Source organism: Camelus dromedarius, chromosome 23 (assembly GCF_036321535.1).
Source record: "Camelus dromedarius isolate mCamDro1 chromosome 23, mCamDro1.pat, whole genome shotgun sequence".
NCBI lineage: Eukaryota > Metazoa > Chordata > Mammalia > Artiodactyla > Camelidae > Camelus > Camelus dromedarius.
The window spans coordinates 19,150,239-19,262,778 of NC_087458.1; the positions used below are offsets into that span (position 1 = coordinate 19,150,239).

The 112,540-nt window shown below is 37.4% G+C and overlaps 1 protein-coding gene across 6 annotated transcripts; it reads left to right on the plus strand.

The window, feature by feature from the left end:
* The first annotated feature begins 963 nt into the window (after positions 1 to 963).
* Positions 964 to 84,768, plus strand: SUCO (SUN domain containing ossification factor). 6 transcript variants are annotated; one of them, XR_004131540.2, is made up of 25 exons: positions 964 to 1,160; positions 27,874 to 27,982; positions 29,635 to 29,745; positions 31,809 to 31,963; positions 32,928 to 33,065; positions 33,293 to 33,443; positions 37,070 to 37,193; positions 37,892 to 38,016; positions 39,119 to 39,186; positions 44,650 to 44,757; positions 46,349 to 46,454; positions 48,606 to 48,626; positions 48,829 to 48,884; positions 49,364 to 49,455; positions 50,292 to 50,357; positions 55,648 to 55,716; positions 56,651 to 56,741; positions 59,806 to 60,969; positions 63,505 to 63,592; positions 66,421 to 66,525; positions 68,038 to 68,192; positions 68,666 to 68,757; positions 69,037 to 69,127; positions 80,463 to 80,518; positions 82,739 to 82,768. XR_004131540.2 is itself a non-coding variant. In XM_031435750.2 (24 exons), the coding sequence occupies exons 1-24, from the start codon at positions 1,099 to 1,101 to the stop codon at positions 83,180 to 83,182; spliced, it is 3,756 nt and encodes a 1,251-aa protein (XP_031291610.1). In that variant the 5' UTR covers positions 964 to 1,098; the 3' UTR covers positions 83,183 to 84,768. The 6 variants fall into 6 exon arrangements, 4 of the variants coding, with proteins under 4 accessions (XP_031291610.1, XP_064334062.1, XP_031291611.1 ...); XR_010377546.1 differs by lacking the exon at positions 69,037 to 69,127 and adding an exon at positions 76,109 to 76,178; XM_031435750.2 differs by lacking the exon at positions 69,037 to 69,127 and having other exon boundaries at positions 82,739 to 84,768.
* Positions 84,769 to 112,540: the final 27,772 nt, after the last annotated feature.

Sequence of the window (112,540 nt, forward strand, 5' to 3'; positions counted from 1 at the left end):
AACCCAAAGCATGAACCCAAGAGAACGGAGACCAATAGAACTGATCCCAACAGAGGAATCTGACGGATGGCGAAATTCTCCACGAGTCGGCATAGAAGCGAAAGACTTCCCGCCCCAACCAATCAGATGAGAGGAAATCTTGGCACACCCCTTTGCGCCAACCAATCAGCCCCTCGCTCGATGGGCCGGGCACGCTGACCCCGGGAAAACGCCTTTTAAATTTATTGGTATAGTTTTTTTCCCCGCGGTCATTCTAGGCCTTTCCACAAACTGTGGTCAAAAGAGGAAAACAGAGTGTAACAATTCCAAAGCTGGTCAGTCTTGCGGTGAGAAGCGAAACTACAGACCTCTTCATCAAAACAGTGATACCAGGAGGGACAGGGAAAGGGAAAGGAGTGTTCCGGAGGGCAAACTACAACTCCCAATGGCCCTTGCGCGCCCTGGGCTAGGGGGCGGGCCATTGTGGGAGGAAGCCTGAGGGTCACGAGGCTCCTCTCCGACTTCCCAAACCCGAGCCACTGACTGGCCGGGACTTGAGGTGGGCAGGGCGGCTGCCTGCCCGGCTCTCGCGCTTTGTGTCCTCCTCCCTCCAGCTCACCCGCCTGAGACGTCGGAGGGGGCGTGGCCCGCGCGGAGGCTGGTGGGGGTGCGAGCGCCGCGGGACGTGGGTGACGCGTCTCCTTCCAGCTCAGCGGTGTGTGAGGTGTCGCGGCCCCGCCGGCGATTGGCTGTTGAGAGGCGAGTACGCAGCGGCCGTTGGTCGCCGGCAGCACGGAGCGAGAGCCGGGGCGGGCGGGGGGGATATGGGGCGGCAGTGGCGGCGGCGGCGGCTGGAGGAGGCGGGCGCGGACGAGCCGGCGGCCGCGGCAGCAGCGGCGGTCCCTGGAGTCCTCCTGTGAAGCGCCCGGGTCGGCGCCGCCGTGGGCCCCTAGGAGCGGGCGGCCAGCGTGCGAGCCGCTCAGGGGCCGCTCCTCCCGCTCCGCAGCCCTTCGGACTCTCGGTCCCATCCTCGCTCTCCTGCTCCTCCATCTTGGCCTCGGCAGTGGCGGCTGTCGGGAGGATGTGCCGCCTTCTGGTCGGGGGAAGAAGGAGGAGAAGATGAAGAAGTACCGGCGGGCCTTGGCCCTGGTCTCCTGCCTCTCTCTATGCTCCCTGGTCTGGTGAGTAGCCGCGACAACAAGGGAGTTCCCCGTGGGGGGAGAAGGGGACAGGGAGCGGCCCAGGTCACACCCCCAAATCGTCTTGGCTTTTGGGGTGCGGGTCCCCAAGGGCCTCCGCGGCTCTCCGGTGGGCTGGCCTGGCAACACTCTGCAGAGGTTTTCCTGGTGTATTTTGGGATTTACAGAGACTCAGTGGGAGAGAAAGGTGCTTGGGTGTCTTTTTACTCAGTTTCCCTGGAAATGGCCCTTGGAGATAGTGGAGTGTTTGGATAGTGTTCACATAGATGCTGGGTAAGTTACTCGTGCTTACCACCAGCCACTTGCTTTCAAGATGTGGTAAGGGCATAAATCATGTCGGAGGAGGTTTGTTCCGACATGCGATTTTTAAAACGTGACTTGTGAGGGTGAGTAATCTACAAGCGGTAGTTCTCCTGGCCCTTCCTCTCGTGGTCTTTGGCCTCGGGTGCACTTGAGGTTGCTGTTCTTGGAAACTTTCGGGGGCGTTATGAAGCACTTTTTCAGGGGGTAGATGATGGGAAGCTGTTGGCTTAGTAGAGAGTGTCTTAGGTGTGTATATGGTGGTTTCTGGTAGTGTGGCTTGGGTAATGACCCTTAGTAATGGAAGGGTAAGCCCTGTATTTTGAAGGCGGGAGAAGTACTTTGTCTATAAAGTTTATGAAGTTTCTGCTAATCCCTGGCACATTTGGGTATTTTTTGGAGAAGCAGAGACAGCTTGTCAGTCAAAGGATCTCTATCATTATATTTGGAAAATCCATTCCCCCTCCGAAGGAATTTCTTGAGAGATGTTTAACATTTGCTGACTGAAAAGGTGCTTCTGTTTGTTACATTAAAATCTGACTAAACTGTTTCTTTTTGAGCTTATTTCTACAAAGCACCAACAGTTTTTTCATTTATGTGGGTGCCTAATGGAGTCTAAAGACACTGAAGTTTTAGAGTTGTTCTCACATAAAATAATACATAAATAAGAGGGAAACGAAACACCTGACTGAAGAATTTTGGTTGGTAGGTTGCTAGATGTTTCAGAGAACAAGAAATTTGGCCTTGTTGTCTTTCATTCCCAACCCTTTAATAACACCAATGTCACTTCACCTTCCACTTTTTAGTATCATGTTGGGTACCAAGAAGTGCATGTAGGGGATGAGTCCATTCACCTCATTCTAAATCTAAATTTGTGCATAAGATACCAAAACCTTCTATGCATCTACACTTCTTTCTGGGGGCTGTTTAGTTGTTTGTAGATTATGTATTTTTCTTTCTTCTTTATCTTGCGCATCTTTATACCATGTTCTTCATCACTTTCTGAAATGGTTGATAGGGCAAAGAGGTTACACTTTTCATTCAAATTTAAAACACATTAGGATCTCTGACTTTTTTTAATTTTAATCTCTGACTTTTTTTTTAATGTGTAACTTTCAGGTGTACAACATGTTGATTTGATACACTTATATATTGGAATATGATTACCATTGTAGCAATAGTTAGCACCTGTTATGACATCACATAATCATGATTTCTTTTTGTGATGAGAATAATTAATCTAGTCTCTTAGCAAGTTTGGTGATTATCATACAGTATTGTTGTCTGTACTCACTATACTGTGATCTCCAGGACTAATCTTACAACTTGCAAGTTTATGTTGCCCTTACACATAATTAAAAAGAAGATTAATTGGTTGGAGGCAGTGAAATCAAATTGTTAGTGTGGTTCTTAAAATCATTTGTGGATTTAAATTAACCATGCTTCTATTTGTCTAATTTCTGGCTGTCTTTTGTTTAAAGTTTTTTGACTTCCACAGTGAAAAATTAATATTGAGGGGTTTAAGTAAATAGTGACAGGTTCAAGAAACTCTTTTAAGGAACAATTGGGTTAGTCTATTTTAAGATTTGTTTGCACTGCCAAATTTAAAGACATTTAAATTATTCTTTACCAAAGTCATTGAAAGATATTAAAATAGGATATTAAAGCTTGAGAATTTTTTGGAAGGGTAATTCGGAGATCAGGGAAGATGAGTGGTGAGTGGTGGTGATTGGCAAAGGGTATGTTGTGTCTTTTGAGACTCTTCCTTGGGAAATTGGAATAATGAAATTACATCACTGACTCAACTGGAGGTCTAACTCTTGCTGCAGTCTGGTCTGTTAGGTCATTTCTCAGCATCTCCATTCTCCCTTAAAGCCTGAAGCCTTTGCAGGGTTAGACAAGTTTTGCAGAAAAGTTGGTAAACTTCTCTTAGTAGTCATTTTTGTCTTTGTCATTCATAAATTGTTCCAGAATTTTGTGATCCATTTCTTTTTTAAGCTGTACCTTTTGTAGATTTATGAGTGCCATATGTTTATGCTACTCTAGTTTCTGAATTTCCAATCCCCCTCATCCTATCAATATTACTGAATTTTGTAGTCACCTTATTTATACTGTCACACTTCTAGATCTTGATTATGTCTCCCTTTTCTTTTGTTTCAGCCTGGAGTCCTAACCTTAGATTACTTTCACAAAAGACCCATTCTATCCATTCTGGTTGCTATTTTTCCATTTTGCATACTTATATGATTCTTTATCAAATAGTACAGAGTATTTTAGGCATGAATGTACTATGGCTGCAGCAAAAATAATTAGGATAGCTGTTATTTATTGTCAGCTATCTTTGTCAAGCCTGTGGTGTGCACTTTGCACATTTTAGCACCTTTAATCTTTACAACAACCCTGTGAGTATTATTGTTAATATAATTTTGCATCTTACAGTTGAGGAAGTAGAGAAGTTAAGTAACTTGGCTAAGGTTAAACAGCTGTTACGTTTTGGAGCTTGGGCTTGAACCTACGAAGCCTGATACATAGGATCCTGACTGCTGTAACCCTTTGACTATAGGTCAGAAAGCCTGTGTTGTAGATAATGGCTCTGTTGTTTACCAGATTCTCCTTCCTTGGGCAAGTTTTGTAAGTTCTTTGAACCTTCTTATTTCCTGAAAGTGGGAAGAATAATTCATTCACTCCTCACAGGTTTGTTAGGAAGATAATATGAGAAAATAGGTGTGACAGATCTTTGAAAAATAGTAAGGGTACGTTATTTATATATTTCATCATAAAATCATTCAACAAAGATTTTTATTTCTCATGCTCATTATGTACCGGATGTTGTTATGCACATTGAAAACCTAAAAATAGAGTCACCAGCTTATCTTGCTTTTAGCAGTGAAAGTCCCACATCCCAGGAATGCCCTGTATTAGTTTCCTATTGCTGCTGTAACAAGTTACCAAAAATTTAGTGGCTTAAAACAACACATATTTAATATCTTGCAGTTCTGAGGATCAGAAGTACAGAGAAAGTCTTAACTGGGCTAAAGTCAAGGTGTCAGCAGCCTGGTTCCTTCTTGGGACTCTCAGGGGAGAAATCTGCTTCTTGACTTTGTCACCTTCTAGGGGCTTCCTGCATTCTGTGACTCTTCCCTTGTATGGTTCCAACCTCTTGCTTCAGTCCTCACATCTACTAATGATGTTTCTGCCTCCTTTTACAAGGACTTTTGTGATTACATTGGGCCCACCCAGACAATCCAGGATTATCTCATCTCAGAATCCTTAATTTAGTTATATCTGCAAATACTTATTTTTCCATTTAAGGTTACGTGTTCAAGGATTAGGACTAAGACATCTTGGAGGGCATTTATGCAGTTTAACATATACCCTTTGATCCTGGCAAACTAGGACGATTGATCATCACCCTAAAGAGAAAAAAAAGAGACTTAGACAGTGCTTTACTCAGTGGATACTCAAAAATGTTTGTGTTTCCCTCATCAGAAAAACATTGTGCATGCACCTTTAATATGTGATCATTGTTTGCAAGATTTATATGTATGCCAGGATGGTATTAGTATACTAATGATATATTAAAATGCATAATAAATTACACAAATTAGATATTAAGAAAGATGAAGAAAATAAACAGTCTCGTACTTTCCATTAACATTACCTTTTTGTTCTTATTTTTAAAGTTCTAATTTTTGGTGAGAGGTGTGTGATTGACTGACTAGATTATTTTACATCATGATGTGGATGAATAATGCTATTACTTGTTAAGAGTTCCAGCCCTGCCATTTTCTCGTTGGCTTGTTCTCGCATATTTATTATCTTTGCAGGAATTCTTTCAAACCTTTTTCTTCATGTTGTGAGAGTCAGTTTAGTTAAAACTAAATAATATAATCGCTGAATCTACTTAATTGGGCACATGTAAACTGCAGTGCATCCCAATGTGCTAGGAGTAAACCCCACTGTTTGTGGAACTTCCACTCTTTCCTCCTGTTTCTGACTTTATAGCCCCTGCTGTTAATTGATTTGTGACTAGCCGATCCTCAGATCAAGTGTGAATTCTTATGTTAATCTTAGTAAAGCTAAATTAATTTAAAAAATACTCTTCGCCCCCACACATGCATAGCCTCCATTGTCAACATCCCTCACCAGAGTGGTTTATTTTTTAAGACTAAAAAGTTTTTTCTTCCTATACCCAAAAGGATCATCTTGAAGAAGTTCATACTTAGAGCTGATGAGAAGAGCTTGCCATTTAAATAATTCTCATACATTTGACAAATATAATAGTTACAAAAAATAGCTTGAAAGTTCTTTAGGAACACTAAGGGAAGAATTTGTATTCTAGGTATGGTCTATCACTGGCTCTGTCCTTGGACAAGTTATTTCCATGAGCCTCAGTGCTTATCCATAAAATGGTTTGCAGAATGAGTAATTCAGGATGGGGGGATTTTATTTCAGGCGGAGGGAAGATTCTTGTTGGTTTATCTGGGGACAGATGGAAAGGGAGGCTAGAGCCAGGTTTTAAAGGGATTTGATCATTATGCAGATGAGCTCTGATTTTAACCTGACTGAGAGAATGAGCCAGTGAAGTAGTTTTAAACAGCAGAACAGGAGAGTCAGGTCAGATTGGTTGTTTAATTAGGTCACTGTGGGGATAGAGTGGCTTGGAAGGGACAGATTTTGGAGGCGGGGGCCCTAAAGTGACGATCATTCTAGGAGAGGGTTGTTAGGTATGTAAATCAAGGTGCTCTGTTTTGTAAATGGCGTTTTTGGCCTTAGTAGTAATTTTTGTGAGTATGTGACTGAGTTTTCATTGACCTAAGAGGTTTATTTCCTGGTTTGTAATTTTATCTGTGTACCTTTTATTTTGTTTTTTTCTCTGATAGTTTTGCTGGTTTCTGGCTCATTTGTTAATATGCGTAAGTGAGCAGAAAAATAAGAAACTAGAATTTTTTTTTGTTTATATCTTCATAAGCAGTATTTTAAAAAAAATGTTTAAGATAATGATTACAAGTATCCTTGAAAATCCCAACTTTATCTTTCATCTGGAGATTTTTTTCTGTAGTTTGTTTCTGTAACTTTTTAAAGTCTCTAAATCTATTTCTTTTCTGATTAAAATCATAAATACTCAAAATAAACAAAATAATAAAGTAACCCCCTCCTCCAAATCATTTGATGATGTTAAAAAAAAAAAGCCTGTCTTGTCCTGGGGAGGTAATGTTCAACATGGTGACTATACGTAATAATATTGTGTATTTGAAAATTGCTAAGAGAGTAGTTCTTAAAACTTTTTTTTCACAAGATAAAAAGCTTGTACTCTTTGTGATTATGGATGTTAATCAAACTTTCATGATCATATCACAATAAATAAAAATATTGAATCATATTGTACACTTGAGAGTAATACAATGTTGGATGTCAGTAGAAAAAAATAAAGTAGTATTTCTTATAGAATTTTATGTGAAAAACTTTGGGAAGAAAAGTTAATTTTTGCACTGGGATATACGTTCCAAAAAAAGTATCTGGTGCTTATAAGAGGTGTTGTGTTGTTAAAAACAGTGTCAGATCCTTTCAGACGAGTTGGATGAAGCCAGATTGCTTAAATAGGAAAAAGTCTATGAAAGAAGGTGTATGAAGTCTTTGTGTAAAACTTAAGCACTGTGTCCAATAAAAAATGATGAATAATTTATTTATAATATCTTCTGGAATTATTTTTTAAAGAGCTGGATGTGTTTCATAATAACCTCTTTAGATTATTAAACATTGGAGGATGTACTGGAATGGATGCAAGTAGTAGAGTTGGCACACAAGGGGAAAAAACAAAAGATCCCAGCACTAACTTACCTTTGGGCAATGGTTATTTCATTTTTCAACTGTTCATGAACTCCTAAAGTATTCCTTAACTTTTCTCAATAATCTGAGTAGAGAAATGGGTCAATATGTATAGCTAATATCTAGTGCTTTGTAATGAAAGGAAAGAGAAATTTATTAAAAATTTAAGTGCTTTATTGTTCTCTCAAGCCATCTTAAATAGAAACGCTTACATGTTTGAAATACTTTTGTTTGGTAGTTTATACATAACTGGGAAAAACCAAAATAACCTTTGTTTGAAACATAATATGTACGTGTTGCAGATTGTACTTCAGTGCCAGGTGTATGTTATCTGTTTTGTTTTCAAGGCCATGTTTTAAAATATTTTCAAAAAGAAAAATTGTACATGTCTCAAGGGAACAGAAATTGCTTTTGAGTATTTCCAGTTTAAGAATGTCAATCCCTTGGGATGAACTTGTTTCATAAATACAGATTTTTTTTCATTTTTCAGTTTTATTAGGTAGAATTGTTAGTTTGACTGCACATATACAATATATTGCATGTAAATGCATATACACAATATTCTGCACTTTTTTATATTTACGTATATGTAAATATATGTTTCTGAGAACTTTTAGAGCTTTAGCTTTTTAAACTTACATAGTTACCAAAGGAATAAAGCCAATCACAAAATAAAAATTAATTTAAAAAGATACATAGACCTCACTATTAACAGCAACATTATTTATAATTGCCAAGATATGGAAGCATCCTAAGTGCACATCAATAGATAAATGGATAAAGTAGATGCAGCATATATATGTAATGGAATACAACTCACTCATAAAAAGATATTTTGCCATTTGCGGCCCTTCGTTCACTTTTTTTTTTCACTTCAAAAAACCAGAATTTTATAACTGATATACACATTTCCATTGCATCAAAAAGAACAAAATACCCAGAAATAAATTTAACCAAGGAGGTTACCTATACTCTGAAAACTGTAAAACATTGATGAAGGAAATTGAAGATGATACAAAGAAATGGAAAGCTATCTTGTGCTCCTGGATTGGAAGAATCAACATTATCAAAATGGCTGTACTACCCAAAACAATCTATAGATCCAGCACAACCCCTGTCAAAATATTCACGATATTCTTCGCAGAATTAGAACAAACAATTTCAAAATTTATATGGGACCCTAAAAGACCCCAAACTGCTAAAGCAGTCTTTTGTAAGTTTTTTTCCCCCCCTCTTCTTTTTGTTGTCTTTTCTTACGGTTTGATGACTAGAGAAGTTCCTTTAACATTTGTTGTAAAGTTGGTTTGGTGGTGCTGAAATCTTTTAGCTTTTGTTTATTTGTGAAGCTTTTGATTTTTCCAGCAAATCTGAGCTAGAGTCTTGCTGAATAGAGTATTATTGGTTGTAAGTTTTTCCCTTTCATCACTTAAAATATATCATGCCACTCCCTTCCAGCCTGTAGAGTTCCTGCTGAAAAATCAGCTGATAACCTTATGGGAGTCCCTTTGTATGTTATTTGTTGCTTTTCTCTTGCTAATTTTAATATTTTATCCTTATCCTTAATTTTTGTCAATTTGATTACTATATGCCTCAATGTGTTCCTCTTCGGTTGATCTCTGTGCTTCTTGGACTTGGGTGACTTTTTCCTTTCCCAAGTTGGGGAAGTTTTTGGTTATTCTCTCTCCAAAAACTTTCCCAAGTCCTTTCTCTCTTCTTTTTCTGGGAGCCTGAGTTTTCTTAAAGGATCCTCATTTCTTTTCATTCTTTTTTTCTTTTTTCTGTTCTGCAGTAGTGATTTCCACTAATCTGTCTTCTAGCTAATTGATCTATTCTTCTGTCTCATTTAGTCTATTCTTTGTTCTTAAGGTGTGTTATTCATTTCAGTGATTTTATTCAACTCTGAGTATTCTTTATATTGCCCAACTCTTTGCTAGAAACTTCACTCTGTGCATCTATACTCCTCTTGAGTTCTCTGAAATCTTTTCCATCATCACTTTAAACTCTTTCTCAGATAAATTGCCTATCTCCTCATCGCTTATTTCTTCTTCTGGGATTTTATATTGTGCCTTGGCCTGGGAGATATTCCTCTGCCACCTCATATTGTCTGTCTTTCTATTTGTATTTTTAGGTAAGTTAGTGCCTCATATTGCCTGTCTTTCTATTTGTATCTTTAGATAAGTTAAATGTTTCTCGACCTTGGAGTGGTGGCCCTCTGTGGGAGAGGTCCTATGTGTCCCAGCAGTACACTCCTCTCTTGTACCCAAGGGCCAGGGTCCTAATGTATAGTCTGCCCTTGCTTATGGATTCCTTCCACAAGTTTTGGGGTTGTTGTTTTCTTATTTCTGATGTCTGCCCCAGGTAGGTGAGTCTGGTTTCCTGGCAGGAGGTGCCTGCCCACTACTGGGTGAAACATGGTCCTGGACCTCTGGTGGGTAGGGCTGTGTCTAGAGATGTTTGTGGCTTAAGAATTCTGCTGATGGGTTGGGCTGTGTTCCCATCCAGTATGTTGTTTGGCCTGAGGCTTCCTTGTAGGCTGTTGGGTAGAGCTAGGTCTTGGTGCTAATGATCCTATCAAGATGTCAGCCTCCATGAAAGCTCATGTAGATGAACACAGCCGGAATGTTCGCCACCAGCTTTTATGTCCCCTGGGTGAGCTGCAGCTATCCCCTACGTCCCCAGGAGACCTTCCAAAACCAGCAGGCAGGTCTGGCCCAGGTTCCCATGAAATCACTGCCTCTGCCCTTGGACCTGGTGCACTCAAGATTCTGTGTACACTTCCCAAGAGAATGAAGTCTCTGTTTCCTTCAGTCCCATGGGGTTCCTGGAGCCAAGCCCTGCTGGCCTTCAAAACCAAATGTTCTGAGGCCTCCTCCTCCTCCCAATGCCAGAACCCCGGGCTGGGGAGCCTGATATGGGGCTTAGAACTCTCACTCCTTTGGGAAGGCCTCTGTGACTTAATTATCCTTCAGCTTGTGGGTCACCCACCGAGAGGGTATGGAGCCCTAATTATATGAGCGCCCCCTACCGTTCTGCTGTGGTTCCCTCTTTATGTTTCCAGTTGAAGAAGATCTTTTTGCTACATTCCAGTCTTTCTCAATGGTTATTTAGCAGGCAGTTGTGGTTTTGTTGTAGTTGCGAGGAGCGGTGAGCTCGTGGTCCTACCACCGCGCCATCTTGACCAGAAATCTCACAAATGTATCTTCTCCCCCAGCCCCTCCACCCTCTCCCCATCGAAATGCTTCAAATCTCATCTACAGATTATTTTTGAAAGGAAGTTTGATTTTTATTTTAGGACTTTGTTTTTGTAATGAATCAGTAGATAAAGTTATTTTATATTTTATGTAAAAGACGTAAAAGTAACACCTAGCTTTGTTAGAATATGTTTCGTAGCATTAACATGGCTCATAAGTACTAACCTCAGTTTGTATTTCTTGTTACGAAGTATTTGAAATCGATAACAGGAGAACACATGTAAAGTGTTTAAAAACAATGCTTTGTGCATAGTAAGCTCTCTTACAGAAGTTCTTGTTATCCATTCATGGGTACTTTGGTAGAAGTTGGATTCTAGGCTGAGGTATCAGAATTCAGAAATTGGAATCTATACGTTTGTTCAAAATATTATTTGGCTACAAACAATGTATTTGGTGTGGTGGGGATTGCTGAAGCAGCAGGAGACTTGAGCTCTGCCCTCAGGAGTATAGAAGCTGTTTGTCAAAATACAGATAAGTACTAGTGTAGTGGAAAGGGCATAAAACTAAGGTAGAGCTTGATAGTAACGCTTTCTTTTCAATATTAACGGTGAACAGTTACTGGGCGTTCTTTCTGTTCTAAGTGCTTTATGTACACTTTTTTATCCCTATTAAACTCTTTTGATATAGATACCATATTAAAGATGAAGAAAGTCACAAAGAAGTTAACCATCTTGCCTAAGGTCTCAGTAAGCAGTGAGCCAGAATTTTAAGTAGGCTGAGTCTGAGCCTGTAGTCTTGACCACAACCCTAACCCTATGCTGCTTGTAGGCTGGTAAATGGCCTTAGGCAAGTTTCTCTTCCTTTTCTTTGTGTCAATTTTCGTATCTAAAAATAGGGCTGACTTGACTGGCTCAACAAGGAATGAATATTAGAATTATTCTGAAGCTTTAAAAAAAAATACATACCTAGGGCTCTTACATTGAAGATTCTGAGTAAGTTTGGGATATTCTCTTGTTTAATACAGTCATTACTACCAAATGAAATGAATTCTGAGAGGTTTTTTTTGTACTTTAACATTCTAAGATATCTGATTTGAACATTAGTGAATAATATGAAAAGCTGAATTGTTTAGTAGGTGCTTAAAGAAGGGAAAAACTGGATTGGAGTTGTCAGGGAAGACTTGGGCTTAAGGGAAATGACAAATGGTCCACAGACTTTGCTTCTATGGAATACAGGTGCTTCATGAACTGAAATAAGGTATACTGGTGCTGTTAATATGAATAACGGCCTTTTCCTAGTTTGTGTGTATGTGCGTGTGAATGCGCGTGTGTGTGTGTATGTGTGTGTTTGCGTGTCTGCCTGCCTGTAGTGGGCAGATAGTATTTAATTGTCAAAGAGAAAGAGTTATGAGTAAAAGAAAGAGTTATGAGTAAAAGAGACAATGTACTTGATATGGGCGGGAGTGATAGCAAGCAGACAAGCCTGAGGAGAAAATAAAAGCTGAAGTTGGCCCTGAGTATCTGTGGGGGCTTGATTTCAGGACCCCCGAGCAGGCACTTATGTAAAGCGGCGTAGTACACTCAAACCCTCCGTATGCTTGGATGTGGAACCTGTGGATAAAGAGGGCTGACTTTATTTTGGAGATTGTGATGGGTTTTGCAAACTGAACAGGGAGTTAGCCAGTAAGAATCCAGCAAAAGTGGTATTTGGAGAATGTTATTTTGACATTATTGTGCTAGCTACATCTCAGAGGAGAAAGACTGCAGGGAAAAATACTAAATAAAAAGCAATTGGAGTAATGCAGCTTGTCATAACAAGGGCTTAACTTGGTGGTAAAAATGAAGAGGGTGCAGAGAGCAGAGATTCTTTTTTTTTTGGCCATTTATTTATTTATTTATTTTTTTATGTTTCCATTTCTTTTTTTTTTTAACATTTTTTATTGATTTATAATCATTTTACAATGTTGTGTCAAATTCCAGTGTTCAGCACAATTTTTCAGTTATTCATGGACATATACACACTCATTGTCACATTTTTTTCTCTGTGAGTTATCATAACATTTTGTGTATATTTCCCTGTGCTATACAGTGTAGTCTATTCTACAGTTTTGAAATCCCAGTCTATCCCTTCCCACCCTCCACCCCGCTGGTAACCACAAGTCTGTATTCTCTGTCTGTGAGTCTATTTCTGTCCTTTATTTACGCTTTGTTTTTGTTTGTTTGTTTTTGTTTTTGTTTTTGTTTTTTAGATTCCACATATGAGCGATCTCATATGGTATTTTTCTTTCTCTTTCTGGCTTACTTCACTTAGAATGACATTCTCCAGGAGCATCCATGTTGCTGCAAATAGCATTATGTTGTCGGTTTTTATGGCTGAGTAGTATTCCATTGTATAAATATACCACCTCTTCTTTATCCAGTCACCTGTTGATGGACATTTAGGCTGTTTCCATATTTTGGCTATTGTAAATAGTGCTGCTATGAACATTGGGGTGCAGGTGTCATCCTGAAGTAGATTTCCTTCTGGATACAAGCCCAGGAGTGGGATTCCTGGGTCATATGGTAAGTCTATTCCTAGTCTTTTGAGGAATCTCCACACTGTTTTCCATAGTGGCTGCACCAAACTGCATTCCCACCAGCGGTGTAGGAGGGCTCCCCTTTCTCCACAGCCTCTCCAGCATTTGTCATTTGTGGATTTTTGAATGATGGCCATTCTGACTGGTGTGAGGTGATACCTCATTGTAGTTTTGATTTGCATTTCTCTGATAATTAGTGATATTGAGCATTTTTTCATGTGCTTTTTGATCATTTGTATGTCTTCCTTGGAGAATTGCTTGTTTAGGTCTTCTGCCCATTTTTGGATTGGGTTGTTTATTTTTTTCTTATTGAGTCGTATGAGCTGCTTATATATTCTGGAGATCAAGCCTTTGTCGGTTTCACTTGCAAAGATTTTCTCCCATTCCGTAGGTTTTCTTCTTGTTTTATTTCTGGTTTCCTTTGCTGTGCAGAAGCTTGTAAGTTTCATTAGGTCCCATTTGTTTATTCTTGCTTTTATTTCTTCTAGGAGAAAATTTTTGAAATGTATGTCAGATAATGTTTTGCCTATGTTTTCCTCTAGGAGGTTTATTGTATCTTGTCTTATGTTTAAGTCTTTAATCCATTTTGAGTTGATTTTTGTATATGGTGTAAGGGAGTGTTGTAGCTTCATTGTTTTCCATGCTGCTGTCCAGTTTTCCCAACACCATTTGCTGAAGAGACTGTCTTTATTCCAATGTATATTCTTGCCTCCTTTGTCAAAGATGAGTTGACCAAAAGTTTGTGGGTTCATTTCTGGGCTCTCTGTTCTGTTCCATTGGTCTATATGTCTGTTTTGGTACCAATACCATGCTGTCTTGATGACTGTAGCTCTGTAGTATTGTCTGAAGTCTGGGAGAGTTATTCCTCCAGCCTCTTTCTTTCTCTTCAGTAATGCTTTGGCAATTCTAGGTCTTTGATGGTTCCATATGAATTTTATTATGATTTTTTCTAGTTCTGTGAAATATGTCCTGGGTAATTGGATAGGGATTGCATTAAATCTGTAGATTGCCTTGGGCAGTGTGACCATTTTAACAATATTGATTCTTCCAATACAAGAGCATGGAATATCTTTCCATTTTTTAAAGTCTTCTTTAATTTCCTTCATCAATGGTTTATAGTTTTCTGTGTATAATTCTTTCACCTCCTTGGTTAGATTTATTCCCAGATATTTTATTACTTTGGGTGCTATTTTAAAGGGGATTGTTTCTTTACTTTCTTTTTCTGTTGATTTATCGTTAGTGTAAAGAAATGCAACTGATTTTTGAACGTTAATTTTGTAACCTGCTACCTTGCTGAATTCTTCAATCAGCTCTAGTAGCTTTTGTGTGGACCTTTTAGGGTTTTCTATATATAGTAACATGTCATCAGCATATAATGACACTTTTACCTCTTCTTTTCCAATTTGGATCCCTTTTATTTCTTTCTCTTGCCTGACTGCTGTGGCTAGGACTTCCAGGACTATGTTGAATGGGAGTGGTGATAGTGGGCATCCTTGTCTTGTCCCAGATTTTAGTGGGAAGCTTTTGAGTTTTTCACCGTTGAGTACTATGCTGGCTGTAGGTTTGTCATATATAGCTTTTATTATGTTGAGATATGTTCCCTCTATACCCACTTTGGCGAGAGTTTTTATCATAAATGGGTGTTGAATTTTATCAAATGCTTTTTCTGCATCGATTGAGATGATCATGTGGTTTTTGTCCTTTCTCTTGTTAATGTGATGTATTACACTGATTGATTTGTGTATGTTGAACCAGCCTTGTGTCCCTGGGATGAACCCCACTTGGTCATGATGTATAATCTTTTTTATGTGTTGTTGGATTCTATTTGCTAAAATTTTGGTGAGGATTTTGGCGTCTATGTTCATCAGTGATATTGGCCTATAATTCTCTTTTTTTGTAGTGTCTTTGCCTGGTTTTGGTATCAGGGTGATGGTGGCTTCATAGAATGAGTTTGGGAGTATTCCCTCCTTTTCAATCGTCTGGAAGAGTTTGAGAAGGACTGGTATGAGTTCTTCTTTGTATGTTTGGTAGAATTCCCCGGTGAAGCCGTCCGGTCCTGGACTTTTATTTGTAGGGAGGTTTTTAATTGCTATTCTATTTCCTTTCTAGTGATCGGATTGTTCAAGTGTTCAGATTCTTCTTGATTCAGTTTTGGTGGACAGTATGTTTCCAGAAACTTGTCCATCTCCTCTAGGTTATCCAGTTTGGTTCCATATAGTTTTTCATAATATTCTCGTATGATATTCTGTATTTCTATTTTGTTTGTTGTAATTTCTCCATTTTCCTTTCTTATTTTGCTAATTTGTGCTCTCTCTTTTTTCTTCTTTGTGAGTTTGGCCAGAGGTTTGTCGATTTTATTTACTTTTTCAAAAAACCAGCTTTTGGTTTGGTTGATTTTTTTCGATGGTCTTGTTAATCTCTATTGTATTTAATTCCCCTCTGATCTTTATTATTTCCTTCCTTCTGCTGCTTTTTGGGGCTTTTTGTTCTTCTTTTTCTAATTCATTCAGGTGGTGGGTTAAATTGTTTATTTGAGATTGTTCTTTTTTGAGGAAGGCCTGTATCGCTATAAACTTCCCTCTTAGCACTGCCTTTGCTGTGTCCCATAGGTTTTGAGTGGTTGTGCTTTCATTATCATTTGTCTCAAGGTATTTTTTAATTTCAGCTTTGATTTCCTCATTGATCCATTGTTTTTTCAATAACATATTGTTTAATCTCCATGCTTTCCTTTTTTTTCTCCTGTGTTTCTCTGTTGTTGATTTCCAGTTTCATGGCATTGTGGTCAGTAAAGATGCTTGAGATAATTTCTATCTTCTTAAAATTGTTGAGGTTTCTTTTGTGCCCAAGTACATGATCGATCCTGGAAAATGTTCCATGTGCACTTGAAAAGAATGTATATCCTATTTTTGGGGGGTGTAATGCTCTGAAAATATCCACCAAATCTAGTTTTTCTATTGTAGTATTTAATTTCTCTGTTGCCTTGTTTATTTTCTGTCTGGAAGATCTGTCTAGTGATGTTAATGCAGTGTTAAAATCTCAACTATGATTGTATTCCCATCAATATCCCCCTTTATCTCTGTTAGTAATTCTTGTATGTACTTAGGTGCTTCTATATTGGGTGCATATATATTAACGAGTGTAATATCCTCATCTTGTATCACTCCTTTAATCATTATAAAATGTCCTTCTTTATCTTTCTTTATGGCCTTTGTTTTAAAGTCTGTTTTGTCTGAAATCAGTACTGCAACACCTGCTTTTTTGGCTTTTCCATTTGCATGGAATATCCTTTTCCATCCTTTCACTCTCAATCTATATGTGTCCTTCTCCCTAAAGTGGGTCTCTTGTATGCAGCATATTGAAGGTTCTTGCTTTATTATCCAGTCTGCCACTCTGTGTCTTTTGACTGGAGCATTTAGTCCATTAACATTTACAGTAATTAATGATAGATGTGTGTTTATTGCCATTTTGAACTTATCTTTGCAGTTGAATTGGTATATCCTCTTTGTTCCTTTCTTCTTCCTTTTGTGGTTTGGTAATTTTCCTTTGTATTATCATGGATTTTATTTAATTTTTGTGACTCCTTTGTAAATTTTTGGCTTGTGGTTACCCTTTTTTGTAAATCTATCAACCCATTACTATAACTGTTTTTATTAAACTGATAGTAACATGATCTCAAACCCATCCTACTGTTAAAAAAATTTAAAAAAGAAAGAAAAAAAATATTCTATATTTCCCTGCCTCCCTCTCCCACTCTCAGTGATTTGTATGTCTTCTTTTATAATTTCATGTTTACTTTATTTGTAATTCATGAGTTATCACCTTTCCAGTTGTGTGTTTCTCATTTCTGTAGCATCCTGCTGCTTTTCTATTTAGAATAGCCCTTTCAATACTTCTTTTAGCATGGGTTTAGTGTTGCTAAACTCCTGCAGCTTCTTTTTGTCTGTGAAACTCTTTATTTCTCCTTCTATCCTCAAGGATAACCTTGCTGGATAAAGGATCCTAGGCTGCATCTTTTTTTTCATTCAGGGCTTTGAATATATCTTGCCACTCCCTTCTGGCCTGTAGTGTTTGTGTAGAGAAATCAGCTGAGAGCCTTATGGGGGTTCCCTTGTAACTTACTCTTTGCTTTTCTCTTGCTGCCTTTAGAATCATTTCTTTATCCTTGACTCTGGCCATCTTGATTATGATATGTCTTGGTGTGGGTCTATTTGGGTTCTTCCTGTTTGGGACCCTCTGAGCTTCCTGTACTTGGATATCTGATTCCTCCTTTAAGTTTGGGAAGTTTTCAGTCATGATTTCTTCAAAAACCTTTTCAATCCCCTTTGATCTTTCTTCTCCTTCTGGGACCCCTATTATGCGAAGATTGGGACGCTTTATATTATCCCATAGGTCCCTTATGCTATTTTCATTATTTTTTATTTGCTTCTCTTGTAGTTTTTCTGAATGGGTGCTTTCTATTGCCCTGTCTTCTAGATCACTAATTCGTTCCTCTGCATTATCTAGTCGGCTTTGCACAGCTATTAGATCATTCCTCATCTCTGTCAATGAGTTTACCCATTCTACTTGGCTCTTCTTTATAGCTTCAATTTCATTTTTGACATATTTTATATCTCTGAACACTATCTCTTTTAATTCCTTCAGCAATTTGATCACTCCTTTTTTGAAATCTTGATCTAGTAGGCTATCGATGTCTATTTCGTTGATCTTTCTTTCAGGGGATTTCTCTTGTTCTTTTAATTGGGAAAGGTTTTTCTGCTTCTTCATCTTGCTCATACCTCTTTGGCACTGTGGTTTATGGAGTATCAGTTGTTTATTTTGGTCCTTAAGGATTTTATCTATCTAATCCCTATTTAGGAATAGAACTTAGGAAAAAAAGAAAAAAAAATAGAAAGAATTTTAAAAGAAGGGAGAAAGAGGGTTTGAAAACAGTGTATAATGAATAATAGAAGAGTGAGTTGAAGCAGAGTATTAATCGGGTTGAGACGTCCTTTTAAAACCTTTACAAAAAAAGGGGGGAGGAGATGAATAGATGTATTTGAAACCTGTGTCTAATCAATAGCAGGACATCCAAACCCAAGAGAAATAGAAATGAATTAAGAAGTAAAGATTAAGAGAGTAATAGAAAATAGAACAGGTAAAAACAGATTTAAAAAAAAAAGGGGGGGGGTTGTCAGTGTTCTCCTGGAGTCTGTGTGCTTTTAATGTGAAGTCTTTCTGTCTTCGTCCTGTTTTGGAAGCTCAGCTTGCTGTTTTCAGAGGCCCTCCGTTGGCGCCCTCTTCTGTGCTGCTCCCAGCACCTGTCGGCAAGCAGATCGCGCCTCCTCCTAACACTGGGTCAGGTGCAGCTCTCTGCTGTGGGCGGGCGGGTCGCTGCCCCTCCGGATGCCGCAGTCAGATGTTGCAGACTGGCCAGGTAGGAGGGCGGGTCGTGCCCCCTCCCAGCACCTCGGTCAGGGGCTGTGTTCCTGCCCGAAAGGCGGGGGGGGGGGCCGCTCTCCCTCTACCTGCGCCGCTGGTAGCTCCGCTCTGTGTGCGGCTGCGCGCTCCGCCCTGGTCGGCGCTCCGCAGGTGGGCTCGGGGAAGACCGAGGGACAGCCCTGTCCCTGCTCCGAGCCAGAACCCAGCTCCTTGGTTGTCTTTGTGGAGCAAGTTCTCTGAGGGACAAGGACGGAAGGATCCTATCTGCCCTGGGCTGCAGGCCAGTCTCAGTCTGGCCTTTGAGGCTGCTAAGCCCTTCGGTGCGGATGCAGGTTTCGCCCCCGCCCCCGCCTGGGTGCTAAGCGCCGGAGGATATGGCGGCTGTGCCTGAGCCCCACCTCTCTTCCCCCGAAAACTTTCCGCGGGTTTTAAGAGATGGGGGTGTGCACCCTTCCTCCGAGAGCATATCGACCTTGCTGTTTTATGGAGGGCCCAGGTTGTTCTGCCCTGTGCACCCACAGCCAGGGCGCGCAGCCCCTTGCGTTCCCCCGGGGCTGCCTCCGTGCAGCCACTTCCGTCCTCCGCCCGGCTTGTGCAGCCTGGCCCTGCCCGCCGCTGCCGGCCGCGTCTCAGGTTGGGTGTCGGGGGGACGCTCTGTGCCCGTTTAACTTAGTTCTGTTAGTCAAGGGCTGCTCTGTACAGATCGGAGCCTCGGAGGCTCCCCCTCCGTCCCGCTGGCCTCTCAGATGGAGAGGGGAGACCCAGCGAGCGAGCGCCAGTCCTCCTTTGCCGCTCCCTCCCCGCGGGACCCGTCCCGCGCTGCTTTGCCTTTTGTTCTTTCTTTTTTCCTTTTCTCCTACCAGATTTTTGGCGTCTTTATCTTTTGAAGAGGACGATGTTCTGTCGGAGTTCCACAGGTGCTCTGGTTGGCTGAGTGGGTCTGTAGATGTGGGTCTTGGTGTATTTGTGGGAGAGGGTGACCTGCGAGCGTCCTTCTACTCCGCCATCTTCTCCGTCTTGAGAGCAGAGATTCTAAGAAGGAAATGATCTGATTTGGTGATAGGTTGGCAAGCTGGTAATACAATATGGCACAAATAGCATTGGATTCAAAAGCACTGGTTTTTAGTTTGCCTCTAACTAGCTGTTGGTCTTCAACACCACTTTTCTGTCATCCATCTCAATGTCAAGAGGTGTTTACTAAGTCTTCTGTGTGCTGTGTTCTGTGCAGGACTCTGGTGGACAAAACAGACAAAATAGCTGCTTTCCTGGAGCCTACTGTGGTTGAGAGAGTAAATTCTAGGGTTTAAAATTATGAATCTGAAATAAAATTCAAGGAAAGAAGAAAAGTTAATTTTATTTTTAACTTGGGCAACTAGAAGAATTGGAGGTATTAGAAAAGAACTGGAAGAGTTGCAAAGGATTTGAAAGCAGAAAGAGCTGTTGGTTGAGGTGAGTAGACTGTCCTAGTGGAGACGTTTTATGGGTACTTAAAAATGCAGACTTCAGTACAGATAAGATTTGGGCTAGAGTTGTTCTCATAGTAGGGATCATTTCTGTAACAGAACATTTGATTGAACATGGAGCTTCTGTAGATACTTAGAGCAAAGAAAGGTGCCAAGCAAAGTAAAGCTCTATGGGGAAGGAGAAAACTAGTTTGAAGTGAAAGGTGAAGAGTTTTAAGGAGGTCATTTGAGTGGTCAGCCTTATAAAAGCCTTAGCCCGAAAAGCTTGAAAATTGAGAAAAGGACTTTACTTTCAAAAGAGAGGGGTGATTGAAAAGCTTTTGGGAGTGGAACTAGAAGATATGTGGAGAGTTTGCACACATTGTTTGGCAGCCAAAAGAGGTAGAAGAGGCTTGAGTAGCCTCATACATGTATGCTTCCACCCATTCAACACATTTCAATCCCAGGTTGGTTGAATTTGAGGATGTGGAGGGCAGCCTGTAAGGGACTGAGCATCCTTGGATTTTGGTATCTACAGAGGGTCCTGGAACCAGGATTCCTAGGGACAGCTGCTTACACTACTCTGGAATTTGATAAACGAGAAAGAAAAAGGACAGTAGCTGATAACAACAGCTAAGATTTGAGTGCATATTCTGTGCCAGGCTAAGCATTGCACATGCATTATTTCATTTTCCCATTTTACAGTGTTGATATTGAGACACATAGGTTTTGTAATTTGCCCAAGAAATTGCAACTAATAAATGGGGGATTAACACATGAGCCTTTTGCCCTAGCCACTGCACTACAAAGCTTCATATTTCTCTCTTGTGGCTGCTTTCTAAAGCAGGAGGTAAATATTGTTCCTATTTTACCATAGTTCTTAAATTTTTAAGTTATGCTGTAACTAGCCTTGACTAATATCCGTTCTTGAGGAAATGAATTAGTGTTTTTTCTCACCTTTTCATTTATCTGTTGACCAGAGAACATTAAATAAGAAATGTAGCAATACAGGAAGATCATAGGCTTTGGAGAGAGAGGTCTAGGTTTGTAATCACAAGTTGAGTGACCTTAGCCAATTAACTTCTGAGCTTTAGCTTCGTTTAAAAAAAAGTAAAAGTTAGATTAATACTTTAAAGGGCTTGACAAATTTTAAAAAAAGACTGTTTTCTTCTAGAGACATCAGATGCTTAGGATTAGATTGATCATACTCAGTTTATACCACAGTCTGCGTGGGGCCTCTTTTTTGCTCCATTTTACATCATTACTTTTTTATATTCTGTCATCAGTTTCACTCATCTCTCTCTCCTATTTTAGGCATTTGTGCTAGGTTATACTTGATGTTTTTCCAGTCACCCTTCATGTATTTACCTACATGTGTGTTTTCTTCCAAAATGTTACGTTTATATGTTTTAAAATTTACATAAATGGGATAATGCTGTTAATCTCATTTTTCCTACTTTTATTTTTTTACTTAACAGTTTTTAAAAAACTTGTTTTAGTTACTAGGGTCATCATTAAAATGAATTCTAAGTAGTTAACAATGTGGCAGATGCCTGAGGAAGGCCCGGTGTCATTCATTCATTCATTCAACGGGTATATATTGGGCCCTTTGTGTATAGGCTGCTTCCAAAGAGAGATTTTATGCCAACAAATGCATTTGGGAGTGTTCTGTTCCAGTTGCCTGTCTTTTGCTATCTCAGTACTATACCACTAATTAGAGTGGTTTTGTAATAAATCTTAATTATCTGGCAAGGTGAACGACTTGCCTTTGCCTTTTTTTGGTTAATTCAGTTATTCTTAGACCAGTTTTTCCGTATCATATTTAGAACAGTGGGATCCTTCAGGTATTTTGATAGGAGTTATATTCAAGTAATGAATTTGGGGAGAATTATTATCTTTATGTTGTTGTCAGCAGCTTGGCATCCATGAACATACTAGATCTTAATTTGTCTCTTCATTTTATGATCATTATTAGTTAAAATTATTTCTCTATAAATGATTTTTTTAAGTTAATTTTAAAATTAGTTTGTAATTTTTATGACTGTTAACAGTTTATTTTGTATTTTGTTATTGCTGGGGAGGAAAATATTGACTTTTGCTTTTTATATTTTTTAATTGAAATAATTTACATACAGTGAAATGCACATATATTATTAACTATATAGTTGGATCAGTTTTGACAGTGTGTACATATGTGTAACTCATACCCAACAAGATACAGAACATTTCTGTCACTCCAGAACATTCTCGTATTCTTTTCTAGAGAATTCCCTGGAGCAACCAGTGATTTGATCTCTGTCATCATGAATTAGTTTTGCTAATTCTGGAACTTTATCTATAAGAAATTATACAGTATATATTCTTGTGTCTGGCTTCTTTCACTCAGTATAATGTTTCCAAGGTTTATCCATCTTGTTTCATTCATCAGTAATTTGTTCCTTTTTATTTTGAGACATAGTAGATTGTATGAATATACTACAGTTTGTTTATTCTCCTATTGTTGAACATCTGGGCTGTGTCCAGTTTTTGGCTTTTAGGAAAGCTACTGCGGACATTTTTGTACACACAGTTTTCATTTCTCTTAAGAAGTATATAAAAGTGGAATTTGGAAGTGCTGAAACAGATGGCTGTCATATGCTTTTGGATGTAATTCCCTGAGAAAGACACAATGAGCGATTCCAGCCAGGAGTACATAACCTGAATCTGGTCATGATGAAACATCAAACAGACCTCAAAAAAGGACCATATTATTTAAAAACAAAAGGACTATGTCCTTCAAAAATGTCAATGCCACATAAGATAAAGGCCTTCAGGTTAAAGGAGGCTGAAGACACATGACAGGTGCAGGACATGATCTTAGACTCAGTTCTGTACTTGGGGTGGGGATGGTGGGATGCTGTAATGGTTGCTAGGGATGGTAGGTTACAACATTGTGTCAATATAACATTTACTGAAGATTATAGCATGGTTATGTAAGAGAATTTCCTTATTCTGAGGAAATGCATACAGAGATCTTTAGAGGTAAATTACCTTTTGTAGGGAGGGAGGGAGGGCTGTGTGTGCTTGCCATGAGCAAATGGCAAATGTTGGAACCAATGGGTCATAATGTTAACAGTAGGTTCACATGGGTAAAGAGTTGGTGGATGTTCTTTGTACTATGTTGGCAGTTCTTCTGAAAATTTGAAATTACTTCCAAATAAAAAGTGGGGGAAAACGTTTGAGATTTCCTTTTTCTTTATGAAGGTGTTTAATCCACTCAAATTTCTTTGTCAGCTTATGTATACTCTGTGCCAATTTTGCTATTTTTCTAGAAACATCTATTCTTCTACATTTTCAAATATATGGTATATTTGGTTTGCAATATTCCAATTTTAAAAAATCTGTTTTGTCTGTTTATTTCATGCTTTTATAACATATTTTGTTAATTTGTGCCACCAACTCTCCTTTATCAGTTTTGCCGGAGGTTTGCCTTTTTAATATTTTCTTCGAAGAACCAACTTTTGGTTTTCTTAGTCTTCTTTGCCTTTTGTTTTGTTTTCTGTTTCAGTGATTTCTGTCCTTACATACTTCCTTTTGTCTTTAGATTTACATTCTCTTATCTTTTAGAGTTGAAAGATTAGTTCTTTTGTTTTCAGTGTTTGACTCCAAGTATGTTCAGAAGGCTTAATTTTCTTGTTATTGTCTTATCTGCATCCCATTAATGTTGACCTGTAGTCTTCTGTAATAATTCATATGTTCTTTATTGTTTCCTCTTTAATCAGAGGATTATTCTGCTGCATAATTTTTCTTTCCAGGCTTTAGGATGTTGTTAGCTGTTGGAATCCTAAATGGCATTCAAATGTGATTTTTACAAGACATTTGATTACATCTACTCTGAAAGTTAATACCTTTCTATAAGACTAATGAATCCATGCCACATTGGTGGGGAGGAATTCACAAAAAAGGGTTTCCAGATTCTATTTTTTGAGTTTGTATGTGTGAGAGAGGGGTGGTGGGTGGGTGGGTGGGTGAGTTGAGGGGTTGGGGTGGTGGAGTTTATGGGGTGATGGGAAGAGGAATGAAAAGTGAATTTCTTTTCTGCTCTGTGCTACAAAGCAGTTCTCTTCAGAATCCTCATTTATTTAACAGATATTTATTAAGCGCCTAATGTTTCAAATTTTGACTTTGTAGGGAGGGTTTAAAGTAGCTAGGAATACAGAATTGATTCTCAAAGAGTTTAAGTCTGAAAGAGGATATACATGGCACAGAATTAACTTATGAGTGGGAAGTAAGAGAGTACTCATTCTGAACTGAGGGAGAGTGCCAGGGGCTCACAGATTGCCATTTATCTTGATTTCTGGTGCTAACTTCCTAAAAGTCTTGAAACTCATTTCATCAGGTTTGGAATTTTCATGGTACAGTTTTTGGAAGTAGTATGGAATCAGACCCACTTAGTCATGCAACAAAGTTCCCTCAGCCATTATAATGTGATCCACTGATTCTTAATGACGGGGCATGCATATCTAATTCACCTGGTAAAACTTGTTGAAAGTAAGGACCTCATTATAGAGATTCATTCTTGTTCAGTAGAGTTGGAGTGGGTTTGGGGTTTTTCATTTTACTTTGGTGATTTAAAATTTCTTGACAATTATTAGTTAATGATCATTTTTATCTATTTTAGACTTTTTATTATAAGGAAAATTAAGGTTATCCTTACAGGTTCATCATTAATTAATATCTGTCCTTAAAAAGGGGCTCATGTTAGAGGTGTTTAAGCAATACTGTTAATAAAGCTATACTTAAAAGAAGAAATAGTGTAGATAAGTAAAGAATGTATTGCATATTAATGGTAAGTGTATTAGGGTTCTTCAGAAAAACAGAACCAATAAGATATATATATAAAATGAGGCACTGGATCACACAATTATGGAAAGTTTGAAGTCCCATAGTCTGCTGTCTGAAAGCTGGAAACCAGGGAAAGCCAGTGGTCTAATTCAGGCCAAGTCTGAAGTCCTTTTAACCAGTGGAGTTGAAGATACAAATCCTAGTCAAAGGGCAGGAGAAGATGAGATGTTTCAGCTCAAATAGTGAGACAGAAGGAAAAAGGGAAAATTCTTTCTTCTTCAGATTTTTGTTCAATTTAGGCCTTCGGAGGATTGGATGATGCCCACTCACTTGGGAGAGCAGTCTACTGAGTCCACTGATTCAAGTACTAATTTCATCAAAAACTCAGAACTTTGGTTAATGGGATTTGATTATGTGATAGTAAAAATAAGGATCATGAGATTTACTGTCTTTTGGCCATCTTCACGCTAACTGAATATTAGGGCTTACACACACATGCACATACATACACATGCAGAATTCTTGATGATAAAACTAATATGTGCTCATAGTAGAAATTCAGAAAGCATAGAGAGGAATAAAGAAAATAAAAGAGCATAACCACCAAAATTCCAAAGTCTACAGTTTTGAATATCTGAAATTTTTTGCTGTCCCAAATTTGTGTATATATCCCTCACACACATGTGTGCGCATACACACACACACACACACAGCTGAGAAACAATGCAAAAGTCTGCAAAAAAAGAAATGTTTAATAAATAATGCTGTATCTATATCAAATTTTGAATAGGCAACATATTCCTGTGGTTCAAAATTCAAAAGACATAGAGGATTCTAGAGTGAAAAATATCCATCTATTGTCCTGTCACCCAGCCACCCAGTTTTCTTCCCTGGAGGTAAACAATGTGGTGCTTTTTTTTTTCTTTTTAATTCTTCCAGAGAAATTTATGCACATACAGATACCTTTAGTACACATATGGTAGCATAGCATACTGTCTATGTATCTATTAATATTATTATTTTAGTTTTAATTTTTATCAAAATATGCATTCATATCAAAAAGTCAGCTCTAAAAGGAATTTTTTGTTTGTTTTTATAAAGAAGCCTTTCTCTCCTCCCTCTTTCCCATTTTTCTTTTTCAAGGAAACCTCTCATTTCTTAGCTGATGAATTTTATATTTACCTGTTTGTCTCTAAAATAATTGCTTTAATGTCAAGTTTAGGTTATTTTACTGCAGATGATCAGATTCTCTTAACCACATGTTGGTAATAATATAGTTTTGTCATAATTTGGGTTAGATCAGTATATAGTGTTTATATTATACTACAGATGATATTCACAGCTGAGCCATGTAATGAAACATGATTCCTTTTCCTTTTCTGTTCTACTTTTCCTTTTTCTATTTGATTCATTTTGTTATATTTACTTGTTTTTCTATTTAATTACAAATTATCTTCCAGTTATAAATCTGTACTTGAGATTTTCAAAGACTCATCAGTTGTGCTATCAATTTCATCCTCCCAAAGAAGACTTTTCCAGAACTTCTGATAACCTCCAGTTTAATATGATTGCCCTCTGGTCTTTGTGTACAGCTATCCTAGGAATTCTCTTTCCAGTCATCCCTTCCCCTCTCTTATCTCTCTACCATATTGTTGTAATTATTGTGGTTTCATAGTTGTCTAGTTCCTTCACATTACAATCTTCACTCTTCTTATTCTTTATATAGACTTTAAAGTCATTCTAATTTTTAAAGTCTCCTTGTTTGCCACTTCAGTAGTGGTTTTCAAATCTTTCATTTATATTATCTAGAACTGTGTAAAACTGAATTTTTTTCAAGTTAAGGAATTGTCAAATATTGTCACTTCCAAACAGTTCTATTAACGTAGAACATGTACTTGTATATGTATAGAACACTTCTTGCTAAGTTTATATTTAGTATTTTATTGTTGCTGTTATAAATGGGGACTTCTATTAGACCTTATAATTGGTAGTGATGATTTGAGTAGTCTGTTGATTTGTTTCTTAATTTTATACCTATGAGTATAATTTTATACTCGACTTCTTTGAATAGGTGTTTTAGTTTTCTACTTATGTAAACTCATCTGCGATTAATAATTTTACTGTCTCCTATTCCATTTTTACACATTTTTATCCTCATATTATGTAATATTGGTAATGATGGATGTTCTTGTCTTGTTTCAGATCTAAATAGGGGTATTTTTTGGTTTCTTCACCGAGTATGATGCTGGCTTTAGGCTTGTGTGCTATGCATGTATGTTTCCCATGTTAAACTCTACCCATTACTATTTCATGGACTTAAAAAATTTTGGTGTTTATGTAAGTTTATCAGATGTCTTTCAGTGATTATGGAGATAGTCATAAGATTTTTTCCTTGATATTTTTGTATGGCAAACTAAATAAATAGATTTTATTATATTGAACCATTTTTGAATATCAGAGCTAAACTCTTGATCATAACAGTGGCTATGTTATATCTTTGGTATGTTACTAGAAACTTAACAGAAAAAGTTTATTTTATTTATTAAAGTTTTGTTTAATGTTTTCTTTACAAGTTTTATGTCTGATTTCATAAATATTAACCTATAGTATTTGTATGTGCTATTTCTGTTAATTTTTGTAATCACTGTTATGTTTCCTATAAAAAAATAATCTGGAAGCTTTACTTTTATACTTTGAAATAGTTTAGGTAGGTTTAGAGTTAGCTGTTCTTAAATATTTGGTAGTATGTAAAATATTATTGTCATCTGGTGCTTTCTAACGAAGTTAGCTCTTTGACAACTTTCTTTGTTGCTTCTGTGATAATTATCAGATAGTCCTTTTGTGAAGTTTTTCTATTTTACCTTCATGAAATTCATAATGCCTTACTTGGAGTGTTGGTAACACTTTATATATTTTTTAGGGCATTAAATAAAAAATCTTTGTCTTCTGTATATATATCTCATCATTTAATTGTTAAGTTCGTAAAGGGCATTAGGGTAGGAACCATCTGTTTTTTGCCTCATATTCTAGTCCGTAGTATGGAATATGTTAGCTTAACAACTTTCGCTTTTTGTGTGTGTGTGTGTGTGTGGTGATGGTGATGTGATGTTTTACAGGCTTCCCAGTTGGCATGTTTGTTGTAAAGAGAGTTCTTCAGCTTCATCTTACTACTCTCAAGATGATAATTGCGCACTAGAAAATGAAGATGTTCAATTCCAGAAAAAGGTACCTTAAATAAAGTTGACATTGTAATTTATGTAACTGCTTTCTAAAGTTTCCCCAAAACATTGGGAATAAGAGTAATTTCAAAAATACTACGACAATTTTTGGTGGAGGTTTGTAATTTTCCTTGGTATAATCTGAGGAGTTACTCAGTTAATTCTGAAATTAACCTAAGTCTGAGATATTTATATGTTTATTCTTATTACTTATATTTGGAATGTGGTAATATCCTTAGTCCTATAGTAAGGAGAAAAATAGTGCCTGTTCAGAGAACTAAAAACTAGAGCTCTCTTTTTAATGCTTTAACTAGTTAAAGGGTTTCTAAAGAAACCCTAGCCTTATAATTAAAAACTATTAGAAATGAGGATTGTAGAGAGAATAGTGGCCATGTATTTTGTTTAATATAATTGGGTGGAGTGAATAGACAGAGTCCAAAAAAACCTGATGGTCTCTAAATAATTTATTATTTTGTCATTTTAAATGATAAAAGGTGAGTATTGACGTTAGCTGGATTTCGTTTCCCGCCCCCCAATCAATGTACTTATTTTAAATTATAGAAGTCATTTATACTCACTACAAAATATTCATATTTACATCCCATTCCCTTCCCAAAGGAACCACAATTTGCTGTTTCTTGTGAAAACATTCAGACCATTTTCTGTGGGTACAGATATCCTCTGTACACAAATTAATATTTTAATTATTATTAAAATGTCATGTTATAAATATTATGCAAATTGTCTTCCCCAGTAATGTCTCATGGACACTTTGCATGTTGCTATATTCTTCTGAATAGCTACATTTTTATCCCATCATATGGATGTATCACAACTTATTAAACACTTCTTTTTTGACAGACTTTTGCATTGTTTCTCAGCGGTGCGTGTGCATGCATGTTTGTGTATACGTGTGTGTGTGAATGTGCAAACTATAATTATACGCCTGGGGTTTTTTTGGAGGGGCATGATATTTAGAGTGGATTATTTAAATTTTTGAGTTATGCAGGATGTATTTCTGGGGTGGAGAACTTAAAACTTTGAAGACTTGCTAAATATCTCTCCAAAAAGGAGTGTAATTTTATGCTTTTATCCACAGTCTATAAGACTTAGAGCTAATCTCTTCTTTGATGAGAAATCTGAAGGCTAAATGTTGTAAGATTGAATTTAAGCAAAGCATTAAGGAAGGGGGACACTTTCTTTCAGCAAACATTTGGGTACCTAGTTTGTACTCTACAGGTTTAGATAATGATGAATACAAACTTTGCTTTTATGAAACTTATAAGACAAAGTACCCAAAATTCTAACTTGAAAGTGAGTATCAAAAGAGAGATGACACAAAGAACTATATGTACATTCATTTATCAAGTATTTACTGAAGTCTTACTGTGTATCTAACACAGTGCTGGGTGGTAGGACTAAAGAGCTTATTAAGAAATCAAATGATGTTCTTGAACTCATGTAGTGTATATTTGAGGTGAAGTGGTAAGGAGGGTAATGCAGGAAGATCGACAATAATCATATAAGCAACTAAAAGTCATTAAAGTCACAATAAAGTGTTTTGTTTGTAAAGTATAGAGAGATGATCATTCATTTTGCTTCAGGACTATTTTATGAAATAATTTTATCAGTTGGCCTTTTCTCTTCCTTGCAATATAGGATGAAAGAGAGGGACCCATCAATGTTGAATTATCAGGAAAGGTGGGTTCAGACTCACCTGTTCCTCCAGAAGAATACAAATTAAAAGATGACTACGTTGTGAGTGTACAAGTAAGCTATGTTGCTTTGATTTTTAATGATAAGTCTTTTCAAGCCACTTAACAAAATAGAAAACCTCTGTTTGGTCACCATATTGTGTATTACTATTTTTTTCTTTTTGAAGTGCTATGCAACTAGCCTTAAAACTGTTCACCTGCTTAGAGTACTGATTTTGAGAAAATTTGGAATTACATATTTAATAATAAATGTGACTATTTTCTTTGTAGTATAAGTTTGGTTGTAAATCCTCCTTTCCTAGTTTACATTTTGCCTCACTAATAATGTATCTTGTCTCTTCAGATTTTCAAATGTCGGGGGAAATTTTTTCTCTATCTTAAAGAAAATATTTATATGTAGAGCACAGAGTATTTTGATATCATAATTTTATCACTTAGTATGGATTATGAATAATAGGTTGAATATGTTTTTTTCCTTTTTCTCTCATCTTACATCCTAAATATTATTTTTCATTTTGTACACCAGATTTTATGAAATATATTAAAAACTAGACCAGAATGTAAGCTGATCAGAATGCTGAAGCATCTGGAAAGCATTTAATATCAGGAATTACTGAAGGAACTGGGGATGTTTGATCTGGAGAAGAAGGACTAAGGAAAAACTAAATATCTCAAATATTAACAAAACCAAATTTTAGCTTAAAATGAGGGAGAATTCTCTTTAAAAAAATACAGCCAGAGTTATTTTATGAGTTAATTGGGTTATCTAAGGAGATATAGTTTTTTTTTTTAATTGGATTCTGAAAGACATTTGACAAAGGTTTGTATATAAGAGTAAAAGAAAAGTGATCTCCGTAGCCCTTCAATTATTAGGCCTGAGCAGTCCTGCCAGTGTTCATTTTCCTAAATTTTTATCATTGTGTCCTTTTGTTCAAATACTTTGAAGTGCTTACTGCATCTCATAGACCTGTGCTGTTCAGTACAGTAGCCACTAGCTACGTGTGGCTGCTGAGCACTGGAAATGTGGATAGTCCAAGTTAAGATTTGCTCTAAGTATAAGATACACATTTTGGAGACTTAGTAAAAGAAAAAAAAAGGTGTAAAATGTCTTAATAAGTTTTTTATAGTGAATGCATGTTGAAATGATAATGCAATATTTGATAATAACGTAATGGTTCTCTTCTCAAGGCCTCTAACATAAAATGCAAACCCATTTATATTCCTTTGCAAATTTTTCATTCCAGTGTAAATAATTTCCCAAATGATTGTGTTTTCTTTCTGCTCCCGTAGCTCTCCTTTTCTTCAGAGTCCTAGTTCTTCTAGTCCATAGTGGTCCTTAGTCTCTTCCTTGAACTGAGCATGAGTACCTCTCACTTGATATTCATTTAGTAAGCATTTAATGTCTCCTGTGTGCTTGATACTGTGTTAGACACTAGGAGCATGAAGATCAAGAAAACATAGTCCTTACTCAAGGGAAAGAGAAATAAATAAGGGCAGCTGAGGTGTTAATAGGTGCTTTGATTAAAGTCTGTACAGAGAACAGTGGAGGCATAAAGAAAGGGGAATGGCTAATTCTGTTTGGGGTTGGTTGTGGGGGAGGAAGTACTGATAGAGGTTTTTAAACATGGTAGATATTAAGTACATTTCAGATTGTGTTTTGGAGGAATGAATGGCCCAGAGCATACAGACCTTGAAGGAGCAGCAAAAATCGTGTATTGCTTTGTAATGTCACTTATACATGCCTAGTGGTGGTGTTTATTGATACACATTATCTTCTAAACTGCTCAGTGGCAAAACCTGTGTACTGTACTGTTTTATACGTTTACATAGGATTGATTTCTGTTTTGCTACTAGCATTAATTAATTATAGTAAGAGGGAAATAATTTGTAAGTCCTGATATAAAATAAGAGATAAGAAAGAAGAAAGACAAGCTCCTTTGTCCTAGTTTATGAAAAGTCATGAAAAATGTTGAAAGAAAGGATTTTTATAAAAGTACATTTTTAGTGAACATTATTTATATTGTTACTTTTGAGACCTGCTTTTTATAATATCCTGTTCAGCTAAAGAGATAGTTTATTAATCTCAACATTTAATATAATTGACTTTTTTATAAACAGAATACAGAATCAAGTAAGTTAAGTCCATCTGTGATTGAGACACTCCCTGCAGTGGATCTTCATGAAGAGTCTTCCAGTGTAGTTGTGAGCAGTGAAAACATTGAAAATATTTCCAGCTCATCTACCTCAGAGATCACTCCAATCTCAAAGCTTGAGTAAGTCATTGCAAAGAAAAAAACAAAAGTATCACCAGATAATAACAGAAAAACTTGTTTGATACTCAAATTTGAATTTTAGGCTATATAGCAGACCTAAGTAATAATGCCTGTGTTTTGTGTTTTTATTACTTTTTAGAGGTAATGATTTTATAATATAATGAGTGTTTATTCTGATGTGTAACTCAGTGAAGTTGATTATATCCCAGCTATGAAGTATCTACATCATATAGGGAAAGTAAGGTTCTTGTTTAAGAAACACAGTACTTACTTGAACAATCTTCCTTATAATTATCAAAAATTCAAATGCCAGATTATTCATTTTCATTAGATATTACTGTAGCAGTCCATTCATAGTTATGTCTTTGTATGAATAGCTAACTTTTTCAAACTTGATAATAAACATTGAGAATATTTAGGCTTAAGTTTTTCCTTAATTTAATATCTTTTATGTACTTCTAATTCCAGCAATACTCAAAGAGCAAAAAATTTCCTCCTCTAAATACTACATTAAACATTTTCCTTTATCAAATGAGTTAATTTATATAAAATATATAGGACAATATCTGGCACATAGTAAAAATATTTGTGTCAGTATCATTATTTTTATCATCACTACTATTTTTCTATCACAAGCACTTTTTAGATACTTGTTCTCAAGAATATAAGGGACTGGGTTTAACGAGTTGTACACGAAGATGTTACAGTTATCATTTAGAAGTTTGCCCTGGTAAGGGACGAAGAAACAGAAAATATGTTTAGAAATAATGATAGTGCCAAACAAGGCACTAACAGATTATATGATTTAAATCATTACATGATTTTAAATATTTGAATTCTTGAAAACTGTCTGCAGAACTGTAAAGCCTTCTTCTCTGGCTTTGATTTGTTTTCAGAATCACTATTATCACTTTTAATGTATGCTATTAAATTGTCAGATTGTCTTTTTTGTTTCTGTTTTTAGTGAAATAGAAAAATCTGGTACTATTCCTATAGCCAAGCCAAGCGAAACTGAGCAATCTGAAAGTGATTGTGATGTTGGTGAGGCTCTTGGTGCAAATGATCCGGTTGACCAGCCTTCCTTTGTCAGTCCACCTGAAAGGTTGGTGTGAGACATTGTCCTTTGTATGATTCTGTAATAAACAGCAGTGTCATGTTTGAGTAGACTTTGGTGCATGTGTAATTCCTCTTTATGATAGAAAGAAAGCTGATCCCTCTGTAGTCCTTTCTTGGTTTACTTTGTATTCATGTATGCTTATAATGGTTTAGATTGCATATATTTGTTCAGCTAACATTTGTTTACTTAATATGTCTTTTGGTTTCAAATAGCCTTGTTGGACAGCATATAGAAAATGTGTCATCTTCACATGGCAAAGGAAAAATAACAAAATCAGAATTTGAGTCAAAAGTTTCATCAGGTGATCAGGGTGGTGGTGATCCAAAATCTGCATTAAATTCTTCAGATAATTTAAAAAATGAGGTAGGTAAATAACTTGCACTATCTCCTACTTAATTATACAATGCATTTTTGTTATTAGCTAATCTTATAATTCGCTAACCATATTTGCCATAAAGTCAGGGAATCAGCAGTTAATGACGAATGTAGAATTGAGGTGAGCTGTGTTCCCTGAGAGCAAGTGGTTACTTCACGATACTATTGCCAGTGTACTGTTTATACATCAAGTTGTTCCAAGTATGAACTCTCTTTAGTTATGTTTAATTATAAATGGTTTTCTGCCACCATCAACTGTTTGATAACCAGATACATAAAGTCCTTATGCAAGAAATTTTTTAGAGAGCTATATAGAAGAATGTATGGTTGTTAAATTTAAGTATCTTCAGAATATAAGTTTAACTCAGTAATACAAGATTAAATTTAGGCTCTTCAACCAGAATTATTTTAAAGGGACATTTTTACCCTTTGTTATCTGTGGGCAAAATACAACTAGACTACCTTTTGCCTGTTACAGTGCTTTGCAAAGTAATTTTATTGTATGGTGTAGTTCTTCTATTTGTTGCTTAGAGGTGATGGTGATTGCTTTGCCTGGGCCTCAGAGAGTGAGTGTGTGTATGTTCTTTTTATTGTATTTCTTTTAGTATTTGGGCTTTACACTTAAGTATGTCAACTATATTAATTTTTATAAATATATGTTTATCTTCTCATTCAAACTAGATTTTTATTATTTAATTTTTAAATTTAATTAGTATAGTACTAGTTCTTTAATTTTACATTCTGCTGTGTATTTTTTAATAGCCACATATTTTATTTGGTAAGTTAGCTTGTCTGCAAAACACTCCAACATGGAGGTTGCATAGGAACCAACTTGCTAAGTCTTCCTAAAGAGAGATTATAGGTATCTATATTGGTGTATATCACACTGATACACTAACTAGTATTAGTACTCAAAAACATGCCCTAGTATCGCAAATACATACTGTATGAGACTTGTGCTATTTACCAGAGTAAGCTGTCTAAAAAGATTTTGTACACTTCTCAAGGTACTGTTAATGAATACATTATGCATTGTTTTAGGAATACAAAAATAATTAAAAATGGAATAAATGTCCTTGCAGAAATTATTCCAATTAAGGAAGAAAATTATGAATTGAATTGTATGCCCTTCCCAATTACATTTCTTCTCTCCATTTCAGCTGTAACCACTGCCTTGACTTCGGTTTTTTTTACATTTTAGAGCATGTTTTAAAAGTGTTCCCAAATATTCATTGTTATAAATAATACATACTGTTATTCAACATATTTTGAAACAATATAAAATAATATCATTCTTAAGTATCATTTTACTCAAGTTGTATTTGTGTTTTATCTATTCATTGTTTTCTCCGTTGTATTCCATTCTACCACAATTTATCCATTCTTCAATGAATGGATATTTGGATTATTTCTAATCTTTTGATGTTACAAACAGTGCTGCAGTAAGTATTCTTATGCACATTTTCTTATGTGTTTTCACTGATAATTTATACATAGGAGTGGAATTATTGGGCCATAGATTGTGTACATCTGTTTAATATTGCTAAGTGTTAAACTCCCTTTAGCAGTTCACTAAAATGTCCCATGGCTCAACAGACTGTCACACTCTACCCTCCATCAGATTGATATAACTTATTTAGTATCTTTAGTTTTCATTTGTATTCCCTGATTACACTGAGAGTAAGCATTTTGTGTTTTTCTCTTTGCTCAATTTATTGTTCCTTCCCCACTCTCTCCCATTAGTGATTTCTAGGCAGTCTTCATAATTGGTGATAATCTTTTATTGGCTAAATGTGTTGCAGATATTTATGTCGGTAGCTTATTGAACCATGTAGTTCACGGGTCTTTTGATACATTTAATTTTTTTCTTCTAATTTTATTGAGATAAAACTGACATACAGCACCATATAAGCTTAAGATGTGCAGTATAATGATTTGACTTACATGCATCATGAAATATCTACCACAAATTTAGTGAATATCACCATCTCATGTAGATATAAAATGCAAGAAAGAAAAAAAATTTTTCTTACGATGAAACTCTTAGGATTTATTCTTAATAACATCCATATATAACATACAATGTTAATTATATTTCTCATGTTGTACATTACGACCATAGTACTTACTTGTAACCGAAAGTTTGAACTTTTTGACCACCTTCATCCAGTTCCCCCTCCCTTCATCCTTGCCTCTGATAACCAGAAATCTGATTTCTTTCTATGATTTTGTTTCCCTGTTTGTTTGTTTTTGAAGTATAATTGACTCACAACCCTATGTTAGTTCCGGTGCACAGCATAGTAATTCAATTTTCTACACATTGCAAACTGGTCACCACAATAAGTCTGTTTACCATCTGTTATCATACAAAGATATTACAATGTTATTAACTATATTCCTCATGCTATAATTCATACCTGAGACTCATTCATTTTCTAACTGGAAATTTGTACCTTTTCATCTCCCTCAGCTCTCTTTCTTCCTTCTGCCCCTTCCCCTCTGGCAACCACCTGTTTGTTCTCTGTACCAGTGAGTCATTTTCCATTTTGTTAAGTGTGTTCAATTGTTTTGTTTTTCAGTTTGCACATATAAATGAAATTGTGTGGTATTTGTCATTCTCTTTCTGACTTATTTCATTTAGCATAATATTTCCTAAGTCCATCCATGTTGTCGCAAATGACAAGATTTCATTCTTTTTCATGGCCAAGTAATAGTCCATTACATATCACATCTTCTTTATCCATTCATTTACAGATGGGGACTTAGGTTGCTTCCATATCTTGCCTGTTGCGAATAATGCTGCTGTGAACTTAGGGGAGTGTACATCTTTTCGAATTAGTGTTTTTGTTTTCTTTGGAAAAATACCCAGAAGTAAAATTGCTGGATCATATGGTAGTTCTACTTAAACATTTTTGAGGAAACGTCATACTGTTTCCCATAGTGGCTGCAACAATTTACATTCCAGAGAAAAGTGCATGAAGATTCTGTTAAATTTTTAATTTTAATCTAGCCAAATGTGTCAGCCTTTCAAAAACTGATTCATTCTTTCCTCATCTTGTTGAATCCTTTTATAGCCTGAATCATGAAGATGTTTTCCTATATTTTCTTTAAAGCTTTGCTTTTCACACTTAGATTTAAATCCACCTCAAAATTTTTATGTAAATAGTATTTCTTGTTAAGGTTTTGTAGAAACAATATACTACATCTAAAATTAGTTAGCTTCCTTTAATGTATATATTATTTTAATGTAGATTTTAAGGTGGATGCACTACAATTATAGGATTTATTAATTTGTACAGTTTTTGTATGGGTAATTGTTGGCTTAGGACATAATACAGTTTTGTTTTTTTTTACACCTCATGCTAATATTGCTAACATGTGAAGGGATTCATCCTGTGGTGCTTAGATAGAAGACTTCAATTCTTTCAAGAAAAACTCAGCTTTTAAGTAAACCGAAACTTTTCTTTTTATGTTTTTTTCCCTCAAAATCCTATCATTCGTTATAAAGTTGGACTTTAATTTCAGAAATATTTGTATTTACTATTAGAATTTATTATTGTCTTCACTGTATTCTTTGAAATCTGAAATCTGTTTATTTTTGGCATTTCTTTCAGAGTTCTGATTATACAAAACCAGGAGAAATTGACCCTACATCTGTAACAAACCCTAAAGACCCAGAAGATATACCAACATTCGATGAATGGAAGAAGAAAGTTATGGAAGTAGAAAAGGAAAAAAGTAAGGAAGTACTGTTTTGTTTTGTTTTTTTTTTAAGGACTGATTTAAATATGCATTTCTCATTTTAATTGGTAAAATAAAATAAAACTTTTGAAAACTTATTTCAGGGTGAAACTTACCAAGTTGCTTTTGACTACCCACATGCAATTTACCTGTGTATAATTGTATACTATCTTAATCCTGATTAAAATCCATTATTGTAAATTATTAAACGAGGCTAGAATAAAGTAGGCAGTGATTTTCATCTCAGTTTATATGAGGAAGTTGAGACATGGAAAGTTCTTAGTCATAAAGCTTTAAACTGTGAGTAGAATTGGACTAAAGTATTAAACTTCCTTTTTGTTGTTGTAAAGTAAGTCTCAGGGTTAAAAGTTATTACTGGGGTTAGAGATAGAAGGATAGCATTCATCCTTAATAGAATAAAATGTTTATGCAAACAGTTTTGATTCTTAGGAGTAAGCTTCACATTGTGAATCCACATTACTTGATGTATGTAATTTTTGTAGATAATTTGTCTATTGGGGATATTTTAAAGCTGTTGTGAAGCATTTTGAATTTTTTGCAGGTTTTTAAAATACTCGCTTAAGCATTAAAACCTGTTCTCTAGATGCAGCCTGTTGATCCTGAGATTTTTGCTGTGGGTATTTTCAATCATAATCATCGTATATATATATGTTCATAATAAGGTTTGTCTGCAGGTCAGTCAATGCATCCATCTTCTAATGGAGGTCTCCATGCCACAAAAAAGGTCCAGAAAAATCGAAATAATTATGCTTCAGTAGAATGTGGTGCCAAAATTTTGGCTGCTAACCCGGAAGCCAAGGTACTTAAGTGTAAAATTCTTCTATACTTATGTGAAACTAGTGAGTTTATTAAATATAAGCAGTGGTTTTCTGGGAACTGTATTTTAACATGAGCTCTTTTCCTAATTCACTAGTAAGTGCAGGATTATGCTTTTAAACACATTTTCTTGCATGGATTCTTAGTATATTGGTTGATACATCACACCCTGTTTTTTCTTTTTAAGACTTGATTTTTTTTTTAGAGCAGTTGTTGGTTCACAGTTCACAGTAAAATTGAGAGGAAAGGTTCAGAGATTTCTCTTGTATACCCTCTGTCCTCCCACGCGTTAGCCTCCTCCATTGTCAGCATCCCTCACCAAAGTGGTGCGTTTGTTTCAGTTGATGAATTTATAGTGACATACTGTTATCACTTGAAGTTTATAGTGAGTTCACTATAGTTCATATTAGAGTTCACTCTTGTACATTCTGTGGATTTGGACAAATGTATAATGAATGACATGTATCCACTATTACAGTATCTACAAAGTATTTTTACTGCCCTAAAAATCTTCTGGGCTCTACCTATTCACTTGTTCCTCCCCACAACTTTTGGCATCCACTGACATTTTTACTATCTCCATAGTTTTACCTTTTCCAGGATGTCATATAGTTGTAATCATACCATATGTAACCTTTTCAGATTGGCTTCTTTCACTTAGTAATAGGCATTTAAGTTTCATCCATGTCTTTTCATGGCTTGCTAGCTCATTTCTTTTTAGTGCTGAATAAAATCCTATTGTTTGAATGTATCAGTTTATTTATTCACTACTGAAGGGCATGTACTCTGTTTTTAAACTTTTAAAATCTCTGTGGAATTTTAAAAAAGGAATACCTTAATAGAAAAATCATTTTTCCTCTGTAGGAACAGACATTTAATTTTAAATGTTTTGTTATAAGGCTAACTTTGCACACTATGGACGTTACTGGTAAATCTTAGGCGCTTTCGTGCTTTCTTCCCAAATGAATGTTTCAGAGTCTTAGGTATATTTTAAGATCTAAAAATATAGAAAACCTAGAAAGCTTGAGAGTTGAAATAAATATTTTTTTCTTAAGTAATTTTTCCCCTCCCCCTTTTTACAATAGAGCACATCTGCTATTCTTATAGAAAATATGGATCTTTATATGTTGAATCCTTGCAGCACTAAAATTTGGTAAGTAATAAAAAATTTAAAAATGCGCACTCTGTATATGTATGTATTACATTAAGCTTTTATGTTGGGGTTAGATTGATTTTTTTCATACAGTCACTTAATAAGCATTTATGATAGGATTGGTACTGGTCTTGTACTTACCTTGGGTCCTGGGATACAAACTTGAAGACAAAAAATGGTTTCCCTTTAAGGATGTCACACAACAAAATTGACAGATCTAGTTAAACAATTATCAAATAGTATAAACAGTATTGCTGAAAAGATACAGGAACAGAGGTGAGATGTAACTGCAAAATAGAATGAGAAACAGCTTGCTAGAAGAAATAATTCATGAGCTGAATCTTGAAGGATGAATTCCTTGAATTCATAGGAAGTCACAGATGAGGGAGGCAGAGGTATTCAAGGACTGTAAGAGTAAGGGGACGGTGCTAAAAGGAGCATATTTCTTCTGGGCAACTATAAGTAGAAGCAACCTGAAGAGGTTATTTTAGTGATGACAGGAATAGAGGTACAATTAGAGTAATAATCATGGAAGATAAGACAAGAGAGTCAGGTAAGCAATGAGCAGGCCATTCAGTGCTATGTATACCCAGCTTAAAAGCTTTTTAAGTTTATCTTAAATACTGTGGAGGGTAGTGTTTGTTTTAAGTAAGCTAATGACATGATCTCACTGGCATTTTAGGAAGGCTTGTCCTGAAAAGATGACTTGGAAGCAGGGAAACCAGTTAGGAACCTGTCGTCATAGCTCAGGCAAGAAATGAGGGCTTTAAGTCATTGGCAGTTTGGATACAGAAGAGAGGGGAATGTGAAAGATCTATATAGCAGATAAAATTGACAGTTCTTGATTAGCAATTGGATGTTAAGAAGAGAGAGGCTTCTGGGAAATCTCCCAGGATTTTTGCTTCATTACTTGAATCTGTGATTCTGTCATTAACTAAGGATATAGTAGGCAAAGGAACTGATTTATGGGAGAAATGTATGATGTACCAACAGTTTTATTAGATTACTTGATTTTGTTGCTCAAAAACAGCTGTTTTAAAAAAGAATTGAGGTAAATCACCATCATATTGATCGACTAATATAAATATATGCTTTAATTTAAAGAGAAATTCTTTAAATTTTAGAGATAATACTTATTCTTTTCTACTTTTGGCTTTCATTCCTTTTGTTAATATGCATATTTAAGTTCAGTTTGAAAATTAACACCAAACTATTTAAGGGCATTAAGGGATAATATTGAAAAACTTAATTTTTCCATGTGCCCACTTGGTCTGTAAATTGAATTTGAGGAAATGGTTATCAGAGATCATAATCAAAATGTTATTTTGGGGGTTTTTGTTTGTAAAAGCCCTTACAGTCAGTAACAACTCAATTTTTATGCTCCAAAATTTTGTATTTCAAGCAAAAACATGCTGGGATGAAGTTATACAAAGCATTTTGTTTTCTTCTGGTTTACAGAATAAGTGCTCATAGCTACCCATTTGTATTTTAATGTTTCTGCAGACAGCATGTATTTGTGTATGTGTTTACTGTATATTTTACTTTCTGCTCATCTGTTTATGTGTCTTTTGATTGTATAATTAAAGAACCTCAGAACACCTTTAACTGATTTTACCTGATTTGAGTTGGTTGACCCATGTAACATGTCTTAAGACCACACAGTCCCACTGTAGCTTTATAATTCTTAATATCTGGTAGAATAAGTTTATACCTCATCTTCAGAGTATCTTTACTATTCTTATCCCTTTGTTTTTTTTTTTAAATATTAGAATCATCTTGTTGAGTTCTAAAAAAAAATCATACTGGCATTTTTATTGGAATTGTATCAAATCTTAGGTGAATTTCAGGATAATTGACATTTTAGGATTTTCAGTCATATTGGTTCATTTGTTAGTTTGTCCATTTGTTCATTTATTCACTTATTTCTTCCTTCCTTCTTTCCTTCATTCTTTTGAAATTTATCGAGCACTTGTTACATGATGTTGCTGGTACTGAAAATGACATTGTTTCCCAAATTAGGCTGACATCTCTGCTGCTTTGGAGCTTTTATTCTAGAAAGATATGAATCCCTAATCACTGATGAGATTAAATATATTTTCATGTACCAGTTTTTTCTTTTCTCTGAGATTCTTGTCTTTTCCTATATTTTCTGTTGATATATTAGTTTTTTTTTTTCTTATTGTTTAGTAGGAGTCTAGATAGGACTTAGCAGTATATTTTAAAGAATGGTTGCAATGTGATAGTTTGTCTTTACTCTGGATAGGACATATAAATTATATATGTTGCAGATATTTCTCCAGTTTGTGAATTGCCCTTTCAACTACTTAAGTGTGTTTTGGTGGATAGAAACTTCTATTATTTTTATTTTTGCTTTTATTTCCTTTATTTTAGGAAATAGATTAAAAAAATATTGCTGCAATTTATATCAGAGAGTGTTCCACTTATATTTTCCCCTAGAAGTTTTATATTATCTGTTTTTCCATTTAGGTGTTAAATCCATTTTGAGTTTATTTTTGTTATATTGTGTTAGAGAATGTTCTAATTTCATTCCTTTCCATGTAGCTGTCTGGTTTTCCTAGCACCATATATTGAAGAGACTTTCTTTTCTCCATTGTATATTCTTGCCTCCTTTGTTGTAGATTAATTGGCCATAACTGCATGGGTTTATTTCTGGGCTCTCTGTCCTGTTCCATTGACCTATGTGTCTTTTTTTGGTGCCAGTACCATAATGTTCTGATGACTGTAGCTTTGTAATATAGTCTGAAGTCAGGGAGCATGATTCCTTCAGCTCTGTTCCTCTCTTCCTCAAGATTGTTTTGGCTATTCAGAGTCTTCCGTGTTCCCATACAAATTTTAAAAGTATTTGTTCTAGTTCTATGGAAAATGCCATTGGTATTTTGATGGAGATTGCATTTAATCTGTAGATTGCCTTGGGTAGTATGGTCATATCATCTAAACTTTGATACATGGTATTTTATCAAACTACTCTTACGTTTAGATTACTTCACTGAGCTTTTAAAGTTCCTGACCTATAAATAATTAAGAGAAGTATGTTGAAATTGCATTTGTCAGCTTTTATATGTAGTTCTGTTAATTTGCATACAGTGTTCTCTGCTCCTAGGAAACATAAAAGATGAGGCGGAAAGATGAAAGAGCATTTTAAAATCAACTTTCATTATATATGTACTAATATTTTATGTATTATAGGTCTATTTATTAGTTTTATACAGAGTTTAGAATTGTGAAATCTTTTTGGTGAATTGACTTTCTATACCTGGTAATACATTTGCCTGAAAGCTTATTTTAACTGATAGTAATATAGCTCCTGTCTTCTTAGAAATTGAAAATATTGTATGCAAAAAAGGAGGTAGGGGAGAATTAGCTTTTTCTTACTAAAACTCTTTTAGATGTATATTCTCCATTTTAAATAAAAAGCAAAGTTTGAATCTGATTTTCTTTAGTTCCTCTCCTCAGGGTGTTGTGGAAATGGACAGTGTTTAGGCTTTAGAGCCAGGTAGATGTGTGTTTTGACTTTTAGCTTTACTATTTATTGGCTAAATGGCTATTAGTTAGGGCTTTTGACTCTGCTGCTTTAACAGAGACCAAATAACCATGATTTAAATAGGATAGATATTTAACTTTCTCTGACATAAAAACTCACGTTGGTGCAAGGGTGTAACAGAGAACGATTAAAGGACCCACACAACTTCTGTCATGTTTTTTGCCACCCCTATTATGTTGTCCCTGTGTACACTGCTGAGATGATTTATTCCAACCACATCCTTATTCTAGCCTGTAAGGTGGGAGAAAGCAGATGGAGAGGTAGCAGCTTCCTTGTAAAAACCTGACCTAGAAGTTGCACTGGACACTTCTCACATCCCATCACTAAGAACTAAGTTACGTGCCGAAACTGGGGAACACAATTTTTGATGGGTGGCCATATACCCAGCTACAACTTTGAAGGGGGCACGTTCTGTTCCTAAAAAGGCAAAGGGAAAAATGTGAAGTAACCAATTATTGATTTTTGAATGATTCTGTAAAATGGAGATAATATCCTCTGCAGTTTGGTTGTAAGAATTAAATCAAAGGATGGATATAAATCATGTAACAGGGTATCTGACCCAGAGTAAGTGTTCAACAAATGTTTGCTTCATGAGCTTTTCTCTGAATCCTGGCTTTTCTTACTATTTCCTGGAACTCTGTTCTGTTGCTTTCCAAAATTAACACAATATGTTAATTTTAATGCTTTTGATTTATTTAGCATTTAATTGTCAGTGTATATACTCTCATTTGATATAGTCTATTAAAGTATTGATTAGAGTGCTGGATGTCATGAGTATTTCTTTTCTCCAAATGCCATACTATATGCAGCTTTATTTTACACCATACTTTAATTTTTTCCTAAACAGCAGTATTTTGTGGCATCGTTTCATATCCATAAATGTATATACCAAGTATCATTTTTTTTCACACACAAACCCATAATAACCCCTTTTTTCCTCCCCTACCTCTCTTGCCCCTCGCCCCTTCCCTCTCCCCACTGGTAACCACCAGTTTGTTCTCTGTATCTGTGAGTCTGCTTCTCTTTTTGTTTTATTTACTAGTTTGTTGTATTTTGAAAACAGCTTTATTGGGGTGTAATTGACATACAATAAGCAACATCTCAGTGTACAATTTGGTAAGTTTTGATGTTTATATATCTAGGAAACGATCACCACAATATAGATAATGAACATATCCATCTCCCCTCAAAATTTCCTCATGCCCCTTTGTATTTTTCCCTCCCAACCCTCACCCCCAGAGCAGTTAGAGATCTGTTTTCTATCATTATACTTTAGTTTATATTTTCTAGTTTTTTATATAAGTGAAATGTACAGTTTCTGATGCCATTTTTAATAGCTGTTTGGTATTTCATTGTCTAGGTGGAAATATAATTTGTTAATCAATCCTCCATGCTAAACATTTAGGTTGGCTTTTTTCCCCCCTGCTCTTATAAACTTTACTTTGCTATATCAAGATGTATATATAAGGATGATCATTTGGAACCATGTGTTCTTAGATTAAATTTCTGAAAGTATTTTGCTGAATTAAAGGCTGTGATACCTTTGAGACAATATGGCCAAAGTGCCCTTTAGTCAGATTACACTCTTACTAGCTGTTCTTAGTCAAGTCATTACTTCTCTAAGAATGAGCTTTGTCATTAAAAATAAAGCTTTGTCTTTTAAAAAAATATTGTAGGACAAAATCAGTATCTTGTTTTATTTTCCCCACTAATGATATGCTTGAGAAGTATACTTAGGGTGTTCCTTATGTATATATAACTACAGCTACAAATCCTCTTCCTTACATTTTTAGTGAGTAACTTAATGGAACTGTAGTTTACGTAAGCTGTTAATGTCATGTTTAATATGAACTGTTATTTTGATGGTTTATCTGAATAATTGCCCTGTGTTCTTTTTAAAGGTTTGTTATTGAACTCTGTGAACCAATTCAAGTAAAACAGTTTGATATTGCAAATTATGAATTATTTTCTTCTACTCCTAAAGACTTTCTGGTTTCTATCAGTGACAGGTAAATCCCAAAGCTGGTTTGTATAGTTTATGTTTGATCTCCAGAATACATTTTTAAAAATGGGTCACATTTTAAAACTTTAATTATTTTATCTTTTATTTTAATCAGTGTGTATCAATGTGTAAGAACAGTAATACTACTGCTGTAAGGTAGGTATTTATTAATCAGTTTACCTTTATTAAGTTATATGGTGCTTATAACAACCCTCTGATATTGTTCCCTTATGAGATGAGGAAACAGACAAGGGAGATTAAGCAGTTTGCCTAGGTCACATGACTTGTGAGTTGGAGAACCAAGATTCAAAAGTAGATCTGTATGACTTTAAAGTCCTTACTTTTAATTATTATGTTCTATGGCTTCCAAACATTTCTTTAAAAAGTTATTAAAAACATGAGTATTTCATTTTGTATCATGAGATAAATTTTTGTAAAAGTATATTTAAAAAAAACCCTGTTTTGTGTGTGTGTTGTTATAAAAGAAAGAAGTAACGTTGTAAGGAATCTGGTGGAGAACCTCAATCCTATCAACCAAAGATAACTCTCTTAGCATTTTAATATATTCCTTCAGTCTTTTCTACATATTTATATAATTCTACCAGAAAATCAGTTTTTAATGTTTATATCTTGAAAATATCCTTTTGTGTTTTAAACAACTCATTTTTAATGAGTACTTGAAGTTTTCCCCCCCAGTGGAGGTGTTTATTCATTCCATAAATACTTTTTGAGTACCCACAATGTATCATGAGGATGCTGTTATTTGTTTAACTGTTCTTTTGTCGTTGATTATTTGGGGTTTTTTGTCGTGTTTCTTCCCCACCCCACACTTAGCATTGCATATATATAGTTTTTAAAATCAGTTCTCAAGACTGTTGAGAATTTCATTCGTTTTTCTTTCACTAACCTTGCTTAGATCACTTCCTTTCCTCCAAGCTGTAATTTTCTTGTATGTCAAATGGACATGTTCAGCTTTGACAGGTAAACTGTATTTTTTTTAAATATGGTAAGAGAGCTCTCATTACTTTGAGGGATTCTTAAATGCTGTAGTAAGCAAAAATAATAGTTTTGGGCTTTTATATTAGATTTCCTTTTTAAAGGAGGAACAGCTATGTAAAATCTGTGAAATCCAAATATGATAGTAAAGGATTTTTTCTGTTTCTCTTTCCGTCAGTACTTATACTTATACTTTATATTACCACACTTATCGGTACACGAAGAATAGTACCTCATACTTTCAGAACAATCTCTTGGCTACTTTCTGTTTTAAAGCCTCTAGTTTACTTGGAAGCTCTCCCAAACCCCAAGAAGTGGTCCTGGACCTACTTTTATCTTTGCCCTGTCTTGGCTTCTATTTGATAATGGTGTGATTTTTCAAGGTAGTCTTTCCTCATAAGGAGGAACCTGTCAAGAGTTTAGTTGGAAAAGAAAATGTATTTGTTCAACTCAGTACTTATATTTGAACTATGTTAAGTGAGTCTGTTCACCTGGAGAGGAAAAAAAAATGCACAGGGTCTCTTTTGAAAATGTGATGGAACCTCTCTACACGTGGTTTATGATTTTTTTAAAAAAGAATATTTTTATTTTCTATTTCCTAGATACCCCACAAATAAGTGGATTAAGCTGGGTACTTTCCATGGTAGAGATGAGAGGAATGTTCAGAGTTTCCCTTTAGATGAACAGATGTATGCAAAATATGTGAAGGTAATGTTTACATATACAGAACAATGTTCTATAATGAAAACATACCTATTATTCGTACTTTGTACCTCACCTCACTTGTTTAGAAATCAGAAAAATTAAGAGGAAATTTACTGCAATATTTCTTTTAATAAAAAAAAAATTCTTACTTGAATATATTACTTAATGGGACAAATTAATACATTCCATTCTGTGTAACTGGAAACCTAGGCCAGTTTTTTGATATCTGTGGCTTTGATGAAATTCTAAGTTGTAACTCTTAAATATTTTTGGAATCTTGATATAAAATGTCATCTTCATAATATTATATATCTTTCTATTTTAAAACCCAAATTATGTTCAGTGACTGGAGTCTTTAAAGCAGATCTAATTTCTTAACTTACTAGATTCTGATTCTTAGGTCATTTCCATTTTAATATCCATTTATTTGTCATTATAGCTTTTTCCTTTTGTATATTCAGGTGAAATATTGTATGTCCAAATAACAATTTGAAATAAAGTAAAAATTAAACCACTTAAATTCAGTATTCCTGCTGCTTTCTCTACCATTGTAGAGGTAGAAATTATCTACCAAACTGGAATTATCACTCTAGAATTGGATTTAGACTAAATATGAGAGTTTCCTACTCCTCTCATTTCCTCCTTTTTTTCTTTAAAATAATAGCTGTACCTTAAAGTACAACTGTGTTAATAATACGGTCTTTTGGAATGACAGCAGCTCTAATTTTCTTTCTAGTCTCTTCTTCTTTAAATGTGAAAACTTACAGCTACCTAGTTGTCTCTTGTTGATTTTACTGTCTTGTGTCTTTTTAAAGCATGTATTAAATTGGCTTCTGTAAATGGGTAAACTTGTAGTATTCCTAGTCTCAGTATAAAAATGCTAATTAAAAAAATACAGTTGATATTCTCAGGTAATAATTCAGCAGTGTTCAGAAAAATGAAGGTGCATTTTCATTTTCCTTTAAAGTGGATACTGGAACAATTGTTTAATGACCTTTTTATATAGCACAGTTTCTATACCATGGTGAGGAAAAAAATGTTAAAAATAATTTGGCAGATGATACACTTGTACCTAATTTTACAATTAAGACAACTCACATGTTATGAAATAGTTCAAAGAACCATTCTTTATACCATCAACTTAGTTAATAATGGAAGAACATTTCATTGGTGATATAAAAAATCCTGTATAAAACTCCTTACTTTTTCTTTTTTATGATGGGAGACCATAGAACATTTTGATGATTGGTTTTCTTAAAAAAAAAAAAAAAGAAAACCAACCGACTTTGGTAGAATTAAGTCTAAAAGAAAAAAAAAATTACTTCTTATTCTCATTTTATAGTGATAAATGTTATATAAATTTACTTGGGTTTTCCTTATCACAAAAGAACTAAACCCAAATTTACAAACCACTTTTCAATAGCTTATATTTTACAAGTGGATTGATAAATATCTTCTAGTTATGTAAGTTATATTTGAAATAACATAGCATACCCCCAAAATTTATGCTTTCCCTAAAATAATCAGTTTATAATATTGTGCAAGATTAAATATCATTTCATATTATGCTAATCTTTTTATCAATATATACTTACAAATACATGTAGCTACATATATCAATATATAAATTGATAAATAGGTATATACATGATATATATCTGTAACATTTAAAGTAACATAAGAGAGGTTATTTCTTGATACCCTTTATTAATTTTAGAATGCATTCATATTTAGTGGATAAATAAAACAGCAGCAATGAATTTTAGGTTATTTAACTTAATAACCTTAAAGTTAATTTATTTAATTATAGTTGGACTATACTTTATAGATATGATGGTTAAAATTTGGGGGGGGCGGGGGAGGTAATTAGGTTTATTTGTTTATTTCTTAGAGGAGGTACTGGAGATTGAACCCAGGACCTCATGCATGCTAAGCATGTGCTCTACCGCTTGAGCTATACCCTCCCCCAGTAAAAATTTAAATCATTGCTTTGGTTTCTGCAGAGAAGTAAGAGTACTACAATGTTATCCATCACAGTACATTGCTTTCTATACTTTAATTATACAGTATAATTTACAAATATTAAATGTTGCTATGGCATGTCATTCAGACTTTGGAACTGATCTCTTTTTCTTTTCCTTTCTCTTGCTTCAGATGTTCATCAAGTACATAAAGGTTAGCAACCTTATCTTTTGCAATATTGAATAACAGGGCATGGCATATTACTGCATGGCAAAAAGCAAAACTTTACAAGTATTGATTTTTGGGAAATAAGGACTTTATTTTTAGAAATGTTATAATGAAAAAACTGAATATGTTGTTAGGTAATCTCACATGTGCTGTGCTGGTTCCTATTTCATGTAATTTTATTCTTTAGGTGGAGCTGATATCACATTTTGGATCAGAGCACTTTTGTCCATTAAGCCTTATAAGGTAATATAGAACAAAAACTTTACTGAGTTGTTTAAAAAGAAAAAAAGGGATACATAAAAATCTCAATATATTTAAAGTGAAGAAATAATTTTCTATTATGTGAAGTTAATACTATAGAAATACAAGCTGCTAAATCTTTCTTGCTCTTGAATATATTTTAGAAAAATGTAAAAATTTCCTCAGTTAAGAAGAAGGAAACTTCGTTTTATGTGTTTGATTCAGCTTGTGTGCTATGGTAATAGTATCTGGAAACGTTTTTAGACTGATAAAAAACATATTTTTAAATGCCTTAAATACCTTAACATTTTAATAGAAACAGTGGATTAATAACTGCAGTATAAGAAACAGTCATTGTTTTAGAGTCCAGAAGTTAATGGCTCTCAAAACATAGCCAGAATTGGTATATTTTGTCATTTATTGTGAAGAGATGAGTCATAACAACTCTGGTTTTGAGTCTTTAATGAAATTGTCATTAATAGGGTGTTTGGCACCAGCATGGTAGAAGAATATGAAGAGATTGCCGATTCCCAATATCAGTCAGAACGTCAAGAACTATTTGATGAGGACTATGGTAAGTGACTTTAAAACAGTAGCTTCTATGTTTTGCTTTTTTTTTGCTTTTTGATATCTAATAGTAATGGGTAAGTAGAGGTCACTTAAAAAATCAATATGATGGTTGTCTTGAGACTTTAGTTTTTTCATTGTTTTTAACCCTCATAACTATTTTTCCTTAAACCTGTTTTTTAAAGTCATTTTCTGCTTTGTAAATTGAGCTGTTTTCCAAGCTTGTCAATCAGTTATTTGTGACTGGAACGCCCTTCTATAACATTAGTGCTGTGTATTATGATTGTATCCCTATGCCAGGCCCCAAAACCTATTAAACTCTTAAGGTAACTGACAGCAGAATTGAACATTAATTCTTTTGATTTGCCTTAAGCCCAGGAGCAAGCATATTGAGGCCTGAGCCTTTGAGTAACCCCTGTGAGCCGGAAGGGGTAGAAGAAGGCTTTATGACACCCTCCATTTCGACTTTATGAACTTCTTGTTATAAAATGTCTTAAACCATAGTCTGAAAATCTAATTTTCCCTTCCCTAGCTTTCCCACAAGTGAAGTGAAGATATTTACTAGGGGTTGGTAAAGTACATTGAAAGCTTGAATAAAAGTCTTACAAATATGATTAAAATTTTGGTAAGCAGTAGGAATATTTTCCTTGGTTTGTATCTGTCTGATAAATGACTTGTGAGTTTCTATTTCTTCTTGTGAACTTGTTTTAGATGTATAATATGTATTTATTATAAAATCTGTTTTAAATGTCAGCTGACTTTGACAGGACATAATTTGAGCTTTTAAGCATATTGTCGATGATAGTTCTCTGCATAATTACCTTTCATTTTCTCTTTAAACAGATTATCCACTGGATTATAATACTGGGGAGGATAAGTCCTCAAAAAATCTTCTTGGCTCTGCTACAAGTGAGTATTTTGGGGTTTTCCTAGTCACTATTAGAGTATTTCTCAACTTTTTTTGTTGTTTTTTTCTGGCATATGTGGCCATTTTGTTATAATAATTTAGGAGGCTCCTACTCCCAATGTGAACTTTGAGTTGAAATCAAAGATACTGGGTTTTGGAAAGTATTTCTATGGGAATAAAATAGTATAAGTAGAGGAAAAGAAATAAGAGAGGAAAAAATGCAAGCCCAAGTTGGTTCTTCTGTGATAATTAAGCACTTATATTTTTAGGCAAATTCCTTAGAGTGAAGAATGGGTTATTAGTTTACATGGGGAAAGAATTATTAAAGAGGTCCCAGACCATATGAGTAGGCACATCTGAGTAGTCATACTGGATGGGAAAGGAATTAGATTTAGAGGTGGTATGCATCAGTAGCAAATGAGGATTCGTTAATGTATAGGTATGGTTAAGTTTCCTACTAAATTACAAAACATAAAGGCTGTTCTTATTCATAATAATGATTCCCAAACAATAACAATAATAGTTATAATAATATACTCTTTGTAAACTAAAAAAAAACAATGACTAAGATACTAGTTGTTTAGTTTTTTGTAATGCCAGCCTATTATCTGAACTTAGTGGTGGGCTAAGGAGACTCCTAGAAAGACCATTACCAACTGAAACTTTATATTTACTGTTAGGACGCAGGTAGGTATATTTTAATGTTTGTTATTTTTGGTTATTCTTGAAGAATTTGAAACTTACTGGAAGGAGTTTTCTTTTTATTTGGAGATTAATAATTGAATTTAATAAAAGTAAATCTTAGTAAACTAGAAGACTGCTTATTTGTGCATTTCTCTTGTTGCCCTTAGTGAATTGAATTACTTGAATCCCAGTCTCACTGTGTACATTGTCCTCATAGCTTTTTAAGATACTCAACCAGTAGTGCATATACTTAGGTAGATATTTTGTATGGCTACAGTATATGAAATTAAGAATTACTTCTTTTTCATTTCATCTTTTCTTTTTTTTCCCTTTCTTCCCTTCTTCCCTGTTTCCTCTCCATAGAAAACTACAGATTTCAATGGACTTTTTAAGAAATAGAAAGAGTGTTAAAAATACTTCCGTAAAGGGAATCCTTTATGTAGTATTTAACTTCGTTACAGATTAGTGCAGTATATTTTGTTTTACTCTATTGCTAGTCAGCTGACATTTTAGATATTATTGACTGCTTTTAAGTGGAATCTTTAGCTATATCTAGTTGATGATGGTGTTAAAAACAGGTGCCTTATTCACTGCTGTGGGATGTAAGTTTTTAGAAGTGAAAAAAATGATGCTATTTTCTATATCTGGATATTAATATTATTGTTCATGTCCTTAAATTTGTAGTAAAAATTTTATGTCGTCATATCATGGTTCAGTGATGCTGAATTAGCTGTGAGGAAGCAGCATCATTTTATGGGGTTGGAAAATAGTCCCAGACTGAAAGATCTCTAGCTTCTGGTGGTTACTGGAGAGGAAGGGGCACCTTAGGGGAATAATGCCTTACTATGGTTTTAAATAAAGGAAAACTTTGTTGATATTACTGCTTTTCTTTTTCTGCTTTCCTATGAGATTAACTCCAAGACACCATTAAAATCTTTTCACTGGAGGACACTTCCCTATTTGTAATCACTTCTCTGACTAATGTATTATTTTAACTAATGAGATATAGAATCTTTTTAGATACTCCTTTCAGATCTTTTTCTTTGAAGGTATGTTTCTTGGTAACACATCATTCATTTTTGCTTTTGTGGAGCTCTGAAAGGGCAGTCCAGTTACTTTCCAGTGTTCTAGATGTTGAAAGATTTTGTGTAGTGAGACAAGATGGGTGAGAGGATGTCAGTTGAGCCAAAGCATGAAAAATGGGGTTTAAAAAGATGTCCATTTTCAGAAGTTTCAGAGCAAGAGGGGCAGTAGCAGCAGAGTGATCAGACTTTCCTGTCATATAGCTTACAGTCATGATCTAACACTGCTGCCTTCTTTACCTGTGGCCTTCTTGTTTTTTCTGAAGAGTCTAGGAATGTTTTTGAGCCTGACCTAGTTACTGCCTCCAGGGTGATGTAACTTTAAGAAGTAGTAACAGTATGGAACCAGGCCAAAGAGCTTGAATGTCTGAATTTGACCGTAATCATCACCAGTTTCTAAATAAGCTTGAAATTGGCCAATTTTGAACCTAATTTATTTTTAATATTTATATGTTTCCAAAACAGAATTCTGTGGCTTTAATGTAAATTTCCTTTTGCTATTAAGCAATTTGTTGTTACAGAAAATATATGTCAACAGAATATGTTATTTCTGTTGGTTGTCAAAGAGCATACATACTGCATATTTAGACATTCTTGATACTATATAATTTGCTAAACTGCCAAACAGGGAGAAACTACTGTCTTTAGAGCATCATTCTTGGCTTTGTATGTATGCCATTTCTGGTGACTCTTGTGCCTGAATCTTTTGTTTACATTCTTGAACCAGAACACTTAAATTTTTTATATCAACAAAAATTCTTCATACCACTCTCCTTTCCTTGTACTTGGTCGTGTGAATTTTCCAGACTACTCTGCTTTGATATTCTTACAAGTCTGCCTTTACTCCTAAATATGATTTGCATTTTGTTAGAATTATCAGATATGCTAAAGGCCGGGTTTCTATTTATGTTTCTGTATATGTTTAAGATGAGTACAGTTTCTGTTTTCTCTTCAGTCAAAGTATTTTTTTATGAATGAATGTATTTTAAGGTCCTAGAGGGAAAAGACAGAGTGAACGCAAGGCATGCTGCAGAGGTAGCTGAATACACATGGGAGGAAGTAGTTTTTTCGTTGTGTTAGAGCGTGGGCGGTTGGTTTTCTGTGTCAGAAAGAGCCATCCGTGTGCTAGAGACCCAGTATAACATGTTGATATTTGGTCCCTAGAAGAATTTCATTTCTAGTGGAATGGGATGGGATGAATAGTTGCCCCACTCAAAAGTAAAGGCGTTGGCTAATCCAGGAGAAATTGAGGACAGATATCTAGTTTAGCACAGTATTCCAAATTATTACTTTACCCTATTCGGAATGCTTTTTAGTGATCAGATTATCATGACAAGCTGTCATGTGTTTGGATCCAAATTGAGAATGGTCAGAATATTCCCAAAGGTGCTTTCTCTCAAAAGGAAAAAAAAAAAAAAAAAAGAGAGACTATATTTGGCAGTATTCTGTGAACATAGCAAGATTATTTCTTATAGGTTAGATAGGCTGAAAAAGTAGCAATTTGCCAAATTTTGCTTTTGTTACTAAATGGCCCCCCTGAAATGATGATAATAAATAATATTTTTAAATAATGGGTTGTGTAAATCTTCCTTATTGTAGGTAGTAGTATTAAAATTTAGGTTAAAAATAAGTACTAACAGTACTTTCTTTACATAGATTATAGATACGGATTTTTAAAATTTTAATAGTAATATGAAAATTTTTTAATGCAAAAAATTTGAAATCTGACATAAGATAGCCCTTTGAAGCACAAGGGACTAAGAATATAGACTTGATGCCAAAATTTCTGAGTTCTGTGAAGCAGTCAGTTTTGACTGAACTTTAGCTGTCAGGCTAAGTAGAGGATCAGATACTACTGTTGTAATACTGGTTAACATTAAAATTGGGTTTCTGAGGAAATAACAGTACATTGTTACTTTATTTTGGTTGGTGAGGAAATAGAGTTTCCATTCCTGTTTTCAATCTCGTGCTGAGGCATCTCTTTAGCCAAAAATCTAAGACTGTTTCTCTGCTTAACAATTTGCCAAGTCAAAGGGCAAGATTGACCTATAATCCTAGAATATAAAATTTTGTGTGTTATATTAATAATGGAAAAAACAGAGTACCACTGCTTGTTGTCTTTCAGATTATAGAATCATAGTTATGTAAAGATGAAAGTTAATAACTGTCTACTAGTTATCACTTTTAAAAGTCTAAAATCTCCTACTATTTTCTCTTGCCATAAAGCATGTATTTACAGGCTCAGTGCCAGGTGGGAGCGCCTGGCTTGTTCCCAACTTTCTTAATGTGCCGGCTTTTCTTCCTTTAGATCCTTTCCTACTTTTCATATCTATGGTTTTCATTGAAAGTGTGATGAAAACCCTATGGATCTCTTTTGGGAAAGGAAACTAAGATGGAAAAAACTGATGAGGTTTAATATGTAGCCCCTGCCACATCTCAGTATTTTAATAGGAGGGATACCTGATACTGGTGAATTAACTTCTAGTGGAAATTCAGAGGTTAGATTAGAGGTGGAAGTTAATTTCCCTTGAAATACATCATATTACTAGAAGGAAGCCTCCTGTTCCCAGCATCAGCTTTTCATGGAGTTCTGCTATTTTGTGATTCCCATGTACCTTCCGTTATTTATATAGATATTAAGATTTGTAACACTTTACTCATCATTGAGATTCCCTTTTTGGAAAGAGAGGCAGAATTAGCAAGTATGCAGATGACTTTACCTACAATACTTGTTTTATGACTTTGATTTTTAATTCATCTGTCCATGCCCATACCCACCCAATTCACAGAAGAATTTGTATGATTTATTGTACATAAAACATTGTTAAAAGTCATCAAAAAGTACAATTCTATGCAGTATCAATTTGGGATTTAATCATATTACCAATAGATACCTTATGTTCATGGCTGAAAATAAAGTCTTTCTGCTTTCCTTTGCATAATAGTCTTCCTGTTTTATTTAGTTTTACCTACGATAGTCACCTATCTGTTTAGGAAAAACTTTGGTTTCTTCCAGCTTTTTTGTTTTTGTTTTAAACTATAGAACCATTTTTAACTATAGAACCATTTTAAAGAAAAAAAGGCCTTTTTGTAAAATTTGAATTTTGGTTGTCACATTTCTTCCCTGTCCCATCACAGATTATATGTTGAATTATACTTGTAATATGCTGAACATAGTATTTTGCTAAAAACAAAACAAAACAAAATCAGTGGGTCAATGGTGAAATCAAAGAGGAAATTAAAAAAACAAAAAGTAGTGTTTTGCTAAAAGGTTTGGGAGACGTTTTATGAAAGAAGCATAATTAAATTTTAAAATCCTTCTGAACATAAAAATTCAGATTTATGCTTTACACTTTTCAGCTGAAATTTGTGTCCTATATTGGACTTACATAGTGAGGTAAGCAAAAATGATTGTCCAAAAAAATGCAAAAAAGACCATTACAGATGGTTTTTGACTATCTGATATTAAGTTATATGAAAATATGTAGGTGTATTGGTATTTTTTTCTGATTGAATTTTGTTTTAGATGCCATTCTAAATATGGTGAATATTGCCGCTAATATTCTGGGAGCAAAAACTGAAGACCTGACAGAAGGTACCTAATCATTTTATGGGTCTTTTAAATATTATGATACTCCAGGGGTCTTCCCAGTTAGGAAAATTAATTAATAAACCAAGCAATTTGCCTTTTCATTTAGAAATGTAGGAACGATCCAAAGAAACTTACCAATCTTCCGTTATTCATTATTTAATTTCACAATTTCTCTTTAATAATAAAATCCTGTCTATATGAAATCGTGAATTTGGTTTTTGACTCTTCCCTGCTGTAGAAGTAATGATTTTATCCCTTATCTTTTTCTTGAGGCTTTGATGCTCTAGTAGTACTTCAACTATGTTTTTTCTTTTAATCAAGTAGCTATTTAGTTTAGAGAGCAATTCTTTCCTTAAAGAATGCCAAAAAAGAATTTTATTAGCAAGGAGAAAAACAATCTTGCCTTTTTTTCTCCCAAAAATATTTAGTTTCAGTTACACAATAAAGAAGTTAATGGGGTTATAATGTACGTCTTGAGTAATACAGTATGGTGACAGGTGGTAACATTTTGCAGTGTATACAAGTGTCAGATCACTGTTATACACATGAAACTAATATGATATGCCAAATAGACTTCAATAAAAAAGTACTTAGTTCCAAGTACAATCTTAAAATCACTCATTTATGTCTTACTCTCTTTAGTAACTCAGGTGTCTTATTAATCATGTAAGAGATTACACAAAATTTATAGTCATGTTACTTGCTTTAATTATCTGAGAGGCTGACAAAGAATATGCATTACTTGTAATTGTGACTTTGTACGATCATTTCTTTCTAAAAGGACTTTGATGGAAAAAAAAAGTCTGCAGTAGTAAACCTATTTGAATTTTTTTTCTTCTCCCTCGAGAAACTAAAGTTCTTTATTTGTTATAGTGAAATATTTCCGTGGTATAGCTTTTGAAAATTAAACTCAATATGGGCATCTTTCTTAAAATAGGAAATAAAAGTATTTCTGAGAATGCCACTGCCACAACTGCACCTAAAATGCCTGAATCAGCTCCTGTTTCAGCTCCTGTTCCATCACATGAGTAAGTTATATTGTGATATTAGAGTTCTTATAAAGTGGAGAGCTAAGTATACTAGTACATAAAAAGGTACTTGCGATTTATGTGAAATGATTATCTACAGAAAGCTCTGATTCTGATCCATAGCCACTTAAAACATCTTTGAGTTGCTTTTTGGATGCCAGGAATTCACTTCACTCCAGACCGAATGTTTGTTGTTCTGATATTACATTATTACTTTCCTTATTTACAATACTTAATCTTTTCCTTATTGCAAATAATTGACCTACCTCTACAGATATAAGTTTGATGACACGTTCTAAAGGCCTGTTTTTATTAGGTTCAAATTGAAAAACATTGATTAAGTATCTGTGCTATGCCTCCAAAGCTGTAAGGAATACTTGAAGTACTTAGAGCAGTGGTTTTTAGCTTCTGTGTTTGTCACACAGCAGCCTCTTACAGTGTTTCTGAAATTGAATGATACAGGTCTTTTCCCCAGGTTGCAGTGGGCACTTTGGGCAGGGATGTATAAATATATAGGTAAAACGTTAAGTATCCTTGTTTTTTTGGTCTTTTCTACCAGAGATGACTAAGGTTTATTGGCACTTCTGCTTCTAATCCATTAACAGATAAGCTCATAATGATTTGAGTTATTGGGATAATTAGGGTGTATAGATAGTTATTATAATTTTAACTTATGTATATTTCATTAGATATACTCCCTCTAGAACTTTGAAAGCCCTTTTTCCCAGAGGAACTTTACTGAATATGATGAGATATTTGAACATGAAGCAGTTCAAGATAATAAATGAAACCTGCAGGAATTGAGCTGTAATTCCTAAGTATTATACTAATTCAAAAATGAGATTTTTATGCTTCGAAGGGCACAGTGCCAACTTTGTATTCTCCTATTTTAATCCTGGAAGTGACTAAAGATATTTATTGGGTGATTAGAGATACTTATTGGGTGATTAGAGAGAAGATACAGCATTGTGTGTCACTGACTCCTATAAGGTCCCCAGAAATCTCTTTGCAATAGATATTCTTGGTGTTTCTAATTATGTAGAGCTGTCCTGGTTTTGTAACAAGGTTCTTTAGTTAACAACACATAGTGTGTCTTATTTTTCAAAACTAAAATGAGACTAACTTCATTTTACACATATATACACAAACATGCATATACACACTCACCCCCCCCATATACATATGAATATTTGTTGAATGATATCACATCAGGCTAATATTAGCAGTTCTTACTTGTCTATGTTAGAGTTTGTTTTTTAGTAGCTGTTTTTGCACAATTGTTAATCTTTTTGCATAATATTTCTTCATGTATGTTTGTCTTAAATTCTTTCTAATGATCATATGGCAATCTTCTGAAAAAAACAAGTGAAAATAAAAGAATCCGTGATAGGGTGTTATTGCTAAAGTTATTATGAAAAGATGATTTATTTTCTTTTCTCAGATCTGAGTTTTTTAAAGCATAACTCTGATCAGGGTATATACAGATGATATATAACTTAATTTTTACCAAATTGATTCAGTTTAGTTTTTCTCCCTCCCCTTCTTCAGACATTGCTCCTTTTTACTGTCATAATTTACTTGGTAGATAGTAAGTAGTGTTCCACCTTAATATGTAATAAATATTATACAGAGACTATGTATCTGTATCTGTACCATCTGTTTAGAGAAGCAGAGCCCAACTGTGTTTTAGTTTAGTCTGTTTACTATTTTTCTGCCAATGAAATGAAAGTCCAGCTTTTAGATACTGTCTTTTTTTATTCCTACTTTTGCTCTTGTGATATTGATCTTTATTTGAAGACTTTTCCTGGCATTCTTAGTAGTTTTTCACAGTAGAAAAATTTGTATATGAAGATATTTCTTTTTGGTATTCAAATTACATTTTTTTTCAGATTGTAACTTTGGTGCTGCAAGGACTGTATCCAGAAATTCGTTATCTTTATCTCGGAAGGAATCACAGATACTGTAGTGTAGTTTACAGCACTGTTCCCACCAGCTCAATTCCCCACTCTCCCCTACACACATATTCTAGAGCCCAAAGATGGGATTGAGTTAGTAGCACTATTCATTTATGATTAGCCAGGATTTTCATTAAAATGGCTAAGTAATTTAGCTTTAAATAATTGAAAATTAGCCCAGATGATATTGAGATTGTTTGGGGGGAGGGATAGTATGTTTCTTCTCCCTAAAGTAGGTGGCGCACTCTTGTGTGTGTGTGTGTGTGTGTGTGTGTGTGTGTGTGTGTGTGTGTGTGTGTGTGTGTGTGTGTGTGTGTGTATGTATGTATAAGTAAATGCCATGTTCGAATTTCTCAACTCATCCATAGAAAAATGACCTTTGAGAAATCTGCAGTTGACCCTTGAATAACGTGGGTTTGGACTGCACAGGTCCACTTATACACACATCACACATTTTTTTTTCAGTAGTAAATACTGTCGTACACATAATCACGATTGGTTGAATCTGCAGATGCAGAACCACGGATATAGAGGAACTGTGGCCACAGAGGGCTGAATACGTTATACACTGATGTTGACTGTGCAAAGGGTCCACACCCCTAACCCTCCACCTTGTTGAAGGGTCAGCTGTGTTGGCCTTTTGAAAATAGGATATTCACGCACAAAATGCATTCGTAATAAGAGTCCTGGCTTCTAGTTTTAGCTCTGTGACTTTTATAGCCCTTGGGTAGCTCACAGTTTCTGATACGAGAGATAACGAGGCTTACAAAGATTTGGTGAATATGGGAGGGAAAGGTACAAGATACATTCAGTAAATGGAAATATTCCTGTACAAAGAATTCTTAAACAGAGATTAAGAAAAATTTGATTTGGTGAGTCATCTGGCTGGTCACTTGATAAATGATCTTTCTGTTACCATTTCTGAATAATATTGTTTTTGTAATGAAAGTGATTTGAAGGGGAAAAATTCTTCCAAAATAAATGTGAGTTTTTCCTGTATTTCTAGCCTTTCTTTTATCTTATGTATGCTGCATTTATTTTCCTTAAACATAATTTTATCTTTAGATTTCTGATTAAAGTGATTTGTGATTATGGATATGTATTTCTAGGTTTGTAACCACTGAGGGACATGAACATGACACAGAGCCATCAGCAGCAGATTCTACAAAAGAGAGTCCCATTGTACAACTAGTTCAAGAGGAAGAAGAGGAGGCAAGTCCCTCTACAGTGACCCTTCTGGGTAGTGGTGAACAAGAGGATGAAACATCACCCTGGTTTGAGTCAGAGACACAAATATTTTGCAGTGAACTGACCACAATTTGTTGTATTTCTAGTTTTTCAGAATACATATATAAATGGTGTTCAGTTAGAGTTGCTCATTATCGGCAACGCAGCAGAACTCTTGAGAGTAAAGAAAAAGATTACCTTGTATCAGCTCAACCACCATTAGTACTTCCTGCAGAATCAGTAGATGTTTCAGTATTGCAACCTTCAGGTGGAGAAATGGACAGTAAGAGTAAGGAAAAGGAAGCAGAAACCATTGTTCTAGGTGACTTAAGTAGTATGCACCAAGGAGATTTGATTAATCACACTGTAGATGCCATTGAACTTGAACCGAGCCTTCCTCAAACTCTTTCTCAGTCTCTTCCCTTAGATGTTACTCCGGAAATCAGTTCATTATCTAAAATAGAAGTATCTGAGCCTATTAAATATGAGGCAGGACATACACCATCACAAGTGAGTCCCCAAGAAAGTTCTGCTGAGGTTGATAATGAAACAGAAAAAAAGTCTGAGAGTTTTAGTTCTATAGAGAAACCAGCTGTGATCTATGAAACAAATAAACTTAATGAAATAATGGGTAATATTGTAAAAGAAGACATAAACTCCATGCAAATTATCACAAAGCTTTCTGAAACAATAGTGCCACCTCTAAACACAGCTACTGTGCCTGACAGTGAAGATGGGGAAGCCAAAATGAACATAGCTGACACACCAAAGCAACTTTTGACTCCTGTTGCGGATTCTTCTTCATTACCTGAAGTAAAAGAGGACGAACAGTCTCCAGAAGATGCCCTTTTAAGAGGGTTACAGAGGACAGCTACAGATTTTTATGCTGAATTGCAAAATTCTTCAGATCTAGGATATGCTAATGGAAATCTTGTACATGGATCAAACCAAAAGGAGTCAGTATTTATGAGACTTAATAATCGTATTAAAGCCTTAGAAGTTAACATGTCTCTCAGTGGTCGCTATCTGGAGGAGCTTAGCCAAAGGTAAGCTTTCTTGTGAATTAGCACAGTCCACTTTGCTCAGTGAGCTAAGTAGCAGAGTATCATCTGTGGCTAGAGAAGGAGAGGATTTAATTATCTCATGATATAGTAGTAATAAGCACAGTTTTAGCTGGAGAAAGAAAGTGACTTGGATTTTGATCGATGACTTTAAGAATTGATTTTGGTATTAAGGTATTAAATGATGTAATATATTTATTAGGCAGATAACAAGTTTGAGTTACGTATAATCAGTTTCTCCTTCTGTTGCTTAACTTTAGCCACTTTTATTGTTTGATTCCCAGAGCACTCACAGGAAAAATTAGAGGCTATAGACTTGAAAGCTCTTTGTGGAACTTGCAAGATATTTAAGAATTTAAGTAGGTGAAGACTAGAATAGACTAAACTGGATGATTAGGCAATATTTGCATCCCTTCATACAAGTCCTAGCATCCTAGTCCTAGTTGTAGTAATTTATGCTCTTGTGCTGTTGAGTGCCGGAGGCAGTGACAGTGTGCTTGCTTATGCAGTGATTAAGACCCTAGGCACAGTTCTCCAGTTTTCAATCTTATTTACTTTTTTTTTTAAATCCCTTAAGTGTCTAACATCCTTAGGGATTTTCCTCCAACATTTTGTAACCACCTAGGCACTGGATTTTCTATTCCTCTTAAATTGAAATGTTGCTAATGAGATGTCACTAAGGTTATCATTATATGCTAAAGGGAGTTTCTTAATTCATACATACAGTTTATTGGAAATTGTATGCGGGTGTCTTTGCTTGCCTGCTAGCTACCTCTCACCCTGCTGTTGCCTCTCTCCATCCCCACCCAATTCGCCCCACTAAAAGAACCACAGAAATCACTAACAAATCTTTTTTTTATTGATATGTAATTGACATATGACATTATATTAGTCTCAGATGTACAGTGTAATGATTTGATATTTGTATATATTGTGAAGTGATTACTACAGTGAATCTGTTTAACATCATCATCACAGTTACACTTCTTTTTTCTTATGTTGAGATCTACTCTCTTAGCAGCTTTCAGATATACAGTACAATCCAGTATTATCAAGTATAGTTACTATGCTGTACATTACATCTCTATTACTTACTCGTTTTATAACTGGGAAGTTTTACCTTTTGACCCCCTTTATCAATTTTGCCCACCCTTTACCTTCCTCCTTTGGCAGTCACCAATGTGTTCTTTGTACCTGTGAGTTTGTGGGTTTTTCTTTTTTTTTTAGATTCCACATATAAGTGAGAACAACCATATGTCTGTTGAACTTATTTCATTTAGCATAATGCTCTCAAGGTCAATCTATGTTGTCACAAATGCCAAGGCTTTCTTTTTTATGGCTGAGTAATACTCCATGGTATACACATAACACATTTTCTTTATCCATTCTTCCATTGATGGATGTTTAGTTTGCTTCCATGCCATGGCTATTGTACATAATGCTGCAGTGAACATGGAGGTGCAGATATTTTGTCAAGTTAGTGTTTTTCATTTTCTTCAAAATACCTAGAAGTGGAATTGCTGAATCATATGAAAGTTCTGTTTATAATTTTTTAAGGAACCACCATACAGTTTCCCATAATGGCTGTACCAATTTATATTCCCAACCAACAGTGTAGAAGGGTTCCCTTTTCAGTACATCCTCACCACCAAGTGTTACTTCTTGTTTTTTTTTGGTAATAGCCATTTTAACAGATGTAAGGTAGTAACAAATTGTGGTCTTGATTTGCATGTCCCTGATAATTAATGATGTTGAGCACCTTTTCATGTACCTGTTGGCCATGTATGTTTTCTTTGGGAAAATATCTATGCAGATTCTCTGCCAACTTTTAAAATGTTTTTTGTTTTGTTTTGTTTTGCTGTTATATGATTTCTTTATATATTTTGGATATTAACCCCTTATCTGATTAATAATTTGCAAATACTTTCTCCTGTTTGGTAAATAGCCTTTTCATTTTGTTGATGATTTTCCTTGCTGTTTAAAAACTTTTCAGTTTTATGTAGTCCCACTTGTTTTTCTTTCGCTTTTGTTGCCTTTGCTTTTGGTGTTATATCCAAAGAAACATTGCTGGGACTGATATTAAGGAGCTTACTGTCTATGTTTTCTTCTAGGAGTTCTATTGTTTTACATCTTAGGTTCAAGTCATTAATCCATTTTGAGTTAAATTTTTGTGTATGGTATCATTCAGTTGCATGTGGCTATTCAGTTTTCCAAGCATCATTTATTGAAGTGACTGTTCTTTCCCCATTGTATATTCATAGATCCTTTGTCACAGATTAATTGACTGTATCTGTGACTAATAAATCTTATAAAGAAATGAGAAGCATTGAATTGATGTTGAGGTGGCAGATACCTCAAGGGACCTCTTTATTTTACCTTTGTAAATTTTCCTGTATTGCACAGGCCTCAAAAGAGTTATTTTCAGAAAAAAAATTGATTTCTCTCATATATTGAAATATGAACTGTGTTTCCACTAATAAATAAAGAAATAAGAAATTAAAATCAATTCTTACTCCTTAGGTACCGGAAACAAATGGAAGAAATGCAAAAGGCTTTCAATAAAACAATAATAAAGCTTCAGAACACTTCGAGAATAGCAGAGGAGCAGGTTGGTCATCTTCATGCCTCATTTACTTTTTATATAAATTTCCACTGAATTTTGTGGTATCTCACTGTTAAGAAGGGTAAGTAATGTTGGTTCACTCTTTCCCTAATAGCTGATGATTAAGCCTGTAAAATGATGTCATGTTTGGGAAGTTTTCTAGCTGTTAGTATCATTTTCTCTTCTAGGGAAAATTTTCTTGAACATTATCCGACTTACATTTCAAGATTTGTGCATATGTACGTGTGTAGAAGTGCAGTGGATATTGCACAACTCCTTAAAATTCTAAAATCATTTGTGGTTTTCTATGTGGATAGTTTTACTGGTTGCAAATAAGAACAGCTCTGTTTCTTCTTTTTAATTTTTATACCTTTTAATTTCTTTTTTTCCCTTTTATGTTTTGCATAGAGCTATACTGTAGGACTGATGGTAGTGGCCATTCCCCTGTCTTGTTGATTTTAAGGGACTGATTTCAGTGTTGTACCATTAAACATGATGTTTGTTAATAAGTTTTTATAGTATGTTACCATGATGAGGAAAATTTATACTTTTCTAAAAGATTATTTGGGATTTGAGGACGGTGAGGTGAGGTGAGGAGGCCTCAAGTTGTAGAGTTTAAGTTGCGTCTTATTCTCAATTTGTGACATGTTATCATTGTGGTTCCACACAAAATTCCTCCTTTTATTTAAATTGAGGTTTGAGAATTGTTTACATATTCTGAATACACGTCCTTTGTCAGAGATATGCTTTGTAAATATTTTCTCCTAGTTTGTTACTTTTTTCTCATTCTCTTAAATGCATCTTTTGAAGAACAGAAGTTTTTAATTTGTTGAAGCTGTTTACCCATTTTCTCTTTGCTCTACAAAGTCTTTGCCTAAACCAAAGTCACAAAGATTTTTTTTCCCGTGTTTTCTTCTAGAATTTCTATAGTTTTAGTTTTGCAATAGGTTTATAATCCATTTTAATTTTTTAACATGTTACAAAGTATGGCTCAAAGTGCTTTTGAGGGAGAGAGGATGAGAAACATGAATATTCCTTCCTTCCAGCATCATTTGTTGAAAAGTCTGTCTTTTCTCCACTGAATTTTCTTTGTACTTTTGATAAAAATCATTTCACCATATATATGTGGATTTGTTTCTGGGGTTCTGTTTGTTCTGCTCATCTGTTTGTCTTCTTGCTAATACCACACTGTTGTGATTACTGTAACTTTGTAGGAATTCTTAAAGTTAGGTAATTTCAATCCTGTAACTTTGCTCTTCTTTTCTAAAACTCTTTTGACTAATCTGGATTTGGCCAGTACAGATACTAGAATCAGTTTGTCAGTTGCTACCAAACAGAAAACCTGTTTGTATCTTGATTGGGATTGTGTTGACTTTCTAGATCAATTTGGAGAATTGACAGCTTAATAGTTCTAAGTCCTCTGACCCCTGAACACAATATTTATTTAGTTCTTCATTAATTTTAATGCAATAATTTTCCCTCTATATTTTTTCTCTGCTTTTTATGTAACATCTGTGCTTTATGTCTCAGGGACCTGTTTAAGTACTTTTCAATAATCTCATCTGTTAACACTATTGGAAGTAAATCTTGATTATAAGTTTTAACCAACGTAATATTTTTAATAGCATGTCCTTTAAAACTGTCTAGAATTTATCAGTGTTTGTCAAATGTGAGTCAAAGAAACAATTTATTGAATCACATTCTGCATTTAAAAAAAAATTAAGTAGGATAGAAAGTACCACAGTAGATCACAGTGAGGGAAGTAAGGGAAGCTTTTTGTTACAGTTTTATACATCCCCCCCCCTTCACACACACACACACACACACACACACACATAGTTGAGACTTAAAACTTATTTAAATCTAAATTTGAGTAGTAAATGATTATGTAGCTATTTCATATAGGGTCCTGGAGTGGGGAGGTAATTAGGTTTATTTACTTATTTTTAGAGGAGATACTGGGGATTGAACCCAGGACCTTGTGTTTTCTAAGTATGTGCTCCACCGCTTGAGCTATTCCCTCCCCCAGGGGGCCTAAATTAGAGTGTTGGATTTCCTTAACTTCTGGCTCTCTTTTCCTCCTCCTCAAATTCATTAGTAAGTTGAAATTTTTAGTATAGTCTACCTAATGTAGGTTCACAACCATGAATACAATGTATGTCTCTAAAATATGCATGTAAATGCTAGCTTAAGTAAAGACCTATTTGTTGATTATAAAAGTTTCTAAAATTCAGAGCTGGAAAGATGGGTGTTTTGGATGAATTTCTTTTCATTGATAACCCAGCATTTGACTAGATAGATGATCAGTTGTACATATTGTCTGTGTGACATCCTAAGTTCCATCCTAATATGCTATGAAATAGAAGTTTTAAATCTTCTTGGTATGAGCCTGCTTTGTATCTAGAAACATTCTTCAAAATTTCTCCAGCATGTCTTTGTGCCAGTTGCTTTGGTTTAAAAAGACACATTTGACAAAGTGACTACTTTGCATATAGCTGGTTATAGGCTGATTTTTACATATGGAGCCTCTATTAACTTAAAAAGTAATTTATTAACTTCTATTAGACAATATTCTACATGGTAGCAGTGAGTGGCCTTTTTTTTTTTTTGGCAGAGGAGGAGGGTTGAACAGTCTCAAATTCTTAAAATGTTTTGTTTTTTTAAAATTTCTGGTTCACGTTTACAACATTCATTCAGTAAGAGCTTTCTACTAATATGTTTTCCCTCCTGAGGAATTTAACAGTTTTTCTGGATTTTTTTGCTTGAATTTATAGTGTAGTTAACGTACAGATGAAACACAAAAAGAATAACGCTTATGTCTTCTTTTATCATAGGATCAGCGGCAGACTGAAGCCATCCAGTTGCTACAGGCACAGCTGACCAACATGACGCAGCTTGTTTCAAATTTATCAACAACAGTAGCGGAATTAAAACATGAGGTTAGTGTTACTGGTGGTGGTGTGTGACACAGTGTCATGAAGGCAGGCTTGATATCTAAGAACTTTAATCAAACAAGATTGTCACGTATAGAGAACTTTTTCAGAACACTCGAATGTGGTATTTTAAAGTTTTGGAAATATATTCATTATCATAATTTTTTGGAAGACATGGCTTTCATAGTTTAGGTCTTCCATAAAATACAGTTATAAAGCAGTTCTAGTCAGCCTTCTGCAAACCATTGATAGTTGCTATACATACTTAAGTTTTCAGTTCAGAAAGGCTTGTTAAGTTAGTTAAAGCAAAAATTTCATTGATTTAACAAGTATTTATTGAGCCATCCATGTGTGTGAGACATGAGCTGTCCGGTCCTGGGTTGAGGCATATGGCAGTGAATAGTCCCTGGCCTCACAGGGCTCTCTTACCTGGGGGAGAGAGGGAGTACATACAGTAAATATGTGTGAAGGATGGTGAGGTGGAGAGTGAAACGGGCACGTGTACCATGGTGGTGCTTTAAGTGCAGCTGCCTTAGCTACGGTGATGTTGGAAGGCTTACCTGAGGAGGTGGCATTAGAACTGACTGCTCAAGAGGAGTCAGCAGCCACACAGAGCCTGGGGTCAGAACAAGCCGATTAGTGGCAGATCTAGGGCAAAGCACGCGCAGTTAGAAATAGTGGCATGTGTTTGGGACCAGAACAAAAGCTGGTGTGGCAGAAGCAGAGTGAATGAGAGAAGTGAAGGTAAGAAGTAAATTGAGGAATTTGGCAGGGGCCTGGTCATGTAGACCTTTGTAGGCAGTTGAGAGTTTGAATTTTATTTTATTCCTGCAAGTCATTGGGAAGTATTAAAGAAATAACATGGATCATCTCATAGATGACACTGAGAAGCTCCCTATTTGCTGCTCTGTGGAGAATCACCTTTTAGGGACCAGCAGGAGCAGAAGTGGGGAGGAAGCCGTTTAATTAGGAGACAGCGGAGTAGACTGGGTGAAGTGAGGTTGGCTTGGACTAGGACTTCAGAAGTGGAGAACAGTGTAGAGTTGTTGAGTTCAGGGTATAAAGATAGAAGGCACATGTTCCTGAAAGATTAGTTATGGGGATGAGGAATTGAGAGTGATTCCCAGGCTTAAATCACTGGGCGATTGGTGGTTTAGTTTTGTGAGATGGGAAGGACTAGGTAAGAGCACGGTTTTTTTTCTCCCTGAGGCTGTACAAGTAGAAAAACAAAGCATATGTGGCAAAATGTGAGCATAGGTGAAAGGCATACATATGTTCATTGTACTATTTTTTAAACTTTTCCATAGGTTTGAAATTTTTTAAGGGATTGGGGGAAAAAAAGAAAATGTAAAATATTGCCTTAGTAGTACATTTTCCAAGAGCATGCTCTGCATTTATGGTTTTGAAACACGAGAAAATGTTCAAAATGATTTGTCCTTTGAACTTGAGGTAACTAAACCCACTGTAGTTTTTCTAATATTATTTTAAAATTATTGTTAAACTTTCTTCTCATCTCAGGTTTCAGATCGACAAAGCTATCTTGTTATATCTTTGGTTCTCTGTGTTGTCTTGGGACTGATGCTTTGTATGCAGCGTTGTCGAAACACTTCTCAATTTGATGGAGATTATATTTCAAAACTTCCTAAAAGTAATCAGTATCCAAGCCCTAAAAGGTAAGTCAGCATTATATTTCACAACTATCCTTTTATATTTTTGAGAAATTTGAATAAATAAAGGGATACTGAGATAATTTATTTCCCCATGTGATTATCTTGAAACCAAAATGTTAATTAAAAATATCATTGGAACTAGTGAGATGGTCCTATGCCTGGAAGGTTCTGTAGACTCTAACAGAGAAAACACTAGTAATAAGTGCATAAAAACTCTTGAAATGTTTTGGTTGTAAAAGATGCTTGAATGTGGAATTCAAAGAGGGAAGGAGGGGAATAGGTATTTTAATACAGCACCTTTTAGAAAATGATCTTTAAATTTTCTTTTACATAGATTATCAGTAACTGGAGGGTTACCTTAGAGATGAGTCCTGTGTGCATATACAATTCTCTAGCTTCCATCCAGCCCCAGCTATGGAGTAAATTATATGTAGTTCACTCACTGTGCCCTATGTTGATTTTTCTTCATGTGTTAGGTGTTTCTCTTCCTATGATGATATGAACTTGAAAAGGAGAACTTCATTCCCACTCATCAGATCCAAGTCTCTACAGTTAACTGGCAAAGAAGGTAGATTTTTGTGGATATGTAATACGTAAATATAAATGTGAACCTAGCTTCCTTCTAGCCCTAAGTATAATGTCAATATTGTGTTCGAGACCATCTGCAACAGAATAATGGGTGCAAGTAACCTTTGTGTTTGTGCTGTGTCAAAGCCACCTTACCATTTTCACAGTTTAAATCTGTCTTTGTTTCTAAAAGCCCAGTGGGTGGGGTGGGGGGCTCAGTTTAATTAGCCATTGGTAGCCTCGTTTGCACATGCTCCTGTTTAGAAGTATTTCTTTTTAGAAAGGGATGTTTGAGAAAGTTCAGCAGATATGGAAAACCTGAATGTGCTCCCATAGTATCCTGTGCTTATCTGCCTCCTCTTCCTGTTCAGGTAGGACCCCTTTTGTCTCTAGTTTAGGACTGTGAGGCACTTGCTGAAAAAAAATCTGATCTTTCTCTTTTTTATAGCCCAGGTCTGTAATAGGCTTCCATTGTCTAATACTTAATGAATACTTAAACTGAAATGAATGGCTGCTTTCCTGTATCCGTACCTTTTATAACTAGTGCTATATTTAGTGCTTATTAAGAGACTTATCTTCTAGCAATATTAAAATAACCAAATTAATTACATATCTCAATTAGGAGTGCTTTCTTAATAATCACTGGAGTCTGTCTCTTTCTTTAGGATTTAGTAACTGAGCAACGTGTTCCAGTTGATTAAATTATTCAAGTAATCATTCTTGAGCTTCGCTGGTTTACTGTTATGACAGAGCTTTACAGACTTACCCATTACATATGTGTTTACTAAGGACTAGTAAATCTCTTCCTCCTTTCTGCTTTTTTCTTTCTCTTTTTCTTCTTTTGGCTAATCTGTCTTTTTATAAGTGAATTTTTAAAGTATAATTTGTACAGGAAAATGTAATTATCATATGTAAAGCTTGATGGATTTTTCACAAACTGAACAAACTGAACCAACACCCAGAGTAAGAAACAGAACATTATCCAGCACCCCAGAAACTTCTTTGTGCTCTTTTAGTCACTACCCATCCCCTCCCAGGGTAGCCACTACATATTTGACATTGATTGTGAGGTCCACCATGTCTTTGAGTATAGTTACGGTTTGTTTACTCTCATTCCTGTATAGTATTACATTATACAAATATACCACACATTAATCATTTACATTTGGATTATTTTCAGTTTGAAACTATTACATATCTTTTGGTGAGCACATGTATGCACATCTGTTGAGTATATCCCTCGAAATGAGATTGCCGGATCGTAAGATTGTGTATATTCCGCTTTATTAAATACTGCCACAGTTTTCCAGAGTGTTGTATGAATCTGCCCTCCCGTCAGCTATGTTTGAGGGTTCTACATTCCTGTTAACATTTAGTATTGTTGGCCTCTTAGCTTTTCTGGTGGGTGTACATGCATTACTTATTTGAGCTGTATTCATGTGATTAGGGAATATGTTGGAGATGATTTTCCTTCTCAGCATTTCTTGTTTCATTTCAAATTAGTTGAAATCATGACTGTTTTACTGTTTCTCTTTTCTTTATGTAACTCTTCAAGGCCAGTTAGAATAGCCTTTTCTACCTGATAGTAGAATTACTTCTACTTTAACCAACTATGTCTTGGTTCATCTTTGCAGTTAAAACAGTTAAGGACAGTAGGCAGGAAACTGTTTTTGTTTATTGTTCATTAATGTTAAGTATATTCAGATTGATATGAAACATCTCCAAAACTTTTTCATTTCGTAAATCTGAAACTGTATCCATGACACAAGTCCCTTTTTTCCCTCCTCTCAGCCCCTGGTAACCGTAATTGCATTTTCTGTTTCTATGAATTTGACTACTTTAGATACTTAATTTTAAGTGGAATCATGTATTATTTGTCTTTCCCTGACTGGCTTATTTCACTTAGTGTAATGCCCTCAAGGTTCATCCGTGTAGTAGCACGTAACGGTTTTCTTCTTTCTTAAGACTGAACAATATTCCATTATACAGATACATACCATGTTTTGTTTATTCATCTATTGATAGGTGTTTAGGTTGCTTCTACCTCTTGGCTGTTGTGAAATAGTGCTGCTCTGAACATGAGTGTGCAAATACCTCTTTAAGACCTTGCTTTCAGTTCTTCTGGACATACCGTTGACCCTTGAACAATGCGGGAGTTAGGGACACTGACCCTCTGTGCAGTTGGAAGTTCACATACAATTTATAGTCAGCCTTCCATGTTCATGGTTACTCTGTATCTGAGGTTCTCCATCTGTAGATTCAACCAGCCACGATTGTATAGTACTTAGTATTTACTGTTGCAAAAAATCTGTATATAAGTGGATTCATGGTTCAGACCCATGTTGTTCAAAGGTCAGCTATATACCCAAGTGGGATTGCTGGATCATATGATAGTTCTATTTTTTGAGGAACCTTTATACTGTTTTTCATAGTGGTTACACCATTTTACGGTTCCATCAACTGCACAATTTTCTCCATGTCCTCACAATACTTGTTTTCTTTTTTTTTTGATAGTAGCCTTCCTAATAGGTGTGAGGTGATATCTCATTGTGCTTTTGATTTGCATTGCTCTGATGATTAGTGGTGTTGAGCATCATTTCATGTGCTTGTTGGCCATTTGTAAATCGTTTTTGAAGAAATGTTTATTCAAGTCTTTTGCTCCTTTTTTGAGGGTTTTTTTTTTGATGTTTAGTTATAAGAGTTCTTTATATATTCTAGATATTAATCCCTTTTCAGATATATGACTTGCAGATATATTCTCCCATTATGTAGGTTGCATTTTCACTCTGATTTTGTGCTTTGATGGACAGAAGTTTTTTTTAAGTTTGATATAGTCCCATTTGTCTGCTTTTGCTTTTGTTACTTGTACTTTAAGTGTTGTATCCAAGAAATCATTGCCATAGCCAGTGTCATGAAGTTTTTCCCTATGTTTTCTTCTAAGAATTTTATAGTTTTAGGTTTTATATTTAGATTTTTAATCCATTTTGAGTTAATTTTTTAATATGGTATAAGTTAATGGTTCAACTCTTCTTTTTTTTTTCTTTTTTTTGGCATGTGGATATCCAGTTTTCCCAGCACCATTTGTTGAAGAGACTGTCATTCCCAACTGAGTGGTCTTGACACCCTTGTTGAAGATATTTGACTATATGTTTGAGGGTTTATTTCTGGGCTCTTTTTTTCTATTCCATTTTTCTATGTGTTTTTATACCAGTACTACCACACTGTTTTGATTACATTTGGAATGTGTTTTGAAATCAGAAAGTGTGAGTCCTCTAACTTCGTTCTTTTTTGTAATTGTTTTGCTTATTTAAGGTCAGTTGGGATTTGCTATAAATTTTAGAATGTATTTTTCTGTTTTATTAAAAAATGCTTTTGGGATTTTGGTAGGGATTATGTTGAATCTGTAGATTGCTTTGTAGTGTGGACATCTTAATATTATGTCTTCCAGTCATGAACATGAGTTGTCATTCCATTTGTTTGTGTCTTCTTCAGTTTCTCTCATTAGTGTTTGTAGTTTTCAGTGTACAAGTCTTTCACTTCCTTAGTGAGGCTTATTCCTAAGTATTTTATTCTTTTTGATACTATAGGTTTGATAAATAGAATTGTTTTCTTAATTTCCTATTTGGGTTTGTTCATTGTTACTGTGTAGGAGCACAGCTCATGTTTATATTGATTTTGTATCCTGCAATTTTGCTGAATTCATTTAGTTCTAACAGTTTTTTTTTTTGTAAGATTTTAAGGTTTTCTATATAAAAGATTATGTTATATCATCTCTGAACAGAGATAATTTTACCTCTTTTTTTTCCAACTTAGATGCCTTTTATTTTCTTTTCTTGACCAATTGGGCCGGCTAGGACTTCCAACAGTTTATTGAACAGAAGTGATGAGAGCACATATCCTTGATTTCTTCCTGATCTTAGAGGAAAAGCTTTCAGTCTTTTCACCATTGAATACTATGTTAAGCTGTAGGCTTTTCATAAATGGTCTTTACTATGTAGAGGCAGTTTCCTTCTTTCCTAATTTACTGAATATTTCTTTGTCATGAAAGGGTGTTAAATTTTGTCATACGCTTTTTCTGCATCAGTTGAGATGATCATTTGGTTTTTGTCCTCCATTCTGTTAATCTGTGACAGACTACATTGATTTTCACGTGTTGAAACACCCTTGTATTCTAGGAATAAATCTTGCTCATTTTGGGTGTGTAATCCTCTTAACGTGCTCTCTGATTTGGTTTGTTAATACCGCACTGAGGATTTTTGTACCGGGATTCATCAGGGATATTGGTCTGTAGTAGTCTTTTCTCGTAGTGCCTTTGGCTTTGGCATCAGGGTAATGCTGGCTTTATAGACTAAGCATGGAAGTGTTAACCTCCTCTGCAGATTTTCTGAAGAGTTTCAGGAGGATTGCTGTTAATTCTTGTTTAAATGGTTGGCAGAAATCTCTGGTGGAGCCATCTGGTCCTAGGCTTTTCTTTGTTGGGAGGTTTTTGATTACTGATTGAATTTTCTTAGTTGTTATTGGTCTGTTCATATTTTCTGTTTCTTTATGATTTAGTCTTGGTAAGTGTGTTTCTAGGATTTTATCCACTTCTAAGTTTCTAATTTGTTGGAGTACAGTTGTTCATAGTAGTCTTGTATTTCTGTGGCATTGTTTGTAATGTCCCTTGTCTTATTTTATTATAAAGCTTAGTATTTTGTATGAAGTTGATATGCATTAGTACAGAATTAGAAAATTACATAATCTCTTGCCTTTTAAGCATTTGAGGTTATGCAGTAACTGGACTTAGATGATCCATGTTGTAACATAAATTATTTAATTTGTTGTAAGTATAATTCTCTTAGTGTCCTTCCTCTCTCTCCTCAAGTTTATGCTTTGATTTGTGTTTACTGGCCAGGTAGACCAAAATTGTTCTGATTTCTGTAACACATTTTTATCGTGAAATATAAATGAAATACAAAAAAGTATGTAAAACTGAAATGTACAATGTGTCAAGTAATTATAAGGTGAACACCTGTGTAACTGACATCCAGATCAAGAAATAGAATAAGGCCAGCACTTTTGGTATTGCTCCCGATAGAGGTAACTATCTTGACTGCTGAAATAATCAGACTCTTGATTCTTGATTTTCTTAATGATTTTACCATCAGAGTTTGGATTCCTCAACAGTATAATTTGATTTTTGCCTGGTTTTGAGCTTTTGATAAATGAAATCATACCATACTCTTTCTGTCTTCTTTCCTTCAACATTCTATTTGTAAGATTCATATACATGATTATATTCCATCTCAGTATTGTATAATGTTTCAGTAACCAACTAAATCACAATGTAGTTATTCTTTCTACTGTGTTGCTTACAGTTTGGGGTATTAGAAATAATGCTGCCGTAAACATTCCCTTTGTTTGTATACCAGCACATAGTTGTGTGAATTTCTCTAGGAATATTACCTAGATGTAAATGCTGGGTTGGAGGGTATGTTCATGTACAAGTTACAAGATAATGGCAAACTTTTCCAAAGTGGTCTTAACAGTTTATCCTTCCACCAGCACCATGAGAAGTTCCATTATTCTACAGTCTTGCCAACAAACATTTAGAATTGTCAAGTTTTAAAGTGTTTCTTAACCTCATTGCAGTTGTAACTTGCATTTACCTGATTACTAATGAAGCTGAGCATGCTATGCCTTTTAGTCATTTGACTTTCCTGGGCTTTAAAATGTTTTGCCTATTCTTCTATTGAGTTATCTCTTTCTTAGTGGTTTATAGCTTTTTTTTTTAAGATTTGGATCCTGATTGTTGATTGGTTAAATATGTTACAGGTATCTTATTTCACTGTGAGACTTAATATTGTTTACTTTTTTTTACATGGAGTCTTTAAGTAAGAGAAGCAGCTCTAATTCTAATGTAATCAATTTTATGAATTTTTTTTCCCATATAGTTAGTTCTCTTTTGTTTAAACAGAATTTTTTTACTCCAAGTTTGTGGATGATATTTTAAAATTTTTCTTTCAAATGTTTGCTTTGGCTTTTATTTTTAGGTCTTTAGTCTCCCTGGAATTGATTTTTTTATGTATGGTGTTAGGTAGGGTTTCCAATATAAAATTTTGTTTGAAATTCAGTTGTTTCAGTTTTATTGGCCATTACTGGCTCTTTGTTTCCATATAAATTTAGAATCATTTATTAAGTGTTCCATCAAAAAGATTATTGGGCTTTTGATTGAGATTACATTGACTATCAGTTTAGGAAGAACATAGCATCTCTGTTTACTCCAAAATGGTCAAACTTTTGGGATTTTTATTTCTGGAATATTTTTTGATGCTATTGAAAATGACAAATGTGTGTGTTTATTCCTGGTATGTAGAACTGGAATGGATTTTTGGTGCTGTTGAGGTGATCTGTGTGCTTATTGACTGCTCGCTGATGTAACCACTTCTGATGGAAGAGTATTTCTCCAGCTAAAATAGTAGATTGATCTGTTTCTTCTTACAGTTCTACCAGTTTTTGTGTCATGTGACACTCTGTTATGAGATGAATACACATTAAGGATTATTATGTCTTCTTGGAGTATTGACCACTTTATCATTATGAAACGCCCCTCTTTATCCTTGATAAAATTCCTTGCTCTGACGTCTGCTTTGTCTGAGATTAGTATACTCCTCCTGCTTTCTTTTGATTTGTGTTAGCAAGGCATATTTTTCTTCATTTGTATACTGTTAACCTGTGTGTATCTTTATATTTAAAATGAGTTTCTTGTAAGCAACATATAATTCTTATTTTTTCATCCCTCTTACAATCTTTTAAATTGGTATATTTAGATCATTGATGTTTAAAATGATTATTGATATAGCTGGATTACTATTTACCATATTTGTTGCTGTTTTCTATTTGCTATCCTTGTTCTTTGTTCGTGTTATTGTTTTCCATACTTTTTCTGCCTTTTGTGGTTTTAACTGAGCATATTATATGATTTCATTTTCCTCCTTTCATAACATGTTACACTTTAAAAAAATGTTTTTCTAGTGGTTGTCCTAGGGTTTGCAATATACATTTTACAACAAATGCAAGTCTTCTTTCAAATAACATTATACTGCTTTACAGGTGGTGCAAGTATTTTACGATAACAAAATATCCCTAATTCCTCCCTTTCTTCCCTTATATCATTGTTGTCATTCTATTTACTTCTACATAAGCATATATATGTACACACACACACACACACACACAGTATACTCAGATACTTGTTGCTTTTATTGTTTTGAACAAATTGTTATGTTAGATGGATTAAAAATAAGAAAAGTAAAAGTTTGTATTTTACCTTTATTTATTCCTTCTCTGATGCTCTTCTTTTCTTTATTTAGATCTGAGTTTCTGACCGATATTATTTTCCTCACTCCTGAAGAACTACTTTTAATATTTCTTGTAAGGCAGGTCTGTTAGCAATAATTCATCAATTTTTGCTTGTATCTTTGATTTTTTTGAAGTGTGTATATGATATGCCTGGATGTAGTATTTTTGGCATTTGTCCTGCTTGGTGTTTTCAGAGTTTCCTGGATCTGTGGTTTGGTGTCTGACATAATTTGGGAAAATTCTCTGTCATTATTACTTAAAATATTGCTTCTCTTTTTTCCTTTATTCTTACCCTTCTGGTATTCTCATAACTCATACGTTACACTGTTTGTAGTTGTCCTGCAGTTTTTGGATATTCTGCTATTCTTTTTTTTTTTTTTTTTTTTGGTCTTCTCTTTGCTTTTTTGTTTTGGAAGTTCGTACTGTCATATCTGCAAGCTCAGTGATTCTTTGCTCAGCTATGTCCAGTCTACTAATGAACCCATCAAAAGCATTCTTCATTTCTGTTACTGTATTTGGTCTCTGGCATTTCTTTAATTTTTTTTTAAATTTCTCTGCTTACATTATCCATCTGTCCTTGCATGTTGTCTACTTTTTTCTATTTAAGCCCCTAGTGTATTAATCATGGATTTTAAAAATTCCTGGCCTAATAATTCCAACATTCCCTGCCATATCTAACTCTGCTTCTAATGCTTCTTTTGTCTTTTCAGACTGTGTTTTTTGCTCTTTTTTAATGGCTTGTAACTTTTTGTTGAAAGGGGAATATAATGTACAGGCAGTACCCAACTTATGGTGGTTCACCTTAACAATGGTTTTAGTAAAAATCATACTTTTAATTTTAAATTTTGACATTTCCCAGGCTAGCGATGCGCATTACAGCACTCTCTCATGATGCTGGGCAGGAGCAGGAAGCTGCCAGTCCCACTCAGCTACACGATCCCAAGGGTAAACAGCTAATTCACTTCCAGCCATTCTGTCTCCATACAGTCACCCTATTTTTTCACTTTCGGTACAGCAGTTAATGAATTATATGAGATATTCAGCACTCTGTTGTAAAATAGGCTTTGTGTTAAATGGTTTTGCCCAACTATGACTACTGTAAGTTTTCTGAGCACGCTTAAGGCAGGCTAGGCTAAGCCATGATGTTTGGTAGGTTAGATGTATTAAACGCATTTTCGACTTAACGAGATTTTCAACTTAACCATACATTTATTGGAATGTAACCTCATTATAAGTTAAGGAGGTCTGTACTTGGTAAAAGGAACTGCAGTAGATAGACCTTCAGTAATGTAGTGGTGAGGTATGGGGGCAGAGGAAGCATTCGGTAGTCCTGTGATTAGGTCTCCGTCTCTTGGTGAGCCTTTGTGCCTGTACTGTGAACTTCACCAATGCTTCTCAGGTTTCCCCTTTCCGCAGTGCGAGTTAGGCTCTGGGAAAAGAGTTTCTCCTAAAGGCAGCCATGTTAAGATCAGAATGCTCTGGCGTGTTTCAAAATGATAAGAAACTGGTAGAGCTTTTGGAGGTAAAACTCATAAAAGTATGCCCCCCTTCCTCCGCTGTTGGGTCTCCCTTGGAGTTTTTAACTTACAGACTTGTCTACATTGAATGTCCAGCAATTTGCCAATTATAATTCAAGTTCTCCTAACCAGGTACTGGTTCTCACAGAGGTTTCTGCTCAGATAAGTTGTAATTCTCTGTATTTCCCTGTGTGTCTCCAGGTTTGGGGACAGCAGTTTGCCTTGTGACCTCGCTTCTCTGGTGGATCTAAGAAGAGCTGTTTTTTCAGTGTGTTGATCTTTTTACTTGTTATTAGGACAGAGGGGCAACTTCTAAGCTTCTTACATGCCGGACTGGGAACTGGAAGTCCCTAGATTTTTGTATTGATTTTATATACAGCAATGTTGTTTTACTCAAGATAGTTCATTTGTAGGTTATTTTGGCTTTTCTGTGAATACAGGCACATCTTTTGAAAATAGACAATTCTTTTCCTTTTTTCCTTTTTTAAACATTTTTTATTGAATTATAGTCATTTCCTTTTTTCCTTTAAATCAAATTGGAGACAAAAAAATCTTTGTACTGTTTAAGAGGTAAAAGTACTGATTAACTTTAGATTTTGATAAGTACTTGTAGTTTCTAAGGTAACCAGGAAAAGTGGAGAAAATTTTGACTTACATGTTACTGTTCTTTTGTATTTTTTCCTGCTTAGTTTTAATTCAACAATGTATTTTTTTTATTAATGTTCATTTAAATGTGCCTACATATGTACCAATTTCTTCATTCTTCAGTTCTTTTTAAGACCTTCCATTTGTTGTTACTTTCATTCATACTGAAAAATTCTTTTTTTCTTCTTTATTCCTATTTAAATTTGTTGGGATCTTTGAATCTTTAATTTAGTATTTTTTGTCAATACTGGAAAATTCTTAGCCATTATTTTTCTCCCAAGAGCACTCACTACTTCTGCCTCATTCTCTTTTAGAATCTCCATTTAAGTCTTAGTACTTTTCCTATGTCCCTTTTGTCTCTGAAACTTCTTGCCTTTCTGTGCAATATTCTGGATAATTTCTTTTGACCTGTATTTCAAGCCACACGTTCTGCCTATATAGTCTGCTATTACGTTCATCCTTTGGGATTTTCGTTTGTTATTACAGTTTTCATTTCTAGGAGTTCTTTTAGTGTTTTTTTTTAAACATCTAGGTCCTTTATTCTTGTTTTATGTTTCCTATAGAAATTTTCAAGCTTGTTTTTTATTTAAACAGAGTAAGTATAACACTGTTTCTCGTCTGTGATAATTCTGATATGTTAAATCTTTGTAAAATCTGTCAGTAATTGTCTTTGCAGTCTCGTGCTCAAGGTGCTTTATGTACTTGTGTACTTAGTTATCAGTTTCCTAGTCCTTCTCCTAGAAGAATTGTTTGTAGAGATAATCTGAGGGGTAGAACGTGGGTCCTTACTCCAGAGAGGATGTGTTTGCGTTAGTCAGGAATACTTTAATGGCTCATTGAGGCTTGTTGGCCTGGCAGGCGATGGGAATTCAGGCTGTAAGTCCCTGTTCATTCTTTCTCTGAGGATGTAGCTTTGGAGCCCCAGCTTCCTGTGGGGTGAAGGAGGGCATCTTACTAGGCAGCTACTTTGAGCAGGCCCTGAGGTTGGTTGCTGATCCAGTCCCTTAACGCCATCAGAACTAAAGTTCAGATATTCTTGCATTGGCAAATGCTCTCAGGATTTTTGTGTTCCCCTTGACTGTCTGGAATTCCTACTTTTCTTTCAGTGTTGGCCTGGGATTACTTACTTAGTCTTGACAGCCTTTCAGGGCTGTTAGTGATTTTAAAAAAAAATTGTCAAATTTAGTTGCTGTCAATGGAGAGGTTGATCTGAAAAACATTAAGAGCCATTCCTAGAAGTAGATGTCAGATTCTTTAAGAAAGCAATCTGAATGAGGTTAGTAGTCTCATAAAAATGACTATTTAAAGAAATATTTGGATATTTTTATATATTTGGTGACTTTCTCAAATTTCTAGGACATAATGTTAAAAATAATTGGTTGAATCGTGTTATTAGTAAATTTCTGATATATGAGGTTTTATAGTGAATTTGCTACTTAAACTTCTACCTGTATCAGACCATAAGTCATTTACTTTTAGTGGGTTGAGTAGGACTAAAGTCTCATAGCCCCTCTTTTATATGTACGTTTATCTTGTCAGTGTAGGGGTGGTACAGAGCAGTCTTGAATGTGCTTAAAGTAATGAAGTCTTAGGAACCTAAAACTCTGTTTCTAATTTACTTACCATGCCAGAAGTGTTTTGTTCATTATTGCTTGATCATTTCTATTACATATTCCAACTGTTTTAAGATGTTGAGTTCATAGTTTTGATCACAATAAATCATAGTAATAAATAGATAAAACTCCTTTAATCTGTTTTTTCAGTATGTTCCTTTAACTGGTTTCAATACACAGTCAAACTGCTTTCTGCACATAGTTAACCCATATTTGCAGCATCGGTAGAAAAATATGCAGATGATCTGTAGATTTGGTATTAGCTTACCTGGTAATGTTATTTTCCTCATCAGGTAAGAGAGTGACCTAGCCCAGAGAAGCATCCTTTCTGTGTTGACTGATAGCCAGCTGTTTAAAAACTTACGCAGGTTGTTTGAAAATGACCAGTCAAGCCCCAGATAAGAATGACACCCTCTCCTACCTTGTTGCTTTTGGCTTACTAATTTCAGCTGCATAAATATATGATTAACCTGGTATGAATATAAGTTCATTGGCTCTGTTAGGAAAATAATCATAAAGGGATAATGTGTTATTTATAGTATTTAATCTGCTTTACATCTTACATGTGTCTTATTTTTTCTTACTTGTAGTAGACCCAAATGAGCTGTATATCGTAGAACCCCTCAAGTTCTCACCAGAAAAAAAGGTAATGTTTTGTTTCCTTTTAAGTGTATTGGTGTGTTCTGTGGTAGTAGATGAAGAAACAGGTGGAAATTTTACTTAGCCTGTAAGTGGTCCTTAAACTCTTACTATTTATTTTCAGTCATGATACAAATAAGTATTGATAGGGGTCAGCAAACTATGACCCACAGGCCATGTATATATATACTGTGGCCTGTTTTGTATGGGCCTGGAGCCATTTTTAAAGTGTTGTAAGATGAAAAAGAATATGCAAGAGAGAGTATGTGACCTGAAAAGCCTAAAATATTTACTGTCTGTCTTTTTACAGAAAAAGCTTGCTGACCCCTGGCTGACAGGTGTTATTTATTGTCAGTGCATGTCAGGTACAGATGTGCACTGTTCCTGTAATCCTCATACAACTAAAGAAGATACTATCCCCATTTTTTAAATGAGAAAACTGAAACTCAGAGTTTGTATCTTCTCTATTTTTTAAATTTTTTAACTTCTTTATGGGGAGTGGTAGTTAGGTTTATTTATTTATTTTTAATGGAAGTACTGGGGATTGAACCCAGGACCTCGTGCGTGCTAAGCAGGCACTCTGCCACTGAGCTGTACCCTCCCCTTGTGTCTTCTCTAAATGACCCATTAAATAGGTGACAAAAGTCAGGATATACTTAGGCTTTTTTGGTTACACAGTGTGTGCTTTTTCCATTCTGCCTCTCGAAGTAAGTTGTATTCATTTTGATTGTCTCTGGGCAAAAGAACTTGGCCATTAGAGCCAAAGAGCCTGGGGTTCAGTTCCATCTTGGCCACTTACTACATTGTAATGGGGGCAGGGAACGAACCTGTGAACACTGGTTTTCTCATTTGGTAACAGGGATGAAATACCTTGCAGGGTTAGTAAGATACACCTCAAAGCGACTAGAATAGGCCTGTCTCTGCCACTCTCCCTCCTCTTTGGAGACGGCCTGCACTCTGTCTATGGAGTGTGTACCTACTTTTACTCTAATCTGAGCACCCAACCCCCACACCCCGCAGCCTTTCTCTTGCCTTTTGAAACAGCCTACACTCTATACAGTGTGTATGTCTCTAAATAAATCTGCCTTTACTCAGCTGTGGCTCGCTCTTGAATTCTTCCCTGCGTGAAGCCAAGGACCCACATTTGGCGGGGCACATCCTAGGGGCTCAGCCGAGGCCTGGGACACGGTCCTCCTCACACTCCACGTGGGTGTTTCCCGCATCAATACTAATTATTGTTTTATTTGTTCTTTGTTTCTAAATTGTTATGCTTTGTATGACTTTGTTAATGTTACTAACTGTATTACTTACTCTATTTTATAAGACTGTTGTCGCTTACATTTCCCAGTGTGTAACTAGGCCTCTGACAAGATGGCTAAACATCTTGAAAAAAATAGATCACACTATAACCCTGCATAGAATAATTGTAATAGTGTGATTCTAGGTATGGGAATGAGCAATGAGGGGAAGACATTTCCTGGATCATAATAGTACGACAGGTGACCCAGAGTTTTTAGTTATCAACAGGGCCTGATCCAAAAATTGACACTTTGAGTGGCGTGTCAACAGAATCTTCACCTGATCTAGGAATGAGCCTTCCTAGTACCGTGGGACAAAATTGGTCATGAACTGTCTCTCAAAATATTGATTGAATTTAGGTCCAAGGGGGAGCAATGTGAATGAAAAATCCTGCAAATCACTAAACAAAGAATGCGGAAGCCATCAAGTCATCAGCCAGCTGCCACCACCCCCCACAGGGAAGATGAGCCTGCAGCCCAGCCTCTGCAGCCACTCACAGTGGTGCACCCTGAGGGGACTCAGAATGAGAAAGGATGGGACTCTGGCCCTGGATAACTAGGTGCTTGTCAAAGGAATGATTTCAGTGAGCCCAAATGTTTGCTTCTTACCATGCATAGGAAAAAAAAAAAAAAAGAAAGCAACTAGAATAGTATTTGGCTCATAATAGGCTTTTAGGTGTTAGTTATTTAGCACTTCCTAAATCCATATTCAGAAGTGGCAGGTAAGTAAAGAGTTTTAATTGAGTAATATTTACAAAATGGAAAGGTAATGATGGCATCTGTACAGAACATCGCAGTATGTTATGCTGTCCTAGTACTTACTTTCCACCAGGAGGTGGCGTGCTCCTCCATGAGCTCAGCTCTCTAGATGTTTGATTAGGTAACTATCAGAGGTCTAATTCCTACCCTTTCTTCCACTTGTGTTATAGAAGAAACGCTGCAAGTACAAAGCTGAAAAAGTTGAGACCATAAAGCCAGCAGATCCATTGCACCCTATCGCCAACGGAGACATAAAAGGAAGAAAGCCTTTTACGAACCAGAGAGATTTTTCTAATATGGGAGAAGTTTATCACTCTTCGTACAAGGGTCCTCCATCTGAAGGAAGCTCAGAAACTTCATCCCAGTCAGAGGAGTCGTATTTTTGTGGCATTTCAGCTTGCACAAGTCTGTGCAACGGACAGTCCCAGAAGACAAAAACTGAAAAGAGGGCTTTGAAACGAAGGCGATCTAAAGTCCAAGACCAAGGAAAACTGCTAAAAACCCTGATACAGACTAAGTCAGGATCATTGCCGAGCCTGCACGACATAATCAAAGGAAACAAGGAGCTGACAGTGGGGACGTTCGGTGTCACGGCAGTCTCAGGACAGATCTGAGGTTAATCGGACTTTTCCTTCTCGAGAATTTTGTTGTTTTTCTTTGAAGAACAGTCTGTGGTATTTGAAGGGTTTGGGGGAGGGAGAAAATATTAATGGGAAAAGTATTCAGAAATTATGGTTTCTGCTTTTTTAAAAAGTAGGTGGGATTATGTGAATCTTGGTCAATAAGCTGCAGTTTCACAAGGCTGATCACTTCCTACAAGGACAATGGTAGACATTTTATAAAGATGTTTTTTCACAGATTAATTACTGGGACAAAAGTAACTTGGAAGCCCAGTTCCTTGGGTGGGATAGGAATGAAAGACTAAACCTCTTCCTTTAGCTTTGTTCCTATTTCTTGCACCTTCCCATATTTATGTGCCTTTTGTCTATTTATAATGCCACTGGAAGAGGAGGGAGAACTTTTTCTGTCATTTGATTTCTTTTGTAACTTTGTTAGTTATTTGAAGCTGCAAACACTACAAGGCTTTACGGTGATCTGCGCCTGGAGTTCAGCAATGTGGGTCAGACGGTGTGAAGATCCTGGAGACTTGCCAACTAGGCCTCTGTTCAGCAAACTCACTTGAGACCAACACTTGCTGGAATTTTTAAGACTATTCGTTTAGGTAAATGGTGATACTGCGAATGTTATTTTCCTTTAATTTAGTCACACTAGCTCTCTTTAGTTCCTAACTCAAAGAAAAAAACTACAAGATCTTTTCTTGGAAATGACTGGTATTTGCAAATCATTTTTTTTTTTTATAAATTCACCTTTTAAACACAGCCACTTGTAAAGGTTGTCTTCAGCTACATTACATTTTAAGCATTCACAGTAAGCACTATCCTCCCAACTTTTGACCCTTGTTTTCTCTTACTACAAATGGAGAATCTGAAGGTTGGGCAGATGAGTGCAGGTCTCATACGATACAAGCACTGCCTGTGCACACCACCAGCTCGTGAGTTTGTCAAGCCTTGTCTAAGTGGGCGAGCCTGAAGGGGTTCTTATTCCTTGATGTTTGCTTTGTTTTGGCTACAAATGTGCAGAGATACACATGTGTGATGTCAGTGTCTTTGTCCTCATTTTGTCCTTTTTTTTCCCCTTTACAAATTGGCAGCGACTCTATTTGAATCCAGTGATTTCTAAGTATGTGTCTGTACGGTAATGAGTGAAAGTGGAAAGTTTCTTTTTGAAAGGGAGAGATTTGACTGTTCTGTGTTGTAAGATTTAAGTTATAACTTATTGAGCACTTTTAGTAATAACTTTTTAAATTTGTCTAATACCTTTCTGGGGGTATTGTTTGTAATGTGACTTATTTAAAGCCTCTTTTGTTTGTTTAAGTTGCTGCTTTAGGTTAACAGTATGTGTTAGGTGATTTAATTTTTTTTCCAGTCTGTACAATTAGCCATTCAGAGTAAGAGGGCCTGATTGTATAGAAACTCATTGAAAAGAGGTCCAGGTGAGAGCAGAGGCAGAGCGGGAAGTACGCCGTGTGTGCGCGGCATCCGGTGTCGTGGAAAGAAGACTTTCAATATGTAACTACGGAGCTGTAGTGCCATTAGAAACTGTGAATTTCCAAATAAATCCGAACACTCGTCTTTATTAATTACTGGCTATTCTGGTCTATTCTTTGAAAGAGAAGTTACAGACTTGTTATCTTGAGCATAGATTCAGTTTTTGCCACTTTAAAATTAAATACAGCAGCATCCCGTTAAATAATTGATCCTATTTCAACCAGCTACAAACTGAACTTTCACATAAGCATTTTGTTCCCTGTACAGTCATAATTTCACCACTTCAAACACTGAAATGAGAGTGTTGAGTCTTTAGGAGACTACACATAAATATGCTTTTCTTTTATTAGATGCCATCTTTAAGATTACTAATTTTTAATTTTTTCTGTATCTAAAATATGGCATAACATTTTACAATTTGGGGTTTATTTTTCCTCTGAGATTATACTTACATGAGGGAAAAAGGTGAAATTCTTGCCATTAGTAGCTTTGTACCTGTTGAGAAGCAAAGCTGTGTCTATACCTGATAGGCTTTCAGTGTTCCTTAATAGCCTCATTTTATTTCTTCTAATATTAAGTCAAGCATTAAAACAATATGAAAAAGAAACAGGAATCCGTAAGAGCAAGGATACAAAGTAAAGCAGTTCTTTAAATTGGAGTTTTTAAAATATCGAAAATATTTTTATCATATAAAAATTATAGATGTATATATAATTTGAGGAATGAAATAATTTTATAAAGTAAGGCTTGTTTATGCAGAAGACAGCGGTCCTCTGTTCGCTGCCACTACACCCCCTGCCATCACCTTTCCCCATCAAGGATTTCTTGCTCCCCAGCAGCAGCCATTTTCAACTCTTATCTCTAGTAACTGTGCTCACTTTGCCACTTACTGATTTACCAGTTTTTGATGTGTCCCCGATTTGAACATATAAACGTGTTGGCATGAATACCAAATAGACATAAACTTACATTTGTTAACCTAGTTGAACAAGTTTAAGATCACAGTATGATAAGCAGCATGTCTACTCAGAAATACGCTTTTTTAAACTCTACCTTTCATAGAACAAAGCTACTTAAAAACCTCATGCTTTTCCCCAGCTTTTTAATTTGAAAATTTTCAAATCCATAGGAAACACTCATATACCTTTACCCAGACTCAGTGGTTAATCTCTGTAGTTTTCTTTTTTGTATCTACATACACACATATTAAATGTTTCTTGGGTAAACCATTTGAAAGTTAAGACATCATGCTCTTAACCCCTAAATACTTAAGCATTTGTGTTTTCTAAAAATAAGGATGTTCACCTACATGACCATAATACTAGTATCTCACCTGAGAAAGTTAATTCCCTAATAGCTAATACACACTCTGGCCATCTTTCTCCAGTTGTCCTCATGCACACTTTCTTTTCTTTTTCCCCCCAAGAGGCCATCGAGTTTCCTTTGGTTTTATTATCTATTTAATGTCTTTTAAAATATCCTGATTGTTCTATGACTTTGCATGTCTTCCTTATGTAAGGGCCATATTTACTTCCTCTGATTCATTCCAGTTTTAGTGTCTGGGCTACCAAAGCGGGTACTAAGAGCTTTTCTAGTAATTTATTGATACTGTCACTATAGATTTTATCCTGACCCACAAAGTTGTGATTAAGGCATTAAAAAAATGAAGACATTTAAAAGTATCCCATGGAGCATGTATTTATAACCTCTGCATTATACTCCACTTAGTCTGTTACTTTCAAATTAATCTTTAGAATATTTGTTTACAACAAGGTTGATTGTTAGCGTTCGTAAGGTTAGGTACCCGAATCTACCCACTTTGTGTTCTATTTTTTTTTGACAAATCAGATACTGAAACCCAAATACCTTCTGTTATAAACCTTGTAAAATAAGCTTATTTGAACAAAAATAAACATTTGTGATTTTTTAAGTTTAAGTTTTATACCAACTGGTTGAAAAGAGTTCCCCACATAGGTGGTGCACCATATACAACTTAAGAGCGGGTATTTTCAAGTCACACTGCCTAGTTTCATGTTTGTTCTCCATCTCTTACTGAGTGTAGCATTAGACAAATCACAATCAGTCTCATTAAGCATCAGATTTCTCACCTGTAAACGGGCAGCACAGCACCTCCACACGATTGTTGTGAGGATCAAGTCATGCTTACACATGTACAGCTACCATGTGCCTAGCATATAGCGCACACAAAGGTAGCTGCTAACGCTTGGATGCTCCCAAGAGTTAGATCCCATCCCTAGTCTCTGAACGTCAACCAGCAGGTGTCAGACTCCCATCTCTAGCCTCAGACTACAACCACCATCCACTAGCAAGTTTAGCAGGGAACTTTGAGCCCGATGTGCTCTAAGATGCCCCCGCATGCTGCCATCACAAGGGTCACTAAGTCACACCAGAACCGCAGGGCTCCTGGAAAGATCTTGCTATCCCTTGAGATAAGGCCTTGCCACTACTTTAGGACTCAAAACCATTAACGCATCGATTGCCACGTCACCCAAATCTGGGTGACAGTTGTGTGTCCTCAGGGGCCCTGTCACCCAGATATATGGGTGATGCTTTCCTTCATCAAATTATGCAGGTTTTTACAAGTAATTTGCAACAGTTTTCATTTGTAATGCAAGTATTTAATAGTAACAATATATGAGTATATATGCAGATAGATAAAAATGTTTTCTTTTGAACAAGATTATATAAAATCGTGTTACTTTCTTACATTCGCTGAAACAATTTATACAAAGCTGCAGAGTTTTGGGACAGCTAGGACAGTATGTTCCTGTCTTTTTTGCATTTTTCTCTAGCTCTTGTCTTGAGAATAAGACATTGGTTTTTTTTTTAAAAACAATTCCAAATACATTGGAAAAACAGATTGATTATAAGCACATATACTGTTAGTGTGTCACACTGCAGTGAGGTGTAAATTTGGGCCCTGCAGGAAACATACCCGATCCACACGGGGCCATCAACGTGTTAAGGCAAATTTCAGAAGCCTTTGATTCCCATTCATTGTCTCACCACAAGAAGCCCCATATGGCTCTTCACATCCTTCTTGTGGACCCATATTCCTTCACCAACTGCTGAAACACATCCCCTGTGCCTTCTGGAATTCAAAATCAATCATTAGCAAAATTTCCTAACCCTAACTTCTCTTAAAGTTCTCTTCACCTCCTTGTTCTAGTTGAAACTACTGGCCTGGAATCCTGTTCAGGTTGCTTTTCTTCTTCTAAATGCCTCCCACCCCTAAGACCTGGAGACAGGCTAGATGGCCTCCTTCATCTTCAGTGCCCTAAAATGCCTCACATTCTATCACTGTTTCTCCTTGCTGCAAATGAACTCCTTTTTTCTCACCCTCTCATCTTTATTCTTGGGGTCGCTGTCATTCTAATACTGCTTCTGTCATAATTCTTGATGATGTCAATGTCTACCTGACATTATTTTTTCTAGTTTCTCAGTTCCTCACCATCTTTCCCCAAAGATCTTTTTCTTCAGCCTGTATCAGCCATTTACTTCCATGATTAAATCCTAGCACTTGTCATTACCAGTATCTATAACTCTTAAAACCAATTTCAACCATCCAACTCTGAATATCCCCTTCAATTTTTCTAGCTCATGACCCCTCACACCCTAATTCTAGCAATTCTTTGACCTCACCAAATTCTGCAGTCCATTGGTCTTAAACTTTTTGCTCTATCCCTTATTCCCTTGAAGTCTTTACTCCTCTTCTTATCCAGCGTGAATTCTATGGTCAATCCTTGTCAACGAAAAACTTAAGTAGTCAATAGAAAAAACCAAAATTTACTCAAGCAAAATTAAAGATTATAACCTGGGAACAGCCTCTCAAACCTCCGAGAACTCTTCCTCCCATTAGAGATCAAACCATAGTTATATTAGGTTTTGAGACAGAGGGCTGTGCATTACATGATGCATTATTGACAGTCTGCACTGGATCTGTAAGTACAAAGTGGTAGGTCATCGTGGCCCCGTACAAGATCAGGAAGGAATGTAGTCTTTTAAGGAGTTGTCCCGATGCTAGAAGAATTACTCTTTTTGGCTAAGCAGGTATTTCTCCCGATGGGGGTGATTTGGTTGAGGCATGATGCACATACATAGTGCACAGTGGAAGGCAGAGAGCATGCCAAAGGGCAGAGAAAATGTTTTTGTATTTAAATTTTCCTTGACTTGCCTTAGAATTTATTTCATCATCTTAATGGTGATGCAAAAAATGCATCAGGAGTAATCCTTCGCAGACACCTTCAAATTGCTTGCTCCTCTCTTGCTCTGATGCACCAGTTCAGCAAAAGCACACAACTGGGTAAATCCAACGTCCTGCCTACTGCACGCGGGCATCCACCAGCTGCCGCAGGCCGGGGAGAATCCCCGTGGCTGTTCTCACGCCCAGTCACCGTCACTGATTTCAAGTGGCTCCCACAACACCGCTGGCATTCAGAATACATTTTCCTAGTCCTTCTGTTGATTCTCCTGGTCTATTTCAAACTTTCTCTTAAAAATGCCATCTCATGTCCTTACTCTTAGCTGATGACCTTCCTATTTCACTGAGAATATAGAGAGGTAGTCAAAGCCTGTGTTGTAGCCTCCCCACTGCCGGTCTCGGTTAGTGTGCACATGATCCGCCCTTCCACCTGCTGCTTTGAATGAACTGTGTTCCTTAAAGCCAACGCTCTACTGACAGCTTAAATTAGGCATGAAATCCAGTCTTTCTGAAGACATTGCTTCATTTTTTTCTCTCTCATGCCATTTTCCCCGTTTCAAATAACTTACTCTTAACAGCAAGCTAATAGACTGTTACTTCTTTTTGTTACAGACTCTCTTGGCCTGAATTCTCCCTCCAGCTACTGCCTATTTCTCTGTTCCATATTACAGCAAAACTCCTCGAAAGAGCTGCAAGTACCCTCACCATCATCAATTTCTCCCTGTTCTTTTTGAACTGAGCTCCAATTAGACCTCACTGCTCTATTGAAACTGCCCTTGTCGGGAGCATCACGGTTGCTAAAACCAACTGAGTAATTCTCAGTTCTCATCTTACTTGACCATCAGCAGCATTTAACTCAGTCGATCATTATGTTACTGCTACATAGTGTAGGCAACTATGTTCCAGATCTTGTAATTACCTATAACGGAAAAGAATCTGAAAAAGAATATATATATATTCTTTATATATATATATATATATATATATATATATATATATATATATATATATATAAAACTGAATCACTTTGCTGTACAACTGCAACTAACACAAAATTGTAACATTGTAAATCAACTATACTTCAATTAAAAAAAAAGAAAAAAAGAATATATAAGTCCTTCTTTCAAAGAAGTGTTTTCTTCAATGGGGTTGTGTAAGGGTGTTGTGGACATTAACAGAGGGACCGCCCCAGACCTTAACCTTAAGGGGTCAGGAAGTAGACACAGTCCAATTCTAAGAACCAGGCAGCAGTGAGGAGAAACAAACAGTATTTATATAACTTGTAAAGAAATGTCTGCTCTCCCCAGGGGCAGGCAATCAAAATTCTTATTTATTGAGGTTTATGGAACTTTAAAGAGGCAGTACAAAAATGACTCAAAATCCCCACATGAAAAAGAATATTGACTTGAGGGAGCATGAGATGCTAATGCAGATCACATCAAAGAGGCTGTGCTTACAAAGAACGAGGTTAGCACAGCCGAGAGAGGAAACTGTGGCTCTCCTTCCCCACCAAGCCTCTGACCTCCCCCTGCAGCCCCAGAACCCCTTTCACGTGCACTGCTTGGGCCCCACTCGGGCTTTGTTACCTCTGATCTGCATGTTTCTACGAATCCCAGAGCGACCACGTTTATCAAAGTCCTTCAGAAATAACTTAAGTACCTATCACAGGGCCAGAGTGCCTCTCCCAGGTTAGCTCTGGCCATTGCTGTTTGCCTAATTATAGCTGTAACAAGTAACACTGGGCAGTGTAGAGTGTATACTCATTTATTTTTCAGTAGAGCACAGATCAGTTTAGAGCCATCTCTGCCAGCTATTTGATTGCTACAATAGATAAGCCTCTTCTGTGTTATCAGGAGTGAGAGTCTGAGCCTGGTGCTTTAGTCAATCCTGTGATGACTGGCAACTGACTCACAGACCATTATTTAAACAGCAAAGAAATCATCAGTTCATTTGTCTTTGAGAAGTGGCCATGGGTTGGTATTTCCATTCTGCAATATTCACGCAAGAGGAGCCACATAACTAACGATCTATTAAATGAAATTTAAGGAGATGATTTGCCCTCAAGGTCTCCAAAGAACGTTAATTGCTAATACATTGCATACTTCCTAGACGGGGAATTGCAGGTACACAAACTTCACGTGGTAACTAGGTAAACCAATTTCCCCCAAACCTGTAACCTGCAGGCTTTCATCACAGGTTTTACAGGTCTAGGGGTCTTGCTGTGGAATCCAGTAGCTTAACTGATTTATTACCATTAGATCAAAAAGGACCCAACAGAGGATCCTTTATTGCCTGACCCATTTCAAAACGTTTCCGAGCAGCACAGCTCCCAGTGCTTTAAGATCTTCATAATCCAAGAATACATCTTCCTAATGCAGAGCCCTTTGGAAGGGCCCAGCAGACCCAGTCCAGGTGCCGCTGGGCTATGTCAAGTCGTCTTGTTTTCTCTCATGGCGTGGCCGAAGAAAAAGAAAGTCAGGGCTACCCGACCTCCTGGCCTTTGCTGGACCTGCTCCCACCTCCCGTGGGCACAGCTCGGACAAGTCCACGTGGGCATCACACACACACGCACTCACACTCTTCCTTTGTGCATGTACGTAGGAAACAAACCTCGTAACTTCCAGACAAAGGCTGCCTAAGTACACATTTAGAAAAAGATGTTCTAACCATTTCTCCACGTAACCTTCTATTCTAACAGTTGATCAATAATATAATGACAACAACTTTCTTAGATGTCTGTGTCTCCTCTCCGTCACTAGAACTGTGGGGTTTCTGAGACTGAAGTCAGAATAGTGCCAAAAAATATGCCTAGTTCAGCTAAAGTCTTAACTGACGTATGTCTAAGATCTCCATCTGAAACATCTTCACTGGGGTTATCCTGCAATGATGAAGCTTCCCCAGGAACAAACGCAGAGGCCTCCAGCAAGGCTGTTTTAACACAGTCCCTAATCTTAGTATCTCATAGTCTACTCAACAGGGTGGACAATGGATGCAAACAAATGACCACTAATATAAATATAACATCACGCTAAGTGCTCTTGTAGTGCTGTGGTGAAACGCTGTAGGAACAGGGACAGTGCGCTGCTGCCTGGGCAGCAGATTTCAGAGGGAAATTGCATCGTCTTTCAGGCCGTGTCTTGAAGAATGAGTAGGAGTTTGCCAGGCAACGGAAGCAGTGGTGATGGACGTTGTAGGGGAAGGGTGGGAGTTAGGACTGGGCATCAGGAGGGCATTTCATCCAGTAAAAGCCCAGAGGCATAAAGTGCAATGAGCTGGTCACTAACCAGGTGGATTTCGATTTCTCTTCCCGGGCAAAGATCATCAGGGTCTTACCTCTCCTGTTGGTTTTCTTTCATCGTATGAAGATGCCATGACTGAACCACCACCATGAGCTTTTCTGTTCATGGAGACTAATTAGCAGTGAGGGCCCTCCAAATACTGCCTTTTCCCTCTTGTTGTTACCAAACCAAACTCAGGTCCACTTGTCCCTGCGCAGTACAGCCAATCTGCTGACCCCGAGCTGTGGTGAGGGAAAATGCAGCATTTACTGCAGGGCGCCAAGAGACGAGTTCAGGACAGCTAGGGCTCCAAAAGCGTGAACCACCTGATGGGTTTCAGCAAGGCATGTTTAAAGGCACGGCGCGGCAGGGGCGTCCCAGGTACGCGGTCAGCTCGTGCACAGCCCTCTGATTGGTGGTAGGTAACAGGGCGCTGTCCCAGGGGTTAACATTAGCAATCCTTCGGCTCCAGAAGGTCTGGGGGCCATGTACTCATGATCATCAAGTAGTTAATTTTTTCCATTTGGTGGTGGTTTCAGTATCTGTAAAACAACTCAGGAAATATGCATGAGATATTATCATGTAGGTACTTGAGAGAGGCGCTCCAGCAGAGGATACAGGGGAGGAGTCTGTCCTGGAAGGCCCCGTAGGGTCCTGCTGGGTTCCATTGTGACCATAGGCTTCTGTTTGAGATGATGGGATAAAGCTGACATGAAGTCACCTTTGCTGTGATTGTGGATCCTTGTGGACCCTTACTGGTCCTGTTCTGGGCTAACCAACTGCATTAATTTGTTTATTTATAATCTGTGGGCACCCTAGCCATTTTTAATCCCTTTCAGGCAAGGAGTAGGGAAAGGTGAGTCACTTCCTCATTTCCTTCATTGCCTTCCTCCATAGAGGACACGGGAAAAAAAATTCCGAAGTAAATAAGAGAAAAACTCAATTTTTAAATATAAATTGGCATGGAAGAAACTAAAGATATGGATGACCAGGAAGACTGAGTTCAGAAGTCTGGGTCAGGGATGAGCTCAATCCTGACAGATATTTATTTCAGGAAAATTTCCCTCTTCCTGAATGACTCCCTTACAAAACATATTTCCCATCAAAGAGGTGTCCTGCCTGGAGGAACTATTTTCCCTGAGGAACGCAAGACTGAGGACACACGTGGGATCCATTTCTCATCATTCAAAAGGTTTCTCTGATAGCGGTGCCAGCTGTGTGCCTAGGTGGTGGGAGGGGAGCCTTGGTAGTGGGCGGAGAATTTGAACCTCTCTGCCCAAGGATAGGGTGGGCCTCCCAGGGCCCCTGGCCTTTGAGAAGCACTAGTCTGGGATGGAAGTTCATCGTTTGAGCTTGGCAGAGGGCGTCTGAGGAACCTCAAATTCTATGCAAAATTTTGAGTGTATTCTTATTTGTCTTTGACTTTTGTATCAGTTTTTCAAACAGCTCTGTCACCCCATGCAGGTTTAAAGCTCCAAGTCGGATACAATATGTTTTAAGTCCTTCCTCCCCACCCCTTTTTTGAGGGGACGGCCAGGGAGTTGATGGTGGGAACAAAAACTGGCGAATTTTCCCTTTGATGTGACATCCCGTCTCCCTAAAGAGAGTTCTGAAGGACACAGGAGAAACCATATCAGAACAATTTTCACCTGGCTGTTTTCAAAATCCTGGCACTAAATCCTGGATTACTCTAATGAGGAAGAAACGGGGAGATGACGTCTGCAGAGACCCGTATTTCTACACTGGTTGGGAAGCAAGCTGGACCTGTACCGAATCGGGAGGTCTTGTCCATCAACACGGAAGAGGAGCACAGACAAGTCTGACTAGGAAAAGAAAGGCCAAGAGGAAGAGGAAACCATGAAGCAAAGCTTGCACCAGCGCAACATCAGACTGCAACCACCTCGACCTCGGTTTTTTTTTTTCTAAAGGACGATGAACGAACAAGAGATAAGGACACCAGCAAGGAGTGGCATAGCTCACTGACGACACAGAGCAGGCAGAAAACCTGTCTCGTCTCAGCCTGGGGAGGTAAGACATCCCCGCAGCGGGGAGAATATGGCTCTCAAACGGGTTCAACGCGCGAAAGACCCAGGTGATTTTTATCAGCAGGAAAGGTGATGATCTAGGTCACCGTTTCTCATTCCAATCTGTGAGGCCAAAAGTATTTCAAAATTTAAAACTGTTTTTGTTTTAGAAAGGTAACGTGCTAACACATCTAGGATGCAACACCCCCAGTCTGGATCTGGGGTTTCCATGATCAAACTAATGTTTGATCCAAATTCACATTTTGACAGTTATAGGAATATTCACACTAGTGGGAAAAGAGACGCTATGAAAACACTCTATAAAAGACTCTCAATAGCCTCATGGCAGTTCAGGTCAAACATGGTCATGGAATGAATTCAGTTAGGGCTCACTGCCAAGTGAGCTATGAAGAGCTCCCAGTTTTCAGACCTTTATGCAAGAGGGATTGTGGATCTCTATTATATATCATATATCACATATGTTATATGTTATATATAATATATATACACACAGATCTCTGCAACTCAACACACAAAGTATTTTCTAGAAACCATGCACACACCACCTACTAATAAAATCACTGCTGACATTTTCCAGGTATTGAGATACAGTTTCAGTAATATCCAGAATCAGTTCAATTGGACAGTTTTTAAGATAGAGGACACTTGTTTTTCTCAGATGTCCCCACTCCTTCTAGTTTCCATTTCTTGAGAGTTACAAATTGTCTCCACATTCAAAGCTGTAGGATTTGACTATTCTAGAATGAAATTAGTCTGAGCATGGTGAATATGATACAATAAAAAAATAAGTGTTTGGTCTTGTCCCTGGGGGTTCCTGGCACACAGCTCCTAAACTCCGGGAGTCTCTGGAGTGCTAATACTGTCTTTTATATGCTGATGAGATGACTGTGGCTAGGGTCCCCCAGGTGGCTTCAGGATGGGAGCTGGTTGCCAGAAAGACAGCCCCCCCCCCCCCCCGCCGACCCCGTCTCTAAGGAGGGGTGAGGGGCTGGAGATTGAGTGAGTCGCCAGTGGCCAGTGATTTACTTAATCCCGCCTATGTAATGAAACCTCTGTAAAAACCCCTAAACAATGGAGTTTGGAGAGCTGGCAGGTTGGTAAACACACCAAGGTGCTAGGAGGGTGCTGAGACCTGACAAGCCATGGAAGCTTGAACCGCTGATTTATATATAGCCCGTCAGTCGGAAGTGTGGGGGGCCCAGGACTTTCCACGGGCCCCTGAAGTGGGGGGGCAGTCCTGTGGGAGTGAGCCCTTAGCCTGTGAGCGCTCCGGGAAGTCACTGCCAGGATTGGATTGAATTGCTGGACACCCAGTTGGTGTCTGGAGAATCAGAGAATTGATTGGTTATGCTGGGAAATAACCCTGAGAGAGGCTCTCATCATAGTGACCCTCTGACCGTGTTCACGTGGGACAGCAGTGTTTGTGGAGCTGACCGGTCTCTGTGGTGGTGGTTGAGTAATGACACATTTTTATAATTTGCTGGGGAAAAAAGGGTGGAGGTTCTCACATTGTGCTTCATGAAAACAAAATTCGGAGATAAACTGAACACTCAGTCAGAGAGGCACATTCAGTGCCTGGCCTGATACGAGAGAGTATCTTGAGTTGATACCGAAGAACTCTGTTCAGCATCAGAGACGGCAGGAGCACCACCGCCCAGGCCAGTGTGAGGCCCAGACGGACTTTAGCTCTGATCTTGCCCTTGCTGTTTGCACCTTTTCCACCTTGTTTCTAAACCTCGGTTTCCTTTTCTTTTATTTACTCTACCTACCTACCTACCTACCTACCTACCACCTACCTATTTTGTTTTTCTATTTCTTCCTTCTTTCCTTCCTTCCTCTCTCCTCCCTTCCTCCCTCCCTCCTTTCTTCCTTCCTCCCTTTCTTCCTTTTTTCTTTCTATCAATTATTTATTATCTACTGTCATCTATCATTTCCAGCTGTCCACCTATGGTAGACAAACTATTCATCAATATCTATTTCCTTTTACTTCTAGGCATTTAGGACAATCTCTCTCTCTCTCTCTCTCTCTCTCTCTCTCTCTCTCTCACACACACACACACACACACACACACACACACACACAGAGCTACACATGACCTGCTCTGGCCAATGAAGTTTGATGACAGATCATGACTTGTGTCCCTCCCAGCAGAAGCACTTAAGAGCTGATACCAGTGTTCCTTCCTTCCTTCTCCCTGCTGCAGTGATTAGCAATGTGGATGGTGATGCCTCAGCTGACCAGGGTCCCTGAATGAAGACCCGGGGGAGGCCAGCCGCTGTGGACTTTGTGTGAATGAGGAATACACTGTTGTGTTAGGCCAACAAGTTTTGGGGATTGTTTATTGCTTTAACCTAACTTAACCTAATACCTCATCTTGCCTTCTTCTAAAAAGAAGTTAAAGTAGCTTAAAGAGAAATATAGCACAATAGGGTAACAAAGAAACTGAGTAAATTAAGGATAACCTATAATAGCATTTGCCTCACAGAATGTATGTATTCGTTAGTGTGATTGATAGCAGTACCAGTATGAGACTCCAGCTCTTCTTTATGTTTGGGTCTTTCTATGTGATGCTCCCTCCCCACCCTGGACACCTCTTCCACTTCCCACCAGGCTCAGAGAGGCCTTCTTGACCCGCTTCCTTACAATTACAACCCCGTTTCCTCCCGCCCACACTCATTATCACCCTAGCTTACTTATTTTTTTCCCTTGTACTTGTCGCCATCTGCCATACTACATGTTTTATTTATTTGATATCTTCTCCAACACTAGAATGCCGTGCGGGCAAGAGCCTTTATCTGTTTTGTTCACTGCTGTCTGCTCAGCACCTAGAAGAGTGCCTGACATACAGAGTCAGTGCTCAATACATTTTTTTTTATAGTGGTTGTCATGAGAGTAATTTATTATGGATAATCTGCAGTGTGAATATTATAGTGGGAGGTACAATTTTTTATGTTTAATTATATTTCTTTTTTTATTGAAGTGTAGTCAGTTTACAGTGTCTCAATTTGTGGTGTACAGCATAATGGTTCAGTCATACATATACATACATATATTTGTTTTCATATTGTTTTTCATTATATGTTACTACAAGATATTAAACACACTTCCCTGTGCTATACAGACAAAACTTCTTGTTTTGCTATTTTACATATACTAGTTAATATCTGCAAATCTTGAGCTCCCAATTTATCTCTTTCCACTCTGCTTTCCCACCGGTAACCATGAGATTGTTTACTGTGTCTGCGAGTCTGTTTCTGTTTTGTAGATGAGTTCATTAGTGTCTTCTATTTTCTTTTTTTAGATTCCACATATGAGTGATACCATATGATATTTTTCTTTCTCTTTCTGGCTTATTTCACTTAGAATGATGATCTCCAGGTCCATCCATGTTGCTGCAAATGGCATTATTTTGTTCTTTTTTATGGCTGAGTAGTACTCCATTATATAAACATACCACAGCTTCTTTATCCAGTCATTTGTCAGTGGACCTTTAGGTTGGTTCCATGTCTTGGCTATTGTAAATAGTGCTGCTATGATCATTGGGGTGCATGTATCTTTTCGAATTGGAGTTCCCTGTGGATATATGCCCAGAGGGGATTGCTGGATCATATGATAAAGTTTGTTTTTCATTTTTTGAGGAATCTCCATACCATTTTGCGTAATGGCTACACCAAACTACATTCCCACTAACAGTGTAGGAGGGTTCCTTTTTCTCCATACCCTCTCCAGCAATTATCATCTATGGACTTTTAATGATGGCCATTCTGACTGGTGTGAGGTGATATCTCATCATAGTTTTGATTTGCATTTCTCTGATAATTAGTGATACTGAGCCTTTTTTCATGTGCCTATTGGCCATTTGTATGTCTTCACTGGAGAATTGCTTCTTTAGATCTGCTTACTTTTGGATTGGGTTTTGTTGTTGTTGTTGTTAGTAAGTTATGTGAGTTGTTTATATATTCTGGAAATTAAACCTTTGTCAGTTGCATCATTTGCAAATATTTTCCCCCAATCCACAGGTTGTTGTCTTGTTTTGCTTATGGTTTCCTTTGCTGTGCAAAAGCTTATAAATTTAATTAGGTTCCATTTGTTTATTTTTGCTTTTATTTCTATGGCCTGGGTAGACTGCCCTAGGAGAATATTGCAAAGATTTATGTCAGAAAATGCCTGTTTTTTTTTTCCTAGGAGATTTATTGTATCTTGTTTTATATTTAAGTCTTTAAGCCATTTTGAGTTTATTTTTGAGTATGGTGTGAGAGAGTGTTCTACCTTCATTGATTTACATGCAGCTGTCCAGTTTTCCCAACACCACTTGCTGAAGAGACTGTCTTTTCTCCATTGTATATTCTTGCCTCCTTTGTCAAAGATTAATTGACCATAAGTGTATGGGTTTATTTCTGGGCTCTCTATTCTGTTCCATTGATCTATATGTCTGTTTTTGTGCCAATACCATGCTGTTTTGATGACTGTAGCTCTGTAGTATTGTCTGAAGTCTGGGAGGGTTTTTCCTCCAGCTTCATTCTTCAATATTGCTTTGGCAATTCTGGGTCTTTTCAATAAATCTTTTTGAATAAGGTTTGAGTTAACACATTGTTCCAGAATCCTTAGTGTAGACCCCAAAATGGGGAAAATTGCCAGTTACCTGGCACTCCAGAGTTTGGGAGAGCAAGACAGACACACTGCACTGAGCATTGTCTTCCCCATGTGCACCCTCCTTGACCCTGTTCTGTCCATCTACACCTTTCCTGTCTCTGCTCCCTTTTCAGTATTCTGGTTTTGAGAGATGCTACCCACTAGACAGACTTCAACAACACTAATAATGAAAAGTAAAATAAAATAATGGTTAACATTTATTGAGCACTTATGATATGCTTGCTTCAAGGCTAAGTACTTTCCATTCACGATTTAATTTGAATTTCAGAAACTCTGAAGTCATTACTGTTATTTTCCTTATTTTAAGGATGAGGAAGTTGTGGCTTAAAGATGTTAATAATATGCTTAAGGCCACATTCTGAATAAGTGGTAATGTAAGTGGTTTAGCTATCTATTGCTCTGTGATAGGCCACCCAAACCACAGTGGCTTAAAACAATTTACTGTTATTTATCATGATTCTGTGCATTGAAAAGTTTCAGCTGGATGATTCTCCTTGAAGTCTCTCATATGATGAATATGGTTGTATGTAGTTAGACGTGGGCTGTGCTGGGTGTCCAGATGGCTCTCGGATGGGATGGCTAGACTACTCGGTGGCTGCCTGGGCACGTCTCTGTCTATGGGACCTCTCCCCGTTGTTAGCTTGAGATTCCTCATAGCATGGAGGCCTCAGGGTGGTCCATCTCCTTGTGTGATGACTAGCTTCTTATGAACTGTCATTAGACATCACACAGTGTCACTTCTGTTGCATTCTCTTAGTTACACAGGACCAGCTCAGAGTACTCTGGGAGGTCATAAGTACTGGGAGGCATGGCTCACTAGGAGATTATTTTTGAGACTTGCTATCATATTGAGATTTTTAAACCAGATATTCTGAACCCAGGCTAGCGGTTGCAAACTCATTTGTCTAGATGGAGCAGCAGGTGACATGTGAGGAAGGAAGCTCTGTTGCAAGATAGCTCAGACTGGAGAAGACCAGGGTGCACTGGAGAGCACAGCGCTTATTAAAGGACCACCTGCTACCAGCACCAGCTGACACTGCCTTGCGAGACTACAGGCCCTGTACTATTGCATCCCTGATTTTTAAAAGGAAGCTAGAAATCTAGTTTTTTTTTTAAAATAAAATACCCTAATTTAACCATAGTATATAGGGCAAGCAAAGTGCTCCTGTGTTTGGCCCATGGGATGCCAGTTTATTTATTTAAATAAATAATATTTAAAATAAAATAAACACTTAAGGGCTGCGCTAGGTCTCCAAGTTCATGTCCACAGCTCACTAGCAGAGCACACAGGCCCTCGTGATGGCAGGGCCACCTTGCCTGACTGTCCAACTTCATTTCTCACTCCTACCGACACCCACATATTCAGCGGGTATCTGTGATTCCTACTATGTGCTAAGCACGTTGTAGGGGCTGGGGAATTAGCAGAGGAGTCCCTGCCCTCAGGGGCCTTACGTTCAGCTGGGGGAGACAGACGGTACACCCATAAAGGTGTAAAATGGCAGATGGCACTAAGTACCATAGAGAAGCACAAAGCCGGGCAAGCTCCAGCGTGAGGTGGTGGAACACGCCTCGCTTTCCTGCCCTGCTCTTCTGTCGGTGGGAGTGACCCTCCCTCCCTCGCGGCTTGGCTGCTTCCTTCTTATTGCTTGAGACTTAGCTTGAGCATCGCAACCTCTAAAATATTTCCTCTGACCCCCAACCCTGCCCACGGAAATTGTTGACCCTCCTCCTGGCTCCCAAGGCACTTGTGCCTACACTCACCATGAGGTTATAACTAGCTTTTAAGTTTATATTTACTTTTTAATATCTCCTGCCATAAATTGAGGGCCTCTGTATTTCCTTAAAATTTTATAAATCTTTGATGATCAAAGGAATGTCTTCGTGGAAATCTTTAGTGAGGGATCCCTGGATGGGAGGGGAATTGGCCCTTTTCTGTTTTCCTCGTGCCCTCTCCCAGTAAGAAAAGTGCTTTCCTTTGCTGTCAAAACATAGCGTGGTGCACGTGGTTACTTGGAAAATCAGGTTAAAGGATATTGTTTACGTCCTTTGGTTTAGAGTCAGATTATTAATGAGTGTAAAATATTGTCCTGTATTATCAGTGAGTCAAAGGGGCCAAAGCTGACTTTACCTAGTTGTGAAGCAGATGCTGATATGCCCAGTCTATCTGCATATTCATATATTCATATTCACAACTCATATTTGCATATTCATGCACACATCCATACACATAAGAAGATGGGAGCTATGTCTCCTGTGTCTGCAGGCTGGGACATGACCATGTGTACTTGCACTAGGTAACCTAGGTGAACAGGATGCATATTCATGATTGACAGGCATCAAACAGTAAAAGCTGCTCCCGGCGCAGCCCCATCTCTGACCCGCGTCTTTGACTTGCTGTGCGCTGTGGTTCCATCTTGCTCCTGCTGCCTGAGTTTCCAGTGGTTAAAGCCTCTTTTGTCTAAGATTCTGAGAATCTCAGTGAGTATGCCTGGAGGCTGGCTTGGTTTTCTAGAAGACCTGGGGCTGGGGCTCCCTCTGCCCGTGTGCAGCCACCCCCTGGAACAAGATGAGGGCTGACTTTCTGTTTCTCAGCAGGCGGAGCACACACTTGTTCCACTGCACTCTGGATGGAACGCTTAAGACCTCGAGCCCAGACCATAGGGCGCTGTGGGAAGATCAGTCGCTTTTGTGTCTCATCTCTGGAAACCCTGACTTTCAAGCTGTGTCAAAACCTCCCAGAAGAAAGTGACCAGGCTTGAACCCTGCGTGAGGCGAGGAGCCGCTGCAGGCAACAGGCAGCTGTCTGGGAAGCTTGTGCCCCCGGAAGGGTGACTGTGGGGAAAGTGTGGCCAGTGAGCATCACTTGTGTGTGCCTCACCTCGGAGGAGGAGGGCTGGTCATGGACAGGGACAGTCAGAGTTGCAGCTGCAGCTAACGTCACTCGCTGCCCAGAGAACAGGCTGAGCCAGGCTGGCAGGAAAGCTGGGAGGATTCTGGTCGAACTGAGCAATGAGGATTGAGGTCACATATCAGATTTGCAATTTCTCTTGAATTGTTTACTTGTTTCACATGATCTTTCAATTGAATGAAAACAAACTTCTGTTTTTTTAAGAAATCAAGTTAAAGTAAATGACTGGAGATCATTCTTTAAGTCCCACCTCAGATTTAACCTCCTGCATGAATTGTTCCCTCCACTCTCAACTCTGTTCCCCCACCCTTAGTCCAAATAGGATTTCTCTCCGTTTTAACGCAATACTAATTTGAAGGTGTCTAGAATGTTTATCACACTTGTAATGCGGTTACTGTTACATGAGGACTTCTCTGCTTCAGCGTAGTCAGCCCTTCTGACCACGAGAACTTGAGTTTGAGGGCTGACTTGCTCCACTTTGCCTTCCTGGGACGGGCAGTGCAGAGCTCAGGACACAGGAGCTCGACGGTCAATGACAGAACCAAAGAACTCCTAGACTGGCACCTTTCCCTCGCCCACTCCTGTGACTGACCAGCACTGGCCACGTTCCAGGAGGGGGCCTGCCAGGGGTCTTCTAAACATGTTTCAAGTCCATCAGGTCAGGTTGCTAGAGCGCGCAGCACGATGGGAGCTTCAGAAACGTGCTATGTCTTTTGACGGCCCATACCTTTAATAGCCATTTTATAATCTGAGAGCGATGAGCAAGACCCCCACTGGTGGTTTGCCGTGTAAATTCCCCAAGGACAGGAGACACCTTGTGTTCCACTGTGTGCCCGCAGTGCTGTGTGTGCCGGCTGCTCAGTAGGAGTTGATGGAACGACTGATCAGCTCCTGGCTTCGTGGTGGCTCCTCAGCTTGTCATTTTCCCCTTCTCTGCAGCTCCAGGAGGGGAGGGGGGACTGACGATTAGCAAGAAAGGCAACAAGAAATCAAGGCATTTGCTCAAAAAGTAGGATTGTATTAAGTCATGAAGGTCTAACGCTGTGCCTTTGTTGAAGGACTAATGTCCACCCTGTTTGTTCTGAGTGAACACTGGGAGAGACAGCAGTCACACAAAAAAAGGACTTTGAGATTGAGATAGCCATTATTTAAAAAAAAAACAAAAAACACCTTGGTTTGAGCACTAGAGAAAATGTGGCCAGTGATGAACTGAACCCCAATTCAGACATCTTTGGGTGCCTCTAAACTAAGAATTATATTCTGGGGACCTGGAAAGCGTTGTGGGAGTCAGAGGAGGCAAAACCTCGTCAAAGCAGTTTCATACTCTCACATTGAGTCTCACTGGAAGGTCGGGTGGGTGGAGGCCTAGATGTCAGCCCAGGATGAGCCCTCCCCCCCCCCCACGAGCTCTGCTCGGCAGCCGGCAGCCGGCAGCCCGAATGAGGACCAGCACACCTGACTCGGGGGGGGGAGGGTGCTTTCCTCTTCTCGGGAGCTGGCAAGACTCAGGCCAGTGACCCCAAACTCCATCACTGCCCTTTCACAAAAATTTACTCTCTTTAAGCATCTGCTCAGTGTCCTTGCTGTGGGTTTACTAAGTCTCTTGGTTTCAAGTGACAGAAACCCAACTCGAATAGGCTTACAGTTAAAAAAAAGAAAGAAAATGTTATGACTTCCACAATTTATAACATTTAGGGGGTAGATTTCTCAGAGAAAGTTCCCACAGGAATCAGATACTCAGATGATATTACCAAGTACCTGTCTCTGCCCATCTCCCAGCTCTGCTATCTTTAGACACTCACGTGGAGATGACTAGACAGGCAGGTCCAGGCCTCCCCTCCATGTTATTAACAAGCCCCGCAGAACAAAGTCGCTTCTCCCTCAGGAGCTCCAGCAAAGGTCCCGAGATGCTCAGTAATGGCCCAGCTTGGGGCACTTGGCCAGCTCTGATCCAGTCACTAAGGCCAGCGACAGTCCTGGTTCTGTTCACTGAGTCTGAGTCCTGAGCCCATCTCTGGAGCAGGATGGCATCTAGGTGGGGCCAGCTGCCACAGACAAGAAGGACAGGTGGTTCCTTAAAGAAAACTGGACTGTTGTTACCAAAAGTGGGGTGATGTTTGCAGGGCAAGTGTACATTACAGCAAAAAAGCACAGCCACTCTGTAAGGATTTCTGCATCCTTCCTACATGCAAGTATTCATATAGCAACATGTCTCTCCATTTAAGCTTTAAGGGCTCCTAAAATTGGGTCTCCCCTCCTCAATACCCTCTAGGTTCCATGTAAGGGCCAGTATTTTTTAAGAAAGTTGAACATTTTCATGTGGAGGGCATTCATCAAGAAGGAAAAATACCGTCTCATTTTTTCAGTCCAGTCAAACCATCAGGAAGCAATCTCTGTTCCTCGAAGAGGACACACATGCAAAGTTTCTAAAGCCAATTATCTGGGGACCAAAGAGCATCGTAGATTTATTTGAATGGAACCAATATGGCATATGGTTTGAGCCCCATCTCCAGGGCAAGCAGAGTGTTCAGAGCCTGGTGGTGGGATGCACGTGGCCTTGATGGATGTTGGGAGACTGGAGGTTTTGGTCCTGGCTCTGCCACTCAGACCTGGGTGAGACTGAGTAATTCAGTTTTTTCCTGAGTCTCAGTTTGTTTTTTCACCTTTGCTGTTAGGTTTTGGATGACTAGATGTTTTATCTTTAGTGTAGACCATTCCCTTTCTAAAGTATTTGATTTTTAGCTGACACTCGAGATCCGTAATAGTCTGGATTGCTTCTCCATATTTGTAGATGGCAAAACTTAGGCACCATAAAGACTGAGATTAAAAAGGCCTTTCTTTTTTCTTTTCTTTTTTTTAACATTTTTTATTGATTTATAATCATTTTACAATGTTGTGTCAAATTCCAGTGTTCAGCACAATTTTTCAGTTATTCATGGACATATACACACTCATTGTCACATTTTTTTCTCTGTGAGTTATCATAACATTTTGTGTATATTTCCCTGTGCTATACAGTGTAGTGTATTCTACAACTTTGAAATCCCAGTCTATCCCTTCCCACCCTCCACCCCCCTGGTAACCACAAGTCTGTATTCTCTGTCTGTTGAGTCTATTTCTGTCCTGTATTTATGCTTTGTTTTTGTTTGTTTGTTTGTTTTTGTTTTTGTTTTTTAGATTCCACATATGAGCGATCTCATATGGTATTTTTCTTTCTCTTTCTGGCTTACTTCACTTAGAATGACATTCTCCAGGAACATCCATGTTGCTGAAATGGCATTATGTTGTCGGTTTTTATGGCTGAGTAGTATCCCATTGTATAAATATACCACCTCTTCTTTATCCAGTCACCTGTTGATGGACATTTAGGCTGTTTCCATGTTTTGGCTATTGTAAATAGTGCTGCTATGAACATTGGGGTGCAGGTGTCATCCTGAAGTAGATTTCCTTCTGGATACAAGCCCAGGAGTGGGATTCCTGGGTCATATGGTAAGTCTATTCCTAGTCTTTTGAGGAATCTCCACACTGTTTTCCATAGTGGCTGCACCAAACTGCATTCCCACCAGCGGTGTAGGAGGGCTCCCCTTTCTCCACAGCCTCTCCAGCATTTGTCATTTGTGGATTTTTGAATGACGGCCATTCTGACTGGTGTGAGGTGATACCTCATTGTAGTTTTGATTTGCATTTCTCTGATAATTAGTGATACTGAGCATTTTTTCATGTGCTTAAAAAGGCCCTTCTTGAGGGGGAGGGTAATAGCTCAGTGGCAGAGCTCATGCTTAGCATACACGAGGTCCTGGGTTCAATCCCCTGTACTGCCATTAAAAAAAAACAACTTTCTGCTTGATTCAAGAAGAAGACTGTGAGTGACAATAACATTCAACCTTTTTTTCAAGACAAGAGATGTCACTGGGTTGTAGAAACCTTCAGATCCGTTGTGGACTAGACTTAGTTTCTGGGACACAGCCAACCATTAATTGTCTACTGATCCTGTGACATGAAGCTGTCCATCAAAATGAGCTGATGCTCCCTGTGTGTCTGAAGCATGCAAGACACGGGGCAGGGAAGGAGAGAGATATCTATGCACAGGAAACCTCTGTATTTAATATATTTAATATGTACTTGCTCTGAGATATTTCATTAATGGAAATGGTATGCTGCCAGGCATGATGCTGGACAACTGGACAATGAGGAAGTGATACTGGATGATCACACTGTATCACACTGTATGATACTGGATGATCACCCAGGGCCACATGGTAGCTGCAGAGTGAAAGAATGAATGAATGAATGAATGAACAAATGGCTGAGTGCTAAGATAAGTGTCAGTTCCCACTCTGTGGCTGCGAACACAGAGATCTCTCTTTGGATACACAAGTCTAGGAAGATGTGGAAAAGTGGAGAACACAGAAAATGTGTGTCTGTAAACCAGAGAAAGGGACAGTGGGATAGGAGAAGAGATTTTGAGAGGTCTTGACACTTAGCTTCTGCCCTAAGGCCTTCTGCGAAAGGAAGGGCTTCCTGCTGCCCTCTGAGCACTTCCTCAGTATCCCACCCACCCCGCTGCCCCCCACTCTTCACTCTGTGGAGTTGGTGTGGGAACAGACTCAACAGGAGTGCTGGGGAAAAGCAACTGCTTTATCAGCCACAGTTACTGGGCTGTTATCTGTGTCTTTATTCTCTGCCTGGCCCTCCCCCAAGCTTCCCTCTGTCCTGCGTGGTCGTGGTGATCAGCTTGTGCCCAAGGAGAGTAAGCAGGACTCTGCAGGAGGTCGCACCGCTCACGTGTGTGCACACACGTGTCAAGATGTAGGCTGCACCCACGCGTTAGGACGCAAGTGCAAGAGCAGCACTTGCTGCGCAGAAATAAGGAAGGTGCGGAGCTGTGAGGAGAGTTAATTCAAAGCTGCGAGTTGAGAGAAACCCCTACAGCTTTGTTCTCTCAGCCGAAATCCCCACCCTTAGAGGCCTGGAGCCAAGCAGTGCCCGGCCCAGGGCTGAAATCTCGCTTTCTTTACAGTCAAATTACCTTGATGTGTGAGCGATGAGATGTGTAAGGAAAAAGTGCACTGTAGGGTCAGGGCTCTTGTGGGTTAGAAGCTGATTCAGCCAGCTGTCAAATGCTGCCCTGGGCGGGGGGGGGGGGGGGGGGGTGGATCTAGGTGTCTCAGGGTATGTGAAAACCAGTTTCGTCAGGGGAAGGGCGGACCCGCTGTGGACGGCAAGATGCAAAGGTTAACCTCTGTAGTGGTGGTGGGGGTGGGTTCCTGAAGCTGGCAATAAAAAGGCAGCGAGGCTGGCCTCCACGAAGCAAGGCATGGGACAGGAGACAGTGAGGGAGATGCCTCAGAAGGCTGACGGGGCATCTGTCAGGGGGCTGCCTCAGGGGACCTAAGCACAGGTGCCAAGGTGCGACCCAGGGAGGAGAGTCTGGGGAGGGGAGCAGGGCTTGGGAAGACAGCAGCGAGCAAAGCAGGGCCCGAGTGTCAGAGGAACGGGTGTGTGGGCAGGGCCTCAGGGATAGAGGAATAAGACCCCATTCCTGGATACAGTGTGTTATGGACCCTGGAGATGCGCAGCCTGCCTGGGTTTGAACCCAGGCTCTGCCATTTAATAATTGTGTGTATAATTTTGGAAAAATTATTTAACCTTCCTGAGCTTCCGTCTCCCTATCTGCCAATGGGGATAGTTAGCCTCACTGGGTTATATGGAGGAATCGACATGATGATCCATGTAAAGGATGTGGCTCAGTACTGAGCAGAGCGGGCACTCTGTGAATATTGATGCTCATGGTACCTGGTAAACACGTCTGTGGGCACCAGATGGCTGCTTGCTAATAAGAGCCAGGGTGTGACGTTAGAGCAGGGCCTGCAGCGAAGGTGGCAGGAGTGCAGGGCTCCTGTTACTTCCTGCCCAGAGCTCGGCCTGGTCCCAGAGCTCGGTCTGCAGCGTCGCCGCCTGTCACATGCGAGGCGTTTTGGGAAGAGCGGGTGGATGGGCTCTGGAGCCAGGGGGTCACCAGAGCTGGGGGTGGCTGGCTGCTTGGACGCTTGCCCGCGTGCCAGCTCAGGGCTGGCGGGGCTGCAGCGCGCAGAGAAGGGCCAGAGGGTGCAGGCAGCGTGGGCTTTAACTGTGTTCCTGTGTGGCTTGGTTTTTGGTCAACTGCAGCTGATTTTCTTAGGGCTTGGGTTCCTTTTTGGGTGGGATGGGCGTGCAGTCTGTTCTGACTGACAAAAGCAGCCACTTTCAGCGCCTCTGCTTTAGTTTTCTCTGTCACCGCGAGCCTGTGGGCTAGGAGGGGCCTCGGGAGCCGGATCACGCCCAGTGTGCGAGCACCAGCCCGTGGCCGGCCAGGCCCCGCTCTCACTTTGCCAGTCCTTCCAACCCCCTCTCCCTCTCTGGTTTTCAGCCTCCCTTTCCTCACTGACCCTTTACTTTCTGCCTTGTACCTCCTTCACCTCCACCGTCCTCTGTCCACCACTTTACCTCTATGACTTTTGAGCTTTTACCCAGCCTCTCCATCACCGTGGAACCATGGTCTTTGGCACCAGAAGGGACCTCAGAACACCTAGTGCAGCCCTTGCCCCAGATCTCTGCCAGCGCAGCGTTATCCTGTGCTGAGACGTCTCCCGGAGCTGGGGACTGACCGCAGCCCAGGGTGGCCCGTGCAGTGTTTGCAGCACTTTGACTGTAAGCACAGTGGGTCCCACTGATGGAAGAGGTTGTGCCCCCTGCCTCTGAGGACCTCGGGGTCTAGTGGAGCTGAACCTTCCACTGTTTAGTTCTGGTTCTACTCCATGGGGTCTGCATAGACAAGCAATACTTAAGGACTATTTAGTAAACTTTCCCTGTGTGCCAGCCTCAGCACTAGAGGTAACAGATTGCAAAATTGACATGAAAGTGTCCCAGGAATTAAAATTCTGCAGTTTAGGAAGTAGGAGAGGTTTCCAGTGACTTGGTGTGTTGAGTGCTATAATAAACGACTCTAGGAACTTTGAGGAAGGAGGGATTCGCTGCGCCTGGGAAGGCTTCACAGCGGAGGCGGTGTCTGACGAGCTGACTTTGGAAGGTGTAACTTGGGATATTGGGCTAAACCAGGCGGCTTGACTAAGATAAAACAGGATTCACTGTTGATGAAAGGATTGAAGGAATGGGCTGGAATGATAGAGAAAGCCCTAGGGGATGGAAAAAACATCACATGTAACATGATGTGGGAACCACACACACAGGGCGGTGCAGGGAGGTCTGGCAGCAGGAACCCTGAAGAGTGTAGCTGTGGGGGTCCAGGTTCCTGTTGTGGAAGAACACAGACTTACTGGGCCCCAGAGTTACCTCTTCTGTCAACAGAGCTGGTGACAGCACTTGGGCGGCCTGTCTTGTGGTTGGGGGTGGGGAGAGTTGGGGGTGGGGTCTGAGTACCTCAGTTGAAGCCTCGGTGCCTGAAATATGGCACATTTAGGGAGCTAAGTGGAGCTAGTGGTTGAGAGCGTGGCTTCAGAGGCCGGTAGACCTTATAAAACCAGGAGGTAGGGAGGAGTGGGGGGCGGGAGTGTGAGGGTTTCAAAGTGAGAATGAGAAACTTCCACATGGAATTCAGGTTTCCCAGAACACTCAGTAGGGATTTTGATGGTATGTGTTTGGGGAGGGGAACTCATTCGGGTATGTAAGAATCTGCAGGGACAAGGGGGCAGCTGTGAGGAGAAGGAAAAGCTAGAGTGACAGTTTGGTCTGGTGGGAAGACCAGAATTCAGACTGAAGCTCAGCCTCTTTATGGGTTCTTCAACTTCTCCGAGTCATTTGTAAAAGGGAGATAATAATTCTTACCATGGAAGGCAGCTTGAGAGTACATAAAGTAACATACAGAGTTCCTAGCTTAGCGCCTGGCACATGGTATTTGCTAAGTAAATGTTTCTTTCCTTCCCCTTTGCCTTCCCACCCACCCCAACAGAACACTGAGTTAGCGATTGACCAAGGGGGACAGAAAAGACCGGGTGAATCTGAGAGAATGTGAAGATGACACCAGGGACAGGACCCACCAAATGAGCTCCTAAAGGAATGGTGCCTGACCCTGGCTGTGTCTGCATCTCTGTGCTGCTTTGCACGTAGTAGGTGCTCAAGACATGTATGGGTGAAACTGAGCAGAAACGAGTGCTTACTGTTTTTCATTTCCAGGCATGCAAGATGGGCTGGGGAAGCACTGGGAGACAGGACAGGTTTTTTTCTTCCCAACTCTCCCAACACTGGCTGTGGTCTCAGGAGAATCCTCTCACCTCTCCGGTGCTCAGGTCCACATCTGTGAAAGCAGGACGATCTCCTCCTTATTTCAGCTTTGAGATTCTAGAGCCACATAAGGTTTCCGGTTGGTAAAACAGCCCTGCAACTGGTTTGCAAATAAAACTCAGAGGAGAAAGCGCCTCCTTTGTCAAATAACGAACTGGTACAAGGCCTGGGGCTCTTCACGCAGGAGGCTGAGGCCATTCCCAAGGTCCAAGACAGACAGCAAACCACACTCCAGACTCAGAGGCCGTGTGCTCAGAAGTTGCTTCTCTTGAGACCTCCAGGATGGAAGGCCCTGGAGGATCCAGCTGCATTGCCCTGAGCAACATCTGCTAGACGCCCAAAGGAAACAGTGGGTGACAAAAAACAACGACTTTGACATTTAAGTCAGTCCTTAGTGCATGTGACTTTCCCACAAACCCACCATGACACATGTTTTTGCAGTGAGGCATTTCAAACATCAGTAAGGGGTTCATAAAAGAGCCCACAAGACCCATGCATTTCTAATCTTTTCTTTTCTTCTAGTTTTATTGAGGTACAATTGATAGACCGCACTGCATATGTTTAAGATGTACAGCATAATGATTTGACTTACACACATCACGAAATGATTATCACAGTAAATTTAGTGAACATCCATCATCTCATATAGATGTAAGATTAAAGAAATGGAAAAAACTTTTTTCCTTAAGATGAGAACTCTTACGATTTACTCTCTTAACAACTTTCATACGTAACATATAGCCAGTGTTAATTACATTTATCATGCATGTATTATATCCCTAGTGCTTATTTATCTTATAACTGGAAGTTTGTACCTTTTTACTGCTTTCATCCAACCCCTCCTCCCCCAAGACCCCGCCTCTGGTGACCACAAATCCGATCTCTTTTTCTACGAGTTTGTTTGTTTTGGAAGTATAATTGACCTATAACACTATGTTAGTGACTGTTAGTTGATATTTATATACATGCCAGAATGATCACCATGGTAAGTCTAGTAACAAATGCCACCATATAAAGATATTGCCTAATTCTTGACTGTATTCTCCAACTGTACATTTCATACCTGTGACTTATTTATTTTGCAGCTGGAAATTTGTACCTCTTAATCTCCCTCACCTATTTCTTTCCCTGCCTCAACCCTTTTCCCGTCTGGCAACCATCTGTTTTTCTCTATATCTATGATTCTATTTCTGTTTTCTTATGTTTGGTCACTTGCTTTTTAGATTCCACATATAAGTGAAAGCATATGGTATTTGTCTTTCTCTATGTGACTTATTTCACTTAGCATAATATCTTCTTGGTTCATCCATGTTGTTACAAATGGCAAGATTTCATTCTTTTTTATGGCTCAGTAATATTCCATTATATATATGCCTATTTCATATCTTCTTTATCCATTCATCTATTGGTGGGCACTTGGGTTGCTTCTGTATCTTAACTATTGTAAATAAGGCTGCAATGAATGTAGGGGTGCATATAACTTTTCTAATTAGTCTTTTACTTTTCTTTAGATAAATACCCAGGAGTGGAATTGCTGGATCATATAGTAGTTCTGTTTTTAAGTTTTTGAGGAACCTCCATATTGTTTTTCCATAGCAGCTGCACCAATTTACATTCCCACCCACAGTGCATGATGTTTCCCTTTTCTCCACATCCTTGCTAGCACTTGTTATTTGTTGTCTTTTTGATAATACCCATTCTGACAAATGTGAGGTGATTCACTGTGGTTTTGATTTGCATTTCCCTAATGATTAATGATGTTGAGCATCTTTTCACATGCCTGTTTGCCTTCTGTATGTCTTCTTTGGAAAAGATGTCTATTCCAATCCTCTGCCCATTTTTCAATTGTTTATGTTTTTGATGTTGAGTTGTATTAGGTCTTCATATATTTTGGATATTAATCCCTTATTGATACATCATTTGCAAATATCTTCTCCCATTCTCTCCCATTTAGTAGGTTGGCTCTTTATTTTGTTGATAGTTTCCTTCACTGTGCAAAAGCTTTTTAGTTTGATGTAGTCCCATTTGTTTATTTTTGCTTTTGTTTTCCTTGCCTGAGGGGACATATCCAAAAAAAAGAAAAATTACTAAGACTGATGTCAAAGAGCTTACTGTTTTATATTTCTTTCTAGAAATTTTATGGTTTCAGGTCATATGTTTAAGTCTTTACCCCATTTTGAATTTATTTTTGTGCATGGTGTGAGAGAGTAGTCCAGTTTGATTCTTTTACATGTAGCTGTTCAGTTTCCTTAACACCATTTATTGAAGAGGCTGTCTTTTCTCCATCGTATATTCTTGCCTCCTTTGTCATAGATTAATTGCCCATAAAAATGTGGGTTCATTTCTGGGCTCTCTATTCTGTTCCATTGAATTATGTGTCTGTTTTTGTGCCAGTACCAGACTGTTTTGATTACTCTAGCTCTGAGGTATAGTTTGAAATCAAGGAGTGTGATACCTTCAGCTTTGTTCTTTCTCCA

Bases quoted from the DNA above. Each gene is read 5' to 3' on its own strand.
- SUCO (XM_031435750.2), top strand. From the start codon at position 1,099: ATGAAGAAGTACCGGCGGGCCTTGGCCCTGGTCTCCTGCCTCTCTCTA. The intron at 1,161-27,873 runs GTGAGTAGCCGC...GATGTTTTACAG, and splicing joins TCTCTATGCTCCCTGGTCTG to GCTTCCCAGTTGGCATGTTT. The intron at 39,187-44,649 runs GTAAGTAATAAA...TTCTTTTTAAAG, and splicing joins CCTTGCAGCACTAAAATTTG to GTTTGTTATTGAACTCTGTG.